The 130,151-nt window shown below is 37.6% G+C and overlaps 3 protein-coding genes across 7 annotated transcripts in view; 2 read left to right on the top strand and 1 right to left on the bottom strand.

Annotated features, from left to right (window-relative positions):
• The window catches only part of LOC149086990 (uncharacterized), a 23,837-nt gene extending 12,330 nt beyond the window's left edge, over positions 1-11,507 (bottom strand). Inside the window, exons 1-9 of one of the 2 annotated variants that reach the window (XM_089231200.1) lie at positions 11,216-11,507; positions 9,351-9,628; positions 7,661-7,807; positions 6,399-6,610; positions 3,776-3,947; positions 2,312-2,440; positions 1,579-1,676; positions 817-998; positions 614-710 (exon numbers count right to left, since the gene is read on the bottom strand). In XM_089231200.1, the coding sequence (XP_089087326.1) occupies positions 614-710; positions 817-998; positions 1,579-1,676; positions 2,312-2,440; positions 3,776-3,947; positions 6,399-6,610; positions 7,661-7,807; positions 9,351-9,597 (1,284 nt within the window). In that variant the 5' untranslated portion in view covers positions 9,598-9,628; positions 11,216-11,507. Of the gene's footprint in view, positions 1-613; positions 711-816; positions 999-1,578; positions 1,677-2,311; positions 2,441-3,775; positions 3,948-6,398; positions 6,611-7,660; positions 7,886-9,350; positions 9,629-11,215 lie in introns of both variants that reach the window. The other variant, XM_089231199.1, reaches the window with a different exon arrangement.
• Positions 11,508-15,867: 4,360 nt separating this feature from the next.
• Positions 15,868-60,215, top strand: LOC149086989 (ATP-binding cassette sub-family G member 1-like). Of its 2 annotated transcripts, none has more exons than XM_089231834.1 (13): positions 15,868-15,952; positions 24,669-25,017; positions 34,916-35,030; positions 37,601-37,790; positions 39,063-39,208; positions 43,057-43,180; positions 43,268-43,382; positions 45,881-46,095; positions 48,697-48,798; positions 50,322-50,490; positions 54,767-54,867; positions 57,870-58,025; positions 59,702-60,168. In XM_089231834.1, exons 2-13 carry the CDS (start codon positions 24,720-24,722, stop codon positions 60,044-60,046), a joined length of 2,076 nt encoding a protein of 691 aa, XP_089087960.1. In that variant the 5' UTR covers positions 15,868-15,952; positions 24,669-24,719; the 3' UTR covers positions 60,047-60,168. The 2 variants fall into 2 exon arrangements, with proteins under 2 accessions (XP_089087960.1, XP_089087958.1); XM_089231832.1 differs by lacking the exon at positions 15,868-15,952 and adding an exon at positions 21,565-21,665 and having other exon boundaries at positions 59,702-60,215.
• Positions 60,216-63,538: 3,323 nt separating this feature from the next.
• LOC149086988 (ATP-binding cassette sub-family G member 1-like) lies at positions 63,539-124,924 on the top strand. Of its 3 annotated transcripts, none has more exons than XM_089231198.1 (13): positions 63,539-63,562; positions 74,392-74,787; positions 80,147-80,261; positions 83,090-83,279; positions 86,420-86,565; positions 92,571-92,694; positions 95,313-95,427; positions 97,853-98,058; positions 101,170-101,268; positions 116,408-116,576; positions 118,734-118,834; positions 121,126-121,281; positions 124,107-124,924. In XM_089231198.1, exons 2-13 carry the CDS (start codon positions 74,433-74,435, stop codon positions 124,449-124,451), a joined length of 2,121 nt encoding a protein of 706 aa, XP_089087324.1. In that variant the 5' UTR covers positions 63,539-63,562; positions 74,392-74,432; the 3' UTR covers positions 124,452-124,924. The 3 variants fall into 3 exon arrangements, with proteins under 3 accessions (XP_089087324.1, XP_089087322.1, XP_089087323.1); XM_089231196.1 differs by lacking the exon at positions 63,539-63,562 and adding an exon at positions 67,312-67,395; XM_089231197.1 differs by lacking the exon at positions 63,539-63,562 and adding an exon at positions 73,277-74,237.
• The last annotated feature ends 5,227 nt before the right edge of the window (positions 124,925-130,151 follow it).

Here is a 130,151-nt window from a genome sequence, read left to right as displayed (position 1 = left end):
ACCCTTCTTTTAAAAACAATTTTTTTTTCTCCCACCAGTGTCCGCAAAAGAGAGCGGTTTTACTATACGAAGTTTCAATGAAATACATCCACCAGAATGGGTGCAACATGGTCTGAGTTATGTCAGTTTTAATTACATAACCACCTTGTAATTCTTGATGATGATGATCTATTAGAATGAGTAGAATAAATACAGAAGCATGAAAGGGGGGAAAAAAAAGAAAAGCAAACATACCTAATACTTGTTAAACACTGGTTGCAATAATCAGGTGAATTATGAAAAATAAAACAAGCAAAGAAAACGACAGCAAAACTCAAACATAACTCATCTGGAAAATGCAAAGAAAAAAAAAGATAAACAAAAATAAACAGATAAATGATAATAAATGAGAAAAACAACAGGCAATAAAAACAGAACTTAGAATTTTTCAGTTAAGCATAATGAAGTTGTGGTTACACCAAGATAAATGGAACAAGCTGTAAAACAAAACTAATTCCACAAATGAAAAAAATAAAAATCCAGCAAAAAATGGTTTGACCAGTGATCTAGACATGGATATAACATTCAATAGATATAACAAGAAATTAAATATATGCCAAGGGGTATCACTTACTTGAGTATAATAATAAATGGGAAAACCTGGACCTTTCTGGTAATTTATTATAAAGTCAGGAAAACTGTCATTATTGAAAAGTCCAACTCCTGGAGTACTGTGTGACAAAATAAAATATATACTCTGATAAAGAAATTCAGACTTGAAAGTTGATGACTTAAATTTTCAAAACAATAATTTTTTAGATGAGTTGTTGCTAATACCTGTATGATTCAGAAGAAGGCTGCCTGTATTCCCATATGCGAGAAAACGTCAAGCCATTGAAAGCTACGACTGAGGAGTTAAACATAGCCATCACTATGTCCAAAACACCATCACCAGTTATATCAATAAGCACCGGAGGTGTCATCACTCCTTTCATGGTATCAGTGTAGATAGATTTTGCCTGAAATGATCACAATGCTCTACTCATGACATGCGCAACATATCAAGCATGCATTACAACAAAAATTCAAACAAATGAAATCATAACTAAATGTACCAGTTTTTTTTTGTTAAAGGACCTAAATAATAATGCGCATAGAAACACTAATCATTGATGGGAATATCTCTTGGTTCTGTTTAAGACAGGTTTCCATGTCATACAAGTTTGTCCTAGCTAGGTTTTACTGCAATATGATAGCATAATTTCAAACTGTTTGGTCATCATGAGTAAATAAAAAACTTAACATTTTACATTTACGAGTGACTGGCATTATCAGAAGTTATTAACTGATATTTTTACCTGACTAATTTCTTACAAAGCCCAAACAGAAATTCTACTATTGCAATACTAACGATGGCAATGGAAGCCTGATATGTTTCTTATAGATAAAAAAATGACCCAAATGAAATGAAAGCAATATAATTTTATTCATTAAATATAGCAATAAATTATATAATAAGATACTTTTCTCTTTTAATAAAAAAATTAAAATTTGTAAATTTCAGTGGTCAGGTAAAGAAAAACAAGAAAAGTGAAAGACCTGTCTGACATCCTTGCTAGCAAAGTCTTCGAGTTTGATGTACCATAAAGACCCACCATGTGTTTCACCACCTGTGCCGAACAGTACTAACTGTGTCCCTGGAAAGTTCAAGATATTTAATGCAACACACTCATAAAAATCATTATAGGGATATAATAACAAGTAAAATAACAGCATTTTTCATAACATAATTCTTAAATAATAACAATATTGTCAGTAGCACTGGAGCAAGGGGTGGGGTGCTCAAGCACCCACAAAACGTTGAATTCCAGCACCTCTTCTTTTGGTCAAAGCACCCCCAGAATTGATTCAGAAATCAAAATTTTCTACACAAGGTTCAAGGCTAGCATCCACAGGTTTGAAACATTTCCAATATACCTCTGAATACCATATATCAAATAAATGTCATCTTAATATATAATTAAACTGTCTTGAATAAGCTATCACAGTGAGCAATATCACCCCTTAGGAATGCTGGAATGGTGAACAACGTAGAAGCTATAGATGCAATATTGCCATTCTATGAGTTGGCTTAGCAAGAATGGGGTGGGGTGGGAACTGGCGAGACAAAAAAGTTTAGAAAATCCTGAATTATCCCATCATTAGGTAATTTTCATTGGACTTTAGTCACTTTGTTTTTTTACCATCTCACATATATTTGATTATAATTTTTTTCATCACTTAATCCATGCATATCAATGAAATAAAAAAAATTATCAATATATTTATTCACCATCAGGCCGCATAAGGACTTGAGGAGAGTAATAACTTTCTCTGCCATCTGGGACCTGTGCCCATCTTAGAACCTGACCAGTTTTGCCACTAATAATCATCAATCTTCCAATCAAACGAGTTTTACTTCCTATGAAATACAATATAAAAGAATATTGTGTGATGGCAATCAACACATAATTATTTCTATACAAAGATAAAATGGAAGTTATATAAATCTATTGCAATCAGAGATACAGGAAGGATTTTCAGATTTTCATATTCACAGCAAACTGACCATGACACACACCCCCCCCCCCACTCCTCACAAGGGTTCGTATTCACAGATAAAAGGTGTCTGATAGAACCATGGCAATATATATGAAGAACAATGAATATAAAAGTTTTAAAACGCAATTCCTCCCCTTTAAATGCTCAGTAAGAGATTAGGGCTGGCCCAATTAATCGATCAATTGTTAGTTACAGTTAGAAGTTTTAGTTTAGTTAATCAACGTGATCAATCTAATTAAAATTAGATTGAATTTATTATTTAAAAAGTTTGTAAATTAACATGATTTATTTGGCAAAATCAATTAGATCATACAGATTATGTTCCTATACATAAGATTTTGGATAAGTGACCATATTTAAAAATATTTGAATCAATTTTTTGGCATGGGAAAATAAAAGTCAGTTTAAAAAAAGTTGATTTCAGTTTCTAAAAATGAGTACTATGGGAGTTTCAGAAGACAAGATCAAAATTTATTGTCTCCACTGTGCACAGCAGTTTTCATATTCAGAAAGCACATCACAACTCCCCCCCACAATACCATTTAGGTGAAGTTTCTGGGGGAAAAAAGCAACAGTATGATTGAAACTAGTTTCAAAATTAGTGAATTAACTAAACTAACAGAATTTATAAAAAAAAACATAGCAAAATCCAAGTGAAGGAATTTCAGGGTTTGACAAAAATACATTCAGCTTATTAAAGTGCTTAAAGCAGGCATGTGCATGTTGCCCAACCCTGGTTCAGAGTAATATTGCTATGTATTAATCAGCTGGCTCCAAATATACGTCATGCCTGATAACTCAGAGGATAGGAATGACCTCTTTTGTTGTCATGCAGTTGTTTTGATCTGGGTTTATGGAAATACCAAAATATATAGGTTCTTTGTGTATGCTTAGGTGTTAAGAATCTATAAATTATCATTTACTATAAGTACTTAACATATGGCAGTGAGACATACTGGGATTTAATTTTGTGGAATTATTGAAAAAATACTATTCAAAAACAAATTATTTTAAGCAGTTCAGTTAAAAAAAACTGTACTTCTTTCCCCAGTATACAGCATTTGTATGTCCAGCATGGGTTACACTTCTGCAATTTAAATGCCTTACAGTGGCATAACAGATAACAAATACAGTATTTATATAATAACTATAATAACACATAATATAGATTTACTATGAAAAACATTTTCATTACCTGGGGCTTTCATAGGATCTCCTCCATGTACAACAACCAAATCAGGAATTCCATCAAAGTCAATATCACTTACGAACTGTGGGGTGTATACATTTGATGTCTCGATTTTTGCATATGGATCATCAAAACACCATATTGTTTTGCCGTCTTTGCCGCTCAGAGCCCTTAGCATCTGATAAAAAATAAAAGAAAATGAATAGAATATAAGAGTAAAAAAAGCATGTTGAAAGTATCAGTATATTATATTTACTAGGCCTATAACATAGCTTCATTTGCGTGAGGTTGTAGGTTCCAACATATAGCATTAAAAATCCATTCAATCTGAAAAAAGGACGAACCCTCATTCCCAGTCGAGGCCCTAGGAGTTTCTTTCCCCATTTGAGTTGCAAATAACCTAAAAATAATAGTTTACACTTTTCTTCCCTTTGCTTTTAATTTTTATGAAAATAATAATGAATAACTATAATAACGAATCTCAATAAGAATATGATGGAATTAAACTCAAGTTGTTACTACATTTCTATAAGTGATGTTCCTTTTAGTTTCTATAAAGAAAAATGGTAGCTTTAAATATAGAAAACGAGGTATTATTAATATGTGCTCAGATGACAAAATGTTGTAAGTCACTTTTTTAAAATTTCATGATGGCAGATTTGAGAATAATATTTTGCCAACATGTGAAACTCTAACTTTTCGACTTATTGCAATTTGCTTCCATTGTTTCCTCATAAACTGAAAGTGAAAGTCAAAATTTTACTACCTTTAAAAATTTTAATAAACAAGACTGTGGAATGCGAACTCAATTTTTTTTAAAAGTGACATGACATTTTATTATCTGGCCACAGATTTTTTCCTTCAATATAGGCTACATTATTTCATTTTTTAACCAATATTATTAGAATACTAGCTATAATACCCGGCGTTGCCCGGGTTTTCTTCAATGAGGCTTTTTGGATCATGCGATATCTACCTCTTTCTTTGAGGAACATGCAAACCGTGCCTAAGTTAACCAATATTGCGACTTCCTGCGCGACTCATGAAATAAACAAATCTAGATTTAAAGAAGCATTTATTCCAAAAATGCTTAATTAAAGCTGTGGAATTTTTCCGATGTACTTTTCATGGGCCCATAATTAATTTTAAAAAACATTCTAAACTACATGAATTTATGCAGTTGAATATCAAAAGTCAATACGGAGACATTAATTTTCATGCTTGAGAAGATATAAATAAAAAGTTGAAATCAATGTTATTGCATGAATATCTAACTAAAAAGTAGGTCCGGCTAATTACTTCATATTTAATCTCCTGGGCTTCGTATATCTCTAAGCGAACTGAATATTTAAAAAATTGAGGATTCAATACAATTTTTAAAAGTATTGATGGGGGCGAAAAACCCCACCAAATTTCTACAGTAAAATCGGCAATTTTAACACTGATTTCTATGGGAATCATCCTTTGCCTGACCCTCAAACTGATGCTGATGATGATTATGACGTCTATTCGAAAAGCCTCATTGCTGGGAGGATTGAAAAAGTGGCAAACCATTATAAAGGCATAAACTATTATACATATACTAACAGGATTAAAGAAGTGACAAACCGTTGTAAAGGCATATACACGTCTGAAACGCATTGCTAGGGAACCACGGCAACCAAAGTAAACGTTCGGAAAGTGATTGTTGAGGCCCAAAAACCATTGTTGCCCGACAGTTTTTTGCCCATTTGGGGCATTTGCCCTGGTCTGATGAAATTTTAAAGTAGCCAATCGTTCAAGTCGGGTCCCATTTGGTATATAAGCAAAATTTGGTGACGATCGATCTAAAATTGTAGATTTGTATAGAGAACATACGCACACAGACAGACAGAAAATCAATTATATATATATAGATTTATTTTGATTTTTTATGCGTAGTTATATTCAGTTTTTATCTCAATATAATTAAAAAATAACAATATAGGCATAAAAATTTTTGAGGGACAAAAGTACCATTTGTGCTATAAAATCTCAAAAGTGGCACTGGGCAAGAAAAAGGTTGGCTACTTTTGATTCATACTGATTAGTCACGCAACTACAAATTCAAGTGCAACAACAGGCATAATGCCAACAAGGTTGCTCTTGGGGATTGCAGGAAATGCCCATACAAATATGGATATCAAAAATATCTAAATTCACGTGTGCTTATGTATAAAAAAAATTGTTCCATTAATATTGTATACCCATGCTGAGTTGGCCTCTGGCTACGTCATGAAACATCATAATTCCATTCATCTTCTTTTGGTAAAAAGGTCGCAGGGAAAAGGGAGCAGGTTCATATGTTTTGTTGGCATCTTTTGCACTATTTCAGCGAGTTTTTCCCCCCTTGTTTCCCCTCCTTGGAAAATGAGCCCTCCCTTTGCGCGTCAAGGTCAGAGGCCAACTCAGTATGAGCATACAATATACTCAATTGGGGGGAAATCCAAATAAAAACATAAAGGATAATACTGCAGGGATGTTGAAATAAAATGTAATTTTTTAAATCAGTACCTACTAAAAGTGCATTGAAAAAAGGGGAAAAAAAGACATGATGATGATAATAAAAGTATTAAAAGAGAATATTTCTTTATTATAAAAGCTTACATACTGCCATCCTCCCTCCACCAACACAATCTTTTGTTCCATCTTGGTCCAGGTCAACATTACAGTTCAGAGCAAATATCTCGTGTGGGGAATAATGTCGCCATATCTCACTCCCAGTTTTTCCATCCAGAGCTAAAACGCCTCCTCCACATCCATCTTTAGCATCAGGAAAATACACACTACACACAACCGATGGGTAATGGAAAGCATCGGCCCCTAACAGAGTGAGAAAGATGTTTGAACTAATAGTTTCAATCCATTGAAATGATGTTGTTGAAGTACTTAGTACCTCATTCAAATACATCATTATAGTAAATTTTCTGTCTATTAGATGCTAAAAACCGCAAGCGCCTTATTTTTTTTTTAGCATAACTTTAAAAGTAATTTTTCATCAAGCATCTTTCAAAGCACACTGGCAAAATTTCTTCAGACTCTGATATTATCTTGATGTGATATTTACTTATGTATTTACTAAATATTTATTATGACAATATTTATAATAGTCAAATCACCATAATAACGAACTCCAAGAGACCAGAGAAATTGCTTTGTTATAATGAAATTTCGTTAAAAAAGAATTCCAGATTTTTACATTGTTTCTATGTAAAACTATCTGGGAGATTAGAAAAGTTTTCATAAAACAAGATTTTTTTGCTATAATGGTAATCATTAAAACAAGATTCAACTGTACACTTGATTTGTATTAATAATACTTATTATACATGAAATTTGGATCATTTTCAAGATTAAATTTAGAGCAATAATTTACTATTGAAAGTATTTTAATGAGAAGGAAGAGTATTCCACATCAGGATTTCTTTTCTTTCTTCCAAACCGAGCATAACTTCGGTCTATCGCAATGGGTAATTTACTACTGAATGAGTTGTGCAGGAAGTACGAGTCTCCAACAGTCTGAAAGCGTATATAGTGTTGTGCCTGATTTTCAGTACTGCCATCTATATTTTAGAATTGACGTGAGTGAAGTGTAATAATTAAATATTTGCATCATTGTTGGTACATGCATATCAGGATTCCTCTTGGATTTTTCTTAATTGAAAAAATTTGACTGAAGATGGTTAAAAAATATGTAGCTGAATGTGAGGAAAAATTAGCTTTAGCAATCATAAACGCTCCTCATTTTGTGGAGAGTATTTTATTAACTTGTCAAGTATGTAACATTTCATACCCATTTGGCCGAAATGGGAATTGACAGCACATACATTGCCTCACAAAATTTTCAAGAAACAAATTGGGAAAAGAACCAACCTGTCCCAAATCCAAGAATAATGTCATCAATTCCATCAGCATTAATATCATTCAACCGGATAGCAGTCTCTGTGGTTAGTTTTGGGAATGTGTTAACCCACACGTCTTCAACTGAAATCTTTCGACAAGGAACCAGCCTTTTCTTTACTGCCAAAATATTGGCAGTATTAGCTTTAGATGTTCTCATAAAGACATTTATTAAGAAGACCACAAGGCAGATTATTCCTAGATGCCAAAGAAAGACAATATCATTACCAAGTAAGAGGAAAAGACTATAAAAAGTTAGCTCTGGTCATAATATATGAAGATATCTACAAGGTTCCTCCAAAAAGTATCCGACCAGAACTTTTTGTACATGAACCAATAGAGCTAGGGAGTCGTGGTTTGGTGCATGTATTTAGGCAATCCTAATGTGTATGCTTGAATTTTTTCCTCCCTGTAGAAGCTGCCAGTTGCCAGCAGACCGCCAATGAGTGAGGAAGTGTAAGTGTACTTTTGTTTCTTACAAAATGGTAGGAAAAATTTGAACAACGCCACTCATGGGTGAAGAGATGGGGGGCAGCGTCAAAGGTGCAGCCTATTGATCTAATGTATATGCAGATATATATGAATTGACATCATCATCATCGTGTCCACCAGACTTTCATGTATATACACCAAGGACTCCACTGAATTGAAATTTGTGTGAAGCTTGGTGATTCCAGAGTGGAAACAATCCACAAGATTCAACAGACCTTCTGAGATGAAGAAATGTATACCAAACCGATAAGGGAGTGTGACAACCATTTCAAATATGACCTGCACATCAGCAAAGAGTGGAGCATGTTCTCTCTGGTAGGCTCTTAACATCCAGAAATGAGATCGTTATTGCCCAAGTAAGAATCTGGTGATATTGCTTAGGTGATGCAGTATCACCATTTGATCAGAGAACTTGCAGACAAGGCAAGAATTAGCACTGGATCTGCTCATTCCATTTAGACCAGTTTCTCAACCTTTTTTGTCCCATCGCCACCCTTCTTCAGAATTTTTCTTATCCCATTGTAATCTAACCCATATGATCCTATGTTATACCCATAACTTCTACCACCCACCTGGAACATTCTATTGCCCCCCCCCCCCCAGGTGGCACGCCCACATTGGGAATCAAAATTCACTAATTTAGACTACCAATTTGGTCTTCAGGAGATGCAATGTTAAAGTCATGCTGATTGCATTCTTTGACTCCAGGGGCGGGATTCATCTCAAGTAAGCACCGCATGGCACAACATTCACCACTACCAAGAGGTTCTGCATTGCAATTGGCAGCTCCTTCAAGATTAATGCAGTAGCATTGTTCAAGTTTTCCTGCCATTTTCTCAAAAATGAAAATGTGCTGGGGCTCACTTACACTGACTCACTCATCAATTGTCTGTTAGCTTTCACACGTTCAGGCAAGAAAAAAAAAATCAAGCATGCACACTAAGATTGTTTATGCACTTGCATCCAACTACGCCTCTGTAGCTTCATTGGTTTACACATGGGAAAACTATTATTGGATACTTTTTTGAACAAATCTCGTAACCGCAATGCTACACAATTCTTTATATCAACCAAAATATCCAGCACAATTATTAACACCTTCATTTATCAACATTATAAATTTATTCTTTTCTATATTAATCTTTCCACAAGTAAAATCAGATATAATAACCTATAATAGTGCTGAGAGCAACCAGAAAGTATAATGTCGGAGCCCATATCACTTGAATCGGTGGGACTTTTCTAACTTTTGTCTTGAAGTTATCTTTTGACCTTTGCCTCGGTGCCATGAGTGGCTTATTAACTCCATTCTCTTCAAGAGACAGTGGCTTCCCACTTTGTGTGAAAACTTCATCATCACTCTCATCGTCATCATCATTGAACACTTGGAGATCCATTTTTCCCTTGAATGTTGACATGAATCGGCTCAAGATGTCACAACATTTAAATCTGGTGAGGAAAAAAAATAAAGATTATTATTTTAATCAAATATGCATAATATTCGTTACCAATGATATCACAGCAGTCTTGCATGCTCATTTGTCCTAATTCCCCTCTCCCTCCCCCACAAGAAAAAGTTCTTGTTTCAGCAACTCCCCCTACTATCTTAAGCTAATGCATAGCCTTCCCTCGACTGAATGTTCAAACAGCCACGAACTCTGGCTTAAAAGTAAAGTTATTGGAAAATATTGGGAGGTTTTATGTACAGTCAAGCCTCTCTATCTCGAAACTGATGGGACTGAAAAAAGTTTTGTGATAGTTTCCGAGAAATAGTGTTTTTTGAGTGAGAAAGGAGAAACACGCCAAAAATGACAAAAAAAAAACTAGATCGATAAAAACTAAAAAATACCATACTAATGGTCATTGGTCAAGTTACACAATCAATGTTCAATCGCACTATGCAAATACACTGATATACATTCAATTTTTTATCTTTTTTGTACAATTCAAATTTTATTTACATACTTTAAAATAATCCGTAAACATGGGATTGATGCATATTTTTTTGCCCTTTGAACCTTCACAAATTCATGGATAATAGCAAGAACCGCAAATATTTTGAGCCCTATCATCTCAGTTTATTCCAGAAAATGGAGCAGCATTTTCGCATCATTTGTTTAGCATTTTTCACACTGCTACTTCTTTCTAATTCCTCTGCAGCATTTTTTGCTGTATTTTCACTGCCCGAGTCGTCTATATATTCAGCAATAACTTCGGTATCAGTCAAGGTGCTGAAAGTTTGCCATAAACACTGTTTATTTCTACAAAATTAGAAAATGAAATTTCTAGCTTCAAGTGTTGGAATTCTGTAATCTCATCTTCAGCGTTGTTCTGAGAACCACTGAAATTCAAGTGAACCACCACATCTGATCATCTCACCACTGGGATGATTGATTTCAAATCCGCAGCTTTCTTGAAGCAATTTTAAATTGTCTGTTGGCTGACTTTTTGCTATGCTGAAAAAAGCCGTCCACATGGCATTCAGTCCCGGTCAATTATGGTACCGGTCTATGATCGTGACAAGATCCATCAAACACAATGGGGGGGGGGGGGGAGCTGTACGAATAACCATTTCTTATCGTATTTTTTTTCACTTCCGAAGAAAAGCCAGATTTTACCCGAAATACAAGGTAGTTCAGTGATTTATTTTTGCTATCATTGGGGTTTGGCCTTCGAGATAGTTTCTGAAAATTTCTTCGAGACTGAAAGATGAAAATGTTTTAGCACTGCAAATGCAAGGATTATTTTATTTTTCAAAATATAGAGATTTTTCGAGAAAGAGATGTTTGACTGTATTACGCCATAGGCGGAGATAGACTTGAAAGTCTGGGGGGGGGGGTTGATGATGTCAATTCATATATACGCAAATACATTAGATGAGTCGGCTTTACCTTTGACGCTGGGGGGGCTGCCCCCCCCCCCCCGTATCTCCACCCATGTATTAGGGGGGGAGCTCGAATCCCTGCGTACACTTACTCTATAAAACCAAGACTAAATAATTTCAAATAATTCACAGAAAAAAACTTAATCAATCACCACATAATTATGAGATGTCAGTAGCCGGCAGCTGTTCAAGTGATGATAAAGCTTATCTAACCCTGGAATAAAAATCCATGATAATTAGATTTAATTTACGTTTCCGAAACGCGTAAATCATGTAAATAACGAGGAGATTAAGAATAAATCCAGAGTGAAAACACGAAGAAAAATTAGGGGGAAGCCAATCATTCAACCATATGTTATGACAGTCAAAACGGAGAAGAAAGAGTGCGATTTCATTTTGTTGTAGTTGTCAATAAACAAAACATACTACACAAAAATACAAAGGTTAAAGATCTACAGATATTCGTTCGTGAAATGTTTACGAGATGGCGACACAACGATACGATTATTTTATTTTTTTTCGGTTCACCGGTACGTGCTGTTACCATATTCGAAAACCAAGAAAGGGGGATGCCTGCTCGCGCGCTTTTGATGACGTCATTTATTCCAATTTCCACAATAGATGGCACCCATATTCCAACTAGTAGCTGTGGTAAACATCTTCAGAGCTCAGAGGTGAGTCTGGTACTTCCGAGTGACAACGAAATGCCCTTCTCGTCAACTATTCCGGTTTCACTTGATATACAGATTGTTATCGTCGGCAATCGGTATAAGTACCAGACTCACCTAGAACTCCTTAGAAGGTATATGAAGGCGTCTTAGACTCACCTATGAAGATGCCCGCCTCAGTTGAGGGCGAAATACGTTTCAAAGAAATAGCAGACCATGACCTAACAGCCCGATAAATCCTTATATGCCGGCCATCAAAGCCAATGCCGAAGCAATGAGACTTTGGTGGATCCGTGAGTTTAGATGAGAAAACCTAAACTCACGGATCCACCAAAGTCTCTCCCAGAACCCCTGCTTTCGGTGAAGTACTTAACATATTTTACGTGAAATAAGTGAAAGTAGACAGAAATTGAAGGGGGAGGGGTAAAAGACTTCGCGTATTAAAATTTAAGAAGGCGAAGCAAAAACGAATGGTTATTGCATTATAAAAAATTGTTATGGAACTATGAAGTTTCATTGAAAAGGGAGGGAGGTTGGACATCAGGATTTCAGAGATGATTTGGTGGGGCAATCAGCCTAAAAATATTGGGAACCACTGGTCTAGTATCAATGGTTTGCCAGTAAACTGTAGCCTAGGGACTTTTCTTACTATCCTGTATAGTGGCAGGTGTAGCTGCAGCAACGGCTGATCGAATTTTCAATTCTCATTTCTTGATATACAGTAGGACCCGCTTATAACTTTTCTGAAAAAAACTCATCATGAAAGAACATCATCTTTGGTGTCCCATGCAGGAAGAGCTTAGGCACTTTTGCCCATTACTCTAGCACCAAGTAGTGTAACATGAATTGTGGGTCATGCTTTTGGGAAGAGATATTATTCTGTGAATTCCCAAAAGTTTTGCAATCGGCGTGGTGGGGGGGGGGGTATGGTGTCTGTTACCATATTATTGAGCCCCTTTAGTGGGATTATGGTATAACTGCAAACCGATATAGGCCCCTATGAAAATAATTGAGGAGGTTGCTCCTATATGCGGTACCCTTTTAAAGGAAAAAGGAGCAGTGGAGATCTCTTAAGGATTATGGCCAAAACTCAACATTAGGCTATTGAAAATAACTCACGAGAGTATGAATTAGAGCAGAAAATTGATACTTCATATGAGTTCAAGTGTTTGGTATTGTTGCGTTGAAATTTGATGGGTAAATTTATGCACTTCTTTATATTCATTTATTTGATTTTCTGTCATTTTGTACATCTGCATTTTTGGAGGCGTTTGAGCCAGGCCACGACTACCTAGATAAGGTTATATAGGAGGTCGTGGACTCGCAGCTATTCGTTGCTACAATAGCTTCAACCGAATACAATATTCCCCTTCTCGTTCTTTTCTCCCTCGCAAACATTCCTTGATATGCTTTAGCTTGCATTTTTGTGACGCTCCTGGAAATTCTTCTCTCATCGGCGGACGTGACACGACCTAGAACTCCTTAATACACGCCCAATATAGACGCTTCTTTAAGCGTCTTTAATACGCTTTGGTCCACTGGTCCAAACTAGAACTCCTTAATACACGTATATGAAGGCGTCTTAACACGACCCTAATCTTTGTGACATGAAAAGTCACCTTTTTGCTTCTTTTTCTCTCGAAAGGCGAACGTCCCCCCCTTGTCGACGCAGTTGATTGGTGGCTTCTTGAAGGACGAGAAGTACTAAAAATGTGGCGCGCTGAGAAGTGAGCCCCTTTGGGGGGGGGGGGGCAGGCTTGTAGCCTTAAAGATTCGTTGGTGTACTCTCGTAAATGTTTTCTTTTAGTTATAAACACAGAATTATTAGTCAAATGATGTATCAGAGATTCGTGATGAATTTCCACAGTGGATGAGCGGAACGACTTCCAAAATCGTGGTCTGTGGCAGGAGAATGGCGTGCAAAATCTTCAGGGTACGACCAGGGCCGTCTCTATTCTACAGGGCCGGTAGAATAGAGACGGCCCTGGTACGACTCGGCACCTCCGGACAGAAGTTAACTACTAGTTAAGGACTCTCATATAAAAAGTAATTCCACCGATATCCTTAATAGTTAGTCATCGCACAGCCGGTACCTTAAGAATCATTCGAGAAGCTGAAAATATCCCGAGATTCGTTGGGCAGTGGCATTCGAGAACCTGAAATATCCTGAGGGTCCACAACCAGGGCCCTTGGTTGTCGACGCTGGCCAGTGGCATTCGGGAAGCTGAAGATATCCCGAGAGCCCGCAACCAGGGTCCTTGGCCGTCTACATAGAACAGTGGCATTCGATAACCTGAAAATGGCCCGAGGGCCTGCAACCTGAGATACCCGGGGCACCGTCACATTCTCCCGAAACTCATCATCAGGTGGTGCCTCAACGACCTCCTCCTCTTGGTCCCATCGCCGTTCCGGACTCGGAGAAGATACTTGAGATCATAGGATGCTGTGAACTTAGGAGTCCCTCTTAATTATGTTAAAAGAAGTGATTAAAAAATAAAATGTTTTCATTATGATTTATAAGAAAAAAGAAAGACTTCTCTCTGTCTTTCGTGTTTTCACTGTGTCATCAATGATTCTAAACTTTGTTTGATATTTTGTGTTTTTAGAGAACCTGGGTAGTTTGGTTTGGTTATGCTAATTCCACTCATCACGATAAATTTTAAATTTAATTAGTAAACGTAATATAAAAATTCACCATAACAGTATAATTGAGAAAATTTACCAAGTTGTGAATGCTGGTTGCATTTACTACATCACTCAGTGCCACCTGATGATCATCATTGACAACATCACTAATATAAAACTGTGTTATACAGAAAGATCATTCTTCTTATTAAAAAAGCATAAAATCATCAGTTTGCTCAAGTCTTTTAAATGATTTAATGATTTTTTTAAAATTATTTAAGCTAAAATACTATACTATACTATGGCCCTAAACTGCAGAATGAGAACTACAAGAATACAGTAATGTAAATAGATAAAAATGAACATACGATAGTATGGTTCTGAGGTACAGATTTATAGTAATTATCGTTATTGAATTAAAAGTTGGAAAGATAATTTTAATCCTTGATTTCTGTGAAGAATAAAAATTCAAGTTGGCTTATTTGAAAAAAAGGGCTTACATAAATTAGGGAAAGAAGCCCTGTCTGTTAGTTTATGTGCCCCCCACCACAACACTTTCCTCTGATTTTTGAATTCCAATATCTCTGCGAATATTGCTCTTACAAACGCGGAATTTTTTTTGTTGGCATCAGGAGAGACAGGGCAAACTCTAATTGAAAGTTAGAGGACAAGGGGACCGTCCCCTTAGGGAATTTGAGGACAAAGCTTCAGTATAAAAATTTTATTCTTATATTTTAATAACCATGCAACCCCCTTGCAACATGAATGACGTATCTGAGTTCTACACGTTATTTGTGGATACTTTTTCTAATGGGAAGTATGTCTCTAGAATTAACGGCTCGCCAGTAAAATGTGGCAGGAGGAATTTAGTAATCACCCTGTATATAATTATAATGCGATTTCAGAGAATTTAAGAAATAAATAATATACAATTAATGAAGGCGTGTGATTTCAGAAGAGAATTCAGAATTAATGAAAGAAATAGTTTTGATTTATTAAAAATCTATAAAATTTATTGTCTGTGTGTACGTGTATGTTCACTATATAAATCTATAATTTTGGACTTATCGTTGCCGAATTTTGCATATACTTAAAAGTTCGTCAGAGCTGGGAAAATGCCGAAAAAAAGTTATTATAATTATTAGTTATAATTAACAAATGCTCGTTAAGATATCATTGTATGTGATGGATTAATTTCCAAAAAACCGGGAATTTTCAGGAAAGGAAAGAGGGAGAGCCACCTGGTCAATATCGCGCGCGGTCTCTATGGCACCGGGCATTGACTTCTTTCGTCTCGAGAGCTGACAACTGGACAACTTCCTGGAAAACAAGGAAAATACGAGACTCACACACATTTGACGGCTATTTACTTACCGATTCACCACTTTCAAAAGATGAAGATGTTAATGGGAAAATGTGTGTGCAGAAGTGTCCCTTATTTCCGAAAGCAACACTGAATTGTCTGAATTGTTTGTTCACGATACACTCATGCCTTTTCATTACCGAGTGAACCAAATTGTATCTCTCAAAACGAATTTTTGTATTGAGAAGGAAATTAAAAATGTCTCTATGAATAACATGTAAAGACCATGGAGAGTAAGTATGAAATATTTATTTTAATTGAAAAATGCCTAGTTTTTACCGTTGTTTATTGATTGATTTATTTTGTCAAGTCAAATGCATATTTTCATGGACTAATTATTTAGATCGGGACCAACAGTTTGCAGCCGATTCTGAATAGTGCTCCCCGAACTTTTTAAAGTGCGGGACCGCCTTTTAACAGGAAGTTTATCGGTGATTCCCTTCCTCCCCCGACAAGAATTTTATCGGTGAGACTTTACCGTGATCATCTTAATTCAAAATGAAACAAGGCCTGCACTGCAATCTGCATTTAAGGTATCCGACTACCGGTGCCGTCTTAACTCGGGGGCCTCAAGAGAAGAGGGACCTCACAAAAAGGAGATTTGGTTGAAATTTTCTAGAATTTACCTGCTAGGGCCTCAGAAAAACCACTTGGCTCGGGGACCCCGTGACGCTCTTAAGACGACCCTGCCGACTACAATTGAGAGCGCTTTTTCATAAAATTGTGCTGGAGTAACTTTTAATGCCATTTTTTTTGAGAGTGTCTCAAAATCATGAAAACAGTAAAAAATTTTGGACTACCTAAATGTCATTTTTTATGAAAAAGTCGTTTTTAATGTCAAATTTTAAGCAAAATTCGTGTAATATTCGGAACACGATTATAAAACATTCTATGAATGGAATGTTTTGTATTTTATTAAGTACATTTAGATAATAATGGTGCAGGTTATGAACCAAAACTAAAGGGATTTTATAGTATGTTCATAAGTTACACTCAAATTTTAATTGTACGTGCGAATTTTTTGAAATTTCACTCCACATATCGTCTATAAAACACTGTAATTGGACAAGTATATGTGACAGACCTTAAATTTTGACTCATAACCTCAACAATAAGCAGCAAAATATCATATTGAAATTTCGTAATGATGCAATGAATAGAGTTTTAGAAATAATGTTCCAAACTCAAGTAAATTGTCAAAAATAGCAATCCTCGTAAAACACATTTGAAGTTTTTATTCACGTATTACTTGTATGTGAAAACGCAACATTTAAGTGGGCGTAACTTCGATTCTAAACGTCATATAAACAAAACAAGGAGTGTTTAGGAATTACAACAAAGAGGACTTTTATAAAAAATAAAAATAAAAAAATGAAAATTGATATATTTTCTCCCAAAATGACGTTTTCAACGTAGTCGCGCGGATACGTCGAAATCAAATAAATCCTCAATACAGTACTGCGTACTAATCAATTTAAAATACATATATTGGCTATTTTGTAAAATTTTAATATGCTATATATGTTAACATGAGATGATTAACTCAGTTAAGAGTTGAGACATTATATTGGTCCGATATATTTTTATTCAGGTTGAGAAAGAGGCAATTAAAATTCTTTTCATGTTGGTATTAATTTTAGTAGTTCTCTTGACCCCTCCAGCTCATCAATACGACTCCCTAAGAGGGTCACGAACCACACTTTGAGAACTACTAGGCTAGACAAAGACAACCATTGCTTAGCTTTTATTGGAACCCAATCCCGCTGTTATATTAACGGATGAGCTAGCACAGGCCTATCTACTGAAGACCATATGGCGACATTCGAACTGATATGAACTGATATAATGGACGGTATATAAACATGTATGATACGAGTGTGATTAGCTGATTCATCGCGATTCGAAATTTTATAGTCCAAGATTATTGACAATCATTTGATTAATTGACGATTGCTGGATTCTTTATTATATGCACAGACTATACACCATCATCTTATAATCCTGTTTATAATTTTGATTGCCCATTGGCGTTTGTTGTTTAGCTTTTAATTATCTGATTTCAGATTGTCAACCGTTTTTGTTTATTTATATATATATATTATTTTTTTGTTGCTTTCGTCTCTGAAGCGACAATGTTTGTTGCTTATAATAAAACTTTCCGGTTACACCCATCCTTCGGGAACGCTTCAATATCTCTCTGAGATGGGAAGCGAGGCTATTTTTTTTTAATAATTTTTTCAATTTGCATTCTTTTTTTTTTCTTTTTTATCTTTTAAGTATTTTCATCATTCCTGAATATTCTAAGTGTATGTATGGTGTATTTTTGGATGTCACATTTTTCCCCCCAACTTAAATACATCCTGGGCAGAGTCCAGAGTAACATGGGTTCCCAAGCAAGTGATGATCGGATGAAGTTGGGTTTCCGTAGTTCACAACTTGAAGAAGCGAATGCGAACCGAAATCCCCGTTGAAATGTTTCGCCACAGAGAGCAACAGACCTACATCGGCACGAATATTTAATCATGATACTTCACTCACAAAATGAAATAGAGATGACAGCACTGAAAATTCTTACACATCACCGGACAAGCATAGGGTTACCAACCGTCCCCCTTTTCGATGTCATTTCAAGCGTCCTCCTACGTTATGAAAAATTCGCCCTTTTGTCCTCTTTTTCAGATTTCCGACATTATTTTTCTTTTTTTCTTGGGAAATTTTGTTTTTTCCACGTTGAAACATATATTTGTCCATTGATATGAGTGTTTTTTGTGTTCTTTTTCTCACACAAATTCACCAATGAGGCTTTTCGAATAGACGTCATAATAATCATCAGCATCACTTTGAGGCACAAGCACAAGATGATGCCCATAGAAATTAAAGTTAAAATTGCCGATTTTACCGTAGAAATGCGGAAATTTGTTGGGGTTTTCCGCCGCATCAATGATTTTGAAAATTGAATTGAATTCCTAATTTTCGAAGTATTGAGTTCGCTTAGAGATACGGAGCCCAGAAAATTACGTATAAAATAATTAGCCAGACCTACTTTTGAGTTAGATATTCATGCAATAACATTGATTCCACTTTTTTATGTATATCTTTTCAAGTAGGAAAATGAAAATTAATGCCTCCATATTGTTTTATAATATACAATTGCATCAATACACGTAGTTTAGGATGTTTTTAAATTAATTATGGGCCCATAAATTACATTGAAGAAATTTCGCGGCTTTATTCAATCATTTTTTGAAGCAAAAACAGGCAGATCAATAGCTTGTACTTCAAGAAAATTTTCGAAATACCTAGAGCCCATCAAAAAGAAAAAAAAAAAGATTAATTTTTACGTTTCTTTAATTTAGATTTGTTTCTTTGATGAGTCGAGCAGGAAGTCGCCATATTGGTTACCTTGTATGTCCCTCAAGAAAAAGGGAAATATCACGTGATCCAAAAAAGCATCATATAGCCACCAAAATTCCCTTAATTTCTGTTTTAGAGTTGGGGAAAAATTATCATTGTGGCCGATTTAATTGGTTGGAATAGTGGCGCCATCTATTGGGGAAATTAGGATAAGTGACATCACTAAGGGTGCTCACGCAGGTGTCCTCCTTTTACAGTTTCCTAAATCTGCTAGCCCTCGATACGGACTCAGACCTTTTATCATTGAACGAAATCTCTTATGCACCGGAGGCCTGGGTGTGCTCATGCATCAACAAGGCACTATCCAGGCCTACATAGCTGAGGAGTGCTAACATAAAATGTACCGGAAGTTTTAGAAACATTTTAATTCAACTTATATTTCTTCTGAATGAATCAGGAAAATTTTAGAAGGAGAGAGAGACAGAGAGATATCCTGAAACACACACAAAACTATATTCCTCAGCAATTTCGAAAATGTTTTCTTAAGAAAAATGCTTTTAATATATATATATATATATTAAGGAACCATAATTTATCCATGGCTTCCCAGCAGAGGCGGATTTAACAGCGGGCGCCTCTGGCCTCGCCCTGGACCCCTGACTACTGAAGGGCCCAAAAACCAAAACTACACACTTTTTTCTTATTTAAGGGGGGTCCAATATTTCTTTCGCGCACGGGGCCTCAACCGACCTTAATCCGCTTCTGTTTCCCAGAATAGACCAGTAGATATTCTTCATCCATAAAAGAACCACTTCAAAGCACAGCATCACATCAATATCGCCAGCACGCCAAGACGACTCTGACAAAGGTTGGCGATGCCCACTTCGAGAACCACTGCTTTAAGCGGTTTTTAAAATTTCCCTGGCCCGCATTATAACTGCTGCAGTGGAAATAGCTAAACCCTCTGCGAAATGTCACACATATTTCTTAAGGAAAAACATTTTTCTCCGATTTTGTGCAGCTGATAAGTTCTCCCCCCAAACATTGAGAACAATGAAAAAAAACGAAAGAGAAATACATTCTGGATTTTTATATTATTTACACTGTACGCATATTCTTATACTACCTCGAAGCGAAGGGGGGGGGGGGAGTCTCTCTTCCCTTCTGTTATCAAACATTGAATAAAAGATGACCCAACCCACTGGCAGTTGATCTAACAGGTTGGGGGTGGGGGTTATGGATGAAACATTGACATGTTCGCGAACAAAGCTCTCCGTCAGAGGCGCCGACATGAAGAAAAAAATTGAGGGAGACTGAAAGTTGCAAGTTGTTGACCCGCATGTTGCAGCGGGAAGAGTGCGTTGCATCAGGGGGTCTCGGAAGTATTTCAAACATGTCGGTGCTCGTCTTGAACTTTATGTAAGAACTATTGATTTCTGAATAAATTCTGGGGTGCTCGGACCCCTGTCACGAATTACCATGAGTGCTTGAGCACCATCCGGCTATGACGCCACTGCGTTTCATTGTACATTCCTGTACAGAGCTAGCTGGGCTTGGCATTTCCGAAATTAGAGGGTTTTTAGGATGCGAGATATCTCTTACTTGCCGAAATAAAAGACATCAAGTTAGGCGAGCTATTGCCACTGTAAAAGTTAAGGGACAAGTTATTCACAAAAAAGATCTGATAATTGAGGATTTCACCATCTTTGGGGCCATTCAAATATTACGTAAGCAGATTTTCAGCCATTTTTGATTTCCCCCCATGTCAGAAAAGTCAGCAAAACACTGACCCCCCCCCCCTCCCACCCTCGTCAGCAAAATTTCGTCAGCAGCTGAGATTATTTCATATCTTCAAAAAGGGGTGGTTAATGACACGTAAGCAACCTTCAACCCCCCCCCCCCTTGTCATCAAAAGTCAGCAAATACGAAACCCCCCCCCCCCCCCGATGCTGACGTAATACTTGAATGACCCCTTTGAAAAAAAGGAAGGGGGGGGGGGAAAAACCCCCTATTTTAAATAAATCGACAAAAACGTAAATTTTTGTGTAAAAAAAACCCTAAAAACATACTTAGATTATGTATTTTTTTTAAACAGAATTATAATCTCGTTTTTCCTTTCATATCTTTACGCAGTTTTAAGAGATCAAGAGATACGCTAACAGAGCTATTGTATGAGTTTTATCAACACAACACTATAAATTATAATTCCTTCCCTTAAAAAAACATGCTTCAAATTATTATTTCAGAGAATTTGAGGAAAGTAATTTCTACATTTCGGGTGTAATTTAATAACGTGATGAAACATTGCTTTTACAATGTGTGTCCACAATACCGAAATGTCGCTTTTTACATAATACAAATGATCCAACGTTACAGGACTCTCATTTTGAATTCAAAGAACGTTTAGGATATGGATGATATTAGCATTAGCAGTGACCTCGAAAGCATAAGCGGAACGGGCTTGGGATTACACACGGTAATGAAGAGATATCAAAACCTGGTTTCGTGCACGAATAAATATCTGAACAAGAAGCTTCACTGAACGGATAAACCATCCGAAGCTGTGACAATAAACCTTTGTGAAGAAAACAGGTATGGACATTTTAAACAATTACGTACATGGAGTTTACTGTAAAAATTCGAAGTCCCGTCTTAACGCATGGCCCGGAGGGGGGGGGGGAGGGATTCCAGTGCTTAGGGGGGCCATCTGATTGAGTTTTCCGAGATTGAGCATGTAAATTATTAAACAGAAATTTTTATTCAGCCAGAGGGCCCTCAGGATAATCATTTTGTCCGGGGGACCATAATGCTTTTTAAGACTGGCTCTGGATACGCATGCCTAAAGAGTGACTTGAAAAATAGTTTTTCCATTATTGAAATATTTTCGAATTTAATTTTCAGAACAAAATTTAAAAAAAAAATACATTTTTAATTCAATTGCTAGAAGAGATTTTTAAGTTGATTGGATAGAGATTTTTGATTTCATAATTTTCATTAAATTGTTGAAAAATATTTTAACTCAGATAATAATGATCTTATCACTTTAATAACTACAGTAATTTCCCATAATGAAGTCAGCTTTAATGGCTAATTTTTAGCTCTCGCGGCTAATTCAAAGCCACGGCCTATATTCGATAACTTCTTTTTTTACCCCAGCATTCCAATTTCTAAAGAATATCATTAATTTCTATGAAAATTTTTACTCCAGGAAAATGTTTAGTAAGTAATATTCTCAAAGAGAACAAGGTAAATTAAGGGGTGTCACGACACCTAACGTTATTTTTTCTATTCAACAATTTATCGTTGATTTTTCAGAAATGGTTTTGAAAAATCCATTTTTGACGTAAATCGAATACAAAAAATTTCGTATTAGTCGTGTTTCTTCTGAAATTAAGAAGAAAAAAAAAAATGAGTGGGCGCAGTAAAACCCAGGTAGATCAGACACACGCCTAAAGTAGGCCTACTAAAGGATGTTTATAGGTGTCGGGAGTTCGATGCCCGGTTCGTCCTTGTCAGAAACTTTCCTGACACAGAGGTACAACCAAAACGGCGACATGGCCACAGAAAAAGATTACTACCGTAGGAGGTCCCACAACGAGGGGTTAGTGCACCAACCTCTCAAGGTATATAGAGTTTATCGAGCTATGTATGGTATACATCAAATTATAAGGTATATGAAGTTTATAAGAGAATGATATAAATTGTGTTTCATATAACTGAATGGTTTATCCATTCAGGGCAGCAACTGGGGGAAGGGAGACGTGTTAACTTCACTCTTTAATCTCTCCTTCAACATTACAAGAGGGCGCCAAAATCTGTGCTTGCCCTAGCTGACCAAGCATCTATTTGCGGCATAGGGCTTACCGCTCAAACTTGCAATCGATGGAGAAAAGGAATATTTAAGGAATTATTACGAATTTTTAAGCACGTTTTAAGAGCATTAACTTTCAAGCGGCTTTGGGGCGGTAGCGTGCCTTCTTGGGGGGTTGGAGGGGGGGGGGGCGGGAAATACTTTTTTTCCTGAGGCCCCATGAAAGAGTCGTTATTATGCCAAATAATTATATGTTACGGTTAATGTGATAAATCGGTTATAATACATAATAACCGGTTACTATGCATATTTACCAATCGTCTTGGAAAGTTTGATAAATTTATCACTTTTACCGGCGAATATACATGATACCCAAACGTCGTTGGTAAACTTGATAAATACTGGAAACGTCACTTTTAACGGCGATTACTCATAATAACCAATTGTCGTTGGTAAATTTAATGAATACGTGAAATTTATCGTCTTTATCTCTGTGATTATGCATAATATCCTATCAGTGTAATTGGTAAATTCGATAAATACTGGAAACGTCACTTTTAACGACGATTACTCATAATAACCAATTGTTGTTGGTAAATTTAATGAATACATGAAATTTACCGCCTTTATCTCTGTGATTATGCATAATATCCTGTCAGTGTAATAGGTGAATTTGATAAATATGGAAAAATTCGAAATGAGTCTAGTATGTGTGATGAATATAGTGGGACCGGGGTATAATGATAACTAATTTACGATCGTACCCCGATATTATGATACAATACATGTATGAATTATTATCTATAGTGCGTCATATAGTACGATTGATTATGTTTACCAACGACGCGACGCTTGGCTATTGTGTATAATAGCCGGCAAAAGTGATAATTTTTTAAGTGCTTATTAAATTTACCAACGACTCTTGGGTACTATGCGTAATCACCGGTAAAAGTGATAAATTTAAGGAAACATCAAACTTGCCAAAATGCTCGGTGATTATGCATGATAACTGGTTACTATGTATAATAACAAAATTTATCACGTTTACCGTAATATATATTTTTTTTGTGTGGGGGGGGGGGGACGGTTGCCCCAGCCTAGTTACGGGCCTGACTGTATCTCAATATCTTATTAATGTCACTCAATTTCTAAATAACATATTTTATACGCATTGAATTTTAAGTTGAGAAAATTGGTAAACACTGTGCAATTACTTAAGGTATCCGACTACGTTTGAGAACATATTTTCCTACAAAATGGTAATAGAGTATCTTAATAAGTGTCCCAAAATGATGAAAACAATAATAAATTTTGACTACTTAAATGTCATTTTCTATGAGAAGTCATCTTTATGACAAATTTTAAGCAAAATTCGTGTGATATTGCGAAACACGATTGCAAAACATTTTACGAATGAAATGTTTTGTTATTTTCACAGTACATTCAGATAGATAATGGTGCAGGTTGTAAACTAAAATTTAAAGCAGAAGTCTTCAACCTTTTTTTTTCCAGTCGCGAGCACTGCCGGTGCTCACCCTTACAGCAAGCTCGACATACGAATGAAATATTTGATTGCATATTATATTTTAGCACAGTATTTGATTGCATATTATATTTTTTTGCCAAAAGAATAAAACATCTTGAAAACGTCAGTCACGGTTGTAACGACAATTCGGTAATAAAGACAAAATTTCGTAGAATTTTTGATACCGTACAAATCAAGTTTGACTTGTATTTCTATTTATAGTTTATGTTTGAACATACTGCGTATTTTTGCATTTCAGTTGTGAAGATATAAATTCCAACAAACTTCATCCAGTCATACCGGCCGAGTAATGGCTCATCTGATGGGATTCAACAATCTGAATCCGGCGAATCTGCAGTCGTGGGTATCCAAGACTTTCGATAATTCTGTGCATACCCACGAAGATGAGTATGTCAATAACCACGACATTCCACGCATGAACAACTCGTCTGTTGTCAACGTCTGGAGCGCATCTGAAAACACACTTCCAGGCGCCAGGATCGAAGACTTCGCGAAAAGCGTGGCGCTCGTCGGCAACGGCCAGCCAGCCAATCATCGACAGCCGATATCTGTCTCCTGGAAAAATATCACGCTATCCGTCGAAGAAGGTGAGAAATACTCTTGAGTACAACGATTTACGGGAAATTTACAGCCGTAAAATTCACCGACAGTAATTCACCGCTACGAAAATTCACCGATCAACAATCCACGGGCAGAAAATTCACCGCTTTGGAAAATTCACGACTAACAATCAACGACATTTCTATTGAGTGAGTGAGTGAGTGAGTGAGTGAGTGAGTGAGGGAGTGAGCTCGTGATTAGCGAGCAATGGCCGAGTGAGTGAGCTCGTGATTAGCGAGCAATGGCCGAGTGAGTGAGCTCGTGATTAGCGAGCAATGGCCGAGTGAGTGAGCTCGTGATTAGCGAGCAATGGCCGAGTGAGTGAGCCAGTGAGTGATAGAGTGGTTAGTGAGTGGACTGAGCTACCTAGTGAGCGACAGAGCGAGCTACGTAGTGAGTGAGAGCGAGCTAGCTAGCTTACTCATTTGCTCACTCACTCGCTCATTCATAGATTCACTTAATTGCTTATTCACTGAATCATTTGCTCACTCACTCGCTCATTCATAGATTCATTTATTGCTTATTCACTGAATCATTTGCTCACTCACTCGCTCATTCATAGATTCATTTATTGCTTATTCACTGAATCATTTGCTCACTCACTCGTTCATTGATAGATTCACTTAATTGATTATTCACTGAATCATTTGCTCACTCACTCGTTCATTGATAGATTCACTTAATTGCTTATTCACTGAATTATTTGCTCACTCACTCACTCATTCATAGATTCATTTATTGCTTATTCACTGAATCATTTATTGCTTATTCACTGAATCATTTATTGCTTATTCACTGAATCATTTATTGCTTATTCACTGAATCATTTATTGGTTATTCACTGAATCATTTATTGCTTATTCACTGAATCATTTATTGCTTATTCACTGAATCATTTATTGCTTATTCACTGAATCATTTATTGCTTATTCACTGAATCATTTGCTCCCTCACTCGCTCATTCATAGATTCATTTAATTGCTTATTCACTGAATTATTTGCTCACTCATTCGCTCATTCTAGACGGAAAATTGAATATAGTGAGTGAACAAAGTATAGTGAAAATACAAGTGTGAATATCGATTCACTTAATATCCTTTATACAAGTGAATATAGATTTACTTAATTGCTTATTCACTGAATCATTTTCTCATTCATTAAAACATTTGCACATTCACTGACTCATTTGCTCACTTGGATCACTTACCCACTCAATTTATTGCTCATTTATTGATTCATTTACTCACTAGCTCACTCGTGTCGAACTGTTGTCAGTGAATTTTCCCAGCTACGAATGTTGCTGTCGGTGAATTTTTCGATACAACATTGATAAGATGAATTTTTCAACACAGATTCTATCAAATTTGCTTTAATAAGATTTGATATATTCCAGAACTGCGCGTTTTGTAAAAATAAAATAATATAATTTTAAGCCACAGAGTTTCGCATTTCAGAATTCGCCCACCGCCCCACATATTTCAGAATTTCTTTCTTCTCATCGCTCCCTCAACTCAAGCCAACTGATAGAAAGTATTCTTTGCTATACCCGTAATTCAGTGTTTCGTAAAGTACACGTCGCGGCTCCTAGGGGGCATTGTCAACCTTTCTCACGGGCATCGCGGCGAGCTTGAGATATTCATTTGTGTGCCTATTTATGCTTTGAGTTGATTTTTCTATAAGTAATAATATCAGCTAAATCATTAGGGAAGCCGCAGATGAACCATGAAGTAGGCAAGGGAGCCGCGGTTGACAAAAGTTTCAGAACCACTGCTGTAGCTCCTACGTTCTTCCCATGGAGTATTCCATCGCCCCCCCCCCCGGACAGTGACGCATTCACAGGAGGGCTTAGTGGGATATAGTCCAGGGCATCAAATTCAGAGCAGTAGCAAATTTGAGGGATGAGTGGTTAAGAAAATTAGTAGAATGGGAGAAGGGCGGAAAAATTTGGGAGCCCTAAATAAATCCGCCTCTGCCGAGACAGTGAGGGAATAGGTCAGTGAGTGATCAAGAGAGTGACACGGAGAGTTTTCAATCACATGAGTGAGTAAAAGAGTGGCTTAGAGCGTGAGCAAGCATGTGAATGAACAAAAGAGTGGCCCGGAGAGTTTTCAATCACATGAGTGAGCAAAAGAGTGGCCCGGAGAGTTTGAAATCACATGAGTGAGTGAAAGAGTGGCCCGGAGAGTTTACAATCACATGGGTGAGTGAAAAAGTGGCTTAGAGCGTCAGCAAGCATGTGAATGAACAAAAGAGTGACCCGGAGAGTTTTCAATCACATGAGTGAGCAAAAGAGTGGCCCGGAGAGTTTGCAATCACATGAGTGAGTAAAAGAGTGGCTTAGGAGCGTGAGCAAGCATGTGGATGAATAAAAGAGTAACCCGGAGAGTTTTCAATCACATGAGTGAGCAAAAGAGTGGCTTAGAGCGTGAGCAAGCATGTGGATGAACAAAAGAGTGACCTACAGAGCCAGAGCAAGGAACGGTGAGTGATGAGTTGGTCAGTGAGTGATAACGACAATTTTTCCCTTGATTACGAGCTGTTGTTATAACGGATTCCTACTGTAATTTCGCTGTAGCGCATAACCAAAGGCAAACTCACGGAAAGATGCCTGATAACGCGAAGGTAATGAATTTCATTTCGAAATAACAGGAAAAAATTTTGATAATAACTACAAGGAAGGCTGAACTAAGTGGCTTTGGATGCTCAGCCCGTTTCTACAGATTATTATCTTATCATTTCTTTTGTTCGTTCAATGTGTACGTTTTTCAGCAATCGATTTGGATCGCGATAAGTTATCGATCATGACAATCAATCCATTTAATGATTTTTTTAAATTTACCGTATTCGTCGAAGCAGGAAGAATGACCACCTTCCTTACATTAATGTAAATCATTACATGTTTAAATTTAAAATGTACTACATAATATTTTTTTGTACGTGTCATGTACAGTAAAACCTCCCTTTTGTGGACACCGGCGAGAATAAAATTCGACCGTAAAAGAGGGGTGACCGTTAATCAAGGGGTTTGAAATGTACAATTTTATTACACAATGAGTAGGGTGACCATACGTTCCATATTCCCCGGGACAGTCCCGGTTTTTTCTGTTTTTTGGGCTGTCCCGACTTTTTTTTCGCAAAAATGTCCCGGTTTTTCCCGTATTTTCAACGAAGCCAACTTGACTTTTTATATATTGTTTAAATCAATGATTAAAATTATCTTACCAACTCTGAAATTACGTTACGATCATTACAACTATGAACAAGAATGTTCATCTCAAATATTTATCGGGTTTTTTTTAATTTACTGCAATTTGAAGTGGCGCTTCACTTCCAGTGATTGGTAACTTTACTGTGATTTTAGCATGAGTTGGCATAATTTTTGGCGATAATTGGCCATGTCCCGTATTTTGAAGCTCAATATCCCGTATATTTCTCGAGCAAATATGGTCAGCCCAATAAAGGGAAATATTATTTGGCCGTAAAAGAGGGGCGACCACATCTCGGGGTGTCCATTAAGAAGGGGTTTTACTGTGTTTGCGATTCAGCAAAAGAAATACATACTTTTTTTCTTTCAAACCGAGCACAACTCAGGTCTATCGCCATGAGCGATTTGCTACCTAGCGAGGTTGTGCCGGAAGGGTAAGTGTGCGTACCTAACAGTCTGAGTACGTATCTAGTGTAGTGTCTGAATTTTTTTAGTGCTGCCATCTATATTTCAGAAGTGAAGTGTAATGATTGAATATTTGTACCGTTCTGTAGGCCTTTGTACCGTTTTGTAGGTCTGGTGTTTTCTGTGGCGAGACTTTCTAATGGGGAGATCGACTCGCAATCCACGAGGAAATTGGTAACCACAGAAAACCAACTTCGGCACGGCACACCAAGTGAATTTCTTTTTTGAAATGTATATTGTATGAGTTACCCCCGACAAAAAAAAAAGTTTAGAAAAATGTGAATAAATAATAGACGTGCGTCTGCAGCCTGCGGTAGACCCAAAACCAGCAACCAATCAAAAAGCATCATTTTGACGTCACCAAAAAGGGAGATCCCCCTCCCTTCCTCGCTTAGCGGCAAAGCTGCATTAAGAGCGGCTTTGCTTAGCGGTGACTTGTCCTGCTTGGCGACTTGTTTCTAGAATAAATAAAGGACTTGTATGTCATGTTGGCGAGAGAAATTTGTGGCGTCTGTAAAAAAGGATTTCAAAAGTAAATCTCCCCCCCCCCCCCTATTAAGGAAACAAGTGAGAAATGTCCACAAAATTTTATGTGAAGGTTCCATTTCTTGCTTTGAAGAGAACTGTTCTGTGTGCAACGTTTAGAACAGTTTGTAATTACAGAGAACATTTGAAAGAAGTGCATTCTGTTACGTAAACTTAACATAAAATTTCTGTTACGAGGATATAATCATCAAGAACAAATGAGTTTTCCTTCAAAAAAATTATAAACGTGCATTTTTTTATAATTAAAAAAAAATCTATGAAACAAAAAAATAAATTTTATAAGTCATTTCATACTCGCTATTCATGCGAAATCTGCGTTAAAACACTTACTTTTTTAGTTTATTAATCACCTTTGCAATTTAAATATTGAAACAATTAAGTTTTATGTTTTTTCTATTTGTATTTTCTCTGATTTAACGGGGGTTTGATCCTGAAAATTTCTTGGGCTGTGTACTATTGACAATAACTTAATATGATTTTTAAAAAAACAAGGAAGATTCATCCTGTTTTGATTCTATCATGTCAGACATAATATAAATAGAACATTTATTTATAAAAGCATGCTTATTTTGATTGGATACTGGTGATATGAATGAATCACATTTAATCATACATTAAAAAAACGAAGATAGTAATGAGAAAAACAAAAAAGCCTCAGTCGAGTTAGTGGGATTCGAATCCACAACCATCGCAATGCGTGTCTTAGGCCGGTATTACACTATGAAAGTTCTTTGTCAAAGATCATTTATAAAATACGTTTGACAAAAAATTTCATAGTGTAATGGGCAACTTCGATAAAAGTCGCTCTTTATCAAGTTTTATTTTATCAAACTTAGCCTCCTCTTACCAAGATTAATGCTGATGCTGAAAAAGATCTATACAGCAGTTTCAATTGCTGAAGTTTACGTATAGGCTATACTTTATGATTTCATAAAGAAATTAGAAAATGAGTTGTAAGGTTGTCAGTGGGAGCTACAAATATCTTAATGCCGTATACGTGAACATCAGCCTACAAAAACAGAATCAAACAGTTGGATGCTTATCGGTTATAACGAATTGAATTCCGTCCTAGTGAACCTGCAATGCAATACTAAAATAATGTTGAATATATCGTTATAACGAATGGTCATATTTATATATATGGGATACAAGGGGTCTCATATTTTCAAGTAATACGTCACCACTCGTGGTGTGGGGGGGGGGGGGGTTCGCGTTTGCTGACTTTAATGACAAGGGGGGGGGGAAGGAGTTCGAGTGATGATTGTTTGAGAAATAGAGGGGTAAGAAAATATGAAATTGGGTTATGGTATTTGGTTGGTATATATGAAATGGTATATTATTTCCGAAAGTAAAGTATTTATGTAAATTAGGCCCTATACTTCTGGTACTTGCAATCAGGTAGTGGGAGCCCTATAACATCACTCGGTCTGGGGCCGTGGCCCCCCACAAGGGGTGGACTAACAAGGCTCCAGCCCTGGGGCCCGGGATGATTTTCATCATTTTTTTGTTTTTTCAACTATAAATTCATCATAAAGGGGAACGTGAAAGATCCCAGCCTAGGGGCCCTGCTTCAGGATGTGTGGGGCCATGCCCGGGGCCTTATGATGCTCTTAAGTTTTACAGACATGGGTTATAGCAAGATTGGGGTTGGATGGGTCAATGAAGGTTACATGTCGTGGGTGACAATCTACGAGTCCGCAAATTTTAGGGGGCGGGGTTGTTTCCAAGTTTTTCTTTGGGGAGCCACACTGGTAGATCGATTTTTTTTCAATGGATTAAGTTCCATAAAATCGAAAGTTGTACTTCAAGAAAAAAGCCCGAATATCTCTCTGAAGCACTACCGTACTATTGCGAGAATCGACGTCGGGTGTGTTTTGTCAACGCGATAGCTAGATGGCGATCTCTAGCTTTAGATAACGCTCTGATTCTGTTCATTCCCATATAACCACTCAAAGAAGGATCGACGTAACTACAGATTTGTGTCAGAGTTCCTCACTCTTCGTAAGCCAATGCGCCACAGCGCTGTTGATTTTCAACTTTGAGCCCTGAAGGCTAATCGATCTCACGTTAAAAAGTCGCGCCACTGAGAGCAACAGTCCTACAACAGTACAAATATTCAATCATTACGCTTCACTCACAATTTAAAATATCGATGGCAGCACTGGAAAATCAGACAACACTAGATAGGCACTCAGACTGTTAGGACACTCCCACATTTCCGGCACAACTCATTCGGTAGTAACTTGCCCATGACGATAGACCGGAGTTTTGCTAGGTTTGAAAGAAAGTCTTTGTAAACGTTAGAACCATTGAAATATTGATAACAATTCAATGGACCACTTACAGCCATGATTCCATGACTCCCTTGTCTCAGTCAACGGTTTACCCACGGCTCTCTTAATACTTGAAGTACTACTTCAAATTACTGAACAGTTACACATCAATATAGATAGCTTGGCTCTGATAAATGCTGGTGACTCACCCATAGAAGCTGCGACTCACACTTTGAGAACAACTGGAACAACTAGGGGCGCGATGATGATGATGTGTCAATTCATCTATACATATATGGATTAGATCAGTCGACTTCATCTTTGATGCTGGGGGGCAATGCCTCCCATGCCCCCCCCCCCACCGTATCTCCACCCATGCTCGGCACCCCCGCGCATCATCTCATGACGAAATAAGTTTTACTTAAATACTTATTACTATTAATTCATCAATAAGTATCATTCACACTAGTAATTATAATTATTAAACAATTATTAATTAATCAAGATGGTTGGGGGAACGATTGAGTTAATGATATTAAATGAATTAAAACGGGCTTTAACTGGTAGGAGTAAATTAATTATGAGCATCAATTACTTAAATATCATCCAAAACTCATCATGGTGGTTATTTCGTTTGTTAATTCATTATTTGTTTATAATTAATGAATTATTATTCATAAACTAATCATCATCAGGAACTAATAAGTTCGTGGTGATCAACTGATTCATTTAAAACGGACTTTGACTTGGTAAAAATCCGAAATGAAAACGTTTACAAGCGTTTTTTGGACTTTCACCAACTTGCTTTGGTAAAACCCGAGTCTTTGGGATTTTACCGTTACATATAAGACGCAATATTAATATGATGAAACACGGGCAATTTAGTCGCTAAACTTTTACTCTGAGCGTTGTATTCCTCAACTTCTTCATAAACTGACATATTCATTATTCATTTAATTGCGTTCCTAGCTAAAGATGTAATGCATCAAAATAATTAGCTTCTTCCGCAAATTACTCCATCCAATACAATCATCCACATAAGTTTCATGTTTTTTAAAACCGAAGCCATTACAGAGGTTGCAAATGATAAATTTCCTATAGCAAATGGTAAAAAAATTTCTTCATCCATAACTACTACCAGCAACAGCACAAGACTAAGGCCGGGATTACACTATAAAAGTTTGATAAAAGTTCGTTTATAAAACTTCAAAAATGCAACCAATAGGCGAATCAGTTAAATTCGCTCGAATGTAACAGATGTGTTTATTGGTTCCTTTTTTCAAGTTTTATGAAAGAATTTTTATCAAAGTTTTATAGCGTAATACCAGCCTCACGATGACTGACAAACGGACGAAAACTTTTGCAAAAACAATTTCATATAAATCTTTTATATAGTGTAATGTGGTCCATTTCCTTTATAAAATAATTAAAAAAAAAAAATTGAATACAAAATTTATAAAAGATCTTTGCCAAGTTTTATAAAAGAAAATTTTATCAAACTTTTATAGTTTAACGCCGGCCTTACGCTCTAACCACTGTACTAATTGCGGTTATAAAACATTTGTAAAATTAAGCATATCTATCATTAAACGTCGCCAAGTATGTTGGCGTCAATCAACAATCGTGCCAAATAACCAAGATCATATCCTGCGATCAAGCTCTAGTGAAGATGAGAGGAAAAAACCTTCTCCACTCCCTATTTACTGACGTCATAAAATGCTGCTTTGTGATTGGTTGCTGGTTTTGGGTCTACCGCAGGCTCTAGACGCACGTAAATAATAGGGCTGGGAATCGATTGAAATTTTTAACCGGTTAATCAAAAATTTTTAATCGATTAATCGATTTTTTTGTCAGCTATAATAATATTAATTGATGCTATAAAAATATTTTTATTAATTTCATGCACCTATTCGCCAGATGTAAACAAACGTAAGAATACGTAGATTAAGAAATCAATTTGAGAAATTAATTAACTGCCCACTTTTGAAGCAATTCGAAATGCTTAACCATACTTAACGGACAATCCTCAGATGCGGTCACCCTCTTTTACGGCTAAAATAATATGATTTTCCCTTGTATAATAAAAGTATAAAATTCAAACCCTTTGTTAATGGTCGCCCCTCTTTTACGGACGAGTTTTTTTTGTCCCGCCGGTGTCCGTAAAAGAGAGGTTTTACTGTATTTTGTTAAATTGTGGCGTTTCTTCCCTTTGATCTCTTGTCATTTCTTTTTTTAAATCGTTTCTGTCACTGATTTCGAAACTACTTTCGATTATACTCTGTTGCTTGTTTTACTCATAGGCGGAGATAGACTTGGAAGTCTGTGGGGGGGGGGGGCAAAGTCATTATTGCTGGGGGGGCACGATGATGATGATGTCAATTCATATACATATGATTTGCATTACATACATGCATTAGATCTGCCCACTCCACTTTTGATGCCCCCCCCCCCGTATCTCTGCCCATGGTTTTACTGCAGTAAAACCCCTCTTAACGGACACGCCGCAGATGCGGTAACCCCTCTTTTACGGTCAAATAATAATTTCCCTTTGTATAATAAAAGTATGCATTTCAAACTCCTGATTAACAGTCACCCCTCTTTTACGGTCGATTTTTTTCGTCCAGCGGTGTCCGCAAAAGAGAGGTTTTACTGTATTAGTTATAATTTTTCAATTTGTAGTAAATGATGATATATAAAAATTAAAGCTTAAGAATATCGTACAGTATTTATTCTCAAGTCTTGATACTATGTATATGTTACTGCCAAAGTCCGAAGTTGGCCACTTCGCGAGGTGGCCAGCCTCAGTTGACCCGGCCAACGTCCGAAATCTGGGATTTCGCCGGGCTTTGGACAGCCCTTATATGTCGATCCCTATATACGTATCACTAAGATATCAATATTCAGATTCCTTTGATCGTCAGGGTTGCCATAGCTAACAATAATAATCATAGTTAACTATGGGTAATTATAAATGGCCATAATTATCGCAAAAAAATACGCCAACGCGGCGATGACCCCGAATTGTAGGGATCGATATAGAGGATCGAATATAGGGGCCTGCGAAAGCCTGAATTTCCGACAATGGTCTGGTCCAACACAACCTATAGCACAAGGCCTCCGCACGGAGCTTGTGACGTCAATGAAGAAGGCCATTTCTCCTATTGCCATTGGATATATTGCTTCAGTTGCGTCACGAGCTTCGTGCGGAGGCCTTGTCCTATAGGTGGTGTTGGCTGGCCACGGGCTCTCACAGTAACGTATGTAAAAAAAATCAGAAAATTAAAATGAGGAAAAAGTGGCACAACAATGAAAAATGTAAGTAACCGTAATATATTAGTAATTTCCTATGATATTATAAATTATAATTTAGACGAATGAATGAATCCTTTTTTTCAGATAAAGAGATATTAAAAGATCTGAATGGAAAAGTCAGCCCCGGAGAATTGACGGCCATAATGGGCCCATCAGGAGCTGGAAAAACAGCTCTACTCAATATCTTATCTGGTTTTTCGTGAGTAAAAATAATATATTCCTATTTTTGTGTGGGTATTAAATATTTACCCGAATTAGAAAATTTAGTCACAGTTTCCCACAATTATTAAAATTCTATCATGAGTTACGAAACTGTTTCCCAAATTTTAATAATTTGTAATTTTTAGGGCTCGGATTTTTATGACCAAATGCTGATTGGTTAAAAAAAAAACACCCGAAATTCAAGTTTTTTCAACCTATCAGCAACGACGTTTTATCTTCAGGTCATGAAAATCCGAGAGAAGGGTGATTCATAACTCAACGTACAAACTTTTAGGGGAAGGTAGAAAACACAAAATAGAATCACATAGGAATGTATGACAATTGTTTTTGTGCATAAGTAATAAGTTGATGGTAAGAGCTTTGAGCACTTGTTGTGTGAAACTTAACGTGTATACGTAGTGTCCTCGTGTAAGGTATCGCTTAATAAAAAGTATAAAGAGTAATTTCCACCCGTTTTGTTGACTTGTCATTTCTGCATCTTCGTTTATCCTTCAGCTGATCAGGTTGGAGTTTCCAGTCATACATTCCTATGTGATTCTGTTTTGTTTTTGCGTTTTCTACTTCCCCTAAAAGTTTGTACGTTGAGTTTTGAATAACCCTGTATGTATAAAATTGATTTTCTCTGTGTGTGTGTGTGTGCATGTTCTTTATACCAATCTACGATTTTAGTCACCAAATTTTGCGTATATACCAACCAGGAGATCCCAGATTGAACGATGGAAACACTTTTAAATTTCGTCAGAGATGGAGAAATGCCCGAAATGGGCAAAATTCTGTCGGGCAACAATAGTTTCTGCGCCTCAAGAATGACTTTTTAGAATGTAGATTTTGGTTACCGTGGTTCCTTAGCAATACGTTTGACATGCGTCTTCACAATGGTTTGTAAGACTCCTTTAATGGTGCCAGTATTACGTATGGAGCGCCAGAGTGGCGTGTTGGTAAGATGCTCGTCTACCACCGTGAAGGTTTCTGTCCCGTCGTTCGAACACAAGGGAAGATAGCGATAAGATATTTTCCCTAACGAGCTTGAGGCGGCTACTGATAGACAACGCCTTCATTTCTAACCCATCTCATTAATGGCAGTAAATTGCAATATAGCAATATTGCCAGAGTTGGTGTTTGGTGAAGTAGTATAAGTTTATTCCTTTTTTTTTATGGAATTGTCACTTTTTCAGTTCTCCCAGTAATTGAAGAAAACCCAGGCAACGCCGGGTATTTTATCTAGTAATTATAATAAGATTGATCTTAAGGCCGAAAACACACTACACTGACGTGACGTGATAATCGCGTCACGTCAGAGACGTTGCAAATTCCGATTCATGGAAATTTGGTGACATTGAAATTATATGACGGGAAATTCCCACGTGTCGCAGAATATCCACGAATCAGAATTTACAATGTGTCTGACATGACGGGAAGTCACGTCACTGTAGTGTGTTTCAGCCTTTAGCCTCTTTGCGAGTATCCGGGTTCAAACCCCACCGTCGCCACAGTGGTGGTCAGCTGAAGTTGGTTTCCTATGGTTCAAAACTTCGCGGCGCGAATGCGAGCCGATCTCTCCGTTATAATAATATTCACGGTATAATTATTCATTCATTGCACTTCACTCACTATGAGTGTTGAGAAAAAACTCATAGTTTACAAAAAATTGATTGCAGATGGCAGCACTACACACAACAAGCATTACACAGAAACAAACCTCAAGGAAGGTTCACTATACGTACACACACACACACATTCCAACATGTACCAATTCATTAGAAGTTCCGCAGAGGAATATGGACGAGGTGTATGGTTTTGTAGTAGCCTTTAGCCTCTACATTATTTCCCTGTTCTCGAATCAGCATCACTGCAGAATTATTTGACCATGCTGAGAGCCTGCTTTACGGAATCAGATCATGATCATCCGTTACGAAACTATTTTCCAAATTTTGTTTATCATTCTTATATTATCAAGTAAATATTACTTGTATTATATATATTTACATTGAAATCTCGCTACAACGAGTACCGTTGTCGCGAGTATCTATACCCTCCTAATGCTTACGATGCGTGTGAACTTTCTTACCCTCTGGGGATAACGATGAAAACATTGAGAGAAATTCTAAAAGGACATATTGCCGTCAAAACACTCGAAACCGTTTCTTAGGGTCTCGCTGCGTCTGCGTATTCTCAGAAACAAGTAATAAACAAATCACTTGAGCGTTCACCCTAAATGGCTATTTTCGTGAACGTTAGCAATCACCCTAAAATTTATGGCGTTTGCGGTTAGAATACGCAAGAAGAGCTGCTGCAGCAACGTGTTTTCAATGCATACAAAAACTGCTCATTTGATGGATATAAATGACGTTTTTCCCCCAAAAGATTCGGAGTCCGACTTGAACTGAAAACGTTAAATAATTGAGGTTTTACGTCGAATAAATGAATTATTTTGACACTAGAATAAAGGTATAGGAAACAATTGGTACTGCAGACAAGCGTCGTATAACTGAGTGACGTATAAACGAGGTTCCACTGTATTTTACTTTTGTTATTTCTTATTTTCAGCAAGAAGAACTACAGTGGAAGAGTCCTGGTGAACGGATCCAATAGAGAGACGAACAGTTTTCGTAATTTGTCTTGCTACGTTGTTCAAGACAGCCACGTACTATCTTATTTGACTGTCCAAGAATCCGTGAGCCTGGCAGCGGCTCTGAAACTACCGGATACGATGGATAAGGGCGAAAAAAATGTTTTGGTAAGAGGAAACCCATAGTGATTTTATTCCAAAACACAATGTTGTATTTTAACAACAAACATTAGGAATAAAAAATTTTCCTTACAAACAATGAACAAACAACTCGGATTCTAAAGCATAATTTTGATAAAAATCTTTGCTTTTTTTGTTTGTGTAATTTGTTTTTTGAGGACGACGACATTTATTCGAAAAATCTTGATTCATTTTTTTCCCCTGTATTTACCTCCAGTTGTTTTGAAGGAAGTTCCTCTCTGGTGTTCTCTAAAAGCATTTATCATCTTCACTTAAGACAACACATACACTCGGAACACACATTCCGGAACGTACCAATTCATAGAAATTTCGCAGAGGAATGTTTACGAGGGGCATGTACAGTTTTAAGTAGCAGTTAGTATATCCTTTGAAAACAATATAATTCCTGAACGTGTATGGGAAGAACATAGAGAGTCTGGTTGAAACATTTTTGCCGAATATCGCCAAGGTCGATCTGGGATTCACCAAAAGCACCACATGGTTCGGTTCGTATCTCAAAGTCCGTAAATTGATCATTCGGAGAATATCTGTACCTGAATAAGGATGCTTTAAATTTTTTTAAATTAATTATCTACCTTTTTTTTTCAAACTCTGACGTACAAAAAGCTTACCATATTGGCGACTTTTTGGCTCAGTTTTCTTTTTCACAACTTAAGAGTCCCATGCCTTCGAAAGTCTCAGTATAAAATTTGGTCTTAGTATTAGTGTTAGCTATAAATATCCCCAGATGGAGTAAGTTTGAGGCTTGTGTCGAAAACAAAGTCATTTTATTACCTTTTGCTACCCCGCGTGACGATACTGGGATAGTTGGACGTCCCCTTATACCTTCCCTCTATGTATATATATATATTTTGTTTATATTGATAAAAACACATGAATGAGAAGACATAATAACCATCTTACGGAATTTATATTACAAGTATATTCCTGTATTTACCTCCTGATGGTTTGAAGCAAATTCCTTTCTAGTTTCTTTTATGACATGAAAATTCAAGCATTTACCATCTACATCTCGAAATATGAAAAACAGATAGCAGCGACAGCAAGAAGCATGGCTTCGACAACATAAATTAGTTAGGACCACACATACACTCAGAACACAAATTCCGGCATGTACCTATTCACTAGAAATTCTACAGAGGAATTTTTACGAGGTGCATAAAGCTGTAGTTTTCTCTAACATAAAGCATAAATAAACACACGCGTTGCTCAAATTTTAATTTATCTTACGTTTTCCAGGTCGAGAAGACTTTGATTGCTTTGGGTTTATCGGAATCCAGGAACACCAAAGCCGGAAAACTTTCGGGAGGCCAAAAGAAACGGTTGTGCATCGCTCAAGAGATCGTCAATAATCCACCCATAATTTTTCTGGATGAACCGACAAGGTAGAATGCTTCTCGTAATCACTAATTAAGTTGAAAAGAGATGGCAAGCTTTCTTACGACCGGAGTTTGCAAGAGTGTTCACACTTTTTAAGGCTGTGTTCGTGGTTATTCATCAGCAGACATCTCGTCCACTACTGCGGTGCACATCATCGGCACAGGTGACGGCAACCAAAGAGACGAACCGACTTCCTCGGAAGACCGCGATCTAAGGCACCTTGAATATATACTGGGCAGACTCATCGCCCATCATCTTAGGGTGGAAAAACTAGTTTTCAATTAAAGCGACGTTTAATCGTTTAGTAAAAAAATGTCATAGGAAACAGCCATCGGTGTAGCAATAATATTGACTTCAAACTTTGCACAAAGATGGTGGATAAGTCAGCCTTGGGTTTCCGGAGGGCTCTACCGTGTTTTGCTGGTGCTTAGGCTGGAGACGCAGCGGAATCTGTTTCGTCGTTGTGACGTGGAACAAGTGAAGTATCCATGTTGGTATGACTTGGCCTGGCGTGGCATTGGTATTGAGTTGGTATTGAGTTGTTTTAGTAGTGGCTGGTATGACGTATTTACAACGATACGATTATTCAATCATTACACTTCACTCATAGTTTGAATAATTGATAGCAGATAGAAGCACTATAACAGACATCACACAGAAACAAACTTCACGTAAGGTTCGCAACACAATCACGCACATTTTCCAGCATGGCCAAGGTCTTCTTCGACCACCTGCTTATAGATCTTCATTGAGACAGAGCGGTGAGTCATGATCTAGTTAGGAGGAGGTATGACGTAGCAGCTACTAATTGGGTGAGTGGGGATTGGCTCCCGCTGAACCACGAAACAATAGAGATTTGTATATGAACATAAGGAAACTTTATTAGGGAAGAAAGATGAAACTCTACATGAGTAAAACATGGCACCCAGCAATACAGAAAACCACGATCAAGACTTGAAAAAAAAAAACCACCGCTTTCGATTTCCGATCTCTCATTCAAATTTGGCGCCTTCGATCCCTACCCACTCAATCAGAAACCGCCACGTAATACCAACATCGTACGTCACTTGTTTCAAGTCACGACAACGACACAGATTCCGCCTCTAGCCACTGGAAAACCGATTTTCTATGTGATGTCTGATGTTAAAAAAAAAGAACGGCGCAGAGGGCAGCTATTGGCTGTAGCGATAACACTGACGTCACAGTACACAATAATGGCGGATGATGAGTTAGCCTAGTTCATTCCAGTGCCTCTACCGTACAGTATATAGTCGCCTTAATTTATCACCTCCTAGAGATAGAGGTGTGAGATCCATCTCTTGGAGGTGCTGCTTAATTCCGCTGCTTCTCTAACCGAAGCACCAATAGATCAGGAACTTTCAAGGAAATCGTTTCGTCACCTTGCTTTCCGTCATCTGCACCGACGATGTCCATCACGGTAGTTGATGAAACGTCTGCTGATAAAAAGTCTCGAACACGACATAACAGTCCGAAAAGTTTGAATAATCTCACTAAGTAAAGTTCTTTTATTCCATTCCCCACGTGGAGGAAGCGTAAATATAATATTATTAGTATTCACAGCTAGTTATAAATAAGTAAATGTTGATTCTGTGTGGGAAAAGGATATTGCAACATTCAGGATTAAAAGGCAAACATATATTATAAATTTGGATATTGAAACTAATACTGTCTAAATATGTTATTAGTAGAAATCCCTCATGACCGAAATCAGGCATTCATGACCACACACTACCGTAAACATCAGTTAGGTTGTAAAAAAAAAAGTCACTGGATGGTCGTTACAAGGAAGTATGAATGAAACATCGAGAACAATAAAAAATCAAAGTAGGAATTTTGGAATATTGATAACTCGTGGAACCCATTCAAGCCTATTTACATTATCTGATCCAAGTTTAAACATATTTGTCTTTAGGAAAAAAAAAAATATGAGGATAATTTTCCTTCTAATTTGACAACCGAAAAACAGTCCATACAGTTTCCATACAGTCCCCGTTTGCTAGAACTTTCAATAAATTGAATGTATGTGCTACTCTGAAAAGTCATTTGCAAAAAATTTCATATTTTTAAATGCAATATTCATTGAGATATTGAATACAGTCGAATCTCATTTTAACGAATACCGTTATAGCGAAAATCTCGTTTTAACGAACACTTTTTTAATCTCCCAAATAAGTTTACATAGGAACAATGCTAGGTAACCTGGAATTCCTTTATAACGAAATTTCGTTGTTACGAAGGGATTTTTCCTGTCTCTTAGAGTTCGTTATGACGGGATTCGACTGCATATAAAATCATTATGTTGTGGCAACTTAATATGTTGGCGAATTTTCATTGGCTCAAAACTGTACACACACAAAATGAACTTAACCATTTTATTATTTTATTCACAATAAATAATATTTTTCTGACAATTATTTCGGTAAATACAGAAATTTTTATTCATTTTACGTTTCGCAATTTATGAACCACACCCTCAATCAATAGCGACAAATGATGAAAACTTGATAGTCAAATATCTCCGTTAATATTGCATTTGAAGATATGCAATTTTTTGTTAATCCCCCCCTCACAGACACATTTGCATTTCACTAATTAGAAGTTTTAGCACACACGGTCTTCAAAAAAAATTGAATTTTCCATTGTTTTATGTATACAACCCTTCTGGAAATTTGAAACATTTTGAAAATATGTTTCTAAAGTTAACGTTCGCAGACATATTTACTGTACAAACAAATTGGGACAGCCTGTAGGAAGAAATACCATTCGCGAATTTTTCGGTGTATCCTGCACAAAATTATTGGCTACGTACTATGATTCTGATAAATTTCATGACTCTGATGAAGGTTGAACGAGTTTCGAAACATCTAGAGCCAGTATTTTTCATAGTAGAAAGTATCTTGGCCAGGGAGATAGCTGTAGTTACGGATACAATATAGGGTCGCTCAGGAAGGGAGAATGAGAAAAAACAATTTCTGAGCAAGTAGGGCGATGAACAAAAAAGTTTTGGAAACGGATTTAACTCAAAGGTCTTAACCTGGTAACCAGGTTACTCCTTAGTAACCTGGAATTTGGCTTCAATTTGTTAGAAGCATAAATGGGAAAACAAAGAATTGTGCAAATAACAGGGTGCTTTAAAAAGGCCTCCCTAACTCTGAAGAGACGTAACTTCGAATCACTGAAAGAAAGATGGGCATGCCAACGATGACTCGGAATTTTGAATACACAAGTTTTTAAAATTGATTGCAGTTTTAATTTATAGATGGCGCCACGGCCGTTTCATTTCGCGACTTATTTCTGTAGGGCCATTTGAAGGTCATTGTTTACAGTTTGTCCTCAAACGCTGTATCAGCTTTAACAGTTCATCTGTGGGGTATACGTGCCCATCATATGAAAGTGGCTTTAAACTCCACTCTTCACTTTTGTCATGTGATTGCCCAGCAAGGATACCTACCCTATCGATTAAATAACATTGTGATTTGCACCATGTTTACGAAAAGAATATCGATCACTGTTTAGAGGACTGTGACGACATCTGTTAGTCAGAGTTGTCACTAATTTCACAAACCGGTGATCGGAAATTCCAAACCTGCCTATTAAACGGACTACTTGTTTCACTTTACTTCCATCACTGTTCCTAAATTCACTATTCAAAAAGAAGTCCAAAAGCGTTGAAATGAGATCATTTCGACGCTTTTGGACTTCTTTTTGAAACACTACAATCGGCATTATATCAATTGCTTGAGAAACTTTGAATCACCAATGACAGTTCTCATATCTATGTCTCCTAAATTTTATTAAACACAATAACGATTTTTTTCTCTGATCATTTCAGTGGTCTGGACAGTTCTTCTTGCATGCAGTGCGTGAAACTTCTGAAGTCATTGGCGGATGAAGGACGGACAGTGGTGTGTACCATACACCAACCCAGCGCCAGGGTTTTTGAGCTCTTCGATCAAGTATGCAAATGTTTGTTTACATTTTTATGCTATATTATAATATGAATGTTCCATTTAAAAAAAAAAATGATTACATTCGTCTCGCAGCTGTACCTGGTGGCTGATGGAGAATGCATGTACCGGGGTCCGACGACCAAGTTGATAGAGTTCTTGAACGAACAAGGGTTGGCTTGTCCTCAATATCATAACATAGCGGATTTCGGTAATTTATCGATAGATTTGTTTCTATTTAATTTATTTAACCCTTTTATGTACTATATTATGAACAGTAAAATAAGAAGATGATGAATAAAATTATAATGATAATAATTAATAATTATTACCTAAATTATTTGGTAGGTCATTTTGGTTGTAATTAGAGAAAAAACTGTTTTACAAACAATTACAGTTATTACACAACAAATTATCTAACCGCTACACGAAAGTATAACCTATATTTTGCCCATGGGCCCCCTTAGGAATAAACATTCTTTGGCTTCCCCGTCTTATCTAGGTCTCCCCCCTCCTATCCAGGAGTGAGAACCTTCACACTTATTAAATTGATTCTTTTGGGAAAATTTATAGCGGACAAAAATTTTATAAACAAAGTCTCCCCTCGGCTAGCGGGCCAGGGCCGTCTTAAGAGAATCATGGGCCCCCGAGTCAAGTGGTTTTTCCGAGGCCCTACCGGCAAATTTTAGAAAATTTCAACCAGATCTCACTTCTGCGAGGACCTCGGGCAGTGCCCAGGTGGGCCCATGCGTTAAGACGGCATTGAAGCGGGCTTCTCTTTTGCGGAGGTTTTATGCAGGGCCATTTCAGCATTATTGGTATCACTGATGTTCTGGTGGCTTGACTTAGCTGGAAGTTACAGCGTACATATTTACTCTCTAAAAATCATAGTAATAGTTTTAATCGTTTATTCTCCCCCCCCCCCCCGCCCCTGTTGATATGACACTCAAATCCATGATTAGATAGGCCTATGCGTAGGTTCTTGTTAAGGTGAACCTGGTACTATGACTATTCTGCTGGGTTCTGAAATTAGTGTATCACTTTCTAATTCTTCCCCCCCCCCCACTACATTATTTCTCCTTTTCATAGCTCTCTGTGCACCCCCCCCCCCACCACCTTTTATGGTTCGATTTTCACTTGATTTTCATCCGTAGCTCCCTGGAATATCCCAGGACTACAAAGCGGCCATATGGGCCCCTGGTTGAGAAATACTGCTTTAAGGTACAGTCGGTAGATAAAGAATCGATAGAGTAGTTGTGATTAGGGTTTTCAACTTCCCGACATTTTGAAGCCTTCGGGAACGCGAAATCGTATTTCCCGAGAATTCTCAGGAATTCCCGAAATAACAGTCCAACCCCGTTTACACGACTCCCTCCGTTTATAAAGCGTTTTCTTCCTTTTTATACTTTTAAGGTTAAAATGTTTCATTTATGCGCCCCACAACTTCAATTACACGATGTTTTTACCACACGAATTCCAAACTTTATAATTAATTGATCAATATATTATTATTATAGTTGGATCAAATTAAATTTACGCAGCATGTGTGTGAAATTTTATTTTCTCTAATTTTCCCGCAGTTAGCACAAGAAATACCTTACCTTTTGTATAGTTTGAATTCCAACTTGCTTATGCAGCACTAAAACTGCATCATTCCGATTATGCTGATGATATGCTTACATATCACTCTTAATTACTACTCTGATAAATATAGTAATTCATACCCACTAACACAGAGAGTAAGCATTCGAGAATTCTGCGTTTTAAACTGCGTCTACACGTTTGAATTTGTAGCTTCAAGTGTAGAAAGTGATCCCCCCCCCCCCCACTCAATCTTCTACATAACGGGGTTTTTTTGCATTGAAAACCATTCAGATTGAAATACCTGTAGTGGTCAGTTGCCATCCTTACTTGAAAGTAAAAAAGTACCCCCGTCCCCGCAATTGCTCTTTCATTTCCCTGTAGGATTGCTTAAAAAACAGCGGTTCTCAACCTTTTTTGACTCGCGGAGCCCTTTTCAGTATATAATTTCTATGGCGGAGCCCTGTTTGACTCGAGGGGCCCCTTTTGTTTATGGCGGACCCCCTGTAGATCTGTTTTTTTTTATATTTTATCTATGAAATTTACTGATTTATTTTATTTCCCTCGAGTCGCCGCGGATCCCCTGGGAAGAGCACACGGAGCACCGGTTGAGAACCACTGGCTTAAAAAAAACAGGGGTGAGTCGTGAACGACAAATTTTTCCAGGGAAGGGATTCACGTGCACCAAATTGGGCAGAGTAAAGCCAAAGAACTTCCTCTCTCAAACTTCCTTCAAATCAGTTTCAGGTGGTTAGACGAAAGGAATAAGTTTCTAAGTATAAAGGTCGCGAAGAAAGGAAAGGGAAGAGGAAAGTATTGTGGAGGGTATATATTACGTAATTATTCTCCATGGAATAGGGGGCTTAAGTAAGCCCTTAAGTGCTGATGAGTGAGGAAAATATACAGGGTGTCCCATCAAGACCTCCCAAACTCTGCACAACCAGGTTCCTCGCTTGGAATACATAAAAAAAACGCCCAAAGAACTGTACCTGTACGACCCAGTTTCAAGAAGAAAGCGAAAGAAAAATCCGGGGGGGGGGGGGAACTTTATTGGAAACATAAACATTGCGGTATTTGCATATGTTTACATAGAAATTCACTGTATATATTATGCATTTTTATTTCCAGTCATGGAAGTTGTTATGGGTGAACATGGGGATTGGAATCGGAGGCTTAAGGAAGCCGCTAAAAAAACCTCATACGATGAAGATGAAGAAAGTGTTTCGGAGAAGTCACAGCCGCTACTCGGGAAACGCAACAGCACTGCATTTGAGAGCAGTACTGCGAGCATTGTGTCTAGTGGAGTTGAAAAAAGAAAAATCCCGAAAATGGCTTGGTTTCAGGTAAAATATCATTGTGTGATCTCGATTCTCTCTTCAAAACAATAATATTATTTTTTTCTTTTTATACAGCACAAATCGTAGTAATGAACTCCAAAACATTTTGCAATTTTCCTTTTAACTAGGCTGACCATATTTCCTTGAGAGAAATACGGGAAATTGGGATTCCAAATAGAAGGAAAATACAGGACATCGCCAATTATCGCCGAGAACAACGCCAAAAGTGCACAAAGTTGCCAAATGTTTGCTGAAATTACGGAAAAATCGCAATGGCGGGAAACGAAGCATTACTTCAAATTGCAGTGGATAGAAATGAATTATACGAAATAAAACGTTCAACAAGACAAATGTGGGAGATTAATCTTCTTACTATAGTTGTAATTATCATAATATAATGTATGAGTTTAAAAATAATTTCAATCTTTGACTTCAATAAAGAATAAAAATCCAAATAGGCGTCATGTAAAAAACGGGGAAAACCGGGACGCTTTTGGCAAAAAATCGGGACGACCAGAAAAAGGAAGAAAACCGGGACTGTCCCGGGAAATACGGGACATATGGTCACCTTACACTTTTAACTGAATTTCGCAACAAATGTTGTCTTGTGTGGTATCAGTGATTATATCAGTACGAATGACGGTACTTCATTAAATAGACGTCATCAATAGGTTGACCATGCGTCCAGCATTCGCCCGCATTTTCCGTTACAATCCCGGTATTTCTGTTTTTTTTCCCCCTCCGTTCCCGACTTTTTAAAAGAAAAATGTCCCAGTTTTTCCCGTTTTTCACAGTCGAAGTTGTCTTGAATTTATTTAATCAAAAACGGCGATACAAGTAATTTTCGACAGATTGAATGTACGCGTAATATTATCACACATAGAAGTATATTCTTGTTCAAAGAAGATACGGTATTTCCTGAATTATCTCGCTTGGGGAGGGTGATCACCCCTCACCCAGATCACCCTCTCCCCCATAGATCCGCGCTTAGTATCAGTTCTACCTAAATCTACTCTATACCATATACTGACGATGGTTATTACAATCACGGATAATGTTATCATTAGGGCATTCTTATCACTAGAGTTCGGATTACATGCACTAAAAAAAAATATCCGATGTTATGAAAATATTATGAGTAATATTCATTTGAAAAATTTTGAAAAAAGTGATTTAGCTTTTAATAAACGTTTTTAAGAATATGCTCTTTTTTTGAAAATTCTTAGATTTTATGCATTTATATGCACTAATGCTAAAAAATGGCCAAATATGCAAATGCATATGCAGTTATACATTTGCATATAATCACTGCTATGCTTATCACTTTGGCAAAGTACGGAACGGGACAATATCTTAACATGGGAAAACATTCGTTTATAGTGATCGGGTCTTTTTTATTTATAGTTATCACGTTTATGTTATTATTAGTGTTTTTTCGTCGAAAGTTTTTTCTTCTTGATTATTTGAAGCTAAGTATCAACCTGTAAGATAATGTAGGAGGCCAGTGTTTCTCAAAGTGTGCGTCGCCAACCTCTGTTAGGGGTGTCACGGTGAGCTGGAGATATTGATTTCTGTGCCAATCTATGCTTTGAAGTGGTTCTTTTATAAAGTAAAATGCAGTAAACCCCCTCTTAATGGTCATCCCCTTAGATGTGGCCACCCCTGTTTAAAGGCCAAATAAAAGTATCCCGGCAAAAAAAAAAGCCTATTTAAATAATGTATTTCGAACCCGGTATTAACAGTCACTTTCAGATACGGTCGCGGGCACCATTTTCATCATTCGTTCCATAGGACTAAAACCCTTATAAGGACACCAGCAGTTCCGATTTTGGTTCGAATTATGCTCACTAGATGGCAGCAAAAGTTTAAATATATGATCAACTTTTTTATATTTGGCTACTTTTCATTGAAATTTTGGCTTGAAGTACAGGGTGATTATAATTAGAGTTCCCGTACTCCGAGTAGTTTTTCTCAAAAATTTCTTATCCGAATACAGCCAAATTTTCATTATATTTTAATGTGACCATGGGAGAGAGATTTCTGAAATTGAAAAAATGTTATATTTTTGACCACCAGATGAAAAAGTGGTGCTTTTTTATTGCATTTTACATTTCCCCCCTATGGTCCATGTAGAGTATATTTAAAGTTTCAATGGAATACTTCTACCAGAACGAGCTCTATATAGGTCCGTGCAGTTTCAGTATATTGACACTGCTCAGACTAACGTAGCGCCCGTCAGTATACCGACACTACGTCAACCTATGTAGTTCTGGAAGACGTATTCCATTGAAACTTGGTATATATACTCTATATGGACCATGGGGGAAATGCAAAATGCAATAAAAAAAGCGCCACTTTTTCATCTGGTGGTCAAAAATATGACTTTTTTTCAATTTCAGAAATCTCTCTCCCATGGTCACATTAAAATATAATGAAAATTTGGCTGCATTCGGATAAGAAATTTTTGAGAAAAACTACTCAGAGTACGGGAACTTCAATTATAATATCCTGTAGATGTAGTTATTGTTATCAGAAAACCTCGAGTCCCGATGCGATTAGATTAAGCGGCGTGCACCGTAATAATAATAATAATGAATTTAATTCCAGACGGTTTTCAAGAACACGGACAAGAAAGAATATCCCACCAGCTTCTGCCATCAATTTCGGGTTCTGACCTACAGGAATTTCATTAACTGTCTGAGGAATCCGGTAAGTGCTAATGGTTTTTCTTTCACGTGAATGCTAATATAATATTGTCTCGCAACCATCAATCTCTAAATGGAGATATCGGAAAAATGAGGTTAAGCACTACGACAGTGATTAGTGATCCTAAATCTTAATAAACGGTTAAGGCTATCATATATTCAAGTCCTGATAAAACCGCACAGCCTCATTTCAGCAGAGGCGTATTTACGATTTCGCCGCCTGTGGGCTACACGAGTCTTGTCGCTAGGGTTTCTAAGCTAGGGACTCAGCCCGAGTGACGTGGTGATAAGATGCTCATCTACCACCGTGCAGGTTGCTGTCACGGTCCCCGGTTCGAATCCGAGGGAGGACATAGATAAGATATTTTCCCTAACGAACTTGAAGCAACCACCGATAGACAGCGCCTTCATTTCCAACCCATCTCATTAATGGCAGTAAATTGCAATATAGCGATATGGTCAGAGTTGGTGTTTGGTGAAGTAGTAGCTAGGGCCTCAGAAAAATTAGTGGGACCGATGATGCTCTTAACGGTAGCCCTGTCTAGATCACTCTTTTGGTCGTTCACAAGCTTGTACACCGTTTTGGTCATTCACAAGCTTGCACACCGTTTTGGTCACTTACATGTTCACACACTGTTTTTGTCACTCACATGTTCATACATTGTTTCCGTCACTGACATGCTTGCAAACACTATTTTTGTCACTCACAAGCTTGCCCACTGTTTTTCTCACTGACGTTCTCACACACTTTCAATCGGTTTCACGTGTTTTCACACTGTTTTGGTCGTTCACATACTTGCAACCTCTTTTTGTCACTCCATGCTTGCGCACACTCGGGGTCATTCTTTATGTTGCTCACTGACGTAATCCCTTGATCTCTAGATCACTCTTTCGGTCATTCGACCCATACTCTCTAAATCACACTTTTGTGAATTCACATGCTTGCACACACTCCAAGTCCCTCTTTCGTTCAGTCCCGTGCTCACACACTCTCTAGGTCACTCTTTCGGTTGCTCACTGATCTGGTCCTTCACTTCTTAGTTGACACTTTTGATCATTCACATGTTTGCACATGCTCTAGGTCACTCTTTCGCTCATTCACATGTTTGCACATGCTCCAGGTCACCCTTTCGCTCATTCACATGTTTGCACATGCTCTAGGTCACTCTTTCGCTCATTCACATGTTTGCACATGCTCTAGGTCACTCTTTCGCTCATTCACATGTTTGCACATGCTCTAGGTCACTCTTTCGGTCATTCACATACTTGCAAACTTTCTAGGTCATTCGTTATTGTCACTCGCTGATCTAGTCCGTCCTCTCCAGGCAGACGCGGATCTGTAGCGGGCTACGCAAATTTTGCCTCCTTTCTTCTATTTTGCTAGTTCCATCGGCCACTCATTCCTCAAATCTGCTGCCCCCTCTGAACTTGCCACCCTGGGCTTTAGCCCGCTAAGCACCCTCCCCCTGTAAATACGCCACTGTTAATTCGAAATTCATTTCGTTATTTTTCTTTTTGATTTAACAGATCGTCACCCACGTGCAGCTCATCATGTATGCCCTCACAGGAATCTTCATGGGTACAATGTTTTATGGAATCGGGACTGATGGTTCCAAAATGCAAGATAACGCCGGATTCATCTTCTTCTGTATCATATTTGCGATGTTCGGTACCAAGGCTGCGACTGTCATCACGTGTGAGTAAATATATTCTTCTAAATTGTATAAGACACTGAAAGAAAAATAGACACCATGAATAGACCAGACACCTGCATAAATACCAGCATTTATACAGTATGATTACTTCTTAATTCCCCTTGTCGCAAATTATCGGTCAACCGTAGATCATAGAGGTATACTTCCAGCTAGAAAACAACACCCAAATAACGTGTAGAACTCTGATACATCATTCATATTGCAAAGGCAAATACAGTACTTGTATAGTTATTACCAGGACCCGGATGTTGATGAAATTTGCTTTTTTTTGCATCTTTTACATTTTTCTGGTTTTTTTTTTTTAGTTTTTGGGCACTTTTGTCATTTTCACGATATCTTTTCACTTTCTAAATTTTTTGACAATGGAAAAGATTGCAAAATTTATATGAATATTGATTGCATTGAGCACTTATGAAAAAAAAAAAAACCCCACGCTTGAATTTCTTGGGTGATGCTTTCTTTGGCTTCCTAACCATAGGAACACATATTTTCTGGGGGATGTGAGGGATTAATTTTTAGCAAATGGGTGCTGGTTTTCTTCTTACACCTTCTGGTCTAGAAGGTGTTGGCTGTGTTGTTGTGTAGACGGGGGTGCCATGACTGACGCAGTGGGGGCGGGAGAAGGATAAAGTTTTGTTTTCAGTAAAGAACTAAAAATGAATCCCTCACATCTCCCAGAAAATGTGTGTTCCTTCCAAGCATCAGAATCACATTTAAAAAGTCAGAAAATGCTTTAAAAGAAAATCATTTACTTTTTTTTCCCGAAAGATTCGTAGAAATTAAGATTGAAGCCTGAAAACCCCTCTTGAGTTGCAACGGTTATCGGTCTCTCTTTACGCCGGTGGTTCTCAACAGGTGCTCCGTGGCAACTCGAGGAAAATATAATAAATCAGCAAATTTGATAGATAAATAAGAAAAAGAGGTCTACAGGGATCCGCCATAGAAATTATATACTGAAAAGGGCTCCGCCAGTCTAGAGAGAACCACTGCTCTACGGGTTTGAAACTTCACCCACGTTTTTGACTTGCTAGTTGACGCCATGTGGCGCAGTTTTGTGGCATTACCATTAAAGAGTTGAATTTCATACCATTAAATATTGTGATACTAATGTATTTTTCGTGTCTTTCTAGTTTTTTTTCAATTTTTGCATTTTGTTATATTTGCTTTTTTTCGACTTCCAAAGCAAAAATCCTTTCATTTTCTTCTTTTATTCCCTTCCATTTTCGCAAAAATGTCGGGAGAACTGATGGTAATTCTATGCCTTTCTTTGGCTTACCATCAACAGAAACATTTTTGCTTCTTGGGACAATGTGTGTGTGAGTGGGGGGGGGGGGGGAGCTCCTTGAGAACGACCTCCTCATTGTTCCATTTATTTTATTGTATTTTTTTTCATTTTCTTCTTTTGTCTCCTTTGTTCTAATTTTATAATTTCTAGTTATGTGTATACAGCTGCCTTGGGCGTTATACTCTGGCTTTTGAAGTGTTTTAATTTTGAATTTTTCAACACATTTGGTTTTGAATTCAGTATTGCTTTTAGTATGTATGCTATATGTATATCTGAGGCCTACGCGTTATTTTGATATTTTTTCTAATTGAAAGTATGCCTCTAGGATCAACGGTTCGCCAGTAAAATGCGGCAAGGGGAATTATGGAATCACCGTGTATACAGCACTCCTATTGATTTTGTGTAGGTCGCGTGCCACAGCATTTCAGTAGAGATTGCGATGATAAATATTAATTTGTGTAATATTATAGTATTACAGTTAGTATTTTTAAAAACATAACAACAAAAACGATGATTTGAATTTGAAACAGGAAATGTGCAAAAAAATAAGTAGCTTCAAGAATTATTTTAGTACTTGATACGGGACATGAGACACGACATGCGACGTATTTTGAATACCGATCACGTTGAACAACATCGTCCGCAATTTCCAAACAAAACATGTTCATAATATAAATCTTCATTTTCTTTTTTAAGGGCGGGACCGAATTCCGAGCCCTTGGCGAGTGAGCTAGTTGTTATTTATTCATGTCCGTAACATCGTTTTTTATCGCACGCGACACATGATCGCGTGAGAAAAACGTTAGCGGGCACCGAACGCTAATCATTAGCGCAGTGCTAAATTGCTGCTGCTTCTTAAAGTCAAGGTCAAGGTATCACCTGAGAAACAAATGCTTGCAATTTAAAATTTTTCATTCCCTTCAAAGGTCACCCTGGATCGACATACTGAACGACATCTGTACACGCTAAAGAAGAGCACAAAAGTTTTTAGCATAACAAACATGCGTGTTGTATGTCCGATCCCGAACATGGGAAACTTTCGAAGTATTCAATTATTCAATGATCGATAACTTCAGACACGTAAACCACAGCTAGCTTTGCATTAACTTGTACTGGACACATATGTCGGAGAATATTACAATACAACACACAAATACAAATACGTATACAATATACAAACATACAATATAAAAACACGTGAATGATATGCTACTTTAGAGCTGGGAAAATGCCTGAATCGGGTGAAAACAGTCGGGCAACAATGGTTACTGGGCCTCAACAATTGCTTCCGGAATGCTTACTTTGGTTACCGTGATTCCCTAGCAGTGCGTTTCAGACAGGCATATTAATTTATAATGGTTTATCACTTTTTCAATCCTCCCAGTAATTGTAGAAGAGCCGGGTATATTGTTGCTAGTTTATGTATATAGGTTGATTATCTGTCTCTATACAAATCTACAATTTTGGGTCGATCGTCGATGAATAAATTTTGCATATATACCAAACAGGACCGGACTTGAACTATAGGCCATTTTAAAAGTTCGGCAAATTTGGGCAAAAGGGCAAAAAAAAAAACGATCGGGCAACAAATTTTTTTGGATCTCAACAATGAGAGATTTTACAATGTTTACCTGGTTACTGTGATTCCTTAGCAAATCGTTTCACTCACGAATATTCCTTTACAATGGTTTGTCACTTCTTTGATGCTGGGAGCATATGGGGGAAAACCCGGGCAGCACCGGGTTATTATAGCTAGTTTAAAAAAATTTTTATTACTTAAAAAAAAATTATATACATGCAAATGAGTTGCTCTATTGTATTGTTGCATAATGTATTAGCCTATTGTTCTAATATATATTCTAAACTGGTGTTTATTTAAAATATAATGATATTGTTATTGGATCTCATATATGTTATCATTTGTATGATGAATTGCACGATATAGATTCATTATTTTTTGAACAGTATATCTACAACTCTTTTGAAATATAGTTTTATTTGTTTTTGGCACTTGATATAAATTATTTGATCTAGATGAACTTCTATTTGCATTTATCACTGTTTATAAATGTTAAGAAAAAGTTATTTCTATTCCATTCTTTAGCAAACAAAAAAGCTGGAGATAATTTTGCAGTGGCATATAATCCGTATCTACAAGTTCAAATGCTTTCTTTAACGTGTAATCTGAGGATTATATGCAGGAAAATACAGCAAAGTATATTCTCAACTATCCGGCCTAATGTGGTGGAAGGGTAGGCCAGATAGGCCGGGGTTCTATAAATTTTCATTTCTTATCATACCCATATCATTAAAAAAACAACCTTTCTATTCCAAAACCCACTCCTATTTATATTTTCTAACCTCTTAAAACTAGATAACACTGGCTCTCGTTTACCCTGAGCTCTTAGTGTAGGCCAGTACTTCATTACTGTTTGTTATCTACTGTACATTATGAAAAATTATTACAGGAAAAGGGGAAGTGCAAAAATAAAAATACTATACACATTGTAAATTTGTAAGTTAAATTTTGCAATGTCCAACTGAATTGCAGGAAACATAAAATCGATATACTTTTAAAATCAAGAAAATATTAATTAAGACTTAATTCTTACAAAAGTTATTTAAACCTATTTTACTGTTCAATGACCAATGCGTAATCATTTATCAATGAACATAAGTGATTATGCAAATTGATTGCACTTGGAACGACTTGGCAAAGTAAATTACTTATTCCTAATTTTATCAGGGATTTTATTATTATTCAAAATTAGGAAGTTCTTTCTGAAACACTCGGTAGATACTACTTTAGAAACTGCACTATAGCACTAATAACATTTTTATCAACATAAGAATATGATATTATACACTTATAAAATATCACTAAAAAAATGCGTTTGGTACCTATGCAGTTTTTTATGATAATTTTTTCGTCATATAAACCGAATTTATTTCTTTTCTTTTACTGATGACAGTTCCAATCGAGCGGATAGTTATTTCCCGTGAATACTTGAACAACTGGTACGACCTGAAAGCATATTTATTGGCAAGAACGTTGACTGAGTTGCCTTATCAGGTTTATCTATATACATATATAAAACTAGCTATAATACCCTGCGCTGTCCGTAGTTTTTTACAACTACTTTGAAGATTGAAAAAGTGACAAACCATTACAAAGGCATATGCCTGTCTGAAACGCATTGCTAGGGAACCACTGTAGCCAAAGTAAAGATTCCGAAAGTGATTGTTGAGGCCCAGGAAACATTGTTGCCTGACGGTTTTTCGCCCATTTCGGGCATTTGCCCAGCTCTAAGAAAGTTTTAAAGTAGCCTATCGTTCAAGTTGGGTCCCGTTTGGTATATATGCAAAATTTGACGACGATCGATCTAAAATTGTAGATTTGTACAGAGAACACACACACACAAAATCAATTTCATGCACATAGATTGATTTTCTCTGTTTGTCTGTGTGTTATGTTCTCTATAGAAATCTACAATTTTAGACTGATCGCGTTGCCAAATTTTGCATATATACCAAACAGGGCCCGACTCGAACGATAGGCTGCTTTAAAAGTTTGTCAGAACTAGGCAAATGCCCGAATTGGGCAAAAACTGTCAGGCGACAATGGTTTCTGGGCTTCAACAAACACTTTCGGAATGTTTACTTTGGTTACCTTAGTTCTCTAGCAATGCGTTTCAGATATGCCTTTTACAATGGTTTGTCACTTGTTTAATGCTTCCAGTAATTGAAGAAAACCCGGGCAGCGCCGGGCAGAGCTTGGGCCGTGACTGGTTTGTCGGGTATTATAGCTTATGCTATATAATTGTATATTATTTTCATTAATATTCACATATTATAGTATCCCTTTTCAGGGCACTTAAATATTTTTTTTGAAATAATTTTTGGGGATTGTTGTGCACATCGATTAAACGCACACGTTAATTTTCATTTCAACAAAACACAACTTACAAAACAATAACTATGAACTTCTCGTAAAAAATTAAAATTAATACAACTATAAATAAATTGATTCTAAGTACTTAGCAAGCATTTTCTGATAAATATTTGTTTCTGAATTAAAAGAAAACAGTTGTTACAGGAGAGATACGTAAATTTTATCCTGGAAAGGTTTGAAGTACAGGGCGTCCTATGAATTCATAAATAATTTTAAAATTCATAAAAACTGAAGGAATTGGTATATCTATTTGAATGCGATTTGCGAAAAAAGTTGATCTTATATACGAAGGGAAGATTTTTTGTAATACAAAAAAATTAGTTCAAATTTTTGTTGATGAAGAGCGCTGTACGAAAGCAAATCACTAGAAATATACACACCAGAGTCCTATAAAATGAAGGGTGCACGGTTAACATCTCATTTCTGAACTTTCTTCTTTCGGATACAGAAGAGCTTGAATGTTTAGGTCTAGCCTAGGGCTACCAGATTCGAAAACTGAGGAAGGAGGACGCCTGAGCTCTCACTCTTTGATGACGTCATTTTCCTAAATTTTCTCCACTTTCTTCCAAAAAGAGGAACCACCACCACAAAAAAAACTTTTCTCAGCTAAATCAGAACAGCTATATATGCTACGGAAATGTGATAAATCCGGATATTATGCATAATCACCGGCTATCATGCATTATCAACCAATTGTCAACCAAGTTTAATAAATTTCGTTTTTTCACATTTACCGGTGATTATGTGTAATCCCCAGCTCGTAAATATGATAAATCGCAAATAAATTATTTAAATTCACCGGAACTTTTGTTCAAATTACAGCCTTGGATTATGGATTCGACCAGTGGTGTTGCTTATGTTTAAAAATGTTGGTAAATGTAAAGAAAATTGCAATTTTATGCATTTGTGTGCATTAAGCCTGCAAAAGGTCAGAATTTGCAAATGCATACGCACGTACGCATCCGAGCTCTAGTTATGAAAAAGGTTATTCGAATTCACCAGATAGGTTGTCAGCAAAGAGAGGAACAAATATTATTGATATAGTAGATGCTCGTGAAGTAGAACTGTCATAAGCTGCAAAAAGTAGACTTTTTTTGCAGATTACGAGAGCGACTCTGTAGTCTCTCCTACAGTCAGTTTTGTTACTTCGCCTGGAGCAAGGGATGAATTCTTTCTATACCCTCAGAAGTTTTTTTTCATCTTTCGGGAGTGTGTTTTCCAAAGAGGAATCAGCATTGAGTGCTGTTTGAATCCTATTTTCTTTCTTTCTCAATGGAATAGGTAACACCCCTCCCCCCGGGTATCTGCTGTTGATGAGCAAACAATGGCATTCTCAAAATGGATATTGCAGTTTTCTTCTTTCAAAAAAAAAAAACTCCTTTGAAGAAAAAAAAAGGGGGGAATGATTCCGGAAACCTGAAAAACAGGGCAAAAGGACGAATTTTCCGAAACGTGGGAATGATATGATTGATATGACACATAAAAAAGGGGGACGGATGGTAACTCCAATCTAATCACTCCTTATATGCTTCCGTGCAGCACCCTCTATCGATAAAAATGTGAACTAATTTCCCCCCCCCCTGTATAAAAACATTTTTTTTTCTTCTCTTGAGAATAACTTTTTTTCATAAACTATTTATGAATTTATGGAACACCTTCAATTATTTTTCGGAGTGTTCTGCATACGCCCATGAATACAATGCCAAGAAATGTGATGTAAATTTATTAGGGGGGGGGGGTACAATTACAGCTAGGGGCTCTTGCACTATGGGTTACGACCCAAACTGGATTCGCAGGAGCTTCCGAGATTAGTGAACAAATCCACTTACGGCCAGGGGTTCTTAAGCTATGGGTTCCGACTCAGACTTGATTCACAGGGGCTTCCGAGATGGGTCTTAAAAATCCTCTCACAGTTTTATAATAAATTTAATTATTGCGCCACTGGTTTTTCACTAATTTCGAAAATCCCATGGTCACGATCTGATCTTGTTGTTGATTTTTGGTTCGCGGCTGAAAAAAAGGTCAAGAACCCCCTGATGTAATGTATGCGTGACCGAGATTCTTTATCTTGTGGTAAACGAACTATATTTTATTAACGCATTTGTATCATTTAATCCATTTAGATCATTCTATCAACGATTTTCAGCAGCATCGTCTACTGGATGACGTTTCAGCCGCCTGAAATATGGAGGTTCATGCTGTTCACGTTGATTCTGATTATCATGGCGCTCGTCGGGCAAAGCATGAGCTTGATTATAGGAGCAGTATTCGATCATCAGGTCAGAATATATGTATATAAATATATACAGGTTGAAATTAAAATGCCTGATCAAATTTTAGGTGAATGGCGGTAGAGGGAACACAAATAATTTTGAATGCCGCTAGATCAGGGGAGTGAAACCTCCGTCCCGCGTCTAAATGTGACCCGCCAAGAAGTTCCATTCGGCCCACGGAAGGTCAAACGGTAGAAAACTGTTAATGAACACTACGTGATAAAAGTATAGGCTGACCATATTTTCTTCATAAAAATACGGGAAATTAGGATGAATGCGGGATGTCACCAACTATGGCAAACAACTCTCAAATGCGAGTTGAATTGCTAATAAATTACTGCCACCATAAAATTTTGTCAACGGCAAGTAAAGTTACCAATTACGATTAAAAAAAAACTATATCAAAGGCAGAATACAGAATCTGTACTATCAAATGCAAGTTGCAAGCCATAGCCAAAAATATTGTCAAAATGCAAAAAAAAAAAGTTGTCAATTACAGCAAAAAATACTGTTAACGGCTAGTAAAGTTACTTATTACAGCCCAAAAACTTGTCAAAGGCAAGTAAAGTTGTCAATCACCGCAAAAAACAAATTGTCTAAGACAAGTAAGGTTGTCAATTACAGCGGAAAAATTGTCAAAAGCATTAAAAAAATGAAAATCTTATTTCTGATTTTTTCAAAATTCAATAAGCTACGTTGAAAATATAGGAAAAAAAGGGGAATTTTTTATGGAAAAAAGTTGGGATGACCGAACCTTGGGATATCCCGTAAAATACCGGTTATACGGTCACCTATATATATATATATATATATATATACACACACACACAAGTTTCTGACTTGCGAACGGCAGAATTACCGCATATCTGGCCCGCGGATTGAAAAGGTTGTGTCCCCCCCCCCCCCATGCTAGATAGTTGAGTAATTGGCATGCTAGTCTTCAGCTGCACGTGTTCCCAGTTCGGGCGTGTAGATGTGTACTAATACAAATAAATAGCCCTAAACTGATCCTATGGATCAATAAAACAGAGGGGGAGCCACAAGCTTCCCAGTCCATGGACCAGATATGCTGTAATTCTGCCCTTGTACATGTAGGATGGTCATATTACCCGTATTTCAGAGGGAAAGAATCACATAATTAATAAAAACTCAGAATTAATGAGAGAAAAATCGCAGAATCGATGAAAATTCAGAATTCATGAGAGAAAAAAAAGACACAGAATCGATGGAGATTCAGAATTAATAAAAAAAATAATTTTTTCTAGACTTTTTCAAAATTCCAGAATCAAGTCAATTGAAGCTCAGACACCTTGTTTACTTCAAAAAAATGTATTTGACAATATGTATATTTTTCACTTCTACTACCGAAAGTGCGCCGCCTTCCCAAACCATGGGGCTCTGTGTGACTGCAACTCTTATCTATTTCAGTGGCAAGAGAGCTATTTCCGTAACTATCGGACCACTTTTTGTCTGACTGAACCTGCCGCAAACCCCATAAGTGGCAGCTCTGACTACCCTTAGTGGTCCGTCGAAATGCTTCAGACATTTTACTGATCCTTGGGTACAAAAAGATTAAGGAAACACCCTCGTTTACATTATCGTTTGTTATTATTTGTTGTATTAGTTGTGGTGTTATAAGAAACGCAATTGATTAATGTCAGATTCTTTCTACCTATTTGCAGACAGCCGTATACATGGCATCGGCACTGTCCGTACCGATAGCGATTTTCGCAGGATTCTTCGTAACTTTCGATACGATGCCCGTATACATGAAGTGGCTGTCGTACCTGTCGTACGCCCGGTACTTGTTCCAGGCGGCTTGCCTCACAATTTACGGCATGGGCAGGAACGTAACGGAGTGCAGCAAGTTGTTTTGTCGGAAGCCGAGCCAATTCCTCGATTATTTCTCCGTCTACGAATCCGAAGTTTACATCTACTTCATGGTGCCGTTGTTATTCGTCGTTGTCTTCAAGATCATCGGTTACTACGCTGTCCGGCACAAATTGGACACTTATCACAAATCGTGAGAGATCGCATTAATAAAGAAGAGCAAATCGGTTTATATTATAAACATTGTGAATTTTATGGTAATGATTGTGTAAATAATGAGTGAAGTTGTTCTGTTGCTCCCTCCTTGTGAGATGCCATTGTCTCTCTCTCTCTCTCTTATTCTTAATAAAAATTCCACAAGCTGGTTATTATGACTTTCCAGTCATGTTTTTACCAATACAGGCTGTCTCACATTGTTTGCACACCGGATATCTCTGCGACTATTGATTTTAGAAACGCTTTCAATTACAAAAAATTTTCGAATGACGTGCGTTTATTCAAAATGACCTAAATTTCTCAGTGGGTTGTATACAAAAAAAAAAAAAAAACAACCCTAACACTTTTTATGTAGACCCCATGTGCCCAATTGATGAAATTGATGAAATGGTCATTCTTTTCCAATAGATAACGGAAAACGCGTTTTTCCCCTAATTTATGTTGGGGTTTTTTTTTCGAAATTTTCTCTATTCTTTCAATGAGAATATTGCTTTTAAAAAGATAGAATTTTTTCCCCTTCACATCAAAAGAGACAGGGGATTTCTTTGTTTTTTTTGCACACGAGGAACTTGAATTTTTTATGCGTACGATCTCTCAAATTACGTCATTTGAAGAAACCCCATGTCATTTGAAATCTTTGATCGTAATTGAAAATATACTTCTAAAGGCATGGTTACAGAGTAGTCCTATACGGACAAACAATTGTCCAATAGCCATGTATGACACGTTAGCGGTGAACGAGTGAAAAAAAAATGAGTTTGGGGAACCTACTAGACCTTCTTACATAGTCGGCGAAAGCTTGAATCATTTCTGCGAATCGGATTTTGGCCAAAACGCTCGACAATTTCGCTAATCTGCTGCACTTGGGGCTTTGGCAGTAACATCTCTATATACAGGGTGGATACTATCGACCGCCCAATAATCACACACGTGATTTCCTGTGGAAAACTAATATGGAAAAGCGTTTTTAGTTTTTGACTTGACTAATAATATTGACCAATTATAATTGTGGAGGTATAAAAAATTCATGACGTCACTTTCGAATCCTGCCAAATTTGCCGAACATGCACCAAACGTACAACTTGGCATTTTTAAGCTGATAGCAATGCTACAATCCTGAGCTTAATCAAGAAAGCCAAAGCTGAGCAAACCAGTTTTCTTTTCTTGTCCTTCTCCTCAAAAAATTTGACAGTGAAAGAAAAAGAAACAAAATTGATTTTGGGAAAACAATTTTTGAAACAGATCTCGTTCGACCAACACTTTACATACTTGGCGATAACTTTGCCAATATAGTGGGACGAAGGTAATACGTAGTAACAAGGTTAAAATCACTCAACACGAAGAGGAAAAAACGCCAATCGTGAAAGAACATAACTGAACTTGGCTTCCAACACTGGGGTGAATATTTCAGTTCGTTTTCAATCAGCGGCAACCCGCTTGATGGGGAATTCTTTTTTTTCGTTGGGTGTTCGGCGTATAACTAACTGACCGTTAGAAAACTGACACGTCACAAAATTTCAAATCGTAACTATTGAAAATAAAGTAATTTTTCTCCCTAATATTTGTCCGATCCTAAACGGAAAACACTTTCCTATATCAGTTTTCACAAGGAATCACGTATGTAATTATTGGACGTTCGATAGTATATACCGTGTATGGCCATATATCACACATTAACGATGGGGAAAAAAATGAATTTTTTGGGCCTACAGGATCGTCTTACATTCACACATATCGAACATTGGCCAGGGATCTCCAGCCGCTTCGCAAATTAGTCGGCTAAAGCCCGAATCATTTCTGCAAATTGGACTATGATCAAAACTCTCGACCATTTCGTGAATCGGCAACACTTCGGACTTTGGCAGTAACATCTCTATGTACATATTGTCTTGGACAGAGATTTTAACGGATCCGTAAGAATCCAACCTAGACTGGTTGGTTTTACTGTATTAGTAAATTTGTTGAATTATTTGATGAAAGACCTCATCGAATTGAAAGCATAATTATCGTCTCATTAATTAATATGTCTAAATGACCGGGATTTCTTTTTTGTGGGAAAAAAAATTGCAAAAAAACAACAACAAAAACCCCACAACAGAAACAACAATTGCAATGCTCTGAAAAAGAAAACCAAACAAACAACAACGCACACATATGTTTGTATTTTTTTTTTAATTTCACAAATAAAAACATGTAATACACAAATTCAGACATGTGTTACACGAATATAAACAGTTAAACATATACAAACATGTGTTACACGAATACAAACATGTGTTACACGAATACAAACATGTGTTACACGAATACAAACATGTGTTACACGAATACAAACATGTGTTACACGAATACAAACATGTGTTACACGAATACAAACATGTGTTACACGAATACAAACGTGTTACACGAATACAAACATGTGTTACACGAATACAAACATGTGTTACACGAATACAAACGTGTTACACGAATACAAGTATGTAGTACACAAATCTAGAAATGTGTTGCACAAATATATAATACACAAAAAAAAAACAAAAAAGGAAAAAATGGATGCACACATATTACACATTTGCACACCACAGATTATCAAAATGGTTCTTCCAAAAGTTTCCCCCCCCCCCACCAATTTCAATATTTCATGACTGCTGATGCTCGAACATTAGAATCCTCAAACTTTTCATGTACACGGCACCTTTTGAAAAAAATAATAATAATAAATTTAAAATATCTCGTGTGGGGCACACACACTCACTTCCACCGAGACCTAATCGTGAGGATCCAGGTTCGGACCCCGCTGGCGGCACAGGCATTGGTGGTCGGTCAGCTGAAGTTGATTTTCCGCGGTTTCCCAACTTCGAGCCTCGAATGCGAGCTGGTCTCCCACATTTGTAAGTTTCTTCGCAGAAATCATTCAGACCTGGAATACGATACTGACTTGGCATTTTGTGTGAATGTCTCAAAATTCAATCTCTTTTGATCACACAGCGAATTCTACACGAAGGGAAAGAAAGATCAAAATGAGATCAAGAGTGACTCGTATCATCAACACATCATAAACAATTAATATCTATAAAAATGCAAATGATCTTTCCAGGAAAGATCATTTGCCCAGAAAGATCAAAAGTAAATGCTTAAAAAAAAATCTTCCAAAATATCTTAATCCAGATGATTGAGATGTTTTCTTATTTTTTTTTTAATCGAGCATTTTGCATAAGAAATGATATTGATAATGTTGTCACGTTTACGAAGCAGTAGGTTTTTACATTCATAGGATTATTTTGTTTTTTGTTTTCCAATTGCTATTATGGTCATGGGAAAAAAGATCGTACAGTGATTTTTTTTCAACAAAAATATTTTTCGTAGATAGAGGAATGATATCGTTTTTTTCCTCAAAGATGATTAGTGATCTTTACCTTCAGCAAAAGTGATTATTGTCTTTGTATTTAGCTATAAATGAGTTTTAGTCTTCGTGGTGGACGATTACCGTCAGCGATGTAAGTACGGTTTATATAGAAAAAAATAATTTTCTCCAGAAAATCGATTAATTTTCTGTGATCGATATTTCATGTTTGTCGTTGTTATTGTTTTCGAAATTTTTAAAACAAAGAGAGGAAGCAGTTTTTTTTAATCTGTAAATGCTGAGTACTATTGAACAGTTACTAAGCATTGTTATTAATATTATTCCGGCAGCGGAAAATTACTTGTAATATTACCCGTGTCCAATCGGTAACACGCATAATTATAACTTTTTAAACACGTTTTCTGATTCTAATTTAGTGCTGTATCTTTGAAAAAAATATATATATACTTGTATAGCAAAGCTAAATCGAGGATGACCAGGCTATTCCATGTAAGGCGATTGCGCAGCTAAACCGAGTTATTTGTCACTTTAAAAACAGATCCAAATCTAGTCTAGCTTGCGTTCATGTACCGTGAATTAACTCTAATATCTTGAAAATTGCACGGAGTAGGTGATATCAGAGCGTCCTATATAGACGTATTTCTGAGATACAGTAGAACCTCTCGATAACGGGCACCCATGGGACCAAAAAGTTTGTCCGTTAACAGGGAGTGTCCGCTATTGAGGAGGTACGATATACAATGTAAGCTCGTTTATATGACTTTCACATTTATTCGACGCTTTTCTTCGGTCGCAATTGGTTCCAATACATTTTAATGTTAAAAATGTGTATATCACTGCAAAAGTGATACACCAGTGGTTACGCATAATCGCATAATCATAAATAGTATCGATGAAGAAAGTCTGATTAAATTTGACTACATTTATTATTTTTTACCGGTGATTATAAATTATTATACCAAATGAAGTTTGTAAGGCTGATTAGTATGGAAAAACTTATATAACCTTTGTTTCCTTCATTAAACCAACTAATTACTTTTATCCGTACATGATAAGTGCACTACACATATTTTGCATTGAAATACTGAACCAAATTAAAACAAGTGTAGAGAGATAAAAACCATTATTAGTCTTATAATGTTGGCTTTCTTCACAAGTATTACCATGCTCAAACAAAACCAACATTACTATTCGGAATCATCATCCTGGACAATAGTTGTGTTTGGTTAATTAACTGAAGGATTATCATATTAACCAATATGAGTTTGGGATTATACATTAATCACCGTATTACGCGATATGATAAATAAATCGATATATGATAAACTGTCGATTTATCAACAAAAATTAAGAGTTTGCCTGATTTTACTGTCCGCTATCGAGTGTTCGCTAACGGCGAGTGAAATGCATTAAAGATCCATTCCACGGGCCTGGGGATTGGAAAAGTGTCCGTTAACGGGGAGTGCCCGTTAGGGGAGGTTCCACTGTAGTAGGTTTGGTAGCAGTCGAGTGGTAGCCAACCTTGTTAAGGTGAGTTAAGGTGAATTCATAGATATCCGATCAGTGCTGGGCTTATTAGGCATTGAGCAGCTCGATGAGGAAAACGACTTTACAGTCCTGGAAATGGCTATATCCGTGGGACTCAACTGTATAACCTAAATGGAATAAACTTTATTCTTGTTGTGTATTTTTTTTTTTCCTCTTTGCAAAATAAATTATTAAACAAAAATACTTTCTAAAAATAAATATTTTCCTCTTAATAAAATTATATTTAGTTTTGCTATGAAAACAAAATTTATTTTTACTTTTTCTATCAAACGATTATTTTCAGGTTTCTTTTTAAAAAATAATTTTTAATTTTGCTTTAAAAAGTTACTTTTTCTCTTAAATTATTTTTGCCTTTTGCTTTCAATGAAGAAATTATTTTTAATTTTGCGATTAAAAAAATTGTGTTTTCTTTTGCTATTAAAAAATTATTTTGAGTTTTTCCTCTTAAATTATTTTTACATTTTTTCTCTTATATTATTTTTAATTTTTCCCTTAAATTATTTTCACTTTTGCTATTAAAAAAATTATTTTTAATTTTTCCCTTAAAAAGTATTTTTAATTTTTCCTTTAAAAATCTATTTTTAATTTTCATTCAACAGAAAATCAATGTAATGCACTTCACTTAAATCCTTAGGGGCCGTTCAAGTATTACGTCATCATAGATGGGGGGGGGGGAAGAAGGGGGTTTCCGATTTGCTGACTTTTGATGACAAGTGGGGAGGGGGGTTTGGATGATGCTTACGTCACATCAACCAATCTTTATGAAAATATGAAATATTTTTAATGGCATCTTAACTCGGTGCGCCAAAAACAAGAAAAACCTTTCGATAGTTTGTGGGCAATTGAAGTAACATCCTCCTATTCATAAGTGCTCTACAGAGCCACTTTAGTGATGTCTAAATGTTTCGCGGATCCAAGTGATTTAGAAATGTGTCCAGGCTGCTTAAGTGCTCTGGAACTGTGCCACGAATCACTTAAATAATCTGAGAATGTGCCGCGGGTAATTTGAGTGATAGAACCACACTGGGGGGGCCACTTAAGTGCTCTAAAACTACGTCATATGTCACTCAAGGGATCTCTAAATGTGTCACGGATCGCTTAAGTGTTTCTGGAACTGTGTCCCGGGTCATTTAAGTGCTCTGAAAATATGCCACGGGCCGCTTAAATGTTCTGGAACTGTACCACAGTACGCTTAAGCGATCTGTAAATGTGCCGCTTAGTTCATTTTTACAAAATTAGGTTTGAAGAGGGCAGGTCGCATCAGGTAACCCCCCAGGGCCATATTTGGTCCGCGTGCCAAGGGCCTTCATGTGACATCATTACATGGCTTAGAGGGTGGGTCGCAATGAATTTATTAAAGATAAATTTTGAGTTCATAGTCTTCAAATAACATTGAAATCAACAGAAATTGATTATAATAACATATAAAGATATTTTCTTCCAAAATCTCAATTTTAAAAAAAAATTATTTTTTTTTTACATTAAAAAAATAAATTTTCGATCGTGGGAAGGGGGCATGAGCCCCCACTCCCGTGTACGTCTCTGATCCCACCAATATGCGTTAGGTTTCAGAGCGGCAGAGCTGATGACGGAATTTTGCTGATAAGGGGGTTCGCGTTTTGCTTACTTTTGCTGACGGGGGGGGGGGGTCAAAAATGGGTAAAAATTTGCTTACGTAATACTTGAACGGCCCCTTAGCTAGAGAGTCCATCAAAACCCTTTCCTAGAGAGGGACCCTTAGCCGTAATTCAAGTTGGAAAGTTTGTAAGATACCAATTTTTATCATGACGTATATACAAATGGATTAAAAATAAATAAATAAAGCTGAGGTCGTTAGAGTAGTTGGAATTAATTAAACCCATATATACAGTAGTAATCATTAAACTTCAGTTCCCCCCGCCCTCCTGTATCAAATTCACGAAAATAAGTCTTTAGTACCAGGCCGTTGTGAAAACTGGTAGCTTTTTCAAACGCTTTCAGCTCTCAGAGAGCATACACGGGTAAAAAGGATTGTGAGTTATAATTTTATGACTGCGAATATTTTTACATATTCGACACACGGTTGCGTTTGCATATACAGTTTATTTTTCAATTTGATCACCATCTTCACGTGCCCATAAATTAGTGATTCAGATGTTGATTCCAGTAAGAAAATTCAAAAAAAAAAAAATTGCAATTTTTTTTAAAGGAAATGTACCGAAACACAATCAAAAGAGCTAAAAAACAAGCACGATTCAAAGCAATTACTGGCCACCACCATAGAGCGAGATTGGGATCGTACAGCTTTTAACGACCTTCGGCATGGCGCGCGCGATACGAATAGCAATAAAGTGCTTAAAATGTCCTCAAACATAGTCTTCTTAAGTCGCCATATTGATCTCGTCTAGAGTACTTCTTTTCTACTTGGCCATTACAAAAGTAAGTGTTTGACAATAGATTTTTTTAAATAGATTTTTTTTTGGGTTGACGATTTGTCTTTAGCATTTTTCTTGACGATTTTAAATGCGTTTTAAAACTAGAAGTGTAATAGAAATAGTTGTTTTTCCCAAATTAATATTTATAGGGGAAATAACAGTTATATGTATAGGAAAAATGGTAAATATTTTTAAACGTATAATTTTTGATAATTGATTCCTTTTTCAGAAAAATAATATTTTTCAAATACAGTCGAATCCCGTTATAACGGAACGCCAAGAGACCGGAGGAATCACTTCGTTAAAACGAAATTTCGTTATAAAGGAATTCCAGGTTACCTAGCATTGTTCCTATGTAAACTTATTTGGGGGATTAGAAAAGTGTTAGTTAAAACAAGATTTTCGCTATAACGGTATTCGTTAAAATGGGATTCGACTGTATGTTTTTTTTTTTTTTAATTAATTTAACAATACACAAATATACATATGAAATTGAGCGCTAAGCGCGCACACAAACAATAAAGACATCTGTGTGGCCCCAAGGGACAATTGTCCTTCCAGGAAGCCTATAAGAATTATGTCTTATCCGTTTACACAAGCAAAATAAGAGATAAAAAAAAATTAAATTAAATTAAAAATAATAATTATAAAAGTAATACAATGAGTGATACATATACACACACATATATATACATATATATATATACATATATATATATTTTTCTCTTTTCCTTTGAATATTTCTATTTGTTTAGCCGCCAATTTGAACCAAAGTACATTACAATGTTATTAGGTTTTCTATTTGCATGAAGACATAAAGCAATGGGATAAAATTTATCAGAGAAAAAAATATAAAATAGACGATTGTAACTTCACAATTGTGAAGGTTTCGCAAAAATTCTAGAATTATATATATTGTAGGTGATTCAGTGTGCAAGACATAATTTATATAATAGTGTCTAGATATGCTATTGGCAGGACATGTGAAAATGAAATAGAGCAATCAAGAACATTTCATAATGCTAGGAAAATATCATTTTCGTTATTTCAGACGTTTTTACATATTGATATATTTCGTACTTTTTGTTAGTGTCGTTAGTTGTTTGGTACCCCGATTGGAAAAAATTCATTATTTTAGGTGCATTGAAAGAGAAGCTTTTCTGGAAGAGATGTTTTTTAGTTATTTGATATTCGTTTTTAAGTCTTACCGAGGTTCTATTTGTTTTTCTCTGTAACCATTCGTTGTTTCTTGTTAAGAAGTTAATCATTCTGTAAATATATAGCTGTCTGATGTTAAAAATATAGCTATTTATATTATTACTGTTTTCACGATATGTGTCCATTATCATACTTCTTATTTTATTATATATGTTGCTTAGTTTCTCGATGTTGGTTTGGTATGCACCTCCCCAAGCACATAAGCCATAGGTTATTATCGAGAAAACCCAAGCATAGAAAATATCTTTTAGAAAGTCTGCATCTATTAGGTACTTTAATCTATATATCAGGACTGTGTGTAATCTAAGTTTTTTGACAAGTTTGTTGCAATGAGCACTCCATTTTAGGTCATCTTGAATGATTATTCCTAGATATTCATACTCGTAAACTCTTTCTATGAGTTCACAATTACAGTTATGTTGTTCCTGTGGGTGACAGCTATGGATTTTAACGTGAATTTCAGTGTCATGATGAATACTTCGTGTTTTTATGCATTGATATTTTGTTTTACTAATGTTTAGTTTAAGTTTATTTTTTGTCATCCACTGATTGATATTTCTAAGGTCATTTTCAGTTTTTATTAAAAGATTTGTTATATCGTCATCTTCTATATATAATGCTGTATCGTCTGCAAATGAGATTAGCTGTCCGTTCAGGTGCATTTTGCAAAAGTCATTTATATAAATTAAGAATAATGTGGGACCCAACACTGATCCCTGGGGAACACCTTTTTTGGTTTCGTGGTAATCACTAATTATTTACTAATATTTATTAATAATTAATATTTTATTAATATTTTATGAATATAAACATTAAAATAGAAGTTTTTGCCCATAACATATTGAAATATATTATTAGACTTATTAATATATATTTCAATATTTCAAGCTATATTACATTTAAATTATGTGCCGCATAAGCTTATTTTGTCCGCGCAAATTTCAATAGTGCATTTTGTTCATGCATGCTATTGCTACGTAAGCTAATTTCAAGACTACGCTTCTAACATACACATCGGTTATTATATACACTTTTTTCGTTCGGTTATAACATAACTTATGGGCGATTCGAGACGTCGGTTATTATATACACTTCTCGAATCACCCATGGGGTATGGGGCCGTTCAAGTATTACGTAAGCAAATTTTTTAGCCATTTTTGACCCCCCCATTGTCAGCAAAATTTCGTCATCACTGCCCCCTACCTCCTAACGCATATTGGTGGGATGAAACGTACACGGGAGGAGGGGGGGGGGCATAAGGGGCTCGTGCGCCATCTCTTCAGAAGAAAAAGAAATTCTTTAATGCAAAAAAATATTTAAAAAAAAAATTTAAATATCGGAATAAAATACCTTTATATGTTATTATAATCGATTTCTGTTAATTTCAATGCTATTTGAAGGGTAAGAACTCAAAATTTCTATTTAAGAAATTCATTGCGACCCACCCTTTAAGCCATATATGGTAGACCCGCAGACCAAATGTGGCCCTGAAGGTTATCTGATGTGGCTTGCTCCCTCAAACCCGCTCAAACCTAATTTTGTAAAAATGAACTAAGCGGCACATTTACAAATCGCTTAAATGACCCGTGGCACAAGTCCAAAGCATTTAAGTGATCCGTGGCACATTTTCAGATCACTGAAGTGGGCCTCAAAGATCACTTTCTCATTCAAAGACCACCTAAGTAACCCGCGGCACAGTTACAGAACACTTGAACGATCCGTGGCACATTTAGAGATCCCTTGAGTGACATGTGGCACAGTTTTAGAGCACTTAAACGGCCCCCAGTGCAATTCTACATCACTCAAGTTACCCGCGGAACATTCGCAGATTACTCAAGTGATCCATAGAATAATTACGGATCACTCGAGCGATTCGTGGCACAGTTCCAGAGCACTTAAGTGGCCCGGAAACATTTCCAGAGCACTTGAAGGATCCGCGAACCATTTAGAGATCATTAAAGTGGCTCTGTAGGGGACTTATCAATAGGTAGAATGTTAGTTCAGGTGCCCAATAACTATCGGAAAGTTTTTTTTCCATTTTTGGCGCACCGAATAAGATGCCATGAAGAATATTTCATATCTTCAAAAAGGGTGGTTGATGACGTAAGCATCATCCAAACCCCCTCCCCCCCCCGTCATCAAAAGTCAGCAAATCGGAAACCCCCCCCCCATCGATGCTGACGTAATACTTGAACGACCTCATGTTATAACCGAACAAAAAATTCAGTCAAGTGTCAAAGAAACGTTAATTTATAGTTGTTGTGCGACTGGAACCAATCACATTGCTTTTATGGGGTGCGGAAATTAAAAAAGGTTGGGAACCATTGCTCAAAAACGACATTATTTTCCTTGATCCGCAGAAGTATCGCTGTATCGGAATTTTACTGTATCGGAGCTCTTCCTCTCCAGATTAGGATCAAAGAGGTGTTTGGTTAGTATTATCGAATATGTGTATTGTTAAAAATTTGGGCATTATTATATCTTCTTGCCCCATACGGAAATCAGACCCTGAAAAGACGTAAAATGTTAAAATCTGATTAAAACACATTAATGACATTAATATCAACACGTTATTAACATTAATCCTGACACGTTTCGGCATTATTGGCGCTGTTATAAAAGGAGGTTTATAATGTGTCTTGGCTAAGACAAAACCCACACATGTATTTTATTAACAAAATATTTTCCACCTCTTCTTTGACAAGGACGTTTAAAAAGCGCCAAAATGCGCCAGTGTTACGTAAAATTGTGTACATGTTATCTATCCCATACATTCGTAAATAGTTTAAAAAATTCATAAAAATTGAAGGAATTTGCACATTTGCATGCGGTTGGCGAAAAAGTTTTCTCCCAAAGAGGAGTTTTTTTTTCGTATAGAATTTTTTCTAGTTCAAATTGCTATCGATCGAGGGCAGAAATAAAATGCAGGGTGTACACACACACACAATTAACAGCTCATTTCTGAATTTTACTGTTACTGGTGCTTGCTTATCCCCTTCGTTTACTAGCTATTGACAGAGAAATTTGAATGATCTCTACTTGACGAATCGATGATAAATATGGTAACCTTGTCCAAATCTAACCGCACGTTAGAAAAAGGAAAAGAAGGCGAAAAAAAGGAAAAAAAAAAACAAATCAAAGGAAAACAATATAATAGATGAGTAGATAAGAGAGTAGGTAAGAAGTGAATTTCTCTTCTTACTCTGACCCTACCCGTTCTCTTTCGCTCTTATATGTATGCATATAGTAGAAGAATACATCAAAGGGAGAAAAGATCTCTGATATCGGAGCACAGAAATAAACGGCGGTAAGAAGAACAACTTTGTCTCATAGGATTACAACAAAGCTTCGCGATGACGTGGAGCGACGAGAGAAAACGGAGAAAACTTGTTTGTATTTATTCCACTTCTGTATGAATGATCGTGCAGTGGAAAGCTTTCATTTTGATGTTGATTATTGGTGGATAAACAACTATTGGTGGAGTTGTTTTACTTTTACTTCAACTGCGAATCACCGGTTAAAGCTCTACGAACGTTTCGGCTACAGAAGAGGTTGAGGAAAGGTCCAGGTTAGGAGGTCTGTGTCTTACCCGATCAGCGCCCTCTATCGACAGAAATCCAAATTAATTTCCCCCTCCGTGTGAAAAATGAAAGGGAGAATAACTTTTTCGCATCAATCGTATAATTCCTTCAATTTTTAAGAATTTTTAAACTATTTACGAATTTATGTGACACCCCGTATTTGTTTTGAACGTTGTTAAGTAAAGTTTTATTGACATTAATGTAAAATTCTAGCTTGTAATTACTAATGAAGACTAATTAAATTAGTACTAATTAAATTAGTTAAAATAAGACAGGATAGTAGCGGGCGAAATGCATTTGTATATGAACTGAAGAAATGAGTAGAAAATTTTATTCGATAGAAAATTCTTCATATAGAAATGTATTTCGCCCGCGTTACTATCCTGCGTTATTATTATTTCATTGCAGGAGTAAAGGTTCTCTACTCATAATAACGATAATTTTCTGAGAATAAACAGAGAAGCAAGAGCACGAGATAAAATCGAGAGCAAAACTGTCATTTTCTCTAACCACCAGCAGATGGCGAATGTTGTTCGACCATTCTTTTTTTTTGCCAAAAAACAAAAAAAACGATTCCCAGTGAAAAATCGTTTGTCGTTACGCCCTTCATTTCCACATTCCGCAGCGATTCATATAATACTCATACTGTATACAGTCCATTGCCATTTTTTGCTTTTTTTTTTCTTTTGGCGCTGCTCGATTTACTCTCGGCAATCAAATCAAGTAGCTCTTGCTAGAGTGCCAATAAATTAAATACGACCAACGGGATAGGTTATATACAACTATCGTGAAGACAGATTGAAAAGAAAAAAAATCATAATAATAATAACCAATTTTGAACGGGATTTTTCCAGTATTATTATTATTATTTTCCAGTAAAAATCCTTCATCGTCCGACGATTTGGTGTGAAAAAGTTGAATTCGTCCCATTAAATGAAATAAAAGAGTGGGGGAGAGGGGAAATATATATAGGCGTTTACACAAAAACTTTTGAGAGCATTTTCAGCCGGTCCTATCCGCGTGCTATGCGTGTTAAGAGGAGAAGAAAACGCCTCTCGGAATTCTCGCGCGTTCCCTCGCCTCATTCCGACTTGCACGTTCTTGGCGCGATGTGGTCCGAATTTCTCTCTCTCTCTCTACCTGAAATTTCAGTGTACAGTCGACCCCGCTTCCAAGTTTTTCCCGCTTGATACGACATATTTTTCGTGGTCCCAAGTCTGCTTATATCTCTTCATGGAGACGGAGCGGCGGGCGATGATCTGGTTAGGAGGAGTAGGTCCCGAGTCTTAGTAATTCTCATCGAAATTCCCCGTTTAAAGCGTTTTCCTCCCCACTTGCAACGCTTTTCCATGGCAGTTTTTTAAGAAAACGTTATAAGCGGGGGTCCACAGTATTTTTTCGTAGTTTCATATTGCGTGGAGGACATGATGGACTGCATGGTTCTTACCACTAAGGCATAGCCACAATTTAATTTTTATAGCCTGTAATAACTCCGAATAATTCTTTTGATATCTGAATCTGATTCTTCTTGAAACAGGGGTTCTTAACCTTCTTCAGCTGCTACTCATCATCAACAGCAAGATCAATTTTGCGACCCACCCATTCAAAATTAGTGAAACCACTGACGCAATAAGTGCATTTATAGTGGGACTATAAGTGGATTTGTACGACTCAGCTAGAAAGTCATTGCGGATCAAGTATGGGTCGTGGCGGATTGCTCAAGAATTCCCTGCTGTAAATGGATTTGTACGACCTATCTGGGAAGCCACAGAGAATCTAGCTTGGGTCATGACCCGACTCCATCTTCGAGACCCCCTACGAATCAAGTTTGGGTCGGAACCCATAGCTCAAGAATCCCTGGCTGTAAGTGGATACGACAAATTTCCAAAGTCAATGCGAATCAAGTTTGGATCATGACCCATGGCTCAAGACTTGATTGATTTCATCCTTGACTGTTAGTGAATTTGAACGACCCGTCTCGGAAGCCCCTGCGATCCGAGTTTGGGTCGCGACTCATCGATCATGGGTTAAGAACCTATGTCTTGAAGTGAGTTTCTTAAAATACGTGTGGTCCCAAAATATCTCAAAGATTTTTGTTCGAAATTGTAAATTTTTCTGAGAAATTTGTAAAGGGTTATTGCCTCTCTTTGTGAAAAAGGTATTTAATTAAAACTTTGCTATTTTCTTTCCGATCTTTACAGGTTCGTTGGAGTGGTTTTGGAAGTGATAACGTCTTGGTGAAATGTCTATAAAGATGGCGACCCTGGTTTCGTTTCAACAAACCCAGACCCAACCACCTCTAGTCAATAGATCATGGGCTTCGAAAGCGACGGAGACTGGAGGACGAGTCAACTTCGCCATGGATGAAGTCTACACCATCGAAGGAAAGGGTAATAATATGTCGACGTACAGCGTATGGAGTACGGATGGCCACGCGATCCCTGAAAATCATCAACAAGCGCACATTCCGGGCGATATTGGAAGCAACAACGTCGACATCCTCAACGATGTGGTCGTCCAGAACAATAAAAATGCTACGCAACTGCACCAAACCGTGACGGTATCTTGGAAGGACATCACTTTGCCGAGTAAAAAAGGTAAATAGCATTCATGGATATATATATATACAGGGTGGTCATAAAATAACTGTGCTATTATACAGTGCCGTGACTAGGCAGGTGCACCTGCACAGGGCCTACTTAGAGGCGAGGTCCAGAATGGGCCTAAATGTAAAGGTTCCTTGCACAGGAATGGCTAGTTACGGTGTTACTGTGAGAACACCACCATGTGTGATCGTAGGTTCAAAGGGAACGGATGCACTTTAAAAGTCGTCACAGTATTTCATCAAAGTTCAGATATGCACAGGACTTGACAAGTTCAGATCGCCATGGTGACTAGAAAACCAGTTCTGCCACCTGGAAATTTCTAAATGTGATTTCTAAATTGGAGTACACAAAGAGGCTATGATGCCCCAGAAAGGAGTCGATTTTTTTCCATTCAATACTGTTTTTCTTGATCATGCTTTCCTCCCAAGGAATTTGGCTGGTGCCTTTTTCCAATTTGTCAAGCCTTGGACATGCATACTCAGAGAGAGTATCACGCGCATGTTTTCGGGTAAAAATCAACTTCACGAATCCTATATATAGAAACACTTTTTATAAGCGTTTTTGTGTTGTACGTTCCGTTAACCAAGGGATGCCTTTATCGACGTTTGTGAGCCCTTTAGGTTTATTTCTGAATTGAATCATGGTGGCAGGACTGACCGGTGAGCACCAATCTGGAAATGGTAGAACGTGTAATTTATTTGGCTGAGCAAAGGAAGAGCTTGATTTAACAAAACCCAGTGCACGCTATGGACGTGGCCTTGGTATATCAGAGTTCATACTCTTTTATACCTACTGATTTAGTAACGTTAGCAATTAGTTGTTCATCCTAGTTGGAATGTCTTCCTGGAAGAAAAAGTGGTTTTTTGTCACTCCACTTAGAGAACACTTCGGTTTGTTTTGACTTTGACACAGCACTTACTAAACAGTTACTTAAACAGCTCTTAATGAAAGGGTTGCGAATTATTCAACACACAGGAAACAGATATATTTCAGATATTATTCCAGATATCCACAGCCACAGCTGACTATATACATAAACCTAAGCATTCAGTTAGTTTTTCGCCAGCAATAGGTAAAATTATGCCATTTACACATCGAGCATATACAGTATTACTGGACGAAGTATGACGTCAGCGGTCTCCGCCTTCGGCAATGCTGAGAACGGTGTCCCCCAACATCTCCATCGGAAGATCACGTGACTCGGTGAAAACAAACACGATCCCCGTTATTTTCTTAGGGCATAAAAAAATATGAGTTTAAAACAATGAATGAAAAAATAATTTCAGCATCGATGAGATAAGTACAAAATTAATGAGAGATAATTTCAGAATTAATGGAAGAGATAATTCCAGAATTATTGAAAGAAAAATTCTAGTTTTAATGAAACATAATTTCACTTCCAAAATAAATGAAACATAATTGCAGTTCCAAAATAAATGAAAGTGATAATTCCAGTATTAATAAAAGAAAATTCCAGAATTAATGAAAGAAATAATTTAATCTTTTTTTATCTTCAGATGAGTTCTCCATCCTGTTTTTTAATCTTTGAAACGCAGTATTTAGAGACCGAACTGTAAATTTTATGGGCAAAGCTGCCAGGCACGAACTTTGTTTTCACCGAGTCAGGTGATTTCCTTGCATTTGATGCTTCTGTCGTCGCGGCGGCTGGATGCTCCCTCCATTGTACATTGGTGTAAGAAATTGAGAAAATTTGCAGACTTGGTCGATTATCTCTAGAACTACTGTACCGATTTTAATGAAATTTGATATGTACATACATTGATACAATACAAAACAAATAACCATTCAATAATTGTAATACACGCGCATGATCGTGCGTAACACTCGTTGGAGTCGGAAGGTATGAAACAGCGGTTGCAGAATAAACAAAAAAATGGGTTAATAGGGGGTATGGTCCCCCTCTTACAGATATACAGGTCTCGCAGCGTGATTTCATACTTGAAATAAGGCAGTTTATCATTTCCTGTGGCAATTGGTCCCACTCGTTCAGCAACATTGTTTTCATTCCCTGGATGGTTCCCGGAGGGGGGTTGCGAGTTGCAATTGCCCTCCCCAGAGCGTCCCAGACATGCTCTATAGGGTTAAGGTCTGGAGATCCGGCTGTCCAATCCATCCGGCGAATATCTTCACTCTCTAGAAAATCGTCGAGCAAAAGAGCTCTATTTGGCCTCGCGTTATCGTCCATTAAAATGAACTCGGGGCCAACTGCACCCCTGAAAAGGCGAACATAGGGCTCCAAGACCTCATCCCTATACCTCACACCAGTCACAGTGCCTCTTTCAAAGACATGGAGAGATGTGCGGTTATCCAACATGATGCCTGCCCAGACCATTAAACCTCCTCCGCCATAATGGTCGATTTCGCGGACATTGGAGGGTAGGTAGCGGGTCCCTGGTTCTCCCCATATGAACGTACGGCGAGAAGCGGTGCTTAGGCTGAACCGGGACTCATCAGTGAAGAGAACGGTCCCCCATTGATCCATACTCCAATCTCTATACTCTCTGCACCATGATAAACGGATTCTCCTGTCCGTAGAAGTAAGCGAGACGCAAACAGCAGGTCTTCTTGCAAACAACCCTCTCTCATGAAGTCTTTTGGAAACAGTCACCCTTGATAAGGCTCCTTGATACACGGGTTCCTGTGGCTGCATACAAGTCACGAGAGAGCTGAGAAACTGTAGCACTCCTGTTACGCCTCGCTATAATCGATAAATGGCTAACTTCTCTGGCCGTCGTGGCTCTTGGACGACCTTGCCCAGGCTTTCTCTCGATGGATCCGGTATCCTGGAACTGTTTCCATAAGTTACACACGACGCTGGGCGTTAAATTGAACTCTCTACAAATCTGGACTTGAGATTAGCCTGCTTCTAGCCTCCCCACAATTCGCCACCTCATTCCATCATCTAAACGTTGGTGGTTACTCATTTTTACTGTTACAATTTGAAATCAACCGATTGCTGGAAAATAACACCAAGAAATTCGCCGAGGTGTGCTAGCGAATGAAATGCGTCTTAACTTACGCGCGCTTATAAAGCCTGTTTCTCTACTGGCTCCGCCTACACACACGTGTACGCTTACGTATTTGACGTACAAGATTTGCATTTTTGTCTAGAAGCAGTGGTTTTACATTCAGTTAAGTTCTTTTCATGAAATTCGATAAAATATGCAAATTCTCTTAATTTATTCCAGTGTAATATAAGCTCGATGTGCATTTACACGATAGGTCACAAATTTGTAACCAAAAATACGGGATGTATGGCCAACCCAGGAACAATATCCAACCCCTTCTTTGATATTTTCCTCATTTGAAATTTTTGGTCGTGAATGTTTTTTTCCTCTGATAAGCTTTGATTTCGGAATATCATCACAACCAGCTCACTGATTCGGTATAAAAAGAACTTCCAGCTAAAATAAAACCTAGTTCATTTGATTCATCCAATCTTCGACCAAGAAGGCTGATCTCTAGGAGGTGCTGAGTCACCGCGACACCTATCTCTCTCCACGTCAGATATACATTATAATGCTCGATTTATTTCCCCACGTACCCGTCAATCATGTGTCCTTTATATATTTCTCCACATAAGACAAATTCATTTCTTTCGCATTCCAATAGGAAACTTCTAAATAATTTTTTTTTCCTCCTCGCTGGTACTTGATTCGTATTTTCCACCACTCGACACGTACATATCGCGGCACTTGAAATTTTCTTGTTGACGAAAATCCAAATTGAGATGACACACATAAAATGGAGGTCGAAACTATTACAGAAAGTTTCCCGACATTCATCTAACTTCATAATGTTTGTGTGTAAACGTTTTTTTTTTTTTGTGAGAACAATTTTCCACTCGTCTGAGTCGACATTAAAGGACACTTCAAAATTCATGCCGATGGAGTCTTCTTGACGTCGCGCATGCGTCATTCCTATGTTCAGGAAATTGCGGCTGATTTCGAAATCAAATACTACTTGTAAGTTTCATTAAATTTACAATTTCCTCCCCGACACGCGTACAAAGGTTGCATCTCGTATGCATGTCGGGCCACCCCCCGGGGGGGGGGGTAGTATATGAAGCTTGGGTATCCTTTAGAAATGCCTAGCAGACGCAAGCTTTTCGTACGGATGTCTGGGCCGGGGAGGGGGGGGGGGTTCCTCTTAGGAATGCATAGGAGACTTTTCGATCCTTTGGAAAGGTTTGAAAACTTCGAGAAATTCGTAGAAAAACTGTTCATCAGAAATGTATACCGAACGCGAAGGGGTGAATCATCGAGGAACGATCACCACGTTACCTCTGTATTCACCTATATGTCTCATAGTTTTGGCTCCCTTCAAAAATTCCTATCGAGATGTAGAGCTGTCTGAAGGCACGTAGATTTTATTGCTTCCGAATCAGCCAAATTCTGCGATGATTTTGAATGTATCCGAAGAATAATTCATTTTTCATTAGAGCATTGACAAACTTCTATTTCAACGCTGTATAAAACTTTCGAAAAAGACTCTCAAGCCTTTCGCGATGACCTAATACAGTCGATGTTCGTTATAACGGACCTCCAATTATTCCACGAAAACGGACCGGACGTTATATTAAGAAGGGGGGGGGGGATGATCATTACATCGAAAGTTAAAAAAAAAAAATTATCTTCTTGAAACAGAATATTCCATATTTCGATAGCATAAAACATTACGGTTTTTATTTCGTTTTTGTTAGAATTTAAGCAGTTGCGGTGAATGGAAACGCATCTGGTAAGAAAATAATAATAAAATTGTTGTAATTAATTACATGGACTCAAATATATGCACCGAATTCCCCAATATCAAGGGTCAAGGTCGAACCGAATTTCGGCAAACGAAAAAACACGGATTTCATTTAGTCTTCGTGGGGCCGTTATATTGGACATGGCCCCCACATCCAGGAATAGGGCCCCCTTAGGCTGGGATTTGTTGCGGGGCCCCTGGTCAGACTTCTCACGGGCCCTTCTATAGTTCATGTATCGCGTGAAAAAGCAAAAAAATATGAGAATTGTCCCGGGCCCCCGTCAGCCCCGGCCTCGTGGTGGCCATGATATTGGATGAAACAATAATAGGGGTGAGCAGGAAAACACATTTGGGACTTATCTGTATGATTATCATCTTACAATTCTTGCAATAACGCATGGTCGTTATAACGAGCATTGACTGTGTAAGATGCAGGAGAGGAAAAATATCTCTTTCAATAGTACCTGAATATTCTATTTTTATCTGTAATTTGTCTTATTTTAGCCATTTGTTATTTTTTATTTAATTTGTCTTTGTTTTTACCTGAACATTCTATTTTGTTTGCTATTAAAACTCTCAGGTAAGGATATCCTCAAGGATCTCGAAGGTAAAGTCAAACCAGGAGAGCTTACGGCGATCATGGGTCCATCTGGTGCCGGAAAGACAACTCTATTAAGCGTTCTGGCAGGTTTCACGTGAGTAATAAATCCATTCATATAAACTAATTATTAACTAATTAACTGTCCCATGGTCTTCCCCGAAGAAACACGGTCTTTTCGACAACTGATGGCTCCTGTTCATGAGCTAGTGCCCCCTCCCCCAAAGTCGCGTTCAATAATGCAATCAGCCCATAAGTTCTCCCCAAACAAAATTTCTAAGAAAAACTCTTCAAGCACACATACAATACTATATCAAACTTGACCATATCACTATATTGCAATTTACTGCCATTAATGAGATGGGTTGGAAATGAAGGCGCTATCTATCGGTGGTCGCCTCGAGCTCATTAGGGAAAATATCTTACCCCCCCCCCCTCTCGGGTTTGAATCTGGGCCCCTGACAGCCAACCTTCACGGTGATAGACGAGCATCTTACCACCACGCCACTCGGACACAATACTGCATCTAGTTTCTCACCGTAAACAGCCACGCTCGCACGTGTGTTCATTTTTTTCGAGTGAGGCAATTAGACCGGAGGCTACTGCTACTAAACCGAACATGAGCCTCGGAAACATTCCTCTGCGGCATTTTCTAACGAATCGATACGTGTCGGAACGTGTTGTGTGAGTGTATAGCCCTAACATATGTATGTTGTCCGGATTATGCTTGTTTCGCGTACTTGCTAGTGCTGCCATCTGTGTTCCATATTGTGAATTAAAGATGGTAAATTCTTGAATTTTTCCTCTATGTTATGTCAGTATCGTGTTGCAGCTGACCGGAAACTGCAGGGGAATAAATATTACCCACAATTCCATTGCATGCGATTAGAGTTAGTGCCCGAGTGGCGTGGTGGTAAGATGCTCGTCCACCACCGAGAAGGTTGCTGTCACAGTCCCAGGTTCAAACCCAAGGCGTCCGAGTGGTGCAGTGGTAAGATGCTCGTCTTCAACTATGAAGGTTACCATCAAGGTCCATAGGCCTGAATTCGGGCATAGAACGTCAGAAGCCAGTTCTTTACCTACCGAGCCTGGGGCGACCACCGATGGATGGAACCTTCATTTCCCACCCAACTCCACTGGTGGGAAATTGCCGTATGGCGATATATGACCGGAGTCGGGTGTGCGGTAAAGTAGGTTCACACCCAAGGGAGAATATAGAAAAGATATTTTCCTAACTAGCTTGAGGCGACTACCGATAGATGGTGCCTTCGATTCCAACCCAACTTATAAATTACAATATAGCGATATGGCCAGAGTTGCTGCTTGGTGAAATAGCATGTGAGTATACAGAAGCGAAAAACCATCAGCTCAGTTGTGATAACGTGAAAATGAATAAACAAGGCTCAAAATTTTTGTTCGTAATGCGAATTTCTCGTTAACCGAAGTTCCACTGTAATGTGTTTTAATTGGTGTCTTTGTGAAACTTGAATCAATATTCCCTTTAGTTAACGAGACATTTTCCAGTATTTTCCTCACAATTTTGAGCATCCCATGAGTGATCAAGTGAGTTGGACATTTACCTCCTGACATTTCGCCTGCCCTGACCATCAAGTGAGTGACCATATGAATGACCACATTCATTTATTAAAATCGAGCATAATTCTGGTCCATCGCCGTAGGCAATTTACTACCGATTGCATTGTGCAGGAAGTAAGTCGCCAAATCCCCCGCGTCTCCCGGATCTCCGAGAACCCGAAACTCCTGGGCAGGACCGTGAAAACGATTATATACAAAGTATACATTACACATAGTACACGCAGCTGCTTCACGACATTTGGCCAGTCGTGGCCTAGCCTTAAAAGTCCAGCCGCCTCTCGAACAGTTGCCTAATTGGCGCGGTTTACAGGGCGCTGCCTCGCGACAGTTGTCCATAAGGCGTAGCTTTTTCTCTCTCTCGAGCAACGTTCTTGAAGCGTAGCCAGTGGGATTTTGGGTGGCGGGGTCCCAAGTGAATCCCAGTGCTCTGTTGAGCCCTTGCTGCCTTGCCATTGTGCATGAGTGACCAAGTAAGTGACTGCATGAGAGACCAAGAGCATGACCGTATGAATGACCAAGTGAGTAATTGTATCAGTGACCAAGTGAGTAATTGTATGAGTGACCAAGCGCATGACCATATGAGTGAACAAGTGAGTGACCGTATGATTGACGAAGTTAGCGACTAAGTGAGTTGGACATTCACCCAGGATATTTCACACCCAACATTTCGCCCCATATATAAATATGTGGGTTATGTCACTCACATGGTCATTCACTCAACCATACAATCACTCACACACTCATACGTCCACTCACTTGGTCATTCATACTGTCATTCACTCACTTGGTCATTCATACTGTCATTCACTCACTTGGTCATTCATACTGTCATTCACTCACTTGGTCATTCATACTGTCATTCACTCACTTGGTCATTCATACTGTCATTCACTCACTTGGTCATTCATACTGTCATTCACTCACTAGTACAGTCAATCGCACACTCACTTGGTCACTCATACGGTCACCCGCCTAACTTATATGGTCAATAACCATATCACTTAGTCACTCATACGGTCAGGGCAGGCGAGATGCCAGGTGCGAAATTTCCGGAGACGATACGTACCGGAGCGAAATGTCGGAGGTGGAATTTCCGGAATCCCATGTATAATGCATGCTCGTCGACTCACTCCTGATTTTCTACGTGACGCGGAGATGACAAAATCGACTGACCGGGGTATAGTATAGTACTTCCCTGGTTACGGCCCTGATTAGAAAGCAATTTTGAATGACACTGCGCTCTACTCCGTTCGCTCGTAAAAAAAAAAAAGAAGAAAAAAGAAAGAAAGAAAGGAAAAATACAATTCTATAATTTTCTATTTTTCCCAGGAAGCATAAGTATACGGGAAAAGTATCCGTAAATGGCACGGAAAGGGAGATGAACAGTTTCCGGAACCTATCGTGCTACGTGGTGCAGGACAGTAATCTGTTTGATTATCTGACGGTCCGGGAATGCGTTAATTTGGCCGCAGCTCTCAAGATACCGTCCACCATGAGCAGGAATGAAAAACAAGCCCTCGTAAGTGGTTTTCTTTTCCCTTCCTCATTCATTTTTTGTCTGCAAAAATTCATTATTCATAACATGAAAAATTACGCTGATTACCAAAACTAACACACGTGTATGCGAAGCGTTTTTTTTTGCTTTCATACAAAAAGTTATCTTTCCTTACGGGAAAAAAAATGTCAAATTTTGATGTTATTGAAAAAAAAGCATGAGAGGAATTTGCATAATGGAACATGAAAATTCCATTTTTCTGACGTTTAAGCGAATAATATTGTGAGATAACGCGTTATCCAGCTGATTATGCAGCCATATTTATTTTCTTTATTTTATGAGTCCCAATGCTATCAGTGGAGATAGCATTTGGAGAAGACGCAATTTATGAGGTAATAATTAACTAACTAACCGTGTGATGCCTCGGTCCATATCCTAAGGGACTTCTAACCGAAAAGCCATCACCAGGAAACATATTTTCAATATGTTTAAAATGCAAAATGAAATAATACATATGCTCATCCCATACGCATTTCACAATTTCCAAACATTTCAGAAATAGTTATGCATACAAGCACAGTAAAATGACAAACAAAATAAAATAGTACACATATGTGCATCCCATTTACATTCCACAATTTCCAAACATTTCAGAGATAAAAATACAAACAAAAATGTGCACATCAGATAACCCAATCACATATGGCTGGTCGTCAGAGATGCTATACTCTACCATAGCGTATACTATAATACAGAGATTATTGAATTCTGATCTCATTGTTAGTCCATTCCGTAGCAGGGATTTGCTTCGAGTAATAGGCGGCGAGTAATCTGATAGGATTGAAGTCGTGGATAAGATTGAAGTCCGAGTCTGGAGGTATCCTAGCAGAAGGTATGGTCTTGGTGTGCCTTATGTGCATATATGGGTCTGTATGGAATTTATAAGGTTTTCCATCTTTTTAGTGAGGACTTGCGACCTAGTGATTTGTTTCTTCTATATGTTTATGTAAGATGGATTTACTTGTGGGAAATGGGCATCGCGCTGGTGTATGGGCACTGTCTGAAACAGAATTTGTTGTTTGAGAGTCCGAAGCGTTTTAGATAAGTTGGCAATAGGCCGTGTTCTGAAAGAAAAGTTATCTTATGACGTGACCAGACTTTATTCATAATCTGTATTTGTGGGGCTCATACCTCAACGATACCTTATACCTCCACGAAACCTCATACCACTGCTCGATATGAGGTACTAGCTATAATTACCCTGCGTTGACCGGGTACAAAAATGGTGGGAGGAAACATGTTGCGTACTTGTATGATTACAAAATTGGATGAGAAAACACGTGTTGCGAGCTTACATTATTACAAAAATGGAGAGAGAGAAAATGTTGCAAACTTGCTTAATTACAGAAATGGGAATGAAAATATGTTGCGTAAAGTTGCATAATATTACAAAAATTGAGGACAAAACATGTTGTGAACTTGCATAGTTACAAAATGGAAGAGTAAACAAACGTGGATTTGATTTAATTTTGCGGATTTAAAATAAAAAAACAATCAGATGATAGATGCAGTTATCTCTTAACCTCTTGAATGTTTCTTGACGTAATATTAACGTCGGAAGATGTATGTAGGAAATACAAAACACGTCATTTTTCCACTACTATTGTTAGGCCGATTGTGCGTGACAGTTTAAAAGATTAAAAATCAGCCCTTTTTTTGTGTTAGTGAATGAAAAGGAAATGTTTTCACCCAAAATCCTTTTTCTTAGCTGGTTTTTCCTAGTACGGTTCTTAACCTTTTTGTTCCTCGGATGCGTTCTTCCAATAAAATGAGTGCCACGGATCTCTTTACACAAGAATATTCCGTATACAGTGATAACTGGGCTTACTGATTTTTCGGCTAACGAAGGTTTTTCTTTATATGGTCGCACGCGCTCAGATAACACAGCAGTACTGTGATAGGAATTCTGGCCCAATCACCGTCAGAATTAGCCCGATCAATTTATATCCGCCCCAGAATCATTCTCCATACATGCCCTAAATTTCTTTTCCAGAAAGCTTTTGAGCCATTTATTGTAGAATAAATGATTGAGATGCAACAGAGAAAAAATTTATTAAAAAATATAAGAATCTAATACTCTTGAATGTTATCATTGTGCTCATGTTCTTTTAGTGTGAGACTATTGGCATCAAACCGAACGGTCTGGACCATAGGCGTACGCAGAATTTTCTCGGGGGGGGGGGCGGTTTACGTTTTTTCCAGCAAAATAACGCTATAATCTCGGCTTGAGGGAGTGAGGGGGGGGGGGGTTAGAACCCCAAACCATCCCCCCTTTGCGTACGCCAATGGTCTGGACATTCTAGGCGATTATCTTTTCCCCCTGTATCTATGTCTACGAGACATAGAAATGAGCTTACCATATCACAAATGAATGGAGACACCTTACGAGCCCGACTGAGTTGTAGAGATGGTGTAAAATAAAAGGCTCAGTTTTTCAACTTCTCCTTCGTCGAATTAAGTTGTTTATCTCAGCCTTCGGTGAATATTTTGTATTTTTTTAATACTGTGCCTCTTTAGTGTTAAAGACAATGTTTCTCAAGGTGTGCGTCGCGGCTCCTAGTGGTGCCGGGGCGAGCTGGAGACATTGATATGTGTGTCTATTTGAGCTTTGAAGTGGTTCTTTTATAAGTGAAAGTATATATTATAAACTATATTCCGAGGAGCCATGAATTGGTTCCATAGATGAACCATGAATTGGGCAGGGGGGAAAGGGGGGCGCTGGTGACAAGAGTTTGAGAGCCTTTGCTTCTAGGACAACGTTTCTAAAACCTATGGTTACTTTGAGAAACGTGAAGTACATTTTAATTAGCACCAATGTTAGTTATATGCAATAATTGGCGATTTCACCGACAGTTATACTACTTGTTTGGTGTAAGTTGTTAACATTCATACATAAACCCTGCTTCCCGTATTTTTCTCGATCAAATATATGGTCACTCTAATCACAATATACAACATTTAACAGAATCTGATAACAGTTTTTAATCAGAAAAAGAAAAAAAAATGTCGATAACGACAACCTCGGTTACAACAAAACAATTCCCCGTAATCTTCGATGTCGTTATAACATGGTTAAGCTGTAATTATTTATTATTCGATTCCAGGCGGATAAAGTGATCGAATCACTCAGCTTGACGAAGGTGCGAAATTCCAGAGCCGGTAAACTTTCCGGAGGAGAGCGTAAGAGACTCTGTATAGCCCAGGAGATCGTCAGCAATCCCCACCTCATCTTCCTTGACGAACCGACCAGGTAATTAATAATAATCAATCACGACACATTGAGTCCGGGAAGCGCGTTGAAACGTGTGGGGGAATCAAACGCTCAAAACGTAATAGCGATTTGTCATCATTGGACTCAATAGATTAAACCCGCGCAACCTCGCAATAAAAGAGAAGTAATGATAATAATAATAAAAGGAAACAATCGATGAAAATATAACGTTAAAGGTCAGAGAAATAACTGATAAGAGGGGCAAAAATGTATAAATAGAATTTTTATTTTCAATATAATTTGATATAACCGTGTGTGTGTGTGTAGATATATATATATATGTGTGTGTGTGTGTTCGAGTAAATCCATTTACCGCTCTACTTTGCAATATTGAAGGCATGTTTTGAGCATATTGACAGGGATGCCGAATTCCCTTAGGGATGAGAGAAATGAGCATGGAAATGTTTAAACATTCGGAGCGACTTGTTCATGTTGTGGAGCTGTAGTTTGTGGTCGTCGAATTATCATACGGGACTTGACTGCATGTTTCTTGTGTTTTTGGCTTTTTCTTTTCCCCGTGTGAGTTTAGTCACTCAAAGAGAAAGGTCATGCCATTATACACTGAGTGGTCAATTAAATTGTGACCAACTGAAAACACCCTATTTAAACTGCAATGTATGCCTCCGTTTAGGTAACTTGGAAAAAGACGATAGAAGACTCCTAAAAACAAGAGTTTTTGGTCATAAAATATGCGATCGAATCGCAATAGCAAAGGCGGTGGAGGGTGTTTTTAGAGAGTGCACAACAGCACTTCACCAGAAAACAAATATACTTTTTTTCCGATGGATCTGCTGGGATACGTGCTATCAACCATCCGAGTGTACATATGTACCTTCGGATTGGATTGGAGTTAGTTTCTTATTGGTGGAAGGACCATCAAAGTTATGCTTTGCCAAACAATGATTGAACGGTACAAAAATGACTTGTGGTAGAATTTGCGCTTTCTCCTGGTTGTACCATGAGAAAGCCGACCACAACCCTGAACCTTCGAATGGTTGATTGCACTTATTACAACAAATCCGTCAGAAAAATATGATATTTGCTTTCCGTGAAGTGTTGTTATACACCCTTTATCTCCTTTGCTATTGCGATTCGACCACACATTGTATGATCAAAAATTCTTGTTTAGGTGTCTCATATCACCTTTTTTTGTGTTTGTTTGTCCCATGAATTTAGAATCACCCTGTATATTTAACGATTTTCTAAAGTTGCATTATTGTAGGTGCCTAAGCACTGGATCCATAGATAGCCATGGCAGCAGTACTGTTTAGGCACCGTTATAGTGTAACGAGAGGATGATAGAGTAACGATTCTGTGATTCCCAACTTCAAGGCGCAAATGCGAGCCGATCTCCCCGTTAAAAAGTCTCGCCACAGAGAGCAACAGTCCTACAACGATAAATCATTCAATGATAACACTTCACTCATAGTTAGAAAAACTGGTGGCAGATGGCAGCACTACACATAACAAGCATTACAGAGAAACAAAAAAAAACTTCACGTCAGGTTTCACTACACGTACACGCACATTCCCGCATGTACCGATTCGTTGGGGGTTCCGCGGGGGGGGGGTGTGGGCGGGGTGCATGTGTGGTGTAGCAGTAGTAGGTAGGGCCTCCAAAAAATAGCTCGGGGATCCATGATGTTCTTAAGTCAGCCACCTCGTTGGGCAATTTGCCTGTTGTGGCGTTGTATTTGTATAAACTTTTTTGCTATTATCAAAACTGTTATGCTCCTTGTAGACAATGCTATGAAGAAGTTCTAACAAACAGCGGGACATGATAGAAACCTTTTTTGATTTTGAGAAACGTCAAAACAAAGGTCAAGTTTCTATTCGAATTATGAGTGTTATGTGAATGAAGTGTGTGCTATGTGAGAGTGAAGTGTGAACGGACATCTATCTTTAAAATTGAGAATGAGAAATAAAAAAAAAGAATGTCATTTTTTTGTATTGTGTTAGCTTCCCGGCGATTGGCACAACCAACGCTTAGAACAGACTGCAAGTACAAAACAGACTGCAACAAAAAAACACACAAAAAAACGATAATGGTAGTTTACTTTTTTGAATAATTTTGCTCTACAAAAAGTTAACGCACCGTAAGTAATTATGCCAGCAATACAGCCCAGCAGAATCAACACCAGCTTCAGTGGAGCTGGTGGTGAACTAGAACTTGAGCTGGTGTGGGCAGAACCCATAACGTCCGTATCTACTAGATTCTACCACGATGTATGTTTCATTAAAAGCTACAGATCTCTCGCCGTCGATCGCCATTTCGGCAAATCATGACGAGACATTCCATTTAGAGAGCAAAACAACTGCTTCTCAATAAACTTCGCGGGCTCCCTCCCCCACCCCGAAACCTCTCCGAAGATCCCTGTGTTTAAATAACCATCACTAGAGAGTATGTACAGTATTTATTGTTTTAAAGATTTCGCAATAAAGATTAGATCTAACGTAACCTCTCCAGAGGTACACTCTTATGTACCTCATTTTCAACGGTTTTGAATGATTTTTTTTTTTCAAATTAAGACTCGAGGTACGCATATATGTACTTAACTCAAATAATCCTAGTAAAGCTATCAACCCAAATTAATTAATTTTCCTTTCTTTTTAAAGGACATTTGGACACATAATAAACACAAATCGATCAAAAAAAAAGTTTTTAAAATAAAGGGCGAAATAAGCAGTAAAAAACGTGATACATAATTCTTTCAAGCTCAACCCCTCACTATAACCCACAATAAATTGAGTTACATCTGATTCAATTACGGAGATTTCCTCATTATTGGGGGGGGGGGATTATTCCACGGCCGACTAGACATTCGTATTCATTAGACTAATTGTTTAGTGGGCTATGGTTATTCACACAGACTTCAGTGATTAATGGCGCAACGATCTAAGAAAAGGTTGCTTATTATTTTGCTATAGGGGGAAAAACAAAACGAAAATAAGTAGACAGTTTCTAGGGGGGAAAAAAAAGCAGTAGAGAAAATCTAAAATTTTACCTTCAATTGTGCATCGAAACATACATTTCGCTCGTATAAAATCCCGCCAAGGTCAGTTCTACGGAGCATTACCGTTAGGCTCTCTCGTGTTATCGTCTTCAGCAATCCATCACATAGATTTAGTATTATCCCTTCCTTCACAGACGCTGTTCGCTTTATCATGTAAGAGTTAAGCCGGAAATGCAGTGAAGCGTAAATAGAGGTAACCAAGTCTCTCATATTGCACGTTTGCAAAACCGAAATATACGTAATTGCCTTTTCTATAGGCATCTGATGTAAAGATACTGTGCGCGCGTGGAGAATTGTGCTTTTATGAGACGAGCGCATGGACTAGAATTTGAATGTGGGCTCGTACAATGCCAAGGTTATTTAAAGGACGAAGAGTCCTCTCGAATATTTGAATTCATTTAAGATTGCATACTTTGCGTCTCTATCGAATGCATTTTTCAACATCGTCGAGTACATAATGATTGTATAATTGATTAAAAGACAATGGATACAGTACCACACGATGCACGTGTATTCAATTAACAAGAGGGGGGGAGGGGAATAACTTATCTAACGGCGAGTTTTATGGGATGCCCTTGAAACAACATTTGAACAACATTTGAAAGGAAATGCTACCCACACAGTCATACCTTTCTGTGATCTCCCTTTTGAAAAAAGTTCCCCATTCGCAGACATTCAACATTCAACACTATACTCACATATTATGAAATTTCAGGAATTTTGCCATTTCAATTTCAAAATATAAAAGCCAGGTGGCAGCACCGGTATAACACGAAACAAGCATAATTGTGGTAACATAAGTGCGTCAGGGCCGCGCATTTACAGGGTTCATAGCTAACTCCTCGCTGTCATTTGATCATTTTTGTCGCACCAAGGTCATTTTCTGCACACGAGAGCTAATTAGACCGGGACCTACAATTTATTGCCGATTCCGAACGGTATGCCTGTTTTTATACTCATCGAGGGGTTGATGCGCTAACCCCTCGATGGTGGATTTCCTGCGGTAGCAACTTTTCTGCGGTCATGCCGCCGTTTCTTTCGTGTACCCCTGTGTCAGGAAAGTTTTCTGACAAGGACGAACCGGGTATCGAACTCGCGACACCTCTAAACATCCTTTGGTACTTTAGGCGAGCATCTTATCGACCTGGGCTACCGCGCTCTAACTCCTCGCACCGCGAGGCGACCGAGGATGACGATTTGATCCTATAGGCACACTTCCAATTATAAAAAGTATCTAAATACTGTATAAATGTCAGACGCGTCCTTGATATTGCGAGGGGTTGTATACTTATTAAAATTAAAAAATAACTTTTTATACTTCAATAACTACACCCTTTATACGGACACCCAGTTCTCAAAAACCCATTTGAAAAGTTGTTGCCCTATGTCTCCTGAGGCCGAAATTTTAAGAAAGTTTCTAATTGCAATATGCGCTGAGATAGTCGAATTCATAAAAAAGAAGAAAAAGTTGGAAAAAATAGCGCAAGTAACGAACAACGCTTTTTCCCCGTGACTTAAGCTGTTCTTTCACAGCTTTACTCCGATTTTTGGAATTTAAATATTTCAGTGAATATTGCACTTAACAACGTGGAATCTTTTTGTTTGCTTCAGGGGAGACAAGGCAACAACTTTCAAATCGGGCGATTGAGAACAGGTTGTCCGTATATAAAAAGTTAATTTTTTTGTTTTATTTTAATAACTGTGCGATATAAAATGACGGGTCTGAGGTCTACACGTTATTTGTATACTTTTACTAATTTAAAGTAGGCTAATTTGTAGTAGTAGTAAAGTAGTAATTTTGTAAAGTACAGTGGAACTTCGGTTAACGAGCTTAATTCGTTCTGCCAACGTGCTCGTTATACGAATCAAACTCCCCCATAGGAAATAATGGAAACACAGATAATTCGTTCCACAATTATTTATCCACGAAAAAATGACTAATAAAAATGGCTTCACTCAATAATACAACACAATAACAATATAATAAATAATACAATAAAATATATACCATATAATAACACCATAAAAAAAACAAGCAATATGGTAATGTTTACAAATTAACTTACTCTGAACGACAAGAAAGATATGGACTAGTTGTCAGCCCGTTCGGGTTTGAGACCGTTCCCTTGTGTCCATTGCATTGTGTTGTGTATATATATATATATATAAGGTACAACAGGGGCCTTCGTGATTTTTCCCTTCTTACCTCCGTCCGAGAAAAATGCTCCATTTTTCTCAGACGGATTCATTTCTCACACAATGCTACAGCTTTATTCGATTGGTTCTTTTCTACAGAATTTTGCACAGATTCCCTCATTTTACACATCTCTTAAACCTTATTTGAAGTGAGAATATTTCTCTCTTCCTCAGAAAAGATACCCTCCATAAGAACTTGCTGCTGCATGCAATGGAAGTCCATCAGTTTGTCAGCAGTCACTTTCTGGCCAAGCAAAATTTATAAAAAAAAAACTTTATTGCAAACTTATTGGATACAATGCAACATCTAGTTTCGTATCGTCAGCAGTCATCACACGTACACAGGTGTTCATTTTTCGAGTATGGCACGCTGACCGGAGACTGTAGGGGAAGAATTTTACCCAGAATTCAACAGTGCGTGTTTGGACGAAAGCGGAAAAACCATCAGCTCAGTTGTGATAACGTGACAATAAATAAACAAAACACAAAATTTTTGCTCTATGTGCGAATCATCGCTCGTTAATCGAATCAATCTTTTTTTCTCAAAATTCTTGCTCGTTATGCGAATTGCTCGTTAACCGAAGTACCACTGTATTATTATTTTTTTCCCCTTCAAATGCCTCACTGACATTTCAACATCCCTGTACATTGAGACTAAAAAAAACTAAGTTATTTACGGGTTCTAATATTCGTAAATTTGCCCAACAATTTCACATAGATTTCTGCAAAAACTTTTTTCGTAACCGTTTTTTTTTTTTCAATTTCCCTTTCCAGTGGCCTCGACAGTATGTCCTGCATGCAATGCATAAAAGTATTGAAGGGACTTGCCAACGAAGGTAGGACAGTCGTGTGTACAATACACCAGCCAAGTGCCAGAATCTTCGAGATGTTCGATAAAGTAAGAAAAATTCTAGACTACATCCTAGATCTCGAATATCGTGTATCATTATACAGGGTGGCGTCCAAGTCCTTTATTGCATTAACTCTTCATCATGGAGGAATGGTTATAATTCAAAAGAATGCTCAAAGTGTGTTCAAAAATACAGTTTGAGGGTGAAAATACAATGTCTAATACAAAATAAAAGAAATTTATAAGGTCCATTTCTCCTCCAACTTTCACTTAGAGAGTTGTTGCCCTTTTTTCTCCTGAGACCAATAGAGAAGATTCCATGTTTCCAAGTGCGATATTCACTAAGATATTTGAATCCATAAATCGGAGGAAAGTTAGGAAGGAGCAGCAAAAACTAACGGAGAGTGTTCCTTTCCCTTAATTTATGCTATTCTTTCCCAACTTTTCTCTATTTTTAAATTCAAATATATCACTGAATATTCCAATTAAAAGCATGTAATTTTTTTATCGTTGGGCTCAGGAGAGAGGCAGGGCAAAAACCTTCTAATCGGAAAGTTGGAAGACATATGGACAGTATAAAAATTTAATTTTTTTTATTTTGTGATACACTGTATTTTTACTTTCAAAACTGGTAGAAGGTGATTTTTGAATACAATTTGAGCAATTCTTGAAATGAAACCATTCCTCTACGACTGAGGTCTTCAACCTTTTTCTAGTCACGAGCACTGCCTGTACCCATCATCAAAAGAAGAGTACCCTTAAGGCAAAATTGACATTATGAATGCATGATGAAATCAGGATTATTTCAATAATTGAACGCAATCTGTGCAAGGTCTTTAATTAGAATGTTGATCAAGTGGTCGCGAGCACGAAATCGGCCACGAGCATCGATCACTCTAGATGCTTCAGAGAGCACCATGGTGCTCGCGAGCAGCGGGTTGAAGATGCCTGCTCTACGACGAACGATCGATGAGATAAAGACCGAGTAGCGACTAATAGGACACCCCACAAATTGCATGTATTGTCAACGACAATTTGATTAGCCAAACTGCTATCAACCAAAACCATTCTCTCCGGAAAATTGGGTTTGGGAAAACATGTCAGCGTAGCGTCATTGACCGTTACCTACACTCGCCAGAAATCGACATGGAGTGATTCCAACATTTTCAACGAATGGTGTCTTGGGGAGTTTGTGCCAAAAACGGATGTTCGACTGATAAATGAAGCCCCTTTACGCTCAAGCTCGGATCCAGAGGTGGGGGGGGGGCGAGGGGACGATCATTCCTCCCAAGAGCTGAAAAATGTGGGGGAACATTTATCTGCCCCATGATGATCCGACGCACCTACATAATCAGCGCTGCCTCCGCTCTATTCGCAGCTGAAGATATCTGTCTCGGTTTCATTCTCAGCTGAAGATGTGTGGTTCGGCAAAATTCGCAGCTGAAGATGCCTGCCTCCACTCCATTCGCAGCGGAAAATGTTTGTCTTCACTTCATTCGCAGCTTGAGATGCCTGCCTCCTGTCCGATGCCTGACTTTCGCAGTGCTTTTTCCTGTCTGAAGATGCCTACCTCCGCTTCATTCGATGCTGAAAATGTCTGTCTTCACATCATTTGCAGCTCAAGATGCCTGCCTCCTGGCCATTCGCAACTGAAGATGTCTGCCACGACTTCATTCGCAACTGAAAATGTCTGTTTTTACTTCATTCGCAGCTTGAGATGCCTGCCTCTTTACCCTGGCTTCATTCGAAGCTGAAAATGTCTGCCTCGGTTTCATTCGCAGCTTAAGATGTGTGGCTCGACATCATTCGTAGCTGAAGATGCCTGACTCCACTCCATTCGCAGCAGAAGATATCTAACTCGGCTTCATTCGAAGCTGAAAATGTCTGCCTCGGCTTCACTAGCATTTGAAGATATGTATGGCTCGGCTTTATTCGGAGCTCAAGATTTGCGCCTCTGCTTCATTCGCAGCTGAAGATGCCTGCTTTCACTTTCTATTTACAGCTCAAAATGTCTGTCTTCACTTCATTCGCAGCTTAAGATGCCTGTCTCCGCTGCATTCGCGGCTGAAGAAGCAAGACAACGGTATCTTTCATTGGGATCCGCGGAGAGAGCATGCAGAGCTTCAGCACGATGCCTGCATAACACGAAAAATATTGGCATCTTTATATTTCACTTCAAAACATAGAAGGTAGGTGACACCAACGCATAACCACCAGTATCACACGAAACCAAGCATACCTCTGATACTAAGATGAATACGTTATGGCCACACGTATCTCAAAATACACGTTCAGGCGTGTATCAATTCGTTAGAAATTCCCCAGAAGAATGTTTATCAGGTGCGTGCGGTGCCGTCTTAACGCATGGGCCCACCCAGGCATAGCCCGGGGGCATCAATAGAAGAGGTGCCTCACAAAAATGGGAACTAATTTAAATTTTGAGAATTTTCCAGATAGGGCCTCAGAAAACTCAATTGGCCCGAGGACCCATGACGCTCTTAAGGCGGCCCTGGGTGCATGTATGGATAAGTAGTAGTAGTAGTAGTTCTCCGAAAGATAGTGCCGAAGGATAATTACTATGATATTCCCTTATGGGGGAAATTGTAAATTACTTACATACTATTACAAATTGCTTTACCAAGATATTCACAAATATTTCTTTGCAGTTATACCTGATGGCGAACGGTCAATGTATGTACCGTGGTTCGACGGATAAACTAGTGAAATTTCTTGGTGAACAAGGATTTCCCTGTCCACAATACCATAATCCAGCTGATTTCGGTAAGCACAATGAAATCTCTTAGGCCGAAATTTATAAAATTCGAATTGTATCTGTTACGGTAAATGTGATAAATCCAGTTATTATGAATAATCGCCGAGCATTTTGGTAATGTTTGACATATTTCCCTAAATTTATCACTTTTACTGGCGATTATGCATTACCCAAGCGTTCGTTGGTAAACTTAATAAATTTCCAGAAATTAATCACTTTTACCGGCGATGAGGCATAATACCCAAGCATAATTGGTTAATTTAATAAGTACAGTAAAACCTCTCTTTTGCAGACACCGACGAGACAAAAAAGTTCATCCTTAAAAGAGGGATGACCGTTAATCGGGAGTTTATATTATTCAAGGGGGAAATTATTATTTGGCCTTACAATATGGTTGTCCGTTGAGAGGGGTTTTATTGCATTAAAAAAATTATCACTTTTACCGGTGATTAAGCATAGTACTCGAGCGCCGTATCATTGGTAAACATGATAAAACATACTATATGATTTATACAAATACAAATACAAATACAACGCCACAACAGGCAAATTGCCCACCGAGGTGGCTGACTTAAGAACATCATGGATCCCCGAGCCATTTTTTGGAGGCCCTACCTACTACTGCTACACCACACATGCAATGATGAATTGTATCATTATATCGGGGCACGATCGTAAAATTTGTTATCATTATATAGTCCGGCTATATTCAACACACATACAGACTCATTTGGATTTTTTTTTCATATTCATCAAATTCACCAATTACAGTAGGGTATTATGCATAATCACAGATAAAAAGCGATAAATTTCAAGTATTTATCAAATTTACCAACGACGCTTGGTAAGTATGCATGACCTCCTGTAAAATTTATCAAACTTATCAAGATGGTTGGTTATCATGCATTATAACCGGTTATTATGTATATAATGGCAGATTTATCACATTTAAGGTAACATAGCTATCTATTATCACAGAATATATACCGGGGGTGCACAACCTTTTCAGTCGCGCACCAGATATGCGATATTGTTAACACTCGCAGGCCAGAAACTTGTTTATATGTTATTGCCAAAGTCCGAAGTTGGCCACTCCGGGAAGTGGCCCAGCACATTGACTCGGCCAATGTTCGAAATTGGGACTTTCGCCGGGCTTTGGCCGGTCCCCATATGGCGATCCCTATACGTCCCCCTATATGAATCACTGAGATATCGATATTCAGATTTCTTTTGTTGTTAGGGTTGTCATAGCTAACTATAATAATTGTGGTTAGTTGTCACTAATATTAAATGGCAATAATTATTGCAAAAAAATGCGCCAACGCGATGATGCCCCCGAATCATAGGGATCGATATATAGGGAGCCGGCTAAAGCCAGAATTTCAGGGGTTTTGGCAGTAACATATACATGTATGTGGTGATCATGTGGTGCCCTGTATTTTCGGGACATGTCCTTAATTTTGGTCTTTCCAACTTTCTTAGTCCGGGATTAAACTATAAAAGATCTTTCATAAAACTTGAAAAAACAACAAATACGCCTATTAATTATATTCGTTCGAATGTAACTGATACGCTTATTGCTGCTTTTTCAAATTTTGTAAAAGATCTTTTATCAAATTTTTATAGTGTAATTCCGGCCTTATCCAGTTTTTCCATTTATTTTAAACGAGGCCTTAGGTCGAGAATACACTATAAAAGTTCTGTAAAAGTTCTTTCATGAAACATGGAAAATCCATCCAATAAGCTTATCGGTTACATTCGAGGGGATGTAACCGATAGGCTTAATGGTTATGTTTTTCAAGTTTTGTAAAACTTATTTTATCAAACTCTTATAGTGTGAATCCGGCCTTACGCCGGGATTACACTATAAAAGTATTGTAAGAACTCTTCGAAAAACGACCAATAAGCCTATTGGTTACATTCGCTCGAATGGAACCAATGCGCTTATTGGTTGCATTTTTCAAGTATCATAAAAGAACTTTTATAAACTTTTACAGTATAATCTCGGTCTAACTCTAATTTTTGAAATCAAGAATTGAAACTATATACTTTCATGATTTATAAACTGATGCCTTTGACACGTTTTTTATCTGTAACTGGCAACTTTATTTGCCTTTGACAATTTTCTGGCTGCAATTAACACCCTCACTTGCCTTTTATAATTTTTTTTAACTGAAATCGGCAACCTCACTAGCCTTTGACATTTTTTTTTTTTTTTTGCGATGAATGGATACATCCCGTTTAGATCCCGGTCAACCGTATTCTAATGAAACAAATTTGGCAAGCCTTGGCATTTATCGTGTTGCGTTGTGCATTGCGGAGCACGTTTCGCGGGCGGAATGGAGCCTCTTGGAGGGGGGGGGAGAGGTTGTGCGCCCCCTAACACATACGCGAAGCGTTTTAAATTTGCCAAAACTTTTTGAATGATTACAGCAATGGAGGTCATCACTGGACTCCACGGTGATTACATCCAGAAGCTGAAGGAAGCAGCGATGAACCTGAACGACGACGAGGACGAGGACCTCGTCGACAAATCCATCACTGTACCGGCCAGAAAAATCGAAGCCACCCTCGAAGCGAGTACCATAAACACGATATCACAAGACAAGAGGAACAGAAGGAGATCCATGGTGTTGAAGGTAAAGCTTTCATTGCACTGCTTCTATAGAGGTCATTGTAACGCTGTACGTAAAAAAAGCATTAATTTGAACAAAAATTGTATTCATGATTTGTGGGGTTGTAATTTATTTTTTCTGTTTCATCAGTAACAAACCGAGTGAAACTGAGGACAAAATATTGTTACGAAAACTATGTAAATAGCCCCTATGTTTCAGTATGTAGCATTAGTGTTTCGTATATGGAGGGTGCCCTGCATGTACGATACCAGCGGTTCTCAACCGGTGCTCACTGTGCACTTCTAGCAGCCGCTTCAGAAAGAGGAAAATAAAATAGATCGGCAAGTGTGATTATAACGACATTGGGGGATTCCGCGAAATTTTGTCGTTATAACTAGGTCGACTTTTTCAAGACCTTTTAAGTACGAGCTGTCTCGTATCACCCTGTGTATGTATTTGTGTGTTATATGTATACCATTTCTAGTGCATTTTCTAAAGCTGGGGTTAGGGGGAGATCAACCCCCCCCCCAAAAATGACAGGCCTTCCTCTAATGCAGTTTCACAATAAGTCACCCACGGCATAGTTCCGGATCCTTTACGAGATCCGTAGCACGTTTACAGATATCTTTCCGCGGTGCGGTTTCACATCACTAAAGTGGCCTGCTGCACAGTCCCTGATCATTTAAGAGATCCGTAGCAAATTTACAGGAATCTTAAGTGTTCCGCGGTACAGTTTCACATCACTTAAGTGACTGGTGGCATATTTACCGATCATTTAAACGACCTGCGGCATATTTACAGACCACTCAAGTGCAGTTCCTGATCATTTAAGGAGTCCGTAGCACGTTAACAGATATCTATCCACGGTACGGATAGATATCATTTAAGAGATAGCCCGTTCATAGATATCTATCCACGGTACGAATAAATATCATTTAAGAGATAGCCCGTTGACAGATAGATATCTATCCACGGTACGGATAGATGTCATTTAAGAGATAGCCCGTTGATAGATAGATATCTATCTACGGTACGGATAGATATCATTTAAGAGATAGCCCATTCACGGGTATCTATCCACGGTACGGATAAATATCATTTAAGAGATAGCCCGTTCACAGATAGATATCTATCCATGGCACGGATAGATTTCATTTAAGAGATAGCCCGTTCACAGATAGATATCATTTAAGAGATAGCCCGTTCACAGATAGATATCATTTAAGAGATAGCCCGTTCACAGATAGATATCATTTAAGAGATAGCCCGTTCACAGATAGATATCATTTAAGAGATAGCCCGTTCACAGATAGATATCTATCCACGGTACGGTTAGATATCATTTAAGAGATAGCCCATTCACAGATATCTATCCACGGTACGGATAAATATCATTTAATAGATAGCCCGTTCACAGATATCTATCCACGGTACGAATAAATATCATTTAAGAGATAGCCCGTTCACAGACAGATATCTATCCACGGTACGGATAGATATCACTTAAGAGATAGCCCGTTTACAGATAGATATCTATCTACGGTACGGATAGATATCATTTAAGAGATAGCACGTTGACAGATAGATATCTATCCACGGTACGGATAGATATCATTTAAGAGATAGCCCGTTGACAGATAGATATCTATCCACGGTACGGATAGATGTCATTTAAGAGATAGCCCGTTGATAGATAGATATCTATCTACGGTACGGATAGATATCATTTAAGAGATAGCCCATTCACAGGTATCTATCCACGGTACGGATAAATATCATTTAAGAGATAGCCCGTTCACAGATAGATATCTATCCATGGTACGGATAGATTTCATTTAAGAGATAGCCCGTTCACAGATAGATATCATTTAAGAGATAGCCCGTTCACAGATAGATATCATTTAAGAGATAGCCCGTTCACAGATAGATATCATTTAAGAGATAGCCCGTTCACAGATAGATATCATTTAAGAGATAGCCCGTTCACAGATAGATATCTATCCACGGTACGGTTAGATATCATTTAAGAGATAGCCCATTCACAGATATCTATCCACGGTACGGATAAATATCATTTAAGAGATAGCCCGTTCACAGATAGATATCATTTAAGAGATAGCCCGTTCACAGATAGATATCTATCCACGGTACGGATAAATATCATTTAATAGATAGCCCGTTCACAGATATCTATCCACGGTACGAATAAATATCATTTAAGAGATAGCCCGTTCACAGACAGATATCTATCCACGGTACGGATAGATATCACTTAAGAGATAGCCCGTTTACAGATAGATATCTATCTACGGTACGGATAGATATCATTTAAGAGATAGCACGTTGACAGATAGATATCTATCCACGGTACGGATAGATATCATTTAAGAGATAGCCCGTTGACAGATAGATATCTATCCACGGTACGGATAGATGTCATTTAAGAGATAGCCCGTTGATAGATAGATATCTATCTACGGTACGGATAGATATCATTTAAGAGATAGCCCATTCACAGGTATCTATCCACGGTACGGATAAATATCATTTAAGAGATAGCCCGTTCACAGATAGATATCTATCCATGGTACGGATAGATTTCATTTAAGAGATAGCCCGTTCACAGATAGATATCATTTAAGAGATAGCCCGTTCACAGATAGATATCTATCCACGGTACGGTTAGATATCATTTAAGAGATAGCCCATTCACAGATATCTATCCACGGTACGGATAAATATCATTTAATAGATAGCCCGTTCACAGATAGATATCTATCTACGGTACGGATAGATATCATTTAAGAGATAGCCCGTTCACAGATAGATAGCTATCCACGGTACGGTTAGATATCATTTAAGAGATAGCCCATTCACAGATATCTATCCACGGTACGGATAAATATCATTTAAGAGATAGCCCGTTCACAGATAGATATCTATCCACGGTACGGATAGATATCACTTAAGAGATAGCACGTTTACAGATAGATATCTATCCACGGTGCGAGTTCACATCATTCAAGTGACCCGCGACATATTTGTAGATGACCTATCCATTTCCAAAATTTGTATCAAATAAGAAATTGGTAATTTTGACTGAATATTCAAAATATAACATTATTATTTTTCCAGAGCTCCGGTGAAGATTTTGCGAGAGACTATACAACAGGAGGGTGGAATCAGGTCAAAATCCTTATATACAGGAATTTCCTTTGTACCATTAGAAACCCGGTAAGTGTGATACGGAAAGAGTTTCCCGTAATTATAATGAATCTTGGACGCAGTGGAAACTGAATACTGGCAACTGTTGAAAACTATTCATTAGCAACGTCACACAAAATCTTTTTATTAATATATCTTCCAAAAATATTTATCATCTTCAGTGTTATCGGCACGAGTTTAGGACTGATATGTGAAATATCCTATGGTGTTGAAGGATGTACAGTCCCATGAATTCGTAAATAGTTTAAAAATTCACAAAAAAAATTGAAGGGATTGGTATATTTGAATACGGCTTACGAAAAAGTAAAAAAATTAATTCAAATTTTTGTCCATATAGGGCGCTGCACGAAAGCAAGTCACTGGAAATTACGCAAATCCGAGTCCATAAAATGCAGGATGTACGATTGCCAGCTTATGTGTGAATTTTTCCGTTACTGGTGCTTACGTAAGGTTTACATTGAGACGTCGACATTTGCTGATGAAGCACTATTGGCTGTTGTTTTTCTTCAGCCACGGATTGCCAGCTGAAACTTTACGGACGTTTCGGATGCAGAAGAAATTGAAAAAAGGTTCGGGTAAATCACTCCTGCCGGACTGGTTTCTCCGGCCCCCTATCGACAAACATTCGAACTTAATTGTTTTCTGTACCAAAAAGAAAAGTCCCCCCTCCGTGGGAATAACGTTTTCGCAAACCGCATTCAAATACGCTAATTCCTACAATTTTTAAACTATTTACGAATTTTTGGGACTCCCTCAACTCTCATAATTGAGATCAATCAGTGGATTCCAGTGACGTATTAAAAAGAAAAACTCCAACGCTAGTACGTATATTTTGAAATATGCGAATACCGAATGGTACAGGGTGTCCCAGTAGGTACGGAGTGTACCTGAGTGGTACAGTGGTAAGATGCTCGCCTTCCACTATGGAGATTACCGTCAAGGTCCAGGGGTTCGAATCCGGGCATAGAACGTCAGAAGCAAGTTCGTTACCTACCGAGCCTAGGGCGACCACCGATGGATGGATATTTCACTTTCCACCCAACTCCACTGATTGGAAAAAAAGTATGGTGATGTATGACAGAAGTTGCTGTGCGGTGAAGTAGTAGGTACGAAGCGTCCAATTTCTGTAAATTCTGACAGAAGCGAATGTGACTAGTATTGATACCTAAGAAAATACAAGTAAAAACGCCCAACTAAGTGGCTGAAAAAAGAAGCGCCCAAAAAAAAAAATATTTATTGGGAAGGGAGTTGTCTTTTGGCGCCATAGTCTAACTATGATTGAAAAACTATGGCAGTGTTTTGCTGAACATTCTGTCCAAACACACACAAATACACAAATTCATGAAGCTACTATATGAGTTTATTTTCAGAAGGGCAACATTTCCACTTTTTTTTTCGAAATTCACTTTTCAATGGTTTTTGAATTTTTTGGATGAACTGTGCCATACATACTGAGCATGTATGACATTGACGAAGACCCCCCCGCCCCCCTCCTTTCCATGGTACAAATCAAAATGCTCGTCTCTGTGATCTCCATAGGACCATACGTAAATCTGGGCCGCTCACGGGTCAATCAAGTTTTCCGTAAAACATGGTGCTATGGCGTCAATAGCCATCGCTATCAGATGAAGCGGGAGAGGTCCAATTTCCAGCCCAATATAATATAATAATAAGAGAAAAGGGAAAAGGGGACTTGAGCCATTTAAATTGTAAAAAACATGCTCTTTCGCCTCCATCAACACTCCTTAATTTTATGGCCAATTACTTAAGGGCCCCTTCAAAGTTTGCGTAATAGCCGCTCCGTATTCTTCTTTTCTCTCTCTCTTCCCTATATACTGAAGCCTCTTGACCTTTGTAATTGCCACCTGCAGGCGATTGACTTTATTTCATCTATTGTACGCATCCCTTCTTGGGAATATGTGCCTTCTGACTTTCTTGCTTCCTCTCTACTTTTCTTTTCCTTCTTTTTTGTACAGCTTCCCCCCCCCCCCCACAGAAAACGTCTTCCTCCCATATGCTTCGAAAGATCGTAGGGGGTGAACCTTGACCAATGATGTCAATTTAATACTATTTGTACCTACGTAATCCTCATCACCCAATGGAAGGATCTTTCTTTGAAGCCGGAAAAAATTGTTAAAACCTTGAAAACAAAGTAGAGTTATAATGGAATTATGAAAAAAAAGTTATTATGAAAGTGTGAGAAAAAAAAAATGAGACTATGAGAAAAAAAAAAAAAAGATGAAAGAAAAAAAAATGAAATTATAAAAGGAAAATTGAACGTATAGAAAAAAGATGAAAGTATAGAGAAAAAAAAGGGATATGAAAGTATACAAAAAAGACAAAAACAAAATAAGGATGAAAAAAATGAAATTAAGAAAAAAAAAATGAAATTAAGAAAAAAAAAATGAAATTATGAAAGAAGAAAAAATGGAAGTGAAGAAAAAGAAAAAAAAATTTTTTGTCAAAATGTTAAAAATGTGCATGAGGAACAAAAGTATTAATGTTGTACACTTACGCATGCAAGTACTTTCATGTAAATATCCACATATAGCATATATGCAATTTTGTGTTAAGAATACAACATACTGCGTATTAGTGTAGTATAATTTGATGTTGGAATCTATAATCCCTCAGAGTTATAATATTTATATTGAGCATTTAAACAAGTTTAATTTGGGAATGATTATAAATGATCACACTGTGGTAAGATTTTTTCTTTCTCTGCCAAATGGTTTATATACTATGTTTTTATATCCCTTCAACGTTCATAATTCATAAGTGAAATGTGCCCGTACTCTCAGGACACCGCTCACAAATTTCAATTATCTCTGCTTCGAGGAGACAGTTATCAACTGTTTCAAACTTTCCCTTCGAACGATGCAAATTCCTTTTCAGCAGACAACGACATCGATCACTCAGACTCGTTGATGCGATGGTTCACCGAGTAATGTGGCAGTGATATCTTCAAGCAAAGAAATTTGCTAACTTCACTAATGTGTTCAAAACTTCACATTGAACTGCCGTTTCCAGACACCATACACTGAAATTGTTTACGTGCAATTTCTCTTGGATACGCCTACGGAACGAGATGCATCGCCGGTGTCGCACTTTGGTTGTCCTCAGTCATAGCCCACTAAACAATTATGAATGTCTAGTCGGCCGTGCCTCAGTCGTCTGTGTAACAAATAGTGTTCGGGACTGACTGCACGTCTGAACACGAACGAACGGTCGAATATTTCGTTTAATAATTTTCGCTTCGACAGTACTCCAGCGTCGTCCTCTATTCAGTGACTGACATGTGAAAAGAACAAACACATTCGACGCTCTCTACGATACACATTCGCTGCAAAGTGCAACCCACGCGGAACATCATGAGGACTGATTCCTGACATTGGTTCTAGTGCGGATTGAGCCATAACAAGCCAATTTGTTTCCTGTACAGCTGGATTTTGAAAATTTACACTTTCGAACTAATAACTCTCGAGGCACTGAACAAGTACGTTGAAGTTCAGAGTAATGAATGTGCTGTAACTTATCTAGTATCAATGCGCAGCATTTTCAGGGAAACATGTTCTGCGACACTTAATGTTACATTTATTTCAGTGATAAATGCAACAGTGATTTTCTTGTTGCTGTGTCTAAACGTATTATTGATATATTTTTGTGACGTTATACGAAGAAATTATACGTATCTTCACCATTCCGAAAAAAAAAAAATACTTCCGATAAATCATCGAAAGAGATGATAGGTAATCTACGTTATGAATTCATGAAATTTTTAAAAGCTTCTGTGTATTTCATGCTCAGTGATTTTTGCAAAGCTCTTTTGTATATTTTTTTATTTCTGCTTATATTATCTTTCTACAATTCACTTACGACATTACCGAAGCACATGTATATATCTACAACACATAATGTATATTCACTTCTAATTTTTATATTACATATATATTTTTCTTTTCTTTTCGCATATGTATAAGTATATCTAGGTACGAGTATTCTTTTCAATGCATTCCTACATTGCTTACCATTGTGTCAAGTGATGTACATTTGTACATACCAGGTTTTCATCCATGTTTTGAAGAGCAAAAATTATTTTATTGCCAGTATTGTAATCTCCCGACTTATATTTTCTTTTTCTTTTTTTTTCGTTTTTTTTTCTTTTTCCGCAAGATGGATGTGCATTGCTATGGCGTCAATAGCCATCGCTATCAGATGAAGCGGGAGAGGTCCAATTTCCAGCCCAATATAATATAATAATAAGAGAAAAGGGAAAAGGGGACTTGAGCCATTTAAATTGTAAAAAACATGCTCTTTCGCCTCCATCAACACTCCTTAATTTTATGGCCAATTACTTAAGGGCCCCTTCAAAGTTTGCGTAATAGCCGCTCCGTATTCTTCTTTTCTCTCTCTCTTCCCTATATACTGAAGCCTCTTGACCTTTGTAATTGCCACCTGCAGGCGATTGACTTTATTTCATCTATTGTACGCATCCCTTCTTGGGAATATGTGCCTTCTGACTTTCTTGCTTCCTCTCTACTTTTCTTTTCCTTCTTTTTTGTACAGCTTCCCCCCCCCCCCCACAGAAAACGTCTTCCTCCCATATGCTTCGAAAGATCGTAGGGGGTGAACCTTGACCAATGATGTCAATTTAATACTATTTGTACCTACGTAATCCTCATCACCCAATGGAAGGATCTTTCTTTGAAGCCGGACTACCAATTAGAAATAGGGGGTTGGTACCCCTCAAAACTTTACTTTTTGGAATCTTTGAAAATTTAAAGCAGATTGATTAGTGAAAACTAGAAATCAAGTTGGAAAAAAAATGTAGAAAGAGGAGAATTTTTTTGTAAACACATTTTTCAACTGTAGCATCAGGAGCGGCGATCATCCGTGATGAAAGAGATGGAGGAAAAGGTAGGAAAGAAATTCTTACCACAATTCTAGTAAATTATAGACGTTTAGTTAAAACCTAAATTAGGAGGAATTAACTGGGGGCAGAGATGGTGAAATTAGGTATAAAAAGTGATTAAAAGAGAGATATTCCAACATCAAATTAAAATTATTATAATTGAACATACAGTATTTTGTTTATGTATTATGCAGAATTTGATATCGTGTAAAATGGATTTTTCTAATTGACTTTTATTTTGTGTAAATATAACTCGTTCTTTTCATGTGATCATTTGATTAAATATTAAAAGCTAATGAAATTTAACTGATTCCTTCTTTTCATGAGTCATCGTTTTTTTTTTTCTAAATGTATATTGGACCACTAGGAGCCTGGGTTAATCTGATAATTACATATATATATATTCTTCCAGTGGTTCGATATAACAATGGTACCGTGACCATTCCCTTACAGTATTATTCCAAACTTTATTTTTGTAATACTGTTCTTAATTCATAAATTTATCCTTTTATTACCTTCAGATAAAAATGTCAAAACTTGAACAAATGATGACTCTTGAGAGAATGTTCAAATTGATATGGTCATAATGATAATTTAAAAGGAAAAAAAGAAACATTAAGTTGGTGTTGAAATTTATTATTGTATGGAAACTTTGTGTGTTTTGGGAATTTCTACATTTACTTTCATTGAATTTTGATTTTATAATTTTGTGAAATCTTTTGAATATATTGCACTATGGCTGAAGATCCTAGCAATTTTAATAAGTTAGCAGGGTGTCAGGCATTAATTCCCCATTTTGACAACGTGTCCGCTGTCACTCCCCGATATTTTGTTGATACGTTAGAGGCAATCGCAAAAACAGCAAATTGTACTGAATCAGAGAAATTATTGTTGCTAAAATCCAGAGTTCAGGGAGATGCGTTGACACAGATCATTAACAATGTTGATTTGGAAAATGAGCAGAATTATGAAAACTTTAAACAGAAATTTTTGGATTTTTTCTCCACCAAAACAAGCCTTGCTACACGACAGCAACTTTTCTCGAATTGTCGCATGTCCTCCGACGAAGGGGTCAAAATCTACGCTGCTCGTGTTTCCACAAATACACAAAAATTTTTCGGCAATGCCGATATCAGTAAACCCGAAGTGAAATCACTTTACGAACAAACACGACTAGCCAAATTCTTAGAAGGCCTCCTACCAATATACAAAAGTTCTATTTTAGTGAAAGACCCCCAATCGTTTCAAGATGCTGTGAATTTCATTGAAACTTTACAAGTTAATGAATCATCAACACAACACGAGACAATTTGTAATGTAGAAAACAGCAAACATAAAGAAATCAGGAGCTTACTAGAAACGCACACAAAACTGACTCACAACACACTTGCTGCACTACAAAAGCAGGTGGAAAATCTTCAACTGCACTCCGTGCCAAGGCACGAAAACAGTGCGCAATTTCGTTTTGAAAATAACCCCTCCACAACTCAAGCATTCTCTGAATCCCCACAGCAACATACTCACACACAGGCGTGGACCGCAGGTTGCGGTGGAAACACTTGCTGCAACGAAACAATTTCACACAGATTTCCACTCAATGATTTTGAAGGTCATAGATACCCTCATTATGCTCAGAATTTTTGTGAAAACTGTGGTCGAAACAATCATACAACTTCAGAATGCTATGCTTATAATCCTGAGCACCGTTTCAACCAACGTTCACACGCACCACGCACTCAAAATTTTCATCAGACATTTCCTTCTAGTCGAGGACGTTTTAATACACGCAATCATTCACCACATCCTCGAAGAAGCAATAGAGGCAGATCAGTAAGATTTGAGAACAACAACACATCTCATTCCGGTACTTCCGCGGCTAGAGTCCGTTCCCCCAACATGAATACCACTTCAACTTCTACAGAGCCGCAACAAGATACATGTATTACACAAGTTAAAACGATAAACACACAGATTCTGGATTCACAAGAAAATGACTTCTACCTTCCTGTTGCTGATGTGAAATTTGCTGGTTGCCAAACAACCAGTTTGATTGATTCTGGCGCCTCAGTCTCATTACTTCAGTATTCTGTTTTTCAGAAAATCAGAAATGACGCACGGATAAAAAAAGCTAACACTGATGTCAGAGTTAAATCTATTTCAGGAGAGCCACTAGATATTTTGGGGTCATTCAAAATCCCTCTCACTTTGGGAAATAAAAGCATTATTCATTCATTTTTTATAGTCAGAAATGATTTGGCTACACAATACCAAGCAATAATTGGCTATGACCTTTTGAAGGCCCACAAATTCACACTCAACCTCGATAATGACATATTAGAAGCTGGTAATACAAAAATTAAAATACGAGACGCCAATTCTCCAACTTGTAACACATTATCCACAGAGTACGCCCGACTAGCAACGAAAATCACACTTTTGCCACACGAATCCAGGGTAGTGTATTTGAAAACTGACATTTTGGCTAGTGAAGGGGATGATATAATGTTGACACCTACACTACAGAACGATGCTATAGAAGTACATAGAGCTGTGTGCTCCATCTCTAAAGATAAAACGATCCCCATTATGCTTTCGAACTTGACCGCTCGAAAAGTGGCTCTAAACAAAAACACTCGTGTAGGTACAATCACGAATGACGTAGTAATCAGAGACATGGAGGAAATCAAACAGTTACGCAGGCAGGAATTGTCGGAAAATGATTTTGAGCTGAGCCACTTAGACCTTCCAACTCGTTCGAAGCTATTGAAATTACTTTTTGAATTTGGTGATATATTTAGTAAACGCTTATACACCATAGGTTGTACAGATAAAATCACTCCTATTTTACAAGTAGATTCATCAAAACTACCATCTACTCGCCCCTACAATGTTCCCTACGCTTTGAGAGACGAATTAAAATGTCAGTTAAATGAATTAGAGCAAGCAAATTTGATTGAAAAATCAGACAGTCACATAAGCTTCCCTTTGATCATGATAAAGAAGAAAAATCCTTCAGGAGACCCGAAGCAACAGAAATGGCGATTGGTAGTAGACTATAGAAAATTGAACGCTCACTTAAAATATCCAAGATATCCTCTACCAATCATTCATCACTTACTGGAAATGCTACGGGGATCTAATCTTTTTTGCTCCCTTGATCTATCATCATCTTTTTGGCAGATTCCTTTGAAACCCGAGGATCGTGACATGACAACATTTAGCTCTCCATTTGGCTCGTTCCGTTACAAAACTATGCCTCAAGGCTTGAATGCTAGTCCGGAAACATTTTCCAATCTTTCAGATCAACTTTTAGCTCCTCTTTCGGATTTGAAAATTGCCAACTATATTGATGATTTTTGCTTGGGTGCCGACAATGTCTCACAAATGCTCTACAAATTGAGAAAACTATTCGAGAGGTTCCGCTATTTTGGTTTGACACTTAATCCAGCTAAATGTTCATTTCTTGTTCCTCAGATCGAATTCCTAGGTCATACTTTGAACAGTTCAGGCATTCGCCCCATTGAGACAAACATTAGAAAGATACAAGACTTTCCAGTTCCCAACACCGTACGGAAAATTCGCCGTTTTATTGGGCTGGTTGGGTATTACAGGCGTTTCATACAAAATTTTTCAGATATTACGGCACCTATTACTAACCTCACTAGAAAGAGTAGAAAATTTCATTGGACTCAAGAGGCCCAGAATGCTTTTGACATTCTAAAACAAAAACTTTCGCAACCTCCAATTTTGATTCATCCGGATTTCAACAAGGAATTTATCCTTTCTACTGACAGCAGTGACGTTGCATTAGGTGCAATGATTGGGCAGAGAATAGACAATTCTAATGTCATACATCCAATTGCATATTTTTCCAAGAAGTTAAATCCCACACAAATTCGATACACTATTATGGAAAAAGAATTAATGGCCATTGTGGAATCTGTAAAAGCATTCAAGTACTATTTGTATGGTAGACATTTCACTATTAGGTGTGATAATGCTGCTTTGACCAAATTATCGAAATGGGATTCTCCAGGAAGCAGAGTCACTCGATGGTTTGCATTTCTCTCAGAATTTAATTATGATTTTGAATTAATCAAATCTTCGGAAAACCAAGTCGCCGATATTTTTTCACGCGACTTTCATGTGAATACAGTACAGATCACTTTACCTACCATAGAGGAGATAAAGTTGGCTCAGCGCGAAGATCCTAAATTGTCAACCATAATCTCTACATTAGAAGACGATAACACTCAACACTCAAAGCTCAGGATTAAGTATGTCCTATCGAATGGTCTTCTTATGCACAAAGGGATTATCACTCGCTCAGGGGGTCAGAAGATCATACTACAAATAGTTATACCTAACAAGTTCAAGCCACACATTCTTGCAGCCAACCACTTGACACACTTTGGACACTTAAAAACATACCACGCCATTAAAGAGAAGTATTTCTGGGATAATTTATACACAGATACAAAACATTACGTAGAATCTTGCACGCATTGCATATCTTTCCGATCTCCTCGTAGAGTACCACCTGTTCCATTGCAACGTCATTTTATTCCATCTCGACCAATGGAATATGTCTCTTGCGATTTTGTCGGAAGATTGCCTAATACCTCACGTGGAAACTGCTACATACTTACGTTCATTGATCATTTCACAAAATTTGTGAAACTGTACGCAGTTCCCGACCAAACATCAAAAACAACAGCAGAGAAATTCCTTGACTTTGCTTGCACTTTTGGATTTCCTGAGAAATTATTATCAGACAAAGGTTCAAATTTTGTGAGTGACCTTTTTAAAACACTTTGTAGTCGCCTAGGGGTAACGAAATTGCAAACAACGGCGATGTGCCCACAATCCAATGGTCAAAGTGAAAGGATAAATTCTAACTTGAAGAAGTCCCTCTCTATATTTGCACTAGGAACAACGGATTGGGATGCATACATTAATTACTATGAATTAATTTATAATTCAACTATTCATCAAGCAACACAGGAAAAGCCAGCATATTTACATCTTTCCTACGACCCTACACTTCCAACAGACATTCTTAATCAGACAACTCCACATACACGTGTCTCATATTCTGATTTTGTCACACAAAAAACAACACAACTGCAGTACACATTCAACAAAGTGCGTGAAAGTCTAATTACATCAGCAGAGAGGCAGGAAAATTACCAACGAAAATTCGCGAAAGATAGGAATTTTCACCCAGGTCAATTAGTATTCTTGCATCAGCCCGACGCTGATAGACACGCTTCGCTTCCTAAGCGAAGAAATTTCGTCGGTCCCTACAGAATTCTCACAGTTCACAATCCTGTAAATTTTACAATAATTGATACAAGAAATCCAAAAGCAAAACCTATCAAAGTACATGCAAACAGGTTGATCCCATTCAAAGAAAGACGTCAAGAATTGGATTATATGCACAGTACTATTAGGGAAAACAGGAATAGTAGAAATCCGGCAGACTCCATTGTACAACAAAGGCCACACGCTAGTTTCGATGAATTGTCTGACCTTCAATGGCTTCAATGTATTTCTCCTAGTGCCGCACGTTCGGTGGGGAACCCACCCAGCAGTAGCCCTGGGCACTATTCCGAGGAGCCTTCTCGAAACAGAGATAACCCTGCCGTTGTAATACCACAATCTTCTATTCAAGGATGTCAAGCCCAAAGGCCTTCCACAAGTACAGCAAGTGATGCACCCCCTGCTCTGGATAATATGTCCCGTAATTTATTGCCTCAGCGTTCCGTTGGTCATCGATACAATTTGCGCTCTAACCGGCCGGCACAAATTAACACTTTCACTTTTGGAACATATTAATCAAGTGTTGTGTATGTAAATACATAAATAATATGGGACTTGAAAATATAAATTTTTCTTTAAAATTTCTATAACGATTATTCGAAAATTAATTCATCGAATTTTATAATCGTATTCAGTGATAAGTTTTTTTTTATTACTGGAATTCCGTCGTGGATACAAATATGCTGTTGATTGTTCAGTGAGAAGGGCCCCTCATTGGACGGTGAACGCTTATTTGTTTCCAATTTTCTTTTTTTTTTTTCATGCAAAATTTTTTCTTCAAACTCACTATCTCTCCTTCACAAATTAAATTTGAGGTAGACATTGAAGTGCACTGCAAGTTTGATCAAGTCCCACCTTATTTAAAAACAAAAACAAAAAACAAAAAAATTCATATATGTACATATCTCTATTTCTGAAGAAGCAGAAGATGAAGCATTCAGCAACAATGACTGTCAAATTATGTTTATATTGAAAACTATATGTTTAATGGATGCATTTACATTGTTCATTTCTATGCGTAATCAATTTCGCACTATTATATTTGAGAAAAAATTGTTAAAACCTTGAAAACAAAGTAGAGTTATAATGGAATTATGAAAAAAAAGTTATTATGAAAGTGTGAGAAAAAAAAAATGAGACTATGAGAAAAAAAAAAAAAAGATGAAAGAAAAAAAAATGAAATTATAAAAGGAAAATTGAACGTATAGAAAAAAGATGAAAGTATAGAGAAAAAAAAGGGATATGAAAGTATACAAAAAAGACAAAAACAAAATAAGGATGAAAAAAATGAAATTAAGAAAAAAAAAATGAAATTAAGAAAAAAAAAATGAAATTATGAAAGAAGAAAAAATGGAAGTGAAGAAAAAGAAAAAAAAATTTTTTGTCAAAATGTTAAAAATGTGCATGAGGAACAAAAGTATTAATGTTGTACACTTACGCATGCAAGTACTTTCATGTAAATATCCACATATAGCATATATGCAATTTTGTGTTAAGAATACAACATACTGCGTATTAGTGTAGTATAATTTGATGTTGGAATCTATAATCCCTCAGAGTTATAATATTTATATTGAGCATTTAAACAAGTTTAATTTGGGAATGATTATAAATGATCACACTGTGGTAAGATTTTTTCTTTCTCTGCCAAATGGTTTATATACTATGTTTTTATATCCCTTCAACGTTCATAATTCATAAGTGAAATGTGCCCGTACTCTCAGGACACCGCTCACAAATTTCAATTATCTCTGCTTCGAGGAGACAGTTATCAACTGTTTCAAACTTTCCCTTCGAACGATGCAAATTCCTTTTCAGCAGACAACGACATCGATCACTCAGACTCGTTGATGCGATGGTTCACCGAGTAATGTGGCAGTGATATCTTCAAGCAAAGAAATTTGCTAACTTCACTAATGTGTTCAAAACTTCACATTGAACTGCCGTTTCCAGACACCATACACTGAAATTGTTTACGTGCAATTTCTCTTGGATACGCCTACGGAACGAGATGCATCGCCGGTGTCGCACTTTGGTTGTCCTCAGTCATAGCCCACTAAACAATTATGAATGTCTAGTCGGCCGTGCCTCAGTCGTCTGTGTAACAAATAGTGTTCGGGACTGACTGCACGTCTGAACACGAACGAACGGTCGAATATTTCGTTTAATAATTTTCGCTTCGACAGTACTCCAGCGTCGTCCTCTATTCAGTGACTGACATGTGAAAAGAACAAACACATTCGACGCTCTCTACGATACACATTCGCTGCAAAGTGCAACCCACGCGGAACATCATGAGGACTGATTCCTGACATTGGTTCTAGTGCGGATTGAGCCATAACAAGCCAATTTGTTTCCTGTACAGCTGGATTTTGAAAATTTACACTTTCGAACTAATAACTCTCGAGGCACTGAACAAGTACGTTGAAGTTCAGAGTAATGAATGTGCTGTAACTTATCTAGTATCAATGCGCAGCATTTTCAGGGAAACATGTTCTGCGACACTTAATGTTACATTTATTTCAGTGATAAATGCAACAGTGATTTTCTTGTTGCTGTGTCTAAACGTATTATTGATATATTTTTGTGACGTTATACGAAGAAATTATACGTATCTTCACCATTCCGAAAAAAAAAAAATACTTCCGATAAATCATCGAAAGAGATGATAGGTAATCTACGTTATGAATTCATGAAATTTTTAAAAGCTTCTGTGTATTTCATGCTCAGTGATTTTTGCAAAGCTCTTTTGTATATTTTTTTATTTCTGCTTATATTATCTTTCTACAATTCACTTACGACATTACCGAAGCACATGTATATATCTACAACACATAATGTATATTCACTTCTAATTTTTATATTACATATATATTTTTCTTTTCTTTTCGCATATGTATAAGTATATCTAGGTACGAGTATTCTTTTCAATGCATTCCTACATTGCTTACCATTGTGTCAAGTGATGTACATTTGTACATACCAGGTTTTCATCCATGTTTTGAAGAGCAAAAATTATTTTATTGCCAGTATTGTAATCTCCCGACTTATATTTTCTTTTTCTTTTTTTTTCGTTTTTTTTTCTTTTTCCGCAAGATGGATGTGCATTGCTATGGCGTCAATAGCCATCGCTATCAGATGAAGCGGGAGAGGTCCAATTTCCAGCCCAATATAATATAATAATAAGAGAAAAGGGAAAAGGGGACTTGAGCCATTTAAATTGTAAAAAACATGCTCTTTCGCCTCCATCAACACTCCTTAATTTTATGGCCAATTACTTAAGGGCCCCTTCAAAGTTTGCGTAATAGCCGCTCCGTATTCTTCTTTTCTCTCTCTCTTCCCTATATACTGAAGCCTCTTGACCTTTGTAATTGCCACCTGCAGGCGATTGACTTTATTTCATCTATTGTACGCATCCCTTCTTGGGAATATGTGCCTTCTGACTTTCTTGCTTCCTCTCTACTTTTCTTTTCCTTCTTTTTTGTACAGCTTCCCCCCCCCCCCCCACAGAAAACGTCTTCCTCCCATATGCTTCGAAAGATCGTAGGGGGTGAACCTTGACCAATGATGTCAATTTAATACTATTTGTACCTACGTAATCCTCATCACCCAATGGAAGGATCTTTCTTTGAAGCCGGACTACCAATTAGAAATAGGGGGTTGGTACCCCTCAAAACTTTACTTTTTGGAATCTTTGAAAATTTAAAGCAGATTGATTAGTGAAAACTAGAAATCAAGTTGGAAAAAAAATGTAGAAAGAGGAGAATTTTTTTGTAAACACATTTTTCAACTGTAGCATCAGGAGCGGCGATCATCCGTGATGAAAGAGATGGAGGAAAAGGTAGGAAAGAAATTCTTACCACAATTCTAGTAAATTATAGACGTTTAGTTAAAACCTAAATTAGGAGGAATTAACTGGGGGCAGAGATGGTGAAATTAGGTATAAAAAGTGATTAAAAGAGAGATATTCCAACATCAAATTAAAATTATTATAATTGAACATACAGTATTTTGTTTATGTATTATGCAGAATTTGATATCGTGTAAAATGGATTTTTCTAATTGACTTTTATTTTGTGTAAATATAACTCGTTCTTTTCATGTGATCATTTGATTAAATATTAAAAGCTAATGAAATTTAACTGATTCCTTCTTTTCATGAGTCATCGTTTTTTTTTTTCTAAATGTATATTGGACCACTAGGAGCCTGGGTTAATCTGATAATTACATATATATATATTCTTCCAGTGGTTCGATATAACAATGGTGCAGGTCCCTTAAGTGAATGGTAATGTGCCGCTCAAGTCCATTTTTACAAAAGTAGGTGCGAGGTTGTGGGCCATACCACATGGCTCCAAGGGCACATTTATCCCGCGGGTCATAGATTAAGCATGTACCAGTGTTTCCCAAAGTGGGCAATATCGCTCCTTGGTGGGCGATGGAATGGTCCAGGGGTTGATAGAAGCTATTAGTAGAACATAGGACCCTATGAGTTCGCTTGAGTTGGGGGCGATGAGAGGAAGAAAATTTTGAACAATGGGGGGTGGGGGTGATGGAGCAAAAAGTTTTGGTAACTATGGCACAGACGAATACGCCCCCCCACCCCCTCCTCAGCCCCATGATATAAATCAAAATGCTCGTCTATATGATCTCTATAGGAACATGCGTAAATCTGATGCTGCGTATGTATCCATTGGAGCTGATTCCTGTATGTTCAGTGTTGCTTACATCTAAAAGTGATGGGAATCTCAGCAGGTATCCGATTTTTCGATTGATTCGCCTTTTATATTATACGAAACGCGTTGCATTAGTTCTTGAAGATTTTTGAATATCACCTCTGATCAACACTATGACTTTGAAAATACTAGGATCCTCTCACTAATTTCTCTCTTTCTTTTTGAATGTGTCACACAGATGATCACTCACTTGCAAGTTATTATGTACGTCGTGTCATCTCTGTTCATCGGCGCTCTATTCAACGGAATCGGCAACGACGCAGCCAAAATGCACGAGAACGCCGGTTTCATGTTTTTCGCTACTTCTTTCAATTTCTTCATGGTACAGACCTCTACTGTGATGACGTGTAAGTTCAGTTTCTAATTGACGTATAAGTAAGTTTCAGTTTTTTTCTATAACGTATCGTGGACGGATAGAGGTTATCTAAGAGCACAGGCACCCAGTCTGTGGTACGCATACCTCTGTAGCAATACGTGATGGATCATTCAACGGTATATGGGATATCAAAGTCCGGAAACAAAACGAGTAAAGTAAGGAAAAAAGTACAAGACATTAGTTATGTTGCGATGTTACAAGTGGAGAGATGCACAAGTTTTTCAGACGTTTCTTGAATTACCCACACCCTCGGTCAGCACACAAGCCTTTTATACATTTTCAGGGATGCGCAAGCCTCCCATGCATATTGAGAGGGTACACATCCCTTCTACGCAGTGCACAAGCTTCATACGCATTTATAGCTTTCTATAAGTTTCGTAAGTAGTGCTCTCTCTCGAACTTTCTCTGATTTTTATGATTTAAAAAACTGGTAGAAAATGCTCTACAAACATTATGCCCTATAAACACAAAATACGCCCTAAAAACCAAAAATATAACTTATAAAACCAAAAAAAAAAAAAATCTAAACGTTTCTTTTTCTATTTCCGGTAATATTAGTTTCAACAAAATAATTTGAGAATGAAAAATATATTTATGCATTTAATACTATTTTAAAAAATCAGTTGTTGCTAGGACTGAAACTCTTCAGCTTACTAACTATCACATGTATATCACAGAATGAGAGTAAACAATAGGTGGTAAGGCGCCGTTCAAGTATTACGTCATCATCGATGGGGGGGGGGGGTTCCGATTTGCTGACTTTTGATGACAAAGGGGGAGGGGGGTTTGGATAATGCTTTCGTCATCAACCACCCTTTATGAAAATATGAGTTGGATTCAGAGGGGCAGAGCTGATGACGAAATTTTGCTGACGAGGAGGGGAGGGGGGGTCAAAAATGGCTGAAAATTTGCTTACGTAATACTTGAGCGGCCCCTAAGTAAAAATTACGAAACAGGTTAAATCATAAATGAAATATAGTCATAGAGAGAATCCTAGCCCTATTCATTAGCATTTCGGAGGATACGCAATCTTCTTTCGGATTTATAGTGAATTCGCACCCTTTCTTAGATGGAAATAAGCGAGCCTCCTACGCAGTTCACTAGCCCTGTACGTATTTCGGAAGATATAATTTTCGAAATATATAATTTTCGAAATATATAAATTTCGAGATTTGTATTTCGGAAGATATATAGTAAGATTTTTTCGGAAGATATTATACACAATCTTCTTCTGAATTTGTAAAGAATTCGCAGGCTTTTCTGGATGGAAATAAGCAACTTCTATGCAATTTGCAAGCTATGAAGTATACGTAATTTTACTTCGAATTTGCAGGGAATTCACGCACTTTTTCAAGATGGAAATAAACAAGTTTCATACGCATTTTCAGCCTTCTACGCAGTCCAAAAGCTCCATATGCATTTTAAACCTTCTATGCAAGGCCTCGGCAACCTATGGCTCACTGGTCACGGAGTGACCCATTTCATAATTTCAAGTGGCCCACTTGAGTTCCAAAATAAAGTGTAATTATATTCGGGTATATAAAGTATATACCCGAAACACGTCTTCTTAATATAGCACATATTGGCTGATTTTGATCCGCAGCTAAAAAAGTTTGCCGACTCCTGTTACAAGCCTGACACGCATTCGAATGATACGCAATCGTCCTTCGAATTTTTACAGGGTATTTGCACACTTTTCTACGTAGAAATAAGCTAGTCTCCTACGCATTTCTAGGTGATAAACAAGCTTCCCACTTATTTACTTCAGGGGTACACAAACCTCCCTTTCATTTCTAAGGGGCGTCACAAGTCAAGCTCTCTTAAGCATTTCTAATACTCAGCGACAGTCACTTCAAATGCACTTAAAAATTCGTAAGTATCTCCAGATGCACGCAAGCCCACGTATATGGCATTTCCAGGAGGTAGAGGGGATTAGTCGAAGCATGGAAGATTGGGGGGAACCACTGAGTGGCTGGTTTCAAGGCGGGCCTCATTCATAATATACGGATATTGCAAATTACACACACATCCTTAGATGATGAAATTAAATTATCAATCGAAAATATTATGTTTCGATTATCATCATTATGAAGATGTATCATAATCTCTTCTTTTTTTTCCCCCGTAGTTCCTTTAGAGAGGATAGTGGTAGCCAAAGAGCATTTGAACAATTGGTACAGCACCAAATCGTATTTCTTAGCAAGGAGCATCATCGACCTCCCTTACCAAGTAAGAGTACTACTACTTTACCGTACATGCACAACTCGTACATATTCTTCAGTGGAATTTCTAACAAATTGTTTCATGCAAGAACATGTGTACTTGAGCGTGTGTGCTTTGTATATATATCTCTAAGCCCACTCAATATATATTTCAAAAATCTAGAATTTTTAAGATTATTGATGTGGCGGAAAATCCCACTAAATTTTTGCATTTCTACAGTAAAATCGGCAATTTTAACACTGATTTCTATGGGGATCATCCTTTGACTGATCCTCAAAGTGATGCTGATGATGATTATGACGTCTATTCATAAAGCCTCATTACTGGGAGGATTAAAAATGTGGCAAACCATTATAAAGGCATAAAATATTATACATGTGTATACTGTCAGCATTGAAGAAGTGACAAACCATTGTAAAGTATTAAAATTGCCGATTTTACTGTATAAATGCGGAAATTTAGTGGAGTTATCTGTCACATCAATAATTTTAAAAATTGTATTGCATTCTCAAATTTTGAAATATTGATTTCGCTTAGAGATATACGAAGCCTAGGAGATTAAATATGAAGTAATTAGCCGGACCTAGTGTTGAGTTGGATATATTCATGCGATAAAATTGATTTCAACTTTTTATTTACATCTTCTCAAGCATGAAAATTAATGTCTCTGTATTGTCTTTTGACATTCAACTGCACAAATTCATATTGTTTAGGATGTTTTAAAATTAATTATGGGCCCGTAAAGTACATCGAAAAAATTCCATAACTTTAATTAAAAGCATTTTTTAAAGCAGAAATAGGCAGATGGATAATTTGAAGTTCAGGGGGAGGGGGGGGGATCGAAATACCTAGCGCCCCTTAAAAAATTGGGAGGAAATATATTCATTTCTATATGTTTCTTCAAATCTAAATTTGTTTCTTTCATGAGTCGCGCAGGAAGGCGCCATATTGGTTAACTTAGGCACGGTTTATATGTCCCTCAAAGAAAAAGGGAGATATCACGTGATCCAAAAAGCCTCATAAAACCCGGGCAGCGCCGGGTATTATAGCTAGTATATAATAGTATATTAATAGGTTCATAAATAAACATACAGTACGATAACGCTTACAAATTAACTTACTCTAAATGAGTCAAGAGGAGAGGAATATCTTAGGACGATTTGCGGACTCTGTTGTTCCCATACTTAGTTTTTGAAAAAGAACCTTGACACTTGCTTTTGCTTCCTTTTTTAGGATTTCTCGGAAATGGGAAATTGCGTTTGCCGTCTGCAATTATTTATTGTTCGCTTTGCTACAGCTTCATTTCATTGGTGCTTTCTGACAAAATTTTGCACAGATTCCCACATTCTACACAAATTTCTAATCCCATTTGGAAAGTGAGAGGAGCTTCTCCTCACTACTTTCCTCTTCCTCAGACGAGATACCCCTCCATAAACCCTTGCTGATACGTGCAAAGAAGATCCATGTACGGTCAATTCAAGGCTATGTTCTACCACTAGTTCTAGAATGTCATCCTCATAGATCTCCAGTCCCATGGTCTGCGCGAATGCGAGCCGTTGAAAAGTCTCGCCACAGAGAGCAACAGGCCTTACAACAATACAATTATTCAATCATTATACTTCTCTCATAGTTGGAAAAATTGATGGCAGATAGGATCACTACACATACACACACACATTCTAACATGTGCCAATTCGTCAGAAGTTCCGCAGAGGAATATGAACTTATGAACGGTGGTTCAGTAGTAGTAGTAGTAGTCTCATGGTCTTCGCCAAGGACACAATCTCTTCGACAAATGTTTGTTCCTGTTCATGAGCTAGCTACCCACCAGAGTCATGTTCAATAACGCCCACAGTACACAATTTCTTCCAAGCAGAATTAAAAAAAAGAAAACTTCAAGTGCACACACGTGTGGTTGCACAATGCTACATCTAGTTTCATATCGTAAATAGTCACGCTCTCACGTGTTTTTCGAGTGATGCACGCTGACCGGAGACTATAGGAGAGAATATTACTATAAATTCCACAGTGCGCTTGTGGACGAAAGCGAAAAACCATCAGCTCAGTTATGATAACGCGAAAATAAATGAAGTGATAATAATAAATATAACGTGAGAAAAAAAATAAAACAAAGCGCAAAATTTTTTCTCGTAATGCGAATCTTCGCTCGTTAACCGAGTCAAAATTTGTTCAAAAATTTTTGCTCGTTATGCGAATTGCTCGTTAACCGAAGTTCCACTGTTACATATAGATTTCATCGTAATTTGTGTGGTTTTCATTCTGTAATTTTCTTGCAGATCATTTTACCTATAGTATTCAGCAGCATTGTTTACTGGATAACCAAGCAGCCTCCAGAGGCATTACGATTCGGTCTTTTCACCATCTGCACCATTTTGATGTACATCATTGCTCATTCGTTCAGCTTGATCATCGGAGCCATTTTCGACCCCCAGGTTTGTTCATGTGGTTCTATTTCTTGCTGTTCGTACAATATGTGCTGTTGATTTGTTTTATATTTCTTATTCCATGCAAAATGCAAATGTATTACATCAACATACAGGGCGTACATAATTAAAGTTCACCTATTCAGAGATATCGATAGCCGTAACTAAGGCGACTATATAACCTAACTAAGGTGACTATATAACCTAGAGAAAGGGTGGCCAACAGCTCCCCCCCCCCCCGAGAGGTGATTTTGCGCGGCCCTTGTGAAGGTAAACATACTACAGTCGAATCCCGTTATAATGAACTCCAAGAGACGGAAAAATCACTTCGTTATAATGAAATTTCGTTATAAAGGAATTTCAGGTTGCTTACATTGTTGCTATGTAAACGAATTTGAGGGATTAGAAAACTGTTCGTTAAAACGAGATTTTCGCTATAACGGTATTCGTTAAAACGGGATTCGACTGTAATACGTATGAAATCATTATTTGAGCTATTGGTTCCATTAGCAGACTTCCTGATAAAGAAATTATTTACATTCATTATTTCTGGTGACGAGAATAATGTCATCCCATGCTACTTTTTTCAGCACATAAATTGCTTAGTCTGTGATGTAAATTTTTTCTCGCCAATCAAGCAAGTTGGTGTCCTCTGCACTTTTGTATTTGAATGCATATGCGGTGAGATTTGATTTGTATTGCGTCTCACAGATGGCAGCACGTGTAAAGCCGACGCCATCCTATTGTCACAAGCGAAAATGCGAAATGTCACTCCCGAACATTTTTGCTTCGTCTTGTCGTGTTGTAAATAAATTATTATTTTAAGAAATTAATTAATGTCATCCCGAATCCTTCATTTTCTAAAAAATCACCCAATCTGTCAACGAAACATATTTCGTGTTCTAACCGTGGCGAAACCTTTTCGGAATGGATGTCAAACTCACAACGACACCTTGAAACGTCTACGGGCTAGGGCTGCGGAGATTCAAATAATTCCAATGGTCCAAAATATGTCATATTTGATAGACGAGTGGATGTTATGCCGTTGATCAAAGAAGTTCCATACACGGATACGGCAGTGCCGTCTTAACGCATGGGCCTACCCGGGGGCCTCGAGAGAAGAGGGGCCTCATAAAAATGAGATTTGGTTGAAATTTTCTGTAATTCACCTGGTAGGTCCTCAGAAAAACCACTTGGCCCGGGGGCCCATGGTGTTCTTAAGATGGCCCTGGAATGTGATCATTATTTGTGCAACCAAGAAGCCATTGTCGTCTTTAAATTTCGACGTGGTAGGCTTGGTTGGTGGTGTTCCAAGTTGCACCAGACTGGAACTTCTTCAAACCGAACCGTCGATAGTAGTGTCGTTAAAGAAAGTAGCTCATGAGAGAACAATATGTGTATCGCCACTCTGGTTCCATGTAATTTCATGGACGTGCAGAAGCATCAGGCAATACTTCTAGATCTTACCTTAGCGCCATCATGTGTTTACTCATTCCAACGCCGTCAGAGAGGATGGTAAATACGATCCACGTGACTGGCTTTTTAGAACGCTTTTTTATTTCGATAATAAAACTGCTCTCGTAGTTTACAGCTGCCGCACTTTTCCAATACAGTCGAATCCCGGTAAAACGAACGCCAAGAAACCGGAGGAATCACTTCGTTAAAACGAAATTTCGTTATAAAGGAATTCCAGGTTACCTAGCATTGTTACCTATGTAAACTAAGCGCCATCATGAAAAATTTGGGGGATTAGAAAAGTGTTCGTTAAAACGAGATTTTCGCTATAACGGTATTCGTTAAAACGGGATTCGACTGTACTACTTCTTAAGGAATTGGTGCACGCAAATTTTCCAAAAAAAAACACATTTTCGAATTTTTCAATTTGGGGGATTAGAAAAGTGTTCGTTAAAACGAGATTTTCGCTATAACGGTATTCGTTAAAACGGGATTCGACTGTACTACTTCTTAAGGAATTGGTGCACGCAAATTTTCCAAAAAAAAACACATTTTCGAATTTTTCAATTTTCATACACTACGAAATATTTTGTGTCTAATCAGCACCTCCTAGACATAGAAGGCCCCCCCCGCACGAGTTGCCTAGTTCATCCGTAACGTCATTAAGACTACTTAGCAAGTTTGCCACATTTTGAGAACTACAGCATCCTATTTCGTTTCTTCTTCTTATTTTGGCGTATAATCTTCCTGGAAGGCTCACAAATACCACATGGTGAATGGATATGTGGCATAGAAATCGCCAATTCCGAGCCCGATCATTTCTTTTCCGCACAACGGTGATACTAGCACTGAAATGTTCTTTTTTCTAAGTTTTTTGTTCGAAAAGGAACAATTTTTCGAACACCACTCATTCAAATGTCTTGAAACTTTGTGTGCCTCTCAACACTATGGTGTTACATGCTTTAACGCAATCATTGTTTATTAAAATAATTTAAAAAATTTTTATGGCACAAAATAAGGGTAAATTTTGGTGATTTTTGGAAAAAGTTGCATGTTGTTGAAATTAAAATTCGAAAAAAAACCCCAACAATCACAATTCTAAAAGCTCGTGTTAAGTTGTATAAAAATATCCATAATATTTGAGAGAGAGAAATTGAGTGACTAAAGTGAATAGAACATTTATAAATGTACCTTAAAGGAAGGATAGGAAAGCATCCCATAGGAACCCATAGGAAAGCGTGGGAAGCCAAAATCGTGCACCACCCCCCTTAACTTTTTTTTTTCCAAATTGCTAATTTTAATTAATTTTTCTTCTTATCGTGTTTTACTTGCTAAATTGTGATTATCCACGTTGCTATATTTTGCATATTTCCTTCCAGAGCGCTACATTCATGTCCGCAGCCGTGACGGTGCCAATCGCCGTGTTCAGCGGGTTTTTGGTCACCTTCAAGACGATGCCAGTCTACCTGAGGTGGTTGTCTTATTTTTCGTACGCGAGATACACATTCGAAGGTATTGCCTTCTCTCTGTACGGAATGGACCGGAGCGGTATGGATTGCACGGGAGAGGTCTGCCTGACGCCGAAACAATTCATGGAGTACCTCGATATCGACGATTCGGGCGTGTACGAATATTTCGGTGTGCCCTTGCTCTTCATCCTGTTTTTCAAAGTAGCTGGATATTATGTCATACGCTACAAAATGATGAACACGAATATAAGATGAATGCGCGAGTGACAAGTCAGTACATCTGTGATGGGAAACTCGTACGTGCGTGTTAAATTTGCGGAACATTGGTCGCCACTGGACGTCTTCCAAAGTCTACATCTTCGTGATCAATATTCAAATCATCCTTTTAATCTCTACCATCAACACCGTTGAAGCTCTCATCTTTATATCTAATCTCATCACATCGAGAAAAGCTAGTATTCCATAATTCCACCATTTTATATATTGCCCTCAGCACAACTTTTTAAACTTGGTTATAACAACACCTCGGCTATAACGTCAATAATTATAGGTCCGGACTGACTCCCATAGAGCAAGGGTGGCCAACAGCTGGCCCTCCTGATGATTAATTGATGCGGCCAACGACAACGCAAAAATTTTGAGTATCGAATCAAGTTTGTGATCATTATTTGAGCTGTTGTCCAACCGCGGAAATAATGAAATATTTCACATAATAAATCATAATTATTGATATATCATAATTAATATATCATAATTAATATATCATAATTAATATATCATAATTATTGATATAATTATTATTACACTGCATTATTGACCAAGTGCCGTTCTGATTAGTCCTTTTTATGTGGATGAATAATTGTGGAACGAATTATCCGTGTTTCCATTATATCCTATGGGGGAGTTCGATTCAAATAACGAGCGATTCGTATAACGAGCACGTTCGTGGAACGAATTAATCTCGTTAACCGAAGTTCCACTGTATTCGCCCTCAAACAGAGGGAAGTTGACCATCTTTGCCATAAAAAATAACGTTTAATGAACCTTGTTCATAACGTCGATGAAAAAGCAACGACTTCAGATATAGCAAAGTTCTTATCACTTTCGTTTCCGTTTCATGACGTTTACCAAGAATTTCCTAAGATTAGGGCTGATCACATCCAGGGAGAATAGTCAGTTGTTTTTTATTCATACCTAACACTGAAATAAAGAATTATTACATGTTTGACACTACGACTTGCTAACCTGGAATTTAGGAATGAAGGTAATTTGCTTTATTTATAATTTGTGTCATAATGAATATGACTATAAATATCCATCTCACGTATTTGCCAAGTTATTATTTACTTTTTTTTACCCTGAAATACATTTTAGCAAACTTACTGTAGCAATTGTATTTCTCACCAAAGCTTACTTATAAGCAATATTTGGCGATTTCGTCGGCATTGGCAACATCATTGGCGAGAATCGGCGATATTAGTTGTCCCGTATTAGTTATCCCGATTTCCCTTATTTTTCTGGATCGAATATGGTCCCCCATAACCATAAAGAAATAAAAATATTCATGCACAGTATTCGATTGCCTCTGATCATTTCTTCATAAAAAAAAAAAAAAGATTTTAAAGACGTCATCATCGGTTGTAACGACCACCTCAGTTATAAAGACTAAATTTTGCGGAATCTTCAATATCGTTATAATCGAGATGGACTGTAATTTTACTTTCGTGTTTGTGCAAGAGTGCACTGGAAACATTTCTATAAACACATGCGTTATTATTTCAAACTCAAATAATGAAGAATAATCATCAAAACGCTATATAAGTCATGAAATGCAGTTATGATCTATCTCAGAAGAATTTAGGAATTAAATACAAAGGCCCCAACAGGCAAAAAAGACACCCATAAAAATACGGATGTCAAATATAACCAAAATGCCGCAACCTAATATGAAAGCATATATCACGAAAAAAAGAACAAGTAATTATATATAATAATATAAAGGGTGCATAGCGAATATGGGGGCCATGGCATTTTAATGCGAACCGTTGATCCAAGAGGTGTACTTCAAATTATAAAAAGTTTCCAAATAACGTGTAGTACTCAGACGTGTCATTCATGTTTCAAGGGGTTGTATAGTTATTGAAATAAAAAAAAATTAACTTTTTATACGGTCCTCGTGTGCCCTAAAACTCAAATAGAAAGTTGTTGCCCTGTCTCTCTTGAGGCCAAAAAAAAAAAATTCCACGTTCCCAAGTGCAATAGTCACTGAGACATTCGAAAAACGGAGGAAATTCGGAAAAAAAAAACAGCGTTAAATCAATACCACAATAGAAATATCTATAATGTGGTGCAGGTTAAATACGAGCAAAACGCAGGGGTTTTTTTTCTGCATTTTATAGCAGTTTTTTCCCCCCAACTTTCCTCCATTTTTCGAATTCAAATATCTCAGTGAATATTGCACTTAAAAACGTGTAATGTTTTTAGTTGACATCAGGAGAAAAGGGTCAACAACTTTGTAACTGAGTTTTAGGGCACATGGGGACTATATAAAGAGTTAATTTTTTATTTTATTTTATTAACTCTACAACCCCTTGAAACATGAATGACATATCTGAGTACTGCACGTTATTTGGAAACTTCTTCTAATTGGAAGTACACCTCTAAAATGTCATAACCCCCCCCCCCTCCCCCGTTTGCTATGCACCCTGTATAACACACTGCCCATGAAAAAGACTATTGATGTCTTTATGGATATCCTCTCGATTTATCCCACTTCTTTTTTAAACGTGTCGATTGGGTCAGAATTCTATTCTATTTATATTATATTCCCTATTACAGAAAAGCTCCCTGCGACACCACAACTCGGAATTGTCCCTTAAACGATGCTGGTGTCCCCTTGTTGAAGCAGTTGATTGACGGTATATTAATAACTCATGGTCCCCATATGAGTCGTGGTCCATCTTATCCATCCTGGTTCAATCATTTGGTATTATTCTCACTTTACTTATCTATACTGATAAATAGCAACCCTATGCACTTCCGCGCACAAAAAAAAAAAGAAGAAAAATACGAGTACACGTTGTGCTGGGTACAACGCAAATGATCATTTCTGGAAATTTTATATCCATTTGATTAACTTGATGTGTGTATGAATCAATCAACGAAATAAAATATTTGTTATAAATGTGTATCTCTTGCTTTCTGATTGATGGGGTTATTATTTATTTATGTTATATATATATTGAAATAATAACCTAAATAATAATCAGGGGCGTCGGAAGTGTTTGGAATCTGTGGGTGCCCGTCTTGAGATTCATGTCGGAAATTTCGATTTTTGAATCAATTCTGTGGGTGCTGGGACCCGTTCTACAAACTTCCGTGGTTGCTCGAGCACCCACAGCACCCCCGGCTACGACGCCACTGATAATAATAACCGTTGATCCTAGAGGCATACTTCCAGTTAGAAAAAGTATCCAAATTTCGTGCAGTAGTCAGATAGGTCATTCATGTTTCAAGGGGTTATATAGTTATCGAAATATAAAAAAAGAATAACTTTTTGTACAGTCCCCGTGTGCCCAAAAAACAGAATAACAAAGTTGTTGCCCCGTCTCTCCTGATGCCAACTAAAAAAAATTCTATGTTTTTAAGTGCAATATTCGCTGAGATATTCGAAAAACGGAGTGAAGTTGGGAAAAAAAAGCATTAAATGCGAGTAAAAACGGTTTCCCCATATATGTAATGCGGTTTTTTCACAACTTTCCTCCATTTTTCGAATTCGAATATCTCAATGCAAATTGCATGGTTGCAAAGAGACGGGGTAACAACTTTGTAATTTGGTTTTTGGGCCCACGGGGACCGTTTAAAAAGTTTTTTATTTTGATAACTATACAACCCTTTGCAACCGAATGACATATCTGAGTACTTCACGTTATTTGGATACTTTTTCCAATTAGAAGTATGCTTCTAGGATCAATGGTTCGCCAGTAAAATGCCATACGCCCTGTTATCAACTGTCGCCTTAGCTACAGACATCTCTAATTAGGCGAACTTTAATTATGTACGCTCTGTATGTTCATGTAATACATCAGTTAATCCCTCATGGTGCGCTAACCCCTCGGTATGGGACTCCCTGCGGTAGCAATCCTTTTCTGTGGTCATGTGGCCGTTTCTGTTGTACACGGTGTATGCGAACCGAGTATCGAACTCTCGTCATCTCCAAACATCCTTTGGTACTTTAGGCGAGTATTTTATCGACATGGGCTACCACATCCTAAGTACTGGTAGTAGTAGTAGTACAGCTGAATGAAATTAGTTAATTAATTATATTTTCTTACGTCCAATGAATGTTCAAAAGTGCATTTTTCTCGCGCCACTAATAACGTCGGTTCAAAAGAGGTGTCAAAAACTGCAAAATATGTAGCGATGCGTGATGATGATAACGATGTTACCTTTCGATATAACGATAAATACATCTACAACGATATTTTTTCTTGGTCGGTAGAACATCGTTATATCAAGATTATTATTGAAAAGAAGAACTCGTTATAGAATAATTTTCATGGTAAAATCTAACTGCTGTAGATGGCAATAGTTCTCTTAAATTTACATGTAAGACGAAAAAAATTCATTCATCCGATTCCAGTGTGTTTTGCACATGTTAATACATTGTATCCCGCTTATAACGCTCTAACTCGAATAATTTTCAGCACTTAGTATGCTTACTTCCGTGGTTCCAACTCTTAGACTAATACTCATCGAGATTTTGCGTTTAAACCGTTTTCCCCACCTACAACGTTTTTTTGGTTTTTTTTTTTTTTTTAAAACGTTATGAGCGGATCCATTGCATTTGCCGACGGTTCAACTTGAGCGGTCTCTTTGTGAAATAATTTGTTCTATAGTTTGTTTCAGGTTAACTTTGCAGTGAAGAGAAAGGTAGAGGGTGTATTCCTTCGCCGCAAAATATAGTTCCCATACATCGGAGGTTTCTGATGATCATTTATATAGAATATTTCAAATTTTTTTATGATTTCGAAAAAGATACTGAAAAAATACCGTTTTAAACCAATGTATATTTGTTTAAAATTTTTAAATTAGGAAAAATATTGGTTACCATTATCAAAAATCCATGGCTAGCTCAAGAACATTTTTGCGCGATTTCCAAGAAATTTTCCCCGCCAATATCACTGTCGTGCTTTTTTTTTTGGTTGCACAATTATATATATATATTATATCGTCATTTTGTTGAATTTTCCATTCAGTTTTGAATGTAGTTATAGGCCTACGACGAATATTCAATCAGTTTTTTTTTTCTCCCGAAAATAGCCTCCAACGAATTCAGATATTCACTCATAGATTACAGGAAGTGTCCCTATTTCACGACAGCGCCGATACCGTTGTGAGAGGCTCTCTTTATGGGTGTAGGTTACGGTTCCACTCTTTATTACGGCGCCCCCCCCCGCTTTTGTTTTTTAATTATCTATTTCTTGCCGTGTTCGTAGGATGGGATGGTTTCTGAACTCCAATAGCCGATAGCGGAGGGTGTTGACATAAGTAATGTCTCTTTTGCGTCCACACCAACTTCTCCCCCACAGCACACACAGAGGCTGTCTCTCCAGATAAATATAAATAAGCAAGAGAGAGAAAGACCCACAATGGTTTAGGCTTGCAGTGTATTTTTTCCTTCTGTGACAGTTGTATCTTTTCACCAGAGATAGACACGCTAAAACGTTCTCCTTTCTTTTTGGCAATAATACATAAAGCACGTTATTGAAAGGAAGAGGAATTTTGGATTGCAGATGGCCTGATGGAACACATGTTGCAGCAACAACAATTAATAAGTAATAGAGAATCCAATAGTTCTACAACATCAAGTCAGGATTCCATAGAATGGGAATCCGTAAAAAATGACTAAAACTGTAGTGATAACAAGTGGCATCGACGTATATGCGTTTGGGT

This window comes from Pholcus phalangioides, unplaced genomic scaffold (genome assembly GCF_987345545.1).
Source record: "Pholcus phalangioides strain wild (caught in Gottingen) unplaced genomic scaffold, Ppha-v1.0 ptg000004l_1, whole genome shotgun sequence".
Taxonomy (NCBI): Eukaryota; Metazoa; Arthropoda; class Arachnida; order Araneae; family Pholcidae; genus Pholcus; species Pholcus phalangioides.
Note: the sequence above shows the minus strand (reverse complement) of the source record. Positions and strands in the feature narration are given on the sequence as shown.

What these genes read in the sequence shown, in the direction of transcription:
- LOC149086989 (XM_089231832.1), top strand. Translation starts at nt 24,720, where the DNA reads ATGGCTCATCTGATGGGATTCAACAATCTGAATCCGGCGAATCTGCAG. An exon ending in TTTCTGGATGAACCGACAAG is followed by an intron (nt 39,209 to 43,056) that starts GTAGAATGCTTC and finishes TGATCATTTCAG; the next exon opens with TGGTCTGGACAGTTCTTCTT. An exon ending in GGCTGCGACTGTCATCACGT is followed by an intron (nt 50,491 to 54,766) that starts GTGAGTAAATAT and finishes TACTGATGACAG; the next exon opens with TTCCAATCGAGCGGATAGTT.
- LOC149086988 (XM_089231198.1), top strand. Translation starts at nt 74,433, where the DNA reads ATGTCTATAAAGATGGCGACCCTGGTTTCGTTTCAACAAACCCAGACC. An exon ending in AGCGTTCTGGCAGGTTTCAC is followed by an intron (nt 80,262 to 83,089) that starts GTGAGTAATAAA and finishes TATTTTTCCCAG; the next exon opens with GAAGCATAAGTATACGGGAA. An exon ending in TTTGTACCATTAGAAACCCG is followed by an intron (nt 101,269 to 116,407) that starts GTAAGTGTGATA and finishes TGTGTCACACAG; the next exon opens with ATGATCACTCACTTGCAAGT.